The following is a 142,707-nucleotide window of genomic DNA, read 5'->3' as shown; positions in this document are numbered from 1 at the left end:
ATTTTCTTTACCTTGACTGAAAGTGTTGTTTGTGTCAGGTGAACACTCGTGTTCTTTAACTTCGTCAGGAGAATGGCAAGTTTCATTGATGGACTGGCAGGGGCATGAAGAGCAGGAAACAGACTGGACAACTGAAGCGTCAGTGACAGTACAAGAAACGTGTACTACTAGATTCCTGAGATGTAAGTTTGATATCTAGAGGACAGATGGCGCTAACATCTTTGTAGAACGAAAATGTACAAAATTTCATTAACAGGCGACTTATAGGAGTTTTCATTAAAGTTTCTTTAGGAGAAAATAAAATTCTGTTAGCAATAAAATAGGAAAGGCGAGGATAACCAAAGCAAAAATGAGCTAAAGAGAGGTGAAGCTTTAAAGTATAGAAATTGAGGAGGAGAACACGGAAGCTTGATGTAGAATGCATAAAGAACGTAGTGAATGTGCGTGTCACTGTGCATAGGGACCTTGACTGAACCGGAATCAGTTGAAGTATACAAGTTAATCTAAAGTATGCATAATAACAGGTTGATGAACAATAAACGTGCGTAACACCTGAACGACTTTATAAGATTTCGCTCACCACGGACAATAACAGTCTTGAACATTAAAATGGTATAAAATACCGACAGGTTGTTAGGTAAGACACATATGCAACAGTTAGGTATCTTTATTTTGAAACGTTTCGCCTACACAGTAGGCTTCTTCAGTCGAGTACAGAAAAGTTGATAGAAGCAGAAGATACTTGAAGACGATGTAATCAGTCCATCACCCTTAAAGTTTTGAGGTGGTCAGTCCCTCAGTCTGGAGAGCATTGTTCCATAGAATGAAACAATATGGAGATGAAGTGACGGGATGGAGCCTATTTATAACGCCAACAGGTGAGACGTAGGTCACTAGGAGAGGTAAGAACTCAGATGTTGGGAGGTCAGGTCCCTCTCAAATCCAGCCGTTCTCACTAGTAGAGGTTGTAAAAGTTGATTGTAGGTCTGTACCAAGATACCCTTGTGTTGCAGTGTCTGACAGGTTGAACATTAAAATGGTATAAAATACCGACAGGTTGTTAGGTAAGACACATATGCAACAGTTAGGTATCTTTATTTTGAAACGTTTCGCCTACACAGTAGGCTTCTTCAGTCGAGTACAGAAAAGTTGATAGAAGCAGAAGATACTTGAAGACGATGTAATCAGTCCATCACCCTTAAAGTTTTGAGGTGGTCAGTCCCTCAGTCTGGAGAGCATTGTTCCATAGAATGAAACAATATGGAGATGAAGTGACAGGATGGAGCCTATTTATAGCGCCAACAGGTGAGACGTAGGTCACTAGGAGAGGTAAGAACTCAGATGTTGGGAGGTCAGGTCCCTCTCAAATCCAGCCGTTCTCACTAGTAGAGGTTGTAAAAGTTGATTGTAGGTCTGTACCAAGATACCCTTGTGTTGCAGTGTACTCGAGTACTTCTGTACTCGACTGAAGAAGCCTACTGTGTAGGCGAAACGTTTCAAAATAAAGATACCTAACTGTTGCATATGTGTCTTACCTAACAATAACAGTCTTGTCTTAGATTAATTTATCCCTGGTGGACGAAACGTCTCATATAACCCAGGTGTTGCACACATGAAGTGAAGAGGGCCGCCTAGACTAGTTCATCAATAGTGTTTAGACACTATCACCTATAATTATTAACTAATAGAGGCATTAAACCTGTAGAAGGTCATACAACGCCTGGGGAATGAGAGGTATTAAGACTTAATCCAAGTAAGGAAAGTAGCTATCATCTCCTAGCTGAACCATCGGCAACTAGGCAACCCTCATTGATGTCGCACGTATTAAAAATCAGCAGATGGTAAGATTACCATTTGGTGGCACATCTCCGAACCGGTGGTGGTGGTGGTGGTGGTGCTGCTACTAACCATACCACCATATTCCCGTCCGTGATATGGTTTGCAATCGTGTCATTACGATTTCGTGAGTCGTGCTACTACTAACTACTACTGTTATACAATATTTTTAAAGCCCTTAATCTGCGAAACATATCGGGCAAATATGGTAGCCGAGCGATCTGTTCAATGATTCGGAGAAAGAGCTTGCTTAAGTATGATTCAACTGGCTCAGGAAATGCAGTCATTAACAGTAACCCTGCGCTCTGGTTGGCAAAAATAACGAGCGACCTGATTGGGCAAAATAACGAGGGCCTTGAATTGTAGGATACACCGCTCGGTCTGGACTCGCTGGAGAATAAGTCAGGAATTCTTCAGGATACATAAGAACATAAGAACATAAGAACGAAGGAACACTGCAGAAGGCCTACTGGCCCATGCGAGGCAGGTCCAAGTCTCCTACCGGCTTAAGCCAATGCACCCAACCTAGTCAGGTCAGGTCACATTGACTTAAGGGAGGAACACGGCAACCGACCTGGTAGCACAAGCTATCAGGTCTAACTCACACCCACCCACATCCACTCATGTATTTATCCAACCTATTTTTAAAGCTACACAACGTTCTGGCCTCTATAACTGTACTTGGGAGTTTGTTCCACTCATCCACAACTCTATTACCAAACCAGTACTTTCCTATATCCTTCCTGAATCTGAATTTTTCCAACTTAAAACCATTGCTGCGAGTCCTGTCTAGGCTAGATATTTTCAGCACACTATTTACATCCCCTTTATTTATTCCTGTCTTCCATTTATACACCTCAATCATATCCCCCCTAATTCTACGTCTTTCTAGAGAGTGCAGATTCAGGGCCCTTAGTCTATCCTCATAGGGAAGGTTTCTGATACATGGGATCAACTTTGTCATCCTCCTTTGTACATTTTCCAGAGAATTTATATCCATTCTGTAATAAGGTGACCAAAACTGTGCAGCATAATCTAAATGAGGCCTAACCAAGGATGTATAGAGTTGAAGAACAACCTGAGGACTCCTATTATTTATGCTTCTTGATATGAAGCCAAGGATTCTATTAGCTTTATTGCGAACACTTATGCACTGTTGTCTTGGTTTCAGATCACTGCTAACCAGAACTCCTAAATCTTTTTCGCAATCCGTAATATTAAGATCTACATTATTTAGTTTATATGTGGCATGGTTATTGTCCTGTCCAACATTTAGAACTTTGCATTTGTCTATATTAAACTGCATCTGCCACTTCTCCGACCACTGCATCAGTCTATTCAAATCTTCCTGGAGTGCTCGAATGTCCTCGTCAGAATGAATTCGACGGCCTATTTTGGTGTCATCGGCAAACTTGCCGATGTCGCTCTTTATGCCCTCATCTATGTCGTTTATGTAGATTGTGAACAGCAGGGGGCCCAACACTGACCCCTGTGGAACACCGCTCGTGACACTTCCCCACTCTGATTTCTCCCCATTTATGCAAACTCTCTGCTGCCTATTTGTCAACCATGCCTCTATCCAGGAAAAAATTTCTCCTCCTATTCCATGTGCTTTAATTTTCCTCAATAGTCTCTGATGTGGGACCCTGTCAAAAGCCTTACTGAAGTCCATATACACAATATCATATTCATTACCATGATCTACCTCCTCAAATACCTTAGTGAAAAAAGTTAATAAATTCGTAAGGCAGGAACGCCCCTTTGTAAAACCATGCTGAGATTCGTTGATTAATTTATGCTTTTCAAGGTGGCTACGAACTGCCTCGGCAATTATTGATTCCATAAATTTTCCCACTATGGAGGTTAGGCTTATTGGTCTATAGTTCGAAGCTAAGGACCTGTCACCTGTTTTGAAAATAGGTATCACATTTGCCATTTTCCACTTATCTGGCACCATGCCAGTTTGTAGTGATATGTTGAAAAGATTAGCCAAAGGTGTGCTAAGCACCTCTTTACATTCCTTTAGAACCCTTGCATACAGTTCATCAGGGCCTGGGGATTTGTTAGGTTTTAATTTATCTATTTGCCTAAGGACCATGTCACTTGTGACCCTAATAGTGCACAGTTTATTATCGTCCTGTTCTACATAATTTATCATTACTGGAATATCGCTGGTATCCTCCTGTGTAAAAACTGAGAGGAAGTATGTGTTAAAAATTCTACACATTTCCTTATCACTGTCAGTGAGCTGACCCGAGGAACTTTTGAGTGGGCCTATCTTGTCCCTGATCTTACTTCTGTATACCTGAAAGAATCCTTTTGGGTTAGTCTTCGATTCTCTTGCAACTTTAACCTCATAATCTCTTTTTGCTTTTCTAATTCCCTTTTTTATTTCTCTCTTTAACTGAATATATCGATTTCTCAATTGCCCCTCTCCTCTTTTGATTTGCCTATATATGCCTCTCTTTTGACCAATCAGATATTTTAATCTATTGTTCATCCATTTAGGATCATTTTTGTTTGATCTGATTTCCCTATTTGGAACATAATTTGACTGAGCAGCTAGAACTATGCCCTGGAAAGCATCATATCGGCAACCATCACCACCTACCTGACCCTTAGTCAGGTCATTCCAGTTCAGCCCACCTAAGTAATTTTTCAGTCCTATGAAATCAGCCAAGCGAAAGTCAGGGACGGAGACTTGATTGCCATTATTAGGGGAATTCCATGATATATTAAAACTGAGTGATTTGTGATCACTTTCCCCAAGCTCATCATTAACCTCAAGATTATTAATTAGTGTTTCCCTACTGGCAAGAACCAAGTCAAGGAGGTTATTTCCCCTAGTTGGCTCTGTCACAAACTGTTTTAAAAAACAATCCTGGATCGTATCAAGAAAGTCACCTGACTCTAAATTTCCTGTCAAATTGCTCCAGTCAATCTGTCTATAGTTGAAATCTCCCATTAGCACAACATTTTCGTATGTAGATGCCTTACGAATTTCGTCCCATAGAAGTTTACTGCACTCCCTATCAAGATTTGGGGCCCTGTAAATCACACCCAAAATTAGTTTTTCTCGGCCCTCGAGAAGCTGTAACCAAACAGATTCAGTGGCTGACGCTTCTAATTTAATATCTTGTCTAACACAACAATTTAAATTGTCTCTGACATACATCGCTACTCCACCACCTTTCCTGTTGACCCTGTCAGTGTGGAATAATTTATAGCCTTGTATGTGACATTCAGAGGGCATCTCTCTATCTTTCAGATTGAGCCAGGTCTCTGTTATAGCAATAATATCTATGTTTCCTGCACTTGCAATTAATCTTAGCTCATCTATCTTATTTCTTACACTCCTGCTATTAGTATAGTAAACCTTAAGGGAGCTAGTCCCTTGCTGCCCTCTGCTGTCCCCCTTTGTTTGCTGACCTGATCTATTGTCTTTATTTATAACTTCATGCTGAATGCCTTTTATACATTTACTGTTTCCAACCCAAGTGTTGCAACCTGCTTGTTTCCCACACACACCCATACCTCTATCTTCCATCAGTTTAAAATCATAGGCATTTCACCAATGGCCTTCTCAATCGAGTCTGCAAGTGCTACCACCCCAGCCCCAGAGAGATGTACCCCATCCCTTGCATACATATCATGTTTGCCATAAAAGTTGTTCCAGTTGTCAATGAATGGGATTGCAAGTTCCTTGCAGTATCTGTCTAGCCAGAAATTTACACCAATTGCCCTAGACAACCATTCATTTCCTACTCCCCTTCTAGGCAAGATGCTACATATGATTGGGATCCCTCCCTTAGACTTAATGAAATCTATAGCTGACCTGTACTTATCTAGCAGCTCTTCTCTCCTACCCTTCCCAATATCATTTCCACCAGCACTGAGACAGATAATGGGCTTGCTCCCATTACCTGACATGATATTATCCAGCCTGTTGACAATGTCCCCAACACCAGCTCCAGGGAAGCACACTCTATCTCTCATCTTCTTATTCCTATTACAAAAAGCACAGTCAATGTATCTTACCTGAGAGTCACCAACCACAAGAATGCGCTTACCTCCATTAGCAGGGGCAGTAGTACCCTTACCTTCACTGGCCACTGAAGTACATTCATCCTGAAGAACAGAGAAGCGATTTCCTACCTTCAGATCTTCACTCTTAACTTTCCTTACTCTGATGCGCCTTCCATTACTGTGAACTACTCGCCACTTGTAGCAGGTGCTGGGCTGCTCCTCACTGCTGGTAGCCGTTGCTGCCTCCCCAACTACAGCCTCCCCACAGCGAGAGACAGACTGCACCGCGCAATTTACTTCGAGATTTCTCCCGATGACTGTACGAGCCTTAGTGTGTTGGCACTAATAATAATAATTAATAATAAACGCCATTTCACTCTGTGAAATGGCGTTTATTAATTATTATTATTATTGTAGTAATATTTAGGGAAGAAAACTGAGCCTGAAGTGGGGAATGGAAGGAAATCGGATTCTATGCAGCGATACTAGGTTCAGTTCCTCGGCACATCATCATAAAGATTATTATGATTATGATTATTATTATTATTATTATTATTATTATTATTATTATTTATCTTTACGATGTGCCAAGACATTTCTCACGAGCGAAGTGATATCCCTTGTCACGGTGGCTCGCTTGTTGACATCGTGGCTTCAGTGTTTGTCTTGCTTCTGTCGTGGTTTTGAAAATGTACATGTTTATCGAGTACGTTTCGGTCGTGTGGAAACAACGTCGGGGTCATGAATTATTATTATAATAAAAAAAGAAGCGCTAAGCCACAAGGGCTAGTCGGTGTCATGAAGTGCATGGATGGGAAGCAACTAGATTAATTCCAAGAGCCCATCCTCGGCATCATACCCACTTTTTCACATGCTTTTGTTTAATCCACAAATGCAGCAATCTGTTTCTTACCCATATCTAAGTACTGTTTACTTATATGCTTCAGTGTAAACACTTGGTTTACACATCCCCTACCTTTCCTAAATCCTCCCTGTTCCTCTGTTCTGATTTACTCCTCTTTCATTTATAGTTTTATTGTATACTTTACCAGATATAACCAACAGCCTTATTCTCTTATGATTCTCAGTTGATCTCTTATTCCTTCTAATATACAAATTATTATATTCATGCGGGAGCACTAAATCAAGTTGCAGGCTAGTATGTGGGTGAGGCAGTCGCCAGAAATTTAAAACTACAGTTTTCGAAGTTTTTAATTAAGATTTTGTCTACAAATTTCATGGTGAGAGAGAACAGGATGAATTTCCATCAATTTCAGCTGCCAGTTGATCCCTTTCTCGTTAAAATTCAATGATTTTCTGACACATAATCAAGAAGTCTAAACAAACTGGATCACTTCTGGGGGATTTCTTGCCCTAGAGGTGAGCATTTCTTCCAGCCACTTATTATTTCTCTATATTTAATACAGTATATCCTCTTCAAGGGGGGCTCCTTGGTGTGGTGAAGAGGCTCTTGGTCTGAGGAATAAGACCTTTTGGCCTCCTTCCTCAGACCGAACCTAATTACCCCCCAATCCCCCCTACCCTATCCCATCCTCCCTTTTACCCTTTCCTTCTCCTTATCCCTCCCCTATTACCTTCCTCTTTTCGGCCTTTGGGATTCTTCCCACAGGCAATCTAGTTCCTAAGGGGGAAGGGTACCGGGGTCCATCTCATTCCATTGAGGTCCTTAGTGGTGGTGTAGTTTGCCGTGGAATCTGGATCACCTGGAGATGTCCCGATCCCTCTCCGGTCTCCCCGGGGGTGACTTTGGGTGTCTTTCGGGTGACGGGTGTATCTTTGGAGGCTGCCTGTCAGTTTTCAGGGGGTGGTGGCCAAAGGAGGTATGGCAGGTGTCCGGCTGCCCTCTCTTTTGTCCACTGAGGTGGCTCGGTGGACATGAGGTTGCTATTCTCGATTGCTGGTTTAATGGCATGAAGGGTAGGGTATGGCACGGGTTCCATGGCACATCTGCACTACTTGTGTTGCTGAGGTACTCTTGGGTGTGGAGGGGGGTTTATGGCCCTTTTTTGCCTCCTAGGAGCTATTCCTCCATGTTCCCCCCTTTTTTATCTTTCCTTTCCTCTTTTTCTAAAAAACAAACAGAAAGAAGTGATCTAACCAAGGAGTCCCCGATTCATGAACCTACTCCCCCTGGGCCCCTTCTTGATGCTGCACCCTGTTCTGACCCTGCCTCGTTTTTTGACCACTCTTCAGACACTTCTAATGCCCTTGTACCTCTTGCTGGTGCTGTTTCATCACACGCTTCAGGTACTAAGGTTTTGACTGGCTCCTTTGATAGTCTGACCTCCGCTCTTCTTTGTGCTTCCAGCCTCTCTCTCTACTGTGCGGCAACTTTCGAATCTCCAGCCCGTCCCACGTCAGACCAACTCCAGTCCCACTCCTAAACGCCCATGACAATTGCCTGATGATACTTCTTCGCTTCCTTCTCGTTCTACTCAGAAAAGACCGGCACGTCACGCACTCCCTTTCCATGCTCAGTTTCGGATTGCACAATGGACTAAATTCTTTAAGATCAACTTCCTCTGCTGTCTATCTTTCCGACCACAGTATTGGCAAGGTGCTCCTACGTCATGTTAGCAGAGATACATCCTTTCATGCTCTCAAGAGTGGTACATGCATCATCACTGTCAGAATGCTAACCAAGCTCATGACCTTTCTCTTTTTTCAAATATCGATACTATTCCTGTCACTACTGAAAAACATCATTCCCTCAATTCTTGTAGTGGTACTGTCATTCTGCCCCATACCATTCATTGTCCAACAGAATTTCCAGACATGTGGCAATGACATTCTAGAACAGCTGGAACTCCAAGACCTCCCAATCCTCAAAGTAGATGCTTGTGTCCTCCCTGCCCACAGGCAGAGATGATACCCTTGCAATGTAGCTCAATTAACTTTCGACTGCCGTGAACTCCCATCCTCTGTTTATATAGCGGGACATCGTTTACAAGTTCGAAAGGTGACCCCTAAACTGCAACAGTGCAGAAATTGCTGGCATTTTGTTCATCCAGCGAAATATTGCAGGTCTATAGCCAAATGCCCAGTCTGTGGTGCCGATGACCATTCCAATACTTCTTGTAGTCTACCTCCCTCTTGCCTTAATTGTCATGAGGCTCACCCATCTTACTCTTGCCGTTGCCAAGTTTACTTAAATAAGTGAGAAATCCTTTGCCTCAAAGAGACAGAGGTTTCCCTTCATGCTATGGCGGTTTCTCATCTACACCTCGTGTTTCTAAATGTCCCCCCACCTCTGGGGTCCCATCTTCTGCAGCCTCCTCTGTGGTTACCCCTTCCATAGTCACTCCTGTCTTTCTTTTGCTGTCCTGGGCTCAGAAGTCTCTACCTCAACACCTCAGTCTGTTCTCACTTCATGTTCTCCCTCACATGTTCCGGTATCGACAAGACCTCATACAATACCTCCTCCCAATAGCTCCTCTGCTCCTCAGAAGTCCAAAAAATTCCCATTGCTCAACTCTCTCCTAACCTCTCCTTTCCTTCTACCTCCACAGTTTACCTTTCCAATCTCTGTACTTGGTTCTTCACTTCTCACTGGCTCTGTTATGAGTGTGGATGCTCACCCTCCTCGTACTGTACCTTCCTCCCCAGTCCTCTCCCAGGTTTCTTCCTCTTCTGCCCCCTCCCAGGTTTCTTCCTCTTCTGCCCCTCCCAGGTTTCTTCCTCTTCTGCCCTCTCCCAGGTTTCTTCCTCTTCTGCCCCCTCCCAGGTTTCTTCCTCTTCTGCCCCCTCCCAGGTTTCTTCCTCTTCTGCCCCCTCCCAGGTTTCTTCCTCTTCTGCCCCCTCCCAGGTTTCTTCCTCTTCTGCCCCCTCCCAGGTTTCTTCCTCTTCTGCCCCCTCCCAGGTTTCTTCCTCTTCTGCCCCCTCCCAGGTTTCTTCTTCTGCCCCCTCCCAGGTTTCTTCCTCTTCTGTCCCCTTCCACACTTCTTTTCCAGTTCCCTCTGCCCTTTCGTCCCCCCTACTTTGGTACAGTTCATTGCTGTCCCAATCTTTACTCACCCTCCTCCTTCCATCTCCATTATTGTCTCCCATACGTCTTTGTCTTCTGAAACACTTGAAGCTATATCAGAATATATTGAAGAGACTAGACCATCAATGGACACTGCTCCACCTCCTGTTCCTCCTCTTCTCTCTCCTCCATCTGCACAACTCCTATCTTCGCAGCGTCCCATTCCTTTGCTGCTTGAACATTTTCCGCTGCTGCCACATGTGGACTTTTCTAACCCCTCTAGTCTGTAGATACTTTTACCTGCAGATTTCTTTTATCTTTCTCGTTACCAATCATGGCCTATTTACAGTGGAATATACGTGGCCTCAGAGGTAATCGGGGTGAGCTTCAGATGTTGCTCTCCCGGTTTTCCCCTGTTAGTGTTTGCTTACAGGAACCAAAATTACACTCTGCTGTTATCCACCCTATTTCAGGCTATGATTTATTGTATTCTTTGGATCCTTTTTCTGATGGAACCTTAAATGAAAGTGCCCTTCTTATATGCACTGATATTCCATATTGTCAGCTATTTGCTCATACTTCACTGCATCACACTGCAGCCCGTATCAACTTGAATAAGTGGTATACAATCTGTTCTTTGTATCTCTCTCCTTCTCAGGCATTATCTATTCTAGATGTTGCCTTTTGTCCTTACTGCCACCACTTTTGTTACTTAGCGATTTTAATGCCCACCATTTCTTCTAGGGGAAGGGGTCTCACTGTGACTCCCATGGCATTCAGTTAGAGGCTTTTCTCGCTTCTCACCCCCTCCATGTTTTAAATACGGGCACTCCCACCCATTTTGATCCTCGTACTCAAATTCTCTGTTGCATCGATCTCTCGGTCTGCTCTTCCTCCCCTGCACTAGACTTTACCTGGTCTGTTCTCCCTCACTTACATGACAGCGATCATTTTCCAATCATTCTTACTTCTTCATATTCACCACCTCTTCATACCCCACGCTGGCAATTTGATAGAGCAAATTGGGACCTTTATTCACAACTGCTTTTAGTGAGGTTTCTTCTTCGTCCTCTGTTGAGGAGCTTTTACACCTCTTCTCGCCCTCAGTTTTAACAGCAACTTCTCATTCTATACCCCAAACCTCAGGCAGGCATTCTCAGAAGTACATGCCTTGGTGGTTTCCTGCCTGTGCTCGGGCAGTACGTTTGAAAAGTGCTGCATGGGGCAGGTACTGGTACGATAGAACCACAGAGAGACTTCTTGATTTTAAGCAGAAGTGAGTGGTCGTTCGCTGTGTCATCTGTAACTCCAAATGCACAGGTTGGCAGGATTGTTTCCACCATCTGAGTGCAGTCTGGAAAAAAGTACAGAAACTGAGTGGTAAATACTCTCCCTACCCGGCTCCTGTTCTATGGGTTGCCGGCGCTGTATAGCCCTTTTGGCTTAGCGCTTCTTTTTGATTATAATAATAAATACGGGTTGCCGGTGTTGATATAGCAAACTTTCTTGACATTGCCATTATTATTATTATTATAATCAAGGGGGAAGCGCTAAACCCGGAGGATTATACAGCGGCGGGGGGGGGATGTGGAAGGCATTCAGGCTTAATTCGGGGAACTGGAGCACAGATCCAATTCCCTAAATCAAGAGCCCCTCACCAACATCAAGGAACCTTCCTTGAGGGGTTGACATTGCCATTGAAACTGGTAATCATCTGGTCCGTGTTTCTCAGGGGCTCCATCTATGCCCCTCATTTCTTTCCTCAAAGTCTGCCAGAGAGTTAGTGCCCTTAGACTTTTCTTCTCTCAAAGAAGAATCTTATGTGCCTTTTACACTTCTGGAACTGAAGGCAACACTCTCAGCTTGCTGATCATCGGCAGCTGGGCCTGACGGCATTCATATTCGGATGTTACAACATTTACATCAGTCAGCCCTTGCAGTCCTCTTATGACTCTTTAATCTTATTTAGTCACAACGAGTTCTTCCCCAGCTGTGGAAATCTGCCATTGTTCTCCCTTTCCGCAAACTGGGTACTATGGAACATGATGCCTCCCACTATCGTCCCATTGCTCTTACCAGTGCAGTTTGCAAGGTGATGGAACGTCTGGTAAATCGACATTTAATGTGGTATCTAGAGATACACAACAGTCTCTCCACTAGTCAATATGGCTGTCGTAAGGGCCGTTCTACCATTGACCCCTTACTACACTTGGATAACTATGTTCATAATGCCTTTGCAAATAACCACTCAGTTGTTGCCATATTTTTTGACCTTGAGAAGGCATATGACACAACTGTGAGGTATAATATTTTGGCCCAAGCCCATTCCTTAGGCCTCCGAAGCAATCTACCATCCTTCCTTAAGAACTTCTTAACCGACAGACATTTCTGTGTTTGGGTTAATAATATGCTCTCCATGGACTTTGTCCAAGCTGAAGCTGTTCCCCATGGATGTGTTCTGAGCACAACCCTTTTTCTCCTTGCTATAAATGATATGGCCTCTCTTCCATCCAATATTTGGTCATCACTCTGTTGATGACTTCGCTATAGCTTGTGCAGGCGCTGACTGTCACCTCATTGTAGTTTCTCTCCAGCGTGCAGTCAACTGTGTTTCCAGTTGGGCCACCATGCATAGGTTTAAGTTTTCCAGTACTAAAACTCACCAAATTACTTTCACTAGATGTTCTGTCATCTCCGATCATCCATTGTACCTCTATGGCTCACATATCCCAGAACATGATATGGTCAGGTTTCTAGGCCTTCTGTTTGACCATAGGTTATCCTGGAAACTTCACATTACCTCTCTGAAGGTAACTTGTCACAGCCGGCTGAACCTTCTTAAAACCCTCGCTCATCTTTCGTGGGGAATCAAACATTCTAACCCAAAACACACATGCCATACCCAATGCCCCCACCCACCTCTTTACAAACTCCACCCCACAACCACCCATAGTTCCTTATCAGGTCTCCCACTTCCCCAACCCCAACTTACCCCCCCAGACCAGTTTTAGAAAAATTGAAGGTGTGGTATACAAATGCAGACAGAATAACAAATAAGTGCATGGAGTGGCATGAAGGAATCAAGGAGACATCCCCAGACATAAGAGCACTCACAGAGGCCTGGTCACAGACCGGGCCGCGGGGGCGTTGACCCCCGAAACTCTCTCCAGGTAAACTCCAGGTAAACAGAAACAAGACTTATCAGGATGATAACATATGCAATCTTTCCACCCAGATGTCAAATCCTCAGGAAAGATAGAGGGAGGAGGAGTTGCACTGCTCATTAAAAGCTGGTGGGGATTTGAGAAAATGGAAGGAATGGATGGTATGGGTAAAAGGGACTACTTAGTAGGAACAATCCAGACTGAGGGCCATAAGGTGGTAATTGCAGTAATGTACATCCCACCACAGAACTGCAGAAGGCCAAGATAATACGACGAGAGCAACAGAGCAATGGTCAACACACTAGCTGACGTGGCCAGAACAGCTCACATAGGAGGAGCAAAGTTACTCGTTATGGGTGATTTCAATCACAAGGAGATTGACTGGGAAAACCTGGAGCCCCACGGGGTCCCAAAACATGGAGAGTCAAGATGATAGATGTGGTACTGGAAAACCTTGTGCATCAACATGTCAGAGATACTACCAGAGAGAGAGGTGAGGATGATCCAGCAAGACTGGACTTTGTGTTCACCTTGAGTAGTTCGGACATCGAGGATATCGTGTATGAAAGGCCCCTAGGAGCTAGTGATCATGTGGTTCTGTGCTTTGACTACATAGTTGAGCTACAAGTATTGAGTAGCAGGAATAGGATGGAAAAAACCAAACTACAGACAGGAGGGACTATACAGGCATGAGGAACTTCCTGCAAGATGTTAAGTGGGAGAGAGAACTGGCAGAAAAACCAGTAAAAGAAATGATTGACTATATGACGACAAAATGCAAGAGGGCAGAGGAGAGGTTTGTTCCCAAGGGAAACAAATAATGGAAAGACCAGAATGAGTTCTTGGTTCACCCAAAGGTGTAGGGAGGTAAAAACTAGGTGTACTAGAGAATGGAAAAAGTACAGAAGACAAAGGACCCAGGAAAATAAAGGGATCAGCCAAAGAGCCAGAAACGAACATGCACAGATAAGAAGGGAGGCTCAGCGACAATACGAAAATAACATAGCATCGAAAGTCAAGTCTGACCCAAAGCTACTGTATGGCCACATCAGGAGGAAAACAACAGTCAAGGACCAGGTAATCAGACTGAGGAAGGATGATGGGGAGTTCACAAGAAATGACCAAGAGGTATGTGAGGAGCTCAACACGAGATTTAAAATATTTAGTGGAAACGGGTAGGACTCCAGGAAATCAGAGCAGGGAGGCACACCAACAAGTGCTGGATGAGGTACACATAACCGAGGAGGAGATGAAGTTATGTGAACTTGATACTTCAAAGGCGGTGGGACCAGAGATGCTGTGTGTGCCACTAAAATCTTCACATCCACTGAAACTGGGCAACTACCTGAGGTATGGAAGATGGCAAATGTAGTCCCAATTTTTAAAAAAAGAGACGGACGTGAGGCATTCAACTACAGACCTGTGTCACTAACGTGTATAGTATGCAAAGTCATGGAGATCATCAGGAAGAGAGTGGTGGAGCACCTGGAAAGAAACAAGTGTATAATTGACAACCAGCATGGTTTCAGGGAAGGAAAATCCTGTATCACAAACCTACTGGAGTTTTATGATGAGGTGACAGAAGACGAGAGAGAAGGATGGATAGACTGCATTTTCTTGGACTGCAAGAAGGCCCTCAACACAGTTCCTCACAAGAAGTTTATGCAAAAGATAGAGGATCAGGCACAGATAACAGGAAAGGCAGTGCAATGGATCAGAGAATACCTGACAGGGAGGCAACGAGGACTATTATTATTATTATAATCAAAAAGAAGCGCTAAGCCACAAGGGCTATACAGCAGTTATGGTACGTGACGAGGTGTCAGAGTGGGCGCCTGTGACAAGCAGGGTTCCACAGGGGTCAGTCTTAGAACCTGTGCTGTTTTTGGTATATGTGAATGACTTAACGGAAGGGATAGACTCAGAAGTGTCCTTGTTTGCAGATGATGTGAAGTTAATGAGGAGAATCAAATCGGTCGAGGATCAGGCAGGACTACAGAGAGACCCGGACAGGCTACAAGCCTGGTCCAGCATCTGGCTCCTTGAATTTAACCCTGCAAAATGCCAAGTCATGAAGATCGGGAAAGGGCAAAGAAGTCCGCAGACACAGTATAGTCTAGGTGGCCAAAGACTGCAAACTTCACTCGAGGAAAATGATCTTGGGGGGGAGTATAATACTGAGCACATCTCCTGAGGTGCACATCACTCAGATAACTGCTGCAGCATACGAGCATCTGCTAAACCTAAGGATAGCGTTCCGATACCTCAGTAAGGTATCGTTCAAGACTCTGTACACCATATACGTCAGGCCCATACTGGAGTATGCAGCACCAGTTTGGAATCCACACCTGGTCAAGCATGTCAAGAAATTAGAGAAAGTGCAAAGGTTTGCAACAAGACTAGTCCCAGAGCTAAGGGGATTGCCCTACGAAGAAAGGTCAAGGGAAATTGGCCTGACGACACTGGAGGACAGGAGGGTCAGGGAAGACATGATAATGACGTATAAAATACTGCATGGAATAGACAAGGTGGACAAAGACAGGATGTTCCAGAGATGGGACACAGAAACAAGGGGTCACAATTGGAAGTTAAAGACTCAGATGAGTCAAAGGGATGTTAGGAAGTATTTCTTCAGTCAGAGTTGTCAGGCAGTGGAACAGCCTAGAAAGTGACGTATTGGAGGCGGGAACCATACATAATTTTAAGACGAGGTTTGATAAAGCTCATGGAACAGGGAGAGAGAGAGGACCCAGTAGTAGTCAGTGAAGAGGCAGGGCCAGGAGCTATGATTAGACCCCTGCAACCACAAATAGGCAAGTACACACACAGACACATGGAAAGTGAGGCAGTGGAGGCAGATGCCAAAGCTGTAGGAAGAGGGTTAATAAAGCTCATGGAGCAGGGAGAGAGTGGGCCTATTAATGACTAGTAAAGAGGTGGGGCCAGGAGCTATAACTTGACCCTTGCAACTAGAATTAGGTGAGCACACACACACACACACACACACACACACACCTTTTTGCAAGTCAGAGGCTTAGAATAGGGTTTTCTTATCAAGGAAACAAAAAATTGTCAATGAAGGATAAGATAAAAGATTTCAGAAAATATTTTATTCTACCATCATACATTCTTCCACAAAGTGCTATAATTAAAGCAAATAAATTGTCTTTTTTTCCTTTAAGGGGGGAATAACAAAAAAAAAAATATATATATATATAAATTTAATAAAATTTCCTTGAAACAATTTTATTAAAATGGATTTACTGGACTCTTGAGCTGGGGTGTATTAGCTAATTTTGAGGGTATCGGTATCGGCCAAAAATTAAGTATAGGTACCAATATCGGTTATCAGCTCATTTTTATATCAGCGGGTGTGGGTTAGTTTTAATGGTATTGGCAAAAATTTTGGTACTGCCCCATCCCTACTCGTAAGGCTCGCACAGTGCCTGAGGAAAGTGAAGTGTGGGAGTCGTCAGGTTTGATCTGAGGAAAGGTAGTGTAGGTCCCAATGCCTCAGACAGAGCCCTTTACCAGCATCAAGGTGCCCTCAATCCTAGAAGGCAACTTTAACACTATAGATATCTTAAAGCCCTTTCTTTCTTTCAACACACCGGCCGTATCCCACCGAGGCGGGGTGGCCCAAAAGGAAAAACGAAAGTTTCTCCTTTTACATTTAGTAATATATACAGGAGAAGAGGTTACTAGCCCCTTGCTCCCGGCATTTTAGTCGCCTCTTACAACACGCATGGCTTACGGAGGAAGAATTCTGTTCCACTTCCCCATGGAGATAAGAGGAAATAAACAAGAATAAGAACTAGAAAGAAAATGGAAGAAAACCCAGAGGGGTGTGTATATATGTGCTTGTACATGTATGTGTAGTGTGACCTAAGTGTAAGTAGAAGTAGCAAGACATACCTGAAATCTTGCATGTTCATGAGACAGAAAAAAGGACACCAGCAATCCTACCATCATGTAAAACAATTACAGGCTTTCGTTTTACACTCACTTGGCAGGACGGTAGTACCTCCCTGGGTGGTTGCTGTCTACCAACCTACTACCTATAATCTTAAAGCCCTATTATATATAATTAAATCCATCTAATTATTATAATCAAAACCAAGTGCCAATCCCACCAGGGTCATACAGTGCTGTTATCTATTTAAAATTTATATCAAGGAAGAGAGCCACTAAAAAGTATCTAACATCATATGATCTAACCTAATTTCAACTGTCAATAAAGTTATATGTTTGCAAATTGGCTATAAAAATTTAAGTCATATTGCTTAGCTCCTATCCATTCAATCATCAACCCCTTCCAAATGAAGCTATACATGTATTTTGATAAATTTACCCTAAATGCTGGTTTGAGCCGAAATACAATCTACCTATAAGCATAATATAGCTTCTTAAGTATAAATACATTTTTGCATGAACATCTTTCAGATTATCACTTTTTGACAGAAAGCACAAAGTGTAACCTATAATGTTAATAATCTATAACAGGTGTAAACAGATTAAGCTGAACAGATATTTGTGATAAAGATGAACAAGTGGCATCAATTTTGCATGTATCCCAATTTCTCACCATAGCTTCCTAGTTGTTTTTCTAGAAAGGCATAAAATCATGATCTACATTAAATTACATATGTTCATACCTTCAAATGGGTAGTGCTAGACCCATAAGGGTCACACATTACCTGGGGAATGAAAGGCAATCAGTTCCAATCCAAGGGGAGTTAGTTCCCTATCCTTGGGTCAAGAGCACTTCACCAGTATCTAGGCACCTCCATAAAAGAATCATGCTCCACAACAGCAACATCCCCATCTGACTTGCAGAGTATAAGCTTTGCAATTAGACTCCAAAACTTAAATCTTGTTAACCTGTTTTCCTGAATCCCTGTATTATCAGCATTCACAACATACCTAATCCCATAGAACTAATAGCTTTGCATATGAACACAAGATGTTCTAGCCCCTACTTCTAAATACTTTTTTTACACCCTCCTCCAGCCCTTCCTTGGATTTAACCTTTAAAACTCCTTTCATCCACTCTTAACCATCCTATTTTGTTCCATTCCTGCATGACCAAACATCTAAAAGCAATCAACATAAAAAATATACAAGCTCGGTAAATTACATGGAGCTTTCCATACCACAAAAACTACTAATGTTTTCATTCCTCTCACACACTAAACGATGATCACAGTCAAGGCATTTCGTGTTTACAGCCTCCTCCTAGTAGCTTCAGTCCACCACAGGTAAACTAGCAGCTGTTGCTTCCATGGTCCACCACAGAGCAAATGGCTAACCCATCTTCACCTTCACACTGTGCTGTATGACCCTTATAGGATTAGTGCTTCTTTTTTTATTACAATAATCCACTTTCACATGTCCTCATATAGTGCCATAATGGCAGCATCAATGAACAGGTCATCTTATGACAAGGATCTGAGTTTGGTGACTGTTTATGACAAAAATCAACTTCAATTACTCCAATCTCAACATTCACACCCAAAGAAGTGTAGCAAAACTAAACTGATGTACATATTCCATTTCCCATTTTACATCCAGTAACAAAAAATTTTTCCACAGATTTGTGACCACTCCTGCAGCTTTCATTCCCCTCATTTTCAATTACGTACATGTATATATATATATATATATATATATATATATATGGTGGACCCCCGCTTTACGATCAGCTCCCACTGCGACCAATTATGTAAGTGTATTTATGTAAGTGCGTTTGTACGTGTATGTTTGGGGGTCTGAAATGGACTAATCTAATTCACAATATTCCTTATGGGACCAAATTCATTCAGTAATGGCACCTGAACATACTTCTGGAATGGAATAATATCGTAAGCCGGGGGTCCACTGTATATTTTTTTTTTTCCCCCCAACAAGTCGGCCGTCTCCCACCGAGGCAGGGTGACCCAAAAAGGAAAAAATCCCCAAAAAGAAAATACTTTCATCATCATTCAACACTTTCACCTCACTCACACATAATCACTGTTTTTGCAGAGGTGCTCAAAACACAACAGTTTAGAAGCATATACGTATAAAGATACACAACATATCCCTCCAAACTGCTAATATCCCAAAACTCCTCCTTTAGAGTGCAGGCATTGTACTTCCCATTTCCAGGACTCAAGTCCGGCTATATAAAAATAACCGGTTTCCCTGAATCCCTTCACTAAATATTACCCTGCTCACACTCCAACAGATCGTCAGGTCCCAAATACCATTCGTCTCCATTCACTCCTATCGAACACGCTCATGCACGCCTGCTGGAAGTCCAAGCCCCTCGCCCACAAAACCTCCCTTACCTCTTCCTTCCAACCTTTTCGAGGACAACCCCTACCCCGCCTTCCTTCTACAGATTTAAATGCTCTCCATGTCATTCTACTTTGATCCATTCTCTCTAAATGACCAAACCACCTCAACCAGCCCTCTGACTAATACTTTTATTAACTCCACACCTTCTCCTAATTTCCACACTCCGAATTTTCTGCATAATATTTGCACCACACATTGCCCTTAGACAGGACATCTCCACTGCCTCCAACAGCCTCCTCGCTGCTGCATTCACAACCCAAGCTTCACCCATATAAGTGTTGGTACTACTATACTTTCATACATTCCCTTCTTTGCCTCCATAGATAACGTTTTTTGACTCCACATACACCTCAACACACCACTCACCTGTTTTCCTTCATCAATTCTATGATTAACCTCATCCTTCATAAATCCATCTGCCGACACATCAACTCCCAAGTATCTGAAAACATTCACTTCTTCCATACTCCTCCTCCCCAGTTTGATATCCAATTTTTCTTTATCTAAATCATTTGATACCCTCATCACCTTACTCTTTTCTATGTTCACTTTCAACTTTCTACCTTTACACACACTCCCAAACTCATCCACTAACCTTTGCAATTTTTCTTTAGAATCTCCCCTAAGCACACTATCATCAGCAAAAAGTAACTGTGTCAATTCCCATTTTGTTTTTGATTCCCCATAATATAATCCCACCCCTCTCCCGAACACCCTAGCATTTACTTCTTTTACAACCCCATCTATAAATATATTAAACAACCATGGTGACATTACACATCCCCGGGAAGCAGTCTCCCTCTCTTCTACACACCCTAACCTGAACCTCACTATCCTCATAAAAACTCTCTACAGCATTTAGTAATTTACCACCTATTCCATATACTTGCAACATCTGCCACATTGCTCCCCTATCCACTCTATCATATGCCTTTTCTAAATCCATAAATGCAATAAAAACTTCCCTGCCTTTATCTAAATATTGTTCACATATATACTTCAGTGTAAACACTTGATCTACACATCCCCTACCCACTGAAACCTCCTTGCTCATCCGCAATCCTACATTCTGTCTTACCTCTAATTCTTTCAATAATAACCCTACCGTACGCTTTTCCTGGTATACTCAATAAACTTATTCCTCAAAAATTTTTACAGTCTCTTTTGTCCCCCTTCCCTTTATATAAAGGGACTATACATGCTCTCTGCCAATCCCTAGGTACCTTCCCCTCTTTCATACATTTATTAAACAAAAGTACCAATCACTCCAACACTATATCCCCCCCTGCTTTTAACATTTCTGTCATGATCCCATCAGTTCCAGCTGCTTTACCCCCTTTCATTCTACGTAATGCCTCACGTACCTCCCCCACACTTACATTCTGCTCTTCTTCACTCCTAAAAGATGGTATACCTCCCTGGCCGGTGCATGAAATTACCACCTCCCTTTCTTCCTCAACATTTAAAAGTTCCTCAAAATATTCTTGCCATCTACCTAATACCTCCCTCTCCCTATCTACTAACTCCCCTACTCTGTTTTTAACTGACAAATCCATACGTTCCCTAGGCTTTCTTAACTTGTTTAACTCCAAAATTTTTTCTTATTTTTATTAAAATTTCTTGACAGTGCCTCTCCCACTCTATCATCTGCTCTCATTTTGCACTCTCTCACCACTCTCTTCACCTTTCTTTTACTCTCCATATACTGCATTTTTAAAACTCATCCAACCCTCTTAACCCCCCCTCCCCCCACTACTCATCTTTGCACTAGCCCACCTTTCTGCCAATAGTCGCTTATATCTCACCCGAACTTCCTCCTCCCTTAGTTTATATATATATATATATATATATATATATATATATATATATATATATATATATATATATATATATATATATATATATATGTCGTGCCGAATAGGCAGAACTTGCGATCTTGGCTTAAATAGCAATGTTCATCTTGCCATATAAGCCAAGTGAAAATTTGTGTATGCAATAATTTCGCCAAAATCATTCCGAACCTAATGAAAAAAATATATTTCACTGGGTTTGTTTAGTATTAAATTATTGTAAACAAATCTAAAATATATTTAGTTGGGTTAGGCTAAAATAAATTGCTCTTGTTATAATAAGGTTAGGTAAGTTTTCTAAGATTCTTTTGGTGCAAAATTAAATTTTTTTACATTAATATTAATGAAAAAATACATCTTTAAACGTATAAGAGAAAATTTTAGAAAGGACTTAATTTTAAATGAGTTCTTGCTAATTGACCAGTTTTACATATTCGGCATGACATATATATATATACAGTGGACCCCCGCTTAACGATCACCTCCCAATGCGACCAATTATGTAAGTGTATTTATGTAAGTGCGTTTGTACGTGTATGTTTGGGGGTCTGAAATGGACTAATCTACTTCACAATATTCCTTATGGGAACAAATTCGGTCAGTACTGGCACCTGAACATACTTCTGGAATGAAAAAATATTGTTAAACGGGGGTCCACTGTATATATATATATATTATATATATATATATATAATAATATATATATATATATATATATATATATATATATATATATATATATATATAAATTATGGAATGAGCTAAACTTAAGTCATAGGGGGATGTTGAGGGTGGAACATCAGCTGAGAGGGTAGTGATTACAATTGATACACTGTTCTATTTGCCACCAGATTGTATCTGCAGCCAAGACTACACATGCTCTCTGCCAATCTTGGATACCTTCCCTTCTTTCATAAACACACTGAACTGTATCAACCATTCCAAAAATCTAAGGGCAATATTAAAGTTTGCCACTGCGGTATAAATTTCTTAAGGCTTATAATGATTGTTATTCATAGTTGATTTATGAGTTGTACGTCCATAAATCTTCAATGTAGACACATGGCTTGCCCAGTAATTCATCCTTTCTTCAGGTTTGTACCAACTTGTGATGTGCGATAACTACTACATCACTATAACAACATGTCAAGTGCTTAGCAAAAGCTATCTGGAGATATAAAAGTTACAGTATTTAGCAGCACAACCTGTAACTAAAAGTGTAAACAATGTATTAATGGAAGTTAGATTAATCTTATACTTTTCACAAAATGTCCTTCACTATAACCAGTGTAATACCTATTAAACCAAAAAGAATAGGCACTTGAAAGTCGTATGGGTCATACCGTGCTTTACGGCAGTGACAGCAGATTAAATTTTTTTTTTTTTTTTTTTTTTAAGACACCAGTAATGGCCGTGATAGATTACTGTCAGAAACCACTATTTGTCCAACATGTCTCTTCAGAACACTCGCCACCATGTACAATTTAATAACTAGGGGTCCACCTGTTTTTTGTTTTGTGTTTTAAATTCAATATTCTGGGACTGCCTAATTTTATTTACTGCTTAATATTTTAAGTACATCTTTTATATTTACTACATAAATACATGCTGCATTAAATTTAACAGAAATTGAATACTTGGAACATGGTACCAAAATTATTAAAGCAGGATGGTACCCGAGATACCAGTACATCTACATTGCATTATACAGACGCCCCCCCAACTTACAAACAAGTTACATTCCAGAAGGCTGTTCGTGATCTTGAATTGTTCGTAAGTCGTTATTTTGCCATTTTTCTATTATGATTTGTTTTTAATATTATCATTATTATTATTGTTCTCTCTCTGCACTGTTGTTTGTTGAAAATACTGTACAGTATCAGTAATGTACAGTTCTCAATACATGTACTAATGCATATTTTATAATCAATACTGTTATAAAAAACTAATTACCTTTTTAATTGGTACAATAAACTTGGTGATGGATGAGACAAAGATCAGACGTTGTGTGGGGCTACTGAAGGAGAGGGTCGTCAACCTCATACACTTCATCATCATCAAATGCTTCGTAACTCAGGGTTTCATAAGCCTGGGTTTCTTCAACACCTGAAGAGGCTATTGAGTTAGAAGGCACTGGTCTGAAGAATTTGTCTAAGAAAGTTTGCACCGTTTTTTCTCTTCTTGTCGTATAAAAGAAGGTAGCACAAGATAGAATTGTTAACACTAGTTGAAACCTTTGAGAATCTCTTGATATTGTGGTCCCAAATGAAACTTTAACATGGCAGGCTGTTCGTATGTCCAAATGTTCATAAGTAGGGTAGCATCTGTACACACTGGGATGGTCTTGGTCCCAAGGGTGCCAGTATTACAGATAACTGTTTTAAAGTTCTTTTTAAAGCTGCAGCATATCAAATCGGAAAAGTAATCACTGGGTGATAAGTCAGCATGAAGTGAAGATATTAATATCATTTCCTCGTACATTTCTGTAACTACAAACCCTTTACTTTTTAGCAAAAACAAACTTTATTTTCTCTAAATTATTGAAATATAAAAAAATAAGAGTAAAAAAATGCAAATAATATATAGCAGGATCCTCGTATCCATGGGTCCAGTATATGCAGATTCAGTTATCCAATGTTTACTATGGCCCAAAAATAATTCTGCTTAATAATGGCTTCAAAGTGCAAAAGTAGTGATGGTGGAAGTTCTTCAAAGTCTAAGAGAAACCGTAATGTGCTTCCCATCAGTGAAGTAACAATTCTCTACTTATTGTGCACAATATATCAAACTTTATATATAGGGTTCGCTACTATCCACGGTTTCAGTATCCATGGCAGGTCCTTGGAATGCATCCCCCGTGGATACGGGGGTCATGCTGTACTAAATTACAATACTATTATTTGACCATCCCCCCAAAAATTTAAAAAATACCATTCTCTAACTGTTGTTAAAAGTATATAATTTAATTTCATTTACACATATCATATACAAAATATACAGCATTGGAGATATATTTGTACCTATGATGCCAAACTTTTGTCTATATCATCCAAAAATGACAATAGTCTACTTGGTTCACCAGAATTTGTAGACACTGTATTCTTTTTCTCTTCATTTTTCTCTCTCTCTCTCCCATTTACATCTCTCTTACAATTTCTAGAGTTCTCTGTACTACCAGCATCTCGGTCCTGATCCATGAGTTTGCGTGTTTTAGCAGCTGATTTTGAATTTGAAGTTTCATGGCTTTTCACCAACTGGCCTCCTACCAGACGATCACACTCTGTTAAGACTTGCAAAATCTTATCCTCAGAAAGACTCTCTTTTCTTGATTTTTCAATTGCATTTACATTATATGCTGATTGTTGACTAGTAGAGGCATGACAAAGTGAACTACTAAGAGATGGTGAGGCAGATGGTAGGCTTGTTTTGACAGTCTTTTTGAAGTAGTCTGCAATGTTCTTTGGTGTCTTGGTGGTGGTATGTGAACTATCAACAGTTCGTTCCTCTCTCTTTTTATCTACATCTTGATCTACAAATAGAGTAAAAAAAAAAAAAAGTATTAAATGTTACATCCTAAAAGAAAAGAAAAATTCATCATCAGTAGTCTGAATTCTTAAACTTGCATACTATATATCTGCTTCTAAAAGAAAATTTGAAACAACTGGCCAAAAATTCCATCAGTATAATGATCTGACTTGCATATGTGAAGATGTCAACACTTACAGTCACTGAGATATAAGGATGTATGAAAAGAATGAGCTTTGTCTATGGAGGCACACACATGGCAAAATAAAATATAGAAAATGAGAAAACAAAAAAAGTAAGAACAGTATTATTTGAAACAGAAGTGCAGACATAAATGATAAAAGCAGGTCATCAATTTTTTTCAAGTGAAAATCCAATGAAGGAACTCAAGTTAATAGAGTAATATTTATCCATTTAGCATTTTATCAATTTCTAACAGGATCCCAGATTGCCTTTTTGATGTGGTTTCCATCCTACAAACTGGCAGTGTGTGTTCTAATGCATTGCCACAAATAACCTGCACACTGGAGACAAACTTATGATGACATTTTGGTCTGGCTTGGCCTGTTAACTAGTTACACAGAAGAAATAAGGAAAGGGGGGCATATATAAATACGAGAGGGAAGGGGGGATGCTGGGCTGGGAGTAGTGGCACAAGAGGAACTATAATAGCAGTAATGAGTACAGTATTAGCAGTGTAACAGCAGCAAAGGGGGTAATAAGAAGGGAGTAGTATTGGTGAAACAAGGGTCAGAGAGAGGAGTGTTAACCAAGCAACAGTAGTAATAGTGGAGGTAGTATCACTAGACTACCTCCACTATTACTACTATTGATTTGAAACACTCCACTCTGACCTTAGTTTCATTAACAATACTTGTACCTTATTACCATTCCCACTCCCTGCCACTGTTGCACTACTATACTACTTCCTCCTCTTGTTCCACTACTTCTGACTCTCACCCCCCATATATAATGCCTCCCTTCCCTCTGCACTTCTGTGTTACTTGTTAATGGTTCGAGCCAGACCAAAACATCAGCATGGGTTTGTCTTTTATGTGGACTATTTGTGCATTGTTATAGCCATGGTACTGTGCCTGTTCTTTACCACATTGAACTATCAATGAAAGTCAGGATAACCCTTTTACTTCTTTGGTAAAAATTCTAATATAATCAATATTATGCTTATTGCCTTTCCAAATAAAAATATTCTAAGAAAAGATAATAGCTATTTTAAGACCTAGTCCTGTATGACCCTTGTGGGTTTGGCACTTGGTCTTAATTATAATCACATCTAAGTCAACAGGTGCAAAATTTAAAAAAAAAAAAATTTGTTAATAAGAAAAGTTGTAATTGTTTTGATACAAAAAGCTTTTATTGGGACCACATATGAAGTTATACAGAGGATACAAAATGCACTAATGCATACATGCAGTTTATGCCCTCTGTGACTTGATCCCGTCAAGGGAGGTGCCTTGATGCCAGCAAGAAGCTCTTGATTCAAGGAATTAGACTTGCCCTCTCCTTCCTCAAATCAAACCTGAATGCCTTCCATTCCTCAGGCACTATACAACTTCAGTGGGTTTTGCGCTTTCCTATGATTAAATAAAACATATGACTTGATAAAAACTGAATGACAACGAAAATCTTAACAGATCAAAACGTGGTCCCAATAAAGCTCTTCTACATACAATGTCTTATCTTCACTATTGTCCACAATACACCAACTGGATCCAGTTGTCTTAATTTTTTAAAAATATTAACCAAATTCAAACAATGAAAGTGTAATTTTTTACTGGTAGGATACTCTCAGGTTTAGTGCTTAATTTGATTATTATTATTGCTGGTGCTGTATAGCCCTTGTGGCTTAGCGCTTCTTTTTGATTATAATAATTATTGCTGGTGGGATAGGCTAGGAGGGTTCTCTTGTTAATCAACTACATGACTGTATTGGAAATGAGAAAGCAAGGAAATTGTTGTCACTTTTTAAGATACTATATTTTGAAATACTAAAGCTCATTTATGTGATTTTTGCTGAATAAGCTAAGAATGAAAAAGAAGTTAATAAGAATGTAACATGCATTCTCTTTTAGCTATTCTGAACTGACTTGTAATGAAAGATGATTATTAATATAACTATCCAGAAACTATATAATTAAAACTTAACATAACTACTTTTCATTTTATAAATCCATAAGGAATTCAAATTAAATAATAAAATAATTTATCTTAAATCAACCTGACGTTCTTCAAATACTTGCCAGCAGATTCCTCCGTTTCATCGTCTGTTTCTGACTCATAAGCCCTAAGGTTATGATAGATGTACTGGAAAAAATCAGAGCCATCAGACCACTCCCGTGACCCATGGTGGAGCAGCACCTGAACTAATTCTCCTGGACAGAGAAAGAAATGAACCAAATAATGAGCAAAAAAAAAAAAAAAGTCCAACATGAATAACTAATTTTGCTTATACAGTGGACCCCCGGTTAATGATATTTTTTCATTCCAGAAGTATGTTCAGGTGCCAGTACTGACCGAATTTGTTCCCATAAGGAATATTGTGAAGTAGATTAGTCCATTTCAGACCCCCAAACATACACGTACAAAAGCGCTTACATAAATACACTTGCATAATTGGTCGCACTGGGAGGTGATCGTTAAGCAGGGGTCCACTGTAATTATAATCTGGTAAAAAGCATCAAAACCAAGAGAAGAAAAAGGCAGAACACCTTCTTCAAAATGTGAGAAGTCATTTAAATAATACTACACAGCATAAATACTAATTGTCACTAGTAATATACCTAGAATTTTAAGAATGTTCATCAGGCATGTCTGTAAAGCACAATAAGTGGTTCATGGAACCTGACCACAGAAAAAAAAAAAAAACAGCACAATATGATACAGTATTACATTATCACCATTCTGTTACATTTTTTTTTTCGGCACATCGGCTGTCTTCCACCGAGGCAGGGTGATACCCCCCTCCCTCCCCTCCCCCCCCAAAAAAAAAGTTTCACCATCATTCACACATAATTAGTCTTTGCTGAGGCACCAAGATACAACAGTTTAGATGCCACTCCGACTAGTCGATATCCCAAACCCCTCCTCTAAAGTGCAGGCATTGTACTTCCCACCTCTGGGACTCAAGTCTGGCTAACTGGTTTCAACATTATTGAACTCAAAAAGTTTTCAATCTGTTTGTATTTCTGTTATGGTTTTACACAAAAAATATAGGACAAATGGATATATTTGTGAACCATTTGGAAAGATATGAACATAAGTAGCAATAACTTCAACTAAAGCTAAAAAAGTACACACACCTACTGTAACATTGTTTTCCTTCAAAAAGATATACATAGTAGCAAGGTCATTCCGAAGTTTTTCATCCCCAAAGGTGAAATAAGCAATGTCACGTCCAGTGTAACCGCATACAGCCAGTTGAATCAGCGACTGAAAAAAAAAAATTCTAAAAATGAGAATTACTAAATGTGTTCACATTATGGTACAGTATTTTATATATACATTCTCTAATAAACAATACAAGGTAACTCAACTTATAAATACATTAACTTTCTTCTTTATCTTACTGGCTATTAATTACAGGGTAAATGGCAACTGATGTAGACTAGGCATGTAGTTACCTTGAGACGTGGATCTCCTCTGAAAGCTCCACACCCCCAGTTTCCAGTAGCGACACCAACAGCAACTCCATTACTCCTGTCCAGAACACGAAAACCAGCATATGCCTGAAAAAATAGCACATGAAACAGCCATTACAGTAATTGCATGTGAGTGTGGATATTAATTACTTTGATTCCATTTTCTCAAAATGAACCCTCTTTTGGTTAGATGGTAGACTAGAATCATTTGCAGAACAAAAAAAAATTTGATAAAGGATTTTATACACTGGTTTGGAGACATCAAGGCACTACATAACGTAAAAAATGCAAAATGTAGGTTACAAATCAGTTCAGCAACAAGAACAACAGGATTATACAGTAAAGGGATTATTTATTGCCTGTTAATGGTTCCAGGGATCACCCCCATGGATTAGTCTCAGAAGAAGCCTCCTAAATTGGAAAGGAGTTATTGAAGAAATAAGAACCTTCAGGAAACACAAGTAAAAATAAGTATACAGGAGGGCACTGCTTATACAGCAGGTTCGGGTCCAGGCTACTGCTGTAAAGCAAAAATCATCATAAAAGGAATCCCCCTTTTTTCACTTTTCAATGCATATAAATGCCTGATAACATGTTTACACTATCATATATTAAGTTGGCAATAGAACTAGGAATAAAAAACAATAAAAAACTAAAATGCATATACAGTACACTCATTACTTTCCCTAAAATAATTGTAGTCTTAATGTAGGGTGAGAGGTGAGTAGTATTTATTGTAGGAAGTCAAGAGGTGTGGTAGTCTGCCTGGATACCACACCTCAAATAATGTTAATTTGTTTTACTATGATTGCATATACAGTGGAACCTTGACTTACAAGTGTCCTAACATACAAGATTTTTGAGATACGAGCCATCCCTAAATCAATTTTTTATTCTGAGTTACGAGCCAGCTCCCCCTGCTTCCCCCTCAACCCAAAACCTGGACACCTCACTTGTTTATCTATGATTTCATGCTTTAATTCCATGGAAATCATCCTCTTTTTCTTCTCAGCATTGTCCTTTACACTTACTTTCTTAGGACCCATGCTTAGGAAAATGAAATTTGGCCAAATGATTGTCAAAAATGTAAGCAAAGCATGAGAGAACTGCTCCCACAGTGAGGTAAACAGTGCACTGAGTTGGCAGTGTTCATTATAAAAATAACAATAATAATAATTATCATCATTATTATTATTTTTATTAATTTAGGTAACTAGAGCACAGATCCAATTCCCTAGATCAAGAGCCCCCTCACCAGCATCAAGGTTCCTGATGCTGGTGAGGGGCTCTTGATTTAGGGAATTGAATCTGTGCTCCAGTTCCCTAAATTAATAATAACAATAATAATAATAATAATAATAATAATAATAATAAAGGAGGTTTTGTGTGCGAGGGGCTTGGACTTCCAGCAGGCATGCGTGAGCGTGTTTGATAGGAGTGAATGGAGACAAATGGTTTTTAATACTTGACGTGCTGTTGGAGTGTGAGCAAAGTAACATTTATGAAGGGATTCAGGGAAACCGGCAGGCCAGACTTGAGTCCTGGAGATGGGAAGTACAGTGCCTGCACTCTGAAGGAGGGGTGTTAATGTTGCAGTTTAAAAACTGTAGTGTAAAGCACCCTTCTGGCAAGACAGTGATGGAGTGAATGATGGTGAAAGTTTTTCTTTTTCGGGCCACCCTGCCTTGGTGGGAATCGGCCAGTGTGATAATAAAAAATAATAATAATTCAGAATGCTGCCACTAGTTGGCACAGCTGATACCAAAACATCCGGTAAGCAGTACACATGTTCACATCATTGTGGGAGCAGTTCTCTCGTGCTTGCATTTTTTACAGTCATTTGGCCAAATTTCTTTTTTCTACCCACAGGTCCTAAGAAAATAAGTGCAAAGGACAGTGCTGAGAAGAAAAAGAGGATGATTTCCATGGACTTAGCCAGGCAATATCAGCTTAGTACATCTACAATATGTAGATACTAAAGCTGTATCAGTTAAGTACAGTGATCAAACAAAACAATGTTGTTGGAGGTTTACAGGGCCACTGACATCATATGCTGCACCCTCAGCCTCCCCCACCATCTCTGCTCCAAGTGTGTAAGTACATATACATTTTATATAGACAGTTTAATATTTCTTTTCATTCTGTTTTTATATACAATATTTCTGCAGTTAGCCTCACAAATACTCCATTTTCTCTTACAATAAGGGCATAGGAAGATACTACTTATAGTCAAAGTTGGACAGAAAATGGCGAGCGCTTTCGCCACTGCCTCTGCCACCATATTATGGCCTATTTTATTCAATCTAGAGTATATATTATGTTCCTGTATTATGGTGGACCCTCAGTTAACGGCGGCATCGGATAATGCCAAAATCGGATAATGCCAAAATTGGATAATGCCTCAATTTGGCGTAAAAAAATTTACTTGGATAACACCTAAAAACTCGGTTAGGAGCTTTCGTCCCGAACGTGTCGGCACAGGCCTGGCCACTCACTCCATGTACCAACCAGTGTGCCATTGTTTACAAAGACAGTGAGAATGCTTCTGCGCGTACATGCGATATATTTTGTATTACTCCATTGTTTTTGGTGCTTGTAACTGCTAAATAAGCCACAATAGGCCCCAAGAAAGCTTCTAGTGTCGGCCCTATGGTAAAGAATATGAAAAAACACATATAATTTAAGAAAAAGTTTGTGGAAAAATACGAAAGTGGTGGTGGTAGAGGGTGGTAGCGATGGTGGTAGAGGGTGGTGGTAGAGGGTGGTAGCGATGGTGGTAGAGAGTGGTAGTGGTGGTAGAGAGTGGTAGTGGTGGTGGTAGAGGGTGGTAGTGGTTGTGATGGTGGTATGGCATGGTATAAGGCATGGTGAGGCTGCCAGTTCTGACAAAAAAGCAGATGAAAAATATGTGCAGGACTTTAAGGGGTACATAGAGGCTGAAAAATTAAAACCCCAACACGTGTTCAATTGTGACAAAACAGGCCTGTTTAGGAAGAAAATGCCAAACAGAACCTACATTACTCAGGAGGAAAAGGCACTCTCAGGACAAGCCAGAAAAGGACTTGTTACCTGAAGTCTTTATGGAAGGGGATTCCCATTCCAAACTATAGAACACCTTCATCCTTTGCCCTTCTCCCATCTCAGCACTCATTAACAAGTCCACAATAAAGGTAAGTGTGATGTTATTATTGTTTTATTCTTCATGTATCATCGCACTCACTTCTCTTACAACCCCATCTATAAATAAATTGAACAACTACGGTGACATCACACATCCTTGTCTAAGGTCTACTTTTACTGGGAAATAATCTCCCTCTTTCCTACATAACCTAACCTGAGCCTCACTATCCTCATAAAAACTCTTCACTGCTTTCAGTAACCTACCTCCTATACTATACACCTGCAACATCTGCCACATTGCCCCCTTATCCACCCTGTCATACACCTTTTCCAAATCCATAAATGCCACAAAAACCTCTTTAGCCTTATCTAAATACTGTTCACCTATATGTTTCACTGTAAACACTTGGATGTAAATAGCGTGCTAAAAATATCTAGCCTAGACTGGACTCACAGCAATGGTTTAAGGCTGGAAAAATTCAGATTCAGGAAGGATATAGGAAAGCACTGGTTTGGTAATAGAGTTGTGGATGAGTGGAACAAACTCCCGAGTACCGTCCATAGAAACTAAGACGTTGTGTAGTTTTAAAAATATGTTAGATAAATGCATCAATGGGTGTGGGTGGGTGTGAGTTGGACCTGACTAGCTGGTTCTATTGGGTCAGAAGCCGTGCTCCTTCCTTAAGTGGAGGTGACCTGACTGAGTGAGCCATTGGTCTAAGCTGGCGGTTAACATGGATCTGCCCCGCATGGGCCAGCAGGCCTGCTGCAGTGTTCCTTCTTTCTTATGTTCTTATTAGTCAGAGGGCTGAAGAGGGGTTGTTGAGGTGGTTTGGTCATACAGAGAGAATGGAACAAATTAGAATGACTTTTAGAGCCTAAAAATCTGTTGGGGAAGGAAGGTGGGGTAGGGGTCGTCCTTGAAAAGATTGGAGGGAGGGGGTAAAGGAGGTTTTGTGGGCGAAGGGCTTGGACTTTCAGCAAGCATATGTGAGCATGTTAGATAGGAGTGAATGGAGACGAATGGATTTTGGGACCTGACAAGCTATTGGAGTGTGAGCAGGGTAATATTTTGTTAAGGAATTTAAGGAAACCAGTTATCTGGACTTGAGTCCTGGAAATGGGAAGTACAATGCCTGCACTTTAAAGGAGGGGTTTGGGATATTGGCAGTTTGGAGGGACATCTAAACTGTTGTATCTGAGTGTCTCTGCAAAGACAGTGATTATGTATGAGTGATGGCGAAAGTGTTGAATGATGAAAGTTTTTTCTTTCTTTCGGGGTTTTTCTTTCTTTCTGGGTCACCCTGCCTCAGTGGGAAACAGCCGATGTGTTAAAAAAAAAAAAAGAAGTACACAATAAAAAAAAGAAGTACACAATAACTTTAAAACACTTGAAACTTTGGAAAGTTTCTAGACATAATAGAGAGAGAGATGTGGTGCTCGTGGTGGATGTAGAGTAGCACGCGGACACCATAATAGTAAATCAGGAGCCGTACAAACAAATTTTTGGGTGTAATTTGAAATGTCCGTATTAGCAGTGCTGTGAAGCGGGGCCCTCCTGTATACTTAATGTAAGTCCATTATAACTTTGTAAGAGTTACCTGTCACTGTCAATGTTCAAAATATGGAAAGAAAAGATTCCTATCCTGTCAGTGCAAAATATTTAACAACTTTCTAGCTACTGCTCATGTGACTAGATGGTGATACCTCCCTGGACGGCTGCTGTCTACCAACCTACTACAGAGTCCATTTAGCTTAAGACAAAAAATGTATAAAAATAAAATACTTGATAAAAACATGCATAAATAAATCAATGAAAAAATTACTATTATACAAACATAGTACATACTGCTAGTATGAAAAATGGAAAGTGGTTTTACCAAGAGAGAGTAAAGAATGGTTCTTAACATTTCCTGCATGAAATGTATAATGTAACATTCATAATTTTTTTAAAGTAATTTTTTTTAACATGTTGGCCGTCTCCCATCAAGGCAGAATGACCCAAAAAGAAACACTTTCACAATCATTCACACACAATCACTGTTTTTGCAGAGGCACTCAGATACAACAGTTTAGATGTCCCTCCATACTGAAAATATCCCAAACTCCTCCTTTAAAGTGCAGGCATTGTACTTCCCACTTCCAACACTCAAGTCCAGCTAACCAGTTTCCCTGAATCCCTTCACAAAATATTACCCTGTTCAGGCTCCAACTGCTCATCAGATCCCCAAAACCATTCATTATATGCTATATAATTGTTCCTAGTACCACTTGCAAGACTGCAACTTTACCTTATTGAGCTCTCTAATAACAAAGCTTGGCCTGTACTGTACTTGTGGCTGTTTCGTAAAGTGAAGAGCATCTATAGCTGTAACTTGGCACATTCTTCGCCCCCATGTATCAACAGGTGTGCAGTCTACGTAAGAGTCGGCCCAGCAAAAAGTTGAGGCATAGCCATTACCACTATTAAATTGCTCAGCTCCTGATGAGGATACAGAAAAAATAATCATATACAATAAATGCTAAATAACAAGAATATATAAAGGCAAACTTTATTAGTACAAAGTCAAGATAAGCATTATTCATACACAAACAAGAAATTAGACATGGAAGGAAATCTTTTTATGTTGCACCTTCCTCCCTCCCTCTCTCTTAGCCCTGCTGAGCCATCACACCTGCACCAGGTAAGAATCAGACATAATTGTGTAGAATATGGATGTGTGTATCTGTATGCTTGCATTACTTAAAATACTTAAATTCTCTAGTGCAAAATATGATCACTTGAGTAATCCGAAAGTTCTAAAGCCGCTTAAAACATTCACAACTCATTCACACTAATTCAAAACATAGAAAACTATGAAGAATCCTGACATACACACTACTCGTATTTAGTAAATATCATTTTAAATGTAGTATCACTAAATTCTTTTACAATTTCTATAAAACAGTGTACCTAATATGCTCAATGTATGCCTAATAAGTGTAGCACAGGTCGGCCATCACTAATTCGGCAATCAGTTATCCGGTTCCATCAGTAATCCGGCACTAATTTCGGCTACCATAATTTCAAATTTCATCATTATACTGACTCAAATTTCATCATTATACTGACAGAAATTGTACAGATGGTTGTAAATCCACAGCAGCAAGCCAGTGGAGGAGAAAGCAGTTATGAAAATGAGGAAAATGTAGCAGAAACTCTCTCTACTGATAGGCTAATTAAGTGTATTCTAACCTAACCACTCTGTAATCTGGCAAACTTACTAATCTGGCACGCTACAGGTCCCAATGATGCTGGATTAGTGATAGCCGACCTGCACTTTAATATGTATGTTATGCTCTCTATACTCAATTACAAATCAAGTAAGTCAAAATAATGATAATTTGAATACAGGAAGACAGAGTGAAGGTTGAGACAAGATTAACTCTGAGAGCATTTACTGTAACTAAGTTGCAGGATATACAGTGTTCATTATTAAAGTGAGCCAGCTCCTCCTTTAAAACCACAACCACAAAATAGCTTGTCCTTTGCACTTTCAGACATCCTTCGACTGTCTAGGAAGTGATTATCACACATTCTTCAGGGTTTCATGGGGGCAAATTTCCCCATGACTCTTGGATGGCATGCTACAGCAGTGAAGTGGACCAACATTCTTTCCCTAGTAGATCTCTCTCTCCCTCTATCACAGCCCAGATGTTTTCAATGGGGTTCCAGTTTGGGAAATTTCCTGCCCAGTCACTGAAGAAAGGGTACTTCAGCAGCACAAAGCCAATGAATAACTGATTTTGCAGTGTGGAAAGGAACACTGTCTTCCACAAAAGCCTTGCACTACAGAGCATGAAAGATTCAGGCAAATGATAAGAGTAACTCCAGGTATGTTATTATAGTTAACATTAATGGGGACATATTTTAGGTTTTCCTGGGTGTGCTTTTGATGTGGACTTGTCATCAATACCATCCTCAAGGGACTGAAACAACCAGGGCTTTGCTGGATGCTCACACACATCAATGGCTTCTTCTATTTCCTTTGTTTGATGGCCTGTCTTATGCAATCCAATGATCTGCGCAACTGTCTCATGTCAGCAACTTATTCCTGTGTGCATTAATTCATTAAATGCCAAAAATGTCCAACAAATTTGGACACACGGCACACAGGGACCACAAACACAAATCCACCCACCAAACAAGCCTAGAAGGCACTTAGGACACAGCCAGTCTTAGTTACTAGGCCAACTCGTAAGTATATAATGTTCAAAGTAATACCCTACTAGCGTAGAGTATTACTTTAATGAAGTGCACTGTCAACCAACTTTTAAAGCCAAATTCCATGTTTCCAAACCTAGCATTTAAGGGATTTAATGGTACAGTAGTTATCTTAAAGATGGCTTCCTCACTGTTCAATTTATGAGGGGCATATATACCTGGAGAGGGTTTCAGGGGTCAATGCCCCTGCAGCCCAGTCTGTGACCAGACCTCATGGTGGATCAGGGCCTGATCAACGAGGCTGTTACTGATGGCCACTCATAAACCGATGTACGAACCACAGCCTGGCTGATCAGATACTGATTTAGGTGCCTGTCCAATGCCTTCTTGAAGAAAGCCAGGGGTCTACTGGTAATCCCTCTTATTTATGCTGGGAGGCAGCTGAACAGTCTTGGGCCCCTGACACTTACCGTGTTGTCTCTTATCATGCTAGTAGCTCCCTTGTTTTTCATTGGGGGGATGCTGCATCACCTGCCAAGTCTTTTGCTTTCATAGGGAGTGATTTTCGTGTGCAAATTTGATGCTAATCCCTCCATCCCACCATCTGACTTATGATCTGTGCGACATACGACCACTTAACTTATGACCGTGTGTCTGGCAGCAGGGCTGCCAGATGCATGGTCGGACACAGGAGTATAATGTGATCCTTTATTGACAACGTTTTGCCCACACAAGTAGAGGTAGTAGTAGTTATAGATGTGGTGGGAAAGTCAGCTGGTACACGAGAAAAAAAGGTTACAAAAGCTATGGCTTGGGTAGCATAAAAAATAGTTTCAGCAAATATATATGAATGGATGGATTTGAGAAAGCATGTTTTAGTGCCTGCTGGCCCAACCTGGGCATGTCCTTTATGTAGTAGCAGTTATGTGATGGCAGGGTTTACTGTTTTCAAGACTCTCGCTAAGATTTCAAAGATGATATTCAAGGAGTTTCTTACATTTGAAGTGAATTCGAACACATTGTTTTGTATGCAAATGTTCTTGGAAATAAACAACTATTTGTGTTGTGCACAGTGTTTCTCCTAAACCTTACAGAATGAAATACAGTATTAACAGCATAAAAAGTAAAGTAAAAATGAAATACAAAAATAATAAAATAAAATCATTACACTAGCTGTGATGTTGATATACATGAACCTCCTGGGTAGAAGTGCTGACACAAGCAAGAGAGAGCAGCCGACAAAATATTCTATTCTTATGCTAATATCAACAATAAGGCTTATTTACCTATCACAGTTGATCTATTATGACATAAGGTGAAATATCAATACCACAGACACACAAAAAATATGGCAGAATAATTTTTTTTTTTTCAACAAGTCAGCCGTCTCCCACCGAGGCAGGGTGGCCCAAAAAAGAAAGAAAATCCCCAAAAAGAAAATGCTTTTATCATCATTCAACACTCTCACCACACTCACACATGATCACTGTTTTTGCAGAGGTGCTCAGAATACAACAGTTTAGAAGCATATACGTATAAAGATACACAACATATCCCTCCAAACTGCCAATATCCCAAACCCCTCCTTTAAAGTGCAGGCATTGTACTTCCCATTTCCAGGACTCAAGTCCGACTATATGAAAATAACCGGTTTCCCTGAATCCCTTCACTAAATATTACCCTGCTCACACTCCAACAGATCGTCAGGTCCCAAGTACCATTCGTCTCCATTCACTCCTATCCAACACGCTCATGCACGCTTGCTTGAAGTCCAAGCCCCTTGCCCACAAAACCTCCTTTACCCCCTCTCTCCAACCCTTTCGAGGACGACCCCTACCTCGCCTTCCTTCCCCTATAGATTTATATACTTTCCATGTCATTCTACTTTGATCCATTCTCTCTAAATGACCAAACCACCTCAACAACCCCTCTTCTGCCCTCTGACTAATACTTTTATTTACTCCACACCTTTTCCTAATTTCCACACTCCGAATTTTCTGCATAATATTTACACCACATATTGCCCTTAGACAGGACATCTCCACTGCCTCCAACCATCTCCTCGCTGCTGCATTTACCACCCAAGCTTCACACCCATATAAGAGTGTTGGTACTACTATACTTTCATACATTCCCTTCTTTGCCTCCATAGATAACGTTTTTTGACTCCACATATACCTCAATGCACCACTCACCTTTTTTCCCTCATCAATTCTATGATTAACCTCATCCTTCATAAATCCATCCACCGACACGTCAACTCCCAAGTATCTGAAAACATTTACTTCTTCCATACTCCTCCTCCCCAATTTGATATCCAATTTTTCTTTATCTAAATCATTTGATACCTTCATCACCTTACTCTTTTCTATGTTCACTTTCACTTTCTACCTTTACACACATTCCCAAACTCATCCACTAACCTTTGCAATTTTTCTTTAGAATCTCCCATAAGCACAGTATCATCAGCAAAAAGTATTTATTTATTTATTAACAGACTGGCCGATTCCCACCAAGGCAGGGTGGCCCGAAAAAGAAAAACTTTCACCATCATTCACTCCATCACTGTCTTGCCAGAAGGGTGCTATACACTACAGTTTTTAAACTGCAACATTAACACCCCTCCTTCAGAGTGTAGGCACTGTACTTCCCATCTCCAGGACTCAAGTACGGCCTGCCGGTTTCCCTGAATCCCTTCATAAATGTTACTTTGCTCACACTCCAACAGCACGTCAAGTATTAAAAACCAGTTGTCTCCATTCACTCCTATCAAACACGCTCACGCATGCCTGCTGGAAGTCCAAGCCCCTCGCACACAAAACCTCCTTTACCCCCTCCCTCCAACCTTTCCTAGGCCGACCCCTACCCCGCCTTCCTTCCACTACAGACTGATACACTCTTGAAGTCATTCTGTTTTGCTCCATTCTCTCTACATGTCCAAATCACCTCAACAACCCTTCCTCAGCCCTCTGGACAACAGTTTTGGTAATCCCGCACCTCCTCCTAACTTCCAAACTAAGAATTCTCTGCATTATATTCACACCACACATTGCCCTCAGACATGACATCTCCACTGCCTCCAGCCTTCTCCTCACTGCAACATTCATCACCCATGCTTCACACCCATACAGGAGTGTTGGTAAAACTATACTCTCATACATTCCCTTCTTTGATCCAAGGACAAAGTTCTTTGTCTCCACAGACTCCTAAGTGCACCGCTCACCCTTTTCCCCTCATCAATTCTATGATTCACCTCATCTTTCATTGACCCATCTAGCATAATATGAAGGCCTGCTGTGCAGATAGGAAAGGAGCTTTGTGGACACCACCGACCATAAGGCTTATTATCCATTCTTTCATCACTTTTATGAGAGAAAATGGATCTAGCATGAGACCAAACTGTAATAGACACTCATAGTTTATGAAAACACTGAAAAAAAAGGATGTTTTGGGGGTAAAAAAATATTTCCCGAATACTCGGGTATGCGCGCTTTCGGCTATTATCTTGGAAATAAGTTATTCACGTATTTTATGAAAACCAATTAATAATAATGAATGGATTGAAGTGATCTCCACAACAAACATAAAAGAATGATTGCTTTACAAGATTAAGACTTAATTTTTGAAGTATCCCTATCGGCAATTCTTTAAGGTTCAACTTGGATTCATTCTGATTTATGGCTGGTTGGTCAGAACCAAGCTCGGTCGTAAGTCGGATGGTACCTGTACGTATAATCATGTATCTTTCCCGCTTGCATTCCAGGGAGTACAGGTCGAGGAGCTTACACCATTCCCAATAATTTAGGTGCTTTATCATACTTGTGTGCCATGAAGGTTCTCTGTACATTTTTTAGGTCAGCAATATCACCTCCTTTGAAGGGGGCAATTAGTGTACAGCAGTATTCCAGCCTAGAGAGAACAAACAATTTGAAGAGAATCATCATTGGCTTGGCATCTCTAGTTTTGAAGGTTCTCATTATCCATCCTATAATTTTTCTAGCAGAGGAGTTAAATACAGTGGACCCCCAGTTTACAATATTATTTCATTCCAGAAGTATGTTCAGGTGCCAGTACTGACCGAATCTGTTCCCATAAGGAATATTGCGAATTAGATAAGTCCATTTCAGACCCCTAAACATACACATACAAACACACTTTTATAAATACGCTTACATAATTGGTCGCATTGGGAACTGATCGTAAACCAGGGGTCCACTGTACATTGTTGTGGTCTTTGAAGGCGAGATCTTCTGACATTATCAATCCCAGGTCTTTCACATTAGTGTTTTGCAGTATTATGTGGTTAGAATATGTTGTATACCCTGTTACAGTTTTAATTTTTTCAAGTTTTAAATATCTGAGTAGTTGAAATTTCTCTTCACTAAACATATAATGTATATGTAGACCAGAATTTTAAGCTGAAAAAAATTAAAGTTAACATGTACACTTTATATGAATTACAGTATGCAGCAAATGAAATTCAAAGGCAGAGAAAAAGTATATAAACAATGAGTAAGCAAAAGGGGTGATATAATAGCAGAATGAAATGAGTAGTGACAGGATGATCATTTAAGAAACTCTTCAAAAGATCATTATCAAATGAAAGAAAAAAGTTGAGAGTATGAACAACAGAAAGAGAAATACAGTTACTGCATGCATTACAAACCTGTGATGATGAGTGCCTCAGTTTTGTCCAGTGCCTGCGTGAAGAGCCGGGAGATGATCAGTTCTGGGGAAAGCACAAAACGAATCTCCTCTTGCACACAACCTAGACCCAGCACTCCTCCACCTAGGAACCTAGAGATACATGTAACAATGACATTAATGAATATAAAGGAATACCCACAAGAGATGAATATTCTGAAATGACATTTAGTTCCTTATAAGTTTCATTCAATTTACTTTTCTCTGCCTTAACTACAAGGACTGATATTCTCACCTCACTGTAGAAATAGTTTTATTTTAGAATTAAATAGAGGTAGTATATCAGTTAATCTTAGCAGTAAAAGTAATCAGATATCTTTCCTGAGAAAAAGTTGGAAAAATACGAGACAAAATGAGGAAGCAGCAGCAATGTAAAGATGAAGACGAAAAGAGATGTGAAAAGAATGTGTGAATCAAAACTGATATACAGAATTGCACTATAATTGGAATCTCCCTGAAGAAAAGAAAAAAAGTGAACATTTAACACCATACAAGAAAAAGGTGTAGTGCAGATTTAAGAATGCAATGTCAGTGTATGCAAAGAAATTTGTAGTTATAAAAGTGCAAGCACAGGAAGGAAGACAAAAGATTGGTGGAATGATGCTAAAACAGCAGAGCAGGGAAAAAAGTCAAGAGCATGAAAGACTTGTTCAATGTAAAAATAATACAAGTGATTACCACAAAATCTAATCTGGAAATTACAAAACATAGGATGCAAAGAGAGAGACAAACTATCACAATGAGAGAAGGGTTTCCTATTTGAAAGGATCTTACAAAAAATGTCCTCATGCTGGGGCACCACAAGGTTGTGTGTGTGGTCTGATAATGCTTCTAATCTGCTGTATATAAATGAATTATCAGCAGGAATTAGGAATTACATGAAAATGTTTACAGATGATGAAAAAATCTTATGCAAGATAAGTAATAAAAATTACTGCATATACTTGCAAGAGGACCTACACCAATTGAGAAAGTGGTGAAAGAGATCACTTAAGGAATTTAATTTAGACAAATGCCATGTAATATAAATGGATAAAAGGGAAAGCAGCCACAAATTGAGATAAAAACATTAAGAACTTCAGACAATGAGAAACCTAAGTTTTTTTTTTTCTTTTCATGCTGACCATCTCCCATTAAGGCAGGGTGACCCAACAAAGAAAAAAATACTATCCCTGTCACTCAATCACTAACTGTCTTTCCTGAAGGGCACTGACATCCTGGGTGAGACCTTCCAAACCACAACATCCACACCTTTCCTTCAGAGTGCAGGCACTGTACTTCCTACCTCCATGATTCAAGTCCAGCTAATTGGTTCCTCTATTTTTTTTTTTTTTTTTTCAACAAGTCGGCCGTCTCCCACCGAGGCAGGGTGACCCAAAAAAGAAAGAAAATCCCCAAAAAGAAAATACTTTCATCATCATTCAACACTTTCACCACACTCACACATTATCACTGCTTTTGCAGAGGTGCCCAGAATACAACAGTTTAGAAGCATATACGTATAAAGATACACAACATATCCCTCCAAACTGCCAATATCCCAAACCACTCCTTTAAAGTGCAGGCATTGTACTTCCCATTTCCAGGACTCAAGTCCGACTATATGAAAATAACTGGTTTCCCTGAATCCCTTCACTAAATATTACCCTGCTCTATATCCTTTCATAAATGTTACTTTACTCACACTCCAACAGCACATCAAATCATAAAAATCACTTGCCCCCACCAACTCCTATCTAAAACACTTACACAAGGTTGTTGGATATCAAAGCCCCCATCCACCATCAGCCCTCTGCATACTACATACTTTTGGTAACTCCACGCCTCTGACTAATGTCCAAACTCCAAATCCTCAACATAATATATTCACACCACACATTGCCCTTAAACATGACATTTCTACTGCCTAAAGCTGCCTCCTCACTGCAACATTCAAAATCCATGCATCACACCCATAAAACAGTGCTGGTATCACTATACTCTGGTACATAACCCTTTTTGTCTCCATGGATAAATTTCTTTGTCTCCACAGACGTCTCAGTGCACTAACCACCCACCTTTTGCCCTTCATTAACTCTATGGTTCATTTAATTTTTCTTAAGATTCACTGTTAACACAAGACCATCACTGGAACATCACAAAAATGAAACACTGACCAGCTAAAGATATATAAATAGGAAAATGCATTACATTAGATCAAAGTATGTGGTATGGTGTCTTAACTTGAAAAATAAAAAATAATGTATATATACGTATTTCAATAAATAAATAAATCATTGTACAGAGTTTCTTACTTGTTGGCAAAATCAGCTTGAAGAAGTCCACTTGCTTCTTCAATAAGGCCATTAGTATCTATATGAAATTTAGGTAAATGTTGTGTGGCTGTCTCCCACTTGGGTAACTCCTGGTATTTCACATACTGCCGAGTAAAGGTCACACAACCAGTTGGTTCTGAAATTTCCACCAGAAAAACAATTTAAATGATATAAAAAACATAAAGGAAATTTTCCTTCTCCAGTGCATAATAAATGGCCTAAAAGATTTGTTATAACTTATTTTTTAATACCTACAAGGTAGGTTGACATAAAATAAAGGGAAGGAGGAACACATTCACCATCATTCACTGAATAGGTGTTTTGCCAGAGTGTGCAGACATGACAATTCAACTGACCACCTGAACTGCAACACCTCCACCATTCCTTCAGAGTGCAGACACTGCACCTCTCATCTCCAGCTATGGTACATATTCACAGTCATCCACAATCTTTTTATTCACTTAAAAAAGTCCAGTATGCACGTGTGCAACGAGCCTGAAAAACTAAAAGGGAGGCAAATCCATGGATGAGAAGAACAGGCAAATTCCTTGGATTAAGACTTCCTCACTAGCATCAAGCCACTGCACTTGAGAGAACAAAAATTCATTAAATGATCAAAATTTGCTAAGATAATTGTTTCTAAATGGTACATAACTAATATTACAGTAAACCCTCATTTTGCAGATTTTGTATCTGCAATTTTATGTACACTATATTACATATCCACAAAAAGTAATACAACCTAAAATAATGCAGAAAAAACTATAGTTGCAGTAATAACCATGGTCAGTTGCCTACTGAATGGCAATGACTGTTAGTTACTTTAACATACAAGTTTGTGAGATCCATTCATTGTTTTTTTAAGATAAATCTACAAGGAAAGATGCCTTTTTTGTAAACTGTGAAAATATGCTCGATAAGAAAGAGATGATTGTGGATGTTATGAATAAAAAGAAACTGGATGTCCTGGCTCCAGTGAAACAAACCTGAATGGGGTAGGCGAGTTTCAGTAGAGAGAAATAAATGGGATTACATCAGGGGTTTCTAATAGAGTTAGAGCTATGGAAGTAGCAGCATAATGTTGAGGGAACAGTTATGGCAGGAAAAAAAATGTATAAAAAAATGTATAAATTCAAGGATTATGTGGAGTAAAATAAGAGTCGGATGTGAAAAATGGGCTATAGTAAGTGTTTATGCACCTAGAGAAGAAAGAAGTGTAGAGGAGAGAGAGTGAGTTTTGGGAGATGTTGAGTGAGTGCTTGGGGAATTTTGAACCAAGTGAAAGAGTACCTGTGATGGGGGATCCAAATGCTAGTGGGTAAAACTGTTGTGGAGGGAGTAGTGGGTAAGTTTGGGGTGCCAGGGGTTAAATGAAAATAAAGGCCTTTAACTGAACTACGTATAGAGAAAGAGGTTTGGTAATAAGTACAGTGGACCCTTGACTAACGCTATTAATCCGTTCCTGAGAGCTCATCGTCAGTCAAAATAATCGTTAGTCAAGTTAATTTTCCCCATAAGAAATAATGGAAATCAAATTAATCTGTGCAAGACACCCAAAAGTATTGAAAAAAAAAAATTTAACACATGAAATATTAATTTTAATACACACAAACTGAAGAAGACATGCACAGTTACATGACACTTACCTTTATTGAAGATCTGGTGATGATTGATGGGATGGGAAGAGGGGAGTGTGTTGATGGTCTTAGTGTTTAGAAGGGGAATCCCCTTCCATTAAGACTTGAGGTGGCAAGTCCTTTTTCGGGGTTACTTCCCTTCTTTTAATGCCACTAGGACCAGCTTGAGAGTCACTGGACCTCTGTCGCACAACATATCTGCCCATAGAGGCCTGTACCTCCCGTTCCTTTATGACATTCCTAACGTGTTTCACAACATTGTCAGTGTCACCATTAAACACTTGTTCAGGTTTCAGTCCTTCACTGTCTATGTACTCCTTGAATTCCTGCACATATTTTTCAGCTGCTTTTTGGTCCAAACTGGCAGCCTCACCATGCCTTATCACACTATGTATGCCACTACGATTCTTAAATCTCTCAAACCAACCTTTGCTGGCCTTAAATTCACTCGCATCACCACTAGTTGCTGGCATTTTTCTAATTAAATCGTCATGCAACTTCCTAGCCTTTTCACATATGATCGCTTGAGAGATGCTATCTCCTGCTATCTGTTTTTCGTTTATCCATACCAATAACAGTCTCTCAACATCTATCACTTGCGATCTCAGTTTCGAAAACATAGCTGCACCTTTGGCAAGAACAGCTTCCTTGACTGCCGTTTTCTTGGCCACAATAGTAGCGATGGTTGATTGGGGTTTTGTGTATAGCCTGGCCAGCTCGGAGACATGCACTCCACTTTCATACTTAGCAATGATCTCTTTCTTCATATCCATAGTAATTCTCACCCTTTTTGCTGTAGGGTTGGCACTAGAAGCTTTCTTGGGGCCCATGGTGACTTATTTTGCAGGTGCAATCACTAAAAAGGCTGTGATAATATGAAATGTTCTGATTGTATGCTTGGAAGCGACCGCGGTGGCTGGCTGGCTTGTAAACACTGGCCAGAAGTGGACGCGTCTCAGATGGAAGGAATAGTGTTAGTCGAGTTTTTTAGCGCTAATCGAGGCAAAATTTTTGCGATAAAATGTATCGCTAGTCAGATTTATCGTTAATCGATGCCATCGCTGGTCGAGGGTCCACTGTAATATGAATTTAAGAAAAAGAGGATAAATAAGTACATAGGAGGGTGGGTGTGGGAGGAAAGTGTGATTAGTGGAATGATGAAGTAAAGGGTGTGATAAAAGAGAAAAAGCTCACTTATGAGAGGTTTTTACAAAGCAGAAGTGATATAAGAAGGGTGGAGTATATGGAGAGTAAAAGAGAGGTGAAGAGAATGGTGAGGGAGTGCAAAAGGAGAGCAAATAATAGAGTGGGTGAGGCACTGTCAACAAATTTTGCCAAGAACAAGAAAAAATTTTGGAGTTAGATAAATGTTAACCCTTGCACTGTCGAGAACCGTGATCCTGAACTCACTCTCAGTCAAAAAAAAAAAAAAAAAATTCTTGTGAAATGATAGAGAATCTTTTCCCAATGGTAATGGCACCAAAAGTACAAAATTTGATGGAAAGCTTACAGAATTACGCTCTCGCAAAGTTAGTGGTCTCGGCAATACATAAGTATTGGCAATTTTGCCCATTTTGAGCCCTAGTTTCAGCCAATTCCATTGTTCTAGTCGACCAAACTCAAAGCTATTTCTTTAGAATTCTATTTGTTCTATCGATTGAGTACAATAAACTGCCCATTTACCGATTTTAACTACCCAATAGTCATCAGAAATTGGCAATTTGGCCAATTTCACATAAATTTCAAAAGATGCCAATTTCAAAATAGGGCTCAGAATAAACAATGCAGACATTCATGGCAGTAAAATATCATTTTCTCTGTTTATTAGTCACATCTCCAGGCCCCTCTTACATTACTCTTGCTTTCCATTTTGAATTATTATTCGCACAAAAAATAGATTTACTGTTATACAGAGTACTGCATTATAATATAAGTAATTGTATAAATAATGTCAACCCATTTGTGAGTGGGTATTAGACTGGCCAGTTAGACACGCATTGAATGGTGACGTCATTTGTTTATTCTTGAACATGGCAAAAATCGAACATTTCTGCTTTGAGCTCAATTTCAAGGTACTTTTCATCATGAAACCAATCAACAGCATATCTATTTCTGTAATATATCTCCCATTCTATCAAATGAGACCAAGAAAAAACAAGAATGCAACCATAAATACAGTGGAACCTCTACTTACGAGTTTAATCCGTTCCGTGACCTTGCTCGCATCTCGATTTGCTCGTTTGTCGAGTCAATTTTCCTCATTTAAATTTATTGAAACAGAATTATTCCATATCACAATTCATCTAATTGACATAATAAACAATATTAATAACACAGAAATGTGATATATACACTAGAATGAATAAAATATGTCATTATGTATGTGAGGAGTGGTAGTGTGTGGCGGCAGCACAGCGGCCATTGTGGGAGGTGGGGGTCTATGAGGGCCATCACAGCGTCGTAACTACATACTTTCCCATGCTCTTATTATAACAGAAAACGAATGCTTGTGAGGCAAACTGCATTAGATAACTACGTAGTTTCATAAGGAAAACAATAATAATAATAATAATAATAATAATAATAATAATAATGTAAAGAAATTATGAAGTACGACAGCATTTACCTTGGAGATGGAGAAGAGGTGCTGGGCACAGCGGTATATGCTGTCAGTTCATTTCGTTTCGTCCTTTTTCTATCATGTAATCACTTAATTGCTACACTCTTAATGTTACACTTTGTCACTCTCAACCCCTTGACTGTCGCAACCCCAAATCCTGAGGTGTCTCCTGGTGTCGCAAAATCCCCCCCCCCCCCCCCCCCCCCCCCCCCAAAAAAAAAAAAAAAAAAAATTCTTATGAAATGATAGAGAACCTTTTCCCGATTGTAATGACACCAAAAGAATGAAACTTGATGGAAAACTAATGGAATTACACTCTTGCGAAGTTAGCGACCGCGGCGATATTTACAAATCGGTGATTTCGCCCACTTTGAGCCCTATTTTTGGCTAATTCCATTGTTCCAGTCGACCAAACTCATAGCTATTTCTTTAGAACTCCATTTTTTCTATTGATTGAGTACAAGAAACTGCCCATTTACCTATTTCATTTACCCAATAACGTGGTCAGAAACTTGCAATTTGGCCAATTTCACAAAAATTAAAAAGTATGGCAATTTCAAAACAGGGTCCAGAATGAACAATGCAGACATTTCTGGCTCTAAAATAACATTTTCTTTGTTCATCAGTCATGTCTCCAGGCCCCTCTGATATTACTCTTGCTTTCTATTTTGAATTTTTATTCAAACAAAAAATAGAAGATTTACTGTTATGCAGACTACTGCAATATTGTAATAATTTTATAAATAATGTCAACCCATTCATGACTGCATATTAGAATGGCTACTTGGACATTTATTGGAAAATGACATCTGTTTACTTTTGAACATCGGCAAAAATCAAACATTTCCCCTACTTTGAGCTCCATTTCAACGTTCTTTTCATAGTAAAACCAATCAAAATCACCTCTATTTCTATAATATGTTTTCCATTCAATCAAATGAGACCAAGAAAACAAGAAAACAACTATAAATACCATACGAAAATAGACCACAAAGCCAGCATTTTAATTAAAAAAAAAAAAATGGTCGGAGTTTTTTTTTCTCATTATGTACTGCATGCTGCAGGATTTTTTTTTTTATGTAGTGCACACTGACCACACAGACCCATTCTCTCACATGTGGGCCTACCAGCATTCTCCTGCTTGATTTGAAGCCGCTAGAATTTATGAGTATACGTATATACGTCAAAAACGGTGGCTCGTAAGACGTATATATACGACCAAAACAGTCCAAGGGTTAATGCTATGTACACTTAATTCCTATACTCCATGGTAATCATTCTCTCTTCTCGGCATTCTGCTATGGACTTACTTTCTTAGAACCCATGGTTAGAAACAAGAAATTTCGCAAAATAACTGAACTACACATAAGGAAAACACGAGAATTCCTTCAATCATGATGCAAGCTCCGTTAGCACGTGGACTGCCGAGCTTTGTTTTGATATGCATCGCAATCTGTGGTGGCGTGCTCAAACAAACTAACATCACCAAAGAATCGAACATTTCCACTACTTTGAGCTCAATTTCAAGGTACTTTTCATTGTGAAACCAATCAAATTCATATCTATTTCTGTAATATATCTTCCATTCTATCAAATGAGACCAAAATAACAAGAATACAACCATAAAAACCATAAAAGCTGGCTAATGGTGAGAAGAGAACACCGTTATTTATGGTTTGATTTCTTTCAATTTTGGTGTAGGTTAAGAAGCATCATTCCATCATACACTGCCCAAGTTTCAATAAGATAGTCCAATAAACAAATGAGATCCAATTCCTTAGATCAAGAGCAAGAGCCCCTCACCAAACCTCCCTTGAGGCCCTCTCGCATTTCGAAATTTCGCTCGCATCCGGAAGCAAAAAATCGACTGAGCGAATGCTCATATCTTGAAAAACTTGCACATCGGGGCAATCGTAAGTAGAGGTTCCACTGTACCATACAAAAATACACCTCAAAGTCAGAATTTTAATCCAAAAACATGTTTGTTTTTTTTTTCTCATTATGCACTGTGTGCTGCAGGATATTTTTATACTGCGCACACTGACCATGCAGACCTATTCTCTCACATGTAGGTCTACCAGCTTTCTCCTACTAGATTTGAAGCTCCTAGAATTCGAACCTCCATGACTCAAGTCTGGCTAACTGGTTGCCAAGAATTCCATCAAAAATTTTACTTTGGTCATACTCCAACAGCATGTCATACTATAAAAACCATTTGTCTCCACTTAATCTAGCCTGCTGGATGCTCAAGACCATAGCATTCAAAACTTCCTTTACCCCTCCTTCCAACCCATCCTGGCAAAAACCCCCACCTTTTCTTTCTTTCATTCTAGATTTATATACACTTTTGATCACCTAATTTTACTGTATCCTCTATAAATGTCCAAATCTCAACTACTACTCAGCAATCTGAATTCTACCTTTGGTAATGCAACACAATATTTTAATTTCTACACTCAGAATTCTCTGTATAACATTCACACCACACACTGCTCTCAAAAATGACATCTCCACTGCCTCTAGCTTCCTCCTTGATGTAATGTTTAAAGCCTATGTCGCATATCCATATAGAAGTCTTGATATCACATTAATGCAATAAATTCCCCTCTGACTCCACAGATAAACTTTCCTTTCTACAGATGCCTCAACACATCACCTACCTTTTTCCCCTCATCTATTTCATGGTTCGCCTCATTTTTCATAGATCCATCTGCCCACATGCCTACTCTCAAAATCTAAATATATGTACAGTGGACCCCCGATTAACGATATTTTTTCATTCCAGAAGTATGTTCAGGTGCCAGTACTGACCGAATTTGTTCCCATAAGGAATACTGTGAAGTAGATTAGTCCATTTCAGACCCCCAAACATACACGTACAAACGCACTTATATAAATACACTTACATAATTGGTCACATTAGGAGGTGATCGTTAAGCGGGGGTCCACTGTATTTACTTCCTCCATATTCTCTCTCTCCAATCTGATATCCAATCTTTCATTCCCTAAACATTTTTGTTACTTTCATCATCTTACCTGTGATATACTGAATTAACACATTATGTAAATAACACTACTTTCTCCTTCCTCAAGGATATGGGGATCGAGAGAGTAATGTGATATTTTTTCTGTTATGCAATCCATACACTAACCTTCGGTTGTTACTCTTCGAAAATAATTTAGCACACACTTCATCTTCTCTAAGGCCCGCTTTTCTTTATGAGAAAATAATCTGAAAATGAGAATATGGAGAATTATTTTTATTACATTCACTGGGAAGTGGTAAACCCAAAGGGGTCACACAGCATCAGGGAAATTAGGGATAATCAGGTTTGATCTGAGGAAAGGGAAGGAAAGCTCCAGTTCCTTGGAGGAAGAACCCTTCACCAGTGACAAGACATTCTCCTTGAAGAAAAGGAGAAGCTCTTAATGAGATGCACACTGAAAATTCCACACAGCATACCCAGTGAAGCCCTTAGTAACTCTGCGCTTGTGCATACAATACCTATAGCCACTAATCAGTGTTTTTCCTAATGCTTTACATTTCTTGCTTGCCATTTGCCCTGACCCAAGACCATGATTCATAGTGTTGAAATGGTTGGTGTATTTGTTTAATATAGACACGAAGGAAAGGAAGGTACACAAGGATTGACAAAGAGCATGAATAGTTCCCTTGTATAAGGAAAATGACAAGACGGAAAAGCCTGATGAGCATACCAGGTAATGTATACAGAAGAATTATTCATCACTGAAAGTCAGGGGTAAGATAAAAAGGACTGCAAAATAAAACGGATGATTTAGGAAGGGTAAAGGATCCAATACACGTCAACTGGTGAGTCTAATATTCTTTCACAAGTGCGCTGATATTATTTATACCATTTCTACACTAATGCAGCAGTCTGCATAACAGTAAATCTATTTTTTCTAAGGATAAAAACTGAAAGCGGAAAGCCAAAGAAATATAAGAGGGGCCTGGGGATGTGACTAACGAACAGAGGAAATGTTATTTTAGTGTCAGGAATTTCTTTCTTGTTTATTCTGGACCCTATTTGGAAATTGGCATCTTTTGAAATTTGTGTGAAATTCGCAAAATTGCAAAATTCTGACCACTGTACGTACTGGATAGTTGAAATCAGTGAATGGGTGATTTCTTGTACTCATTCAATAGAAAAAAATAGAGTTCTAGAGAAATAGTTATGATTTCTTTCGACTAGTACACTGGAATTGGCCGAAAATAGGGCTCAAAGTGGGAAAATTCGCCGATGCGTAAACATCGTCCAGACCGCTAACTTCGTGAAAGCATGATTCCGTAAGTTTTCCATTAAATTTCATACTTTTGGTGTCAATATGACCAGGAAAAGATTCTCTATCTTTTCATTAGAAAAAATATTTTTTTTTTTTTAAATTTGGCCGACCCTGAGAACGAGTCTTGGAGAGGGCCTGTCGACCCTCAAAGGGTTAAGAGAGATGCTAGAAACAGACCTCTATGGACAGATTTGTTGTGAGGCAGGGATCCAGTGACTCTCAAGCTGGTTCTAGTGGCATTAAAAGACAAAGAAGGGAAGTAACCCCAGGGAAGGCTTTGCTACCTAGTCTTTATGGAGAGGGATTCCCCTTCCAAACACTAACTCCTCACTCTTTCCTCTTCCCTATCTTCCAGAAGCCAGCAGTAGCCTTCAATAAAGGTACGTAAAACTTACATAATTGTTAAAAAAATAATTTTTTTGTTAATACTTTTGTCTGGAACGGATTAATTGCATTTCCATTAATTCTTATGGGAAATATTAATTCAGTTTCTGGCCATTTCGGTTATCGGCCGACCTTCTGGAATGGATTACGGCCGATAACCGAGGGTCCACGGTATCTAGGAGGTAGACATTTCAGCAGATGGGTCTGTGAAAGATGAGGTGAACCACAGAATAGGCGAGGCTAAAAAGGTAGGTTTCTTCCTCCATAAGACATACACGTTGTAAGAGGCAACTAAAACGCCGGGAGCTAGAGGCTAGTAACCCCTTCTCCTGTATTTTTTTTTTTTTTTTATTATCACACCGGCCGATTCCCACCAAGGCAGGGTGGCCCGAAAAAGAAAAACTTTCACCATCATTCACTCCATCACTGTCTTGCCAGAAGGGTGCTTTACACTACAGTTTTTAAACTGCAACATTAACACCCCTCCTTCAGAGTGCAGGCACTGTACTTCCCATCTCCAGGACTCAAGTCCGGCCTGCCGGTTTCCCTGAATCCCTTCATAAATGTTACTTTGCTCACACTCCAACAGCACGTCAAGTATTAAAAACCATTTGTCTCCATTCACTCCTATCAAACACGCTCACGCATGCCTGCTGGAAGTCCAAGCCCCTCGCACACAAAACCTCCTTTACCCCCTCCCTCCAACCCTTCCTAGGCCGACCCCTACCCCGCCTTCCTTCCACTACAGACTGATACACTCTTGAAGTCATTCTGTTTCGCTCCATTCTCTCTACATGTCCGAACCACCTCAACAACCCTTCCTCAGCCCTCTGGACAACAGTTTTGGTAATCCCGCACCTCCTCCTAACTTCCAAACTACGAATTCTCTGCATTATATTCACACCACACATTGCCCTCAGACATGACATCTCCACTGCCTCCAGCCTTCTCCTCGCTGCAACATTCATCACCCACGCTTCACACCCATATAAGAGCGTTGGTAAAACTATACTCTCATACATTCCCCTCTTTGCCTCCAAGGACAAAGTTCTTTGTCTCCACAGACTCCTAAGTGCACCACTCACTCTTTTTCCCTCATCAATTCTATGATTCACCTCATCTTTCATAGACCCATCCGCTGACACGTCCACTCCCAAATATCTGAATACGTTCACCTCCTCCATACTCTCTCCCTCCAATCTGATATTCAATCTTTCATCACCTAATCTTTTTGTTATCCTCATAACCTTACTCTTTCCTGTATTCACCTTTAATTTTCTTCTTTTGCACACCCTACCAAATTCATCCACCAATCTCTGCAACTTCTCTTCAGAATCTCCCAAGAGCACAGTGTCATCGGCAAAGAGCAGCTGTGACAACTCCCACTTTGTGTGTGATTCTTTATCTTTTAACTCCACGCCTCTTGCCAAGACCCTCGCATTTACTTCTCTTACAACCCCATCTATAAATATATTAAACAACCACGGTGACATCACACATCCTTGTCTAAGGCCTACTTTTACTGGGAAAAAATTTCCCTCTTTCCTACATACTCTAACTTGAGCCTCACTATCCTCGTAAAAACTCTTCACTGCTTTCAGTAACCTACCTCCTACACCATACACTTGCAACATCTGCCACATTGCCCCCCTATCCACCCTGTCATACGCCTTTTCCAAATCCATAAATGCCACAAAGACCTCTTTAGCCTTATCTAAATACTGTTCACTTATATGTTTCACTGTAAACACCTGGTCCACACACCCCCTACCTTTCCTAAAGCCTCCTTGTTCATCTGCTATCCTATTCTCCGTCTTACTCTTAATTCTTTCAATTATAACTCTACCATACACTTTACCAGGTACACTCAACAGACTTATCCCCCTATAATTTTTGCACTCTCTTTTATCCCCTTTGCCTTTATACAAAGGAACTATGCATGCTCTCTGCCAATCCCTAGGTACCTTACCCTCTTCCATACATTTATTAAATAATTGCACCAACCACTCCAAAACTATATCCCCACCTGCTTTTAACATTTCTATCTTTATCCCATCAATCCCGGCTGCCTTACCCCCTTTCATTTTACCTACTGCCTCACGAACTTCCCCCACACTCACAACTGGCTCTTCCTCACTCCTACAAGATGTTATTCCTCCTTGCCCTATACACGAAATCACAGCTTCCCTATCTTCATCAACATTTAACAATTCCTCAAAATATTCCTTCCATCTTCCCAATACCTCTACCTCTCCATTTAATAACTCTCCTCTCCTATTTTTAACTGACAAATCCATTTGTTCTCTAGGCTTTCTTAACTTGTTAATCTCACTCCAAAACTTTTTCTTATTTTCAACAAAATTTGTTGATAACATCTCACCCACTCTCTCATTTGCTCTCTTTTTACATTGCTTCACCACTCTCTTAACTTCTCTCTTTTTCTCCATATACTCTTCCCTCCTTGCATCACTTCTACTTTGTAAAAACTTCTCATATGCTAACTTTTTCTCCCTTACTACTCTCTTTACATCATCATTCCACCAATCACTCCTCTTCCCTCCTGCACCCACTTTCCTGTAACCACAAACTTCTGCTGAACACTCTAACACTACATTTTTAAACCTACCCCATACCTCTTCGACCCCATTGCCTATGCTCTCATTAGCCCATCTATCCTCCAATAGCTGTTTATATCTTACCCTAACTGCCTCCTCTTTTAGTTTATAAACCTTCACCTCTCTCTTCCCTGATGCTTCTATTCTCCTTGTATCCCATCTACCTTTTACTCTCAGTGTAGCTACAACTAGAAAGTGATCTGATATATCTGTGGCCCCTCTATAAACATGTACATCCTGAAGTCTACTCAACAGTCTTTTATCTACCAATACATAATCCAACAAACTACTGTCATTTCGCCCTACATCATATCGTGTATACTTATTTATCCTCTTTTTCTTAAAATATGTATTACCTATAACTAAACCCCTTTCTATACAAAGTTCAATCAAAGGGCTCCCATTATCATTTACACCTGGCACCCCAAACTTACCTACCACACCCTCTCTAAAAGTTTCTCCTACTTTAGCATTCAAGTCCCCTACCACAATTACTCTCTCACTTGGTTCAAAGGCTCCTATACATTCACTTAACATCTCCCAAAATCTCTCTCTCTCCTCTGCATTCCTCTCTTCTCCAGGTGCATACACGCTTATTATGACCCACTTCTCGCATCCAACCTGTATATATTACCAAATTTAATAGGAAAAAACTTTTGTTTTTCCTTTTTTGCTACCCTTCCTTGGTGGGATACGGCTGGTGCATTGAAAGAAAAAAAGAAAAAAGGTAGGTACAGTGGACTTTCGACCAACGATTTTAATCCGTTCCAGAGAGCCGAATTAATTTTCCCCGTAAGAAATAATGGAAATCCAATTAATCCATTCCAGACACCTAAAAGTATGAATTTTTTTTTTTCACATGAAATATACATTTTCCTACACAGAAAACAATGATACATGCACAATAAATACTACATGAAGAATAAATGACACTTACCTTTATTGAAGATTTATTGATGAGTGATGAGATGGGAGGAGGGGAGATGGAGGTGTATTATTGTTTGGAAGGGGAATCCCATTCCATAAGGACTTTGGGTACCAAGTCCTCTTCTGGGGTCACCTCCCTTCTTTTTTTAATGCCACTAGGAACAACTTGACAGTCACTGGACCTCTGTCGCACCAAAAATCTGTCCATAGTGCTCTGTATCTGGCGTTCCTTTAAGATTTTCCTAAAATGGGTCACAACACTGTCATTGTAAAAGTCACCAGCACGGCTTGCAATAGTTGTGTCAGGGTGTTCTTCTATAAAGGCTTGCACCTTTGTCCACATTGTACAAATGTCCTTAATCATTGAAGAAGGCAACTTCCTCGATCTCTCTCTCCCCTCCTCTGGAGCAATTTCCTCAGTTGTGGTCTCTTGCTGTTGCAGATGCTCTTGCAGCTCATCAGTGGTTAGTTCTTCATCGTCGTCCTCCACCAACTCTTCCACATCCTCCCCACTAGCCTCCAACACCATGGACTTCCCCAATGACACGACAGATTCCACAACTGGTATAGGCTCCTGAGGGTTAGCCCCCAAACCCTTCAAAATCCCTCTCTTGTATACATTGTGGCCACAATTTCCTCCAAGTAGAGTTCAAAGTCCTGCAAGTCACTCCCTCCTAAGCCTTACCTCTAAGGTTTATGCAACTGAGGATACTAAAGTGATCATTCCAAAACTCTCTTAGGGTTAATTCAGTGTCTGAGGTCACTTCAAAGCACTTTTGAAACACTGCTTTGTTGTAGAGTTTTTTGAAATTTGAAATGACCTGCTGGTCCACGGGCTGGAGGAGAGGAGTGGTATTAGGAGGCAAAAACTTCACTTTGATGAAGCTCAACTCCCCCGTAATTCGCTCTGGCAAGTCTGGAGGATGAGCAGGAGCATTGTCTAATACCAGGAAGCACTTGAGGTCCAATTTATTTTCCAGGAGGTAATTTTTCAAAGTGGGGCCCAAACACATGATAGAACCAATCATGGAAAATGTCCCTAGTGACCCATGCCTTACTTTTTTGCCCTCCACACCACACACACATTAGCCTTGACAACAGTTTTTCTTGAACACTCTGAGTTTCAGAGTGATACACGAGTAGAGGCTTCACTTTGCAATCCCCACTAGCATTACTACAAAACATTAAAGTTACCTTATCTTTCATAGGCTTGTGTCCTGGTAGTGCTTTTTCCTCCTGTGTAATGTAGGTCCTGTTTGGCATTTTCTTCCAAAACAGGTCTGTTTCGTCACAATTAAACACTTGTTGGGGTTTGAATTTTTCAGTGTCTGTACTCCTTGAATTCCTGCACATATTTTTCAACCATTTTTGGGTCAGAATTGGCAGCCTCACCATGCCTTATCACACTTTGTATGCCTTCTAAAGGGTTAAATCTCTCAAACCAACCTCTGCTGGCCTTAAATTCACTAACATCACCACTAGTTCCAGGCATTTTCATAATGAGATCTGCATGCAACTGTCTTGCCTTTTCACATATTACTGACTGAGAAACACTATCTCCTGATAATTGTTTGTCGTTTATCCACACCAACAACAGTCTCTCCACATCTTCGAGTAGTATTTGCGATCTCTGTTTTGAAAACATACTTGCACCTTTCACAACAACAGCCTCCTTAATTGCCTTTCTATTGGCCAAGATAGTAGCAATGGTTGATTAGGGTTTGTTATACAACCTGGCCAACTCAGAGGCACGCACTCCACTTTTGTACTTTGCAATTACAGTGGTCCCTCGTTTTTCGTAGTTAATCCGTTCCTGAAGTTGCTACTATTATCGAAATCTATGATTTTCGAATCAATTTTCCCCATAAGAAATAATGTAAATACAATTAATCCGTTCCTGACACCCAGAAGTATTAAAACAAAAACATTTTTTACATGAAATATAGATGTAGTACATAAACAATACAATGGGAAATGATGAATGAAACATTAACAGCATAACACTTACCTTTATTGGAGATTCTTCTTAGTGTATGGGAGACTGGAGGAGGAGAGAGATTGGATTGTTTACAGTTTGGAAGGGGAATCCCCTTCCAGCAACACCTCAGGTACCAATTGCTTTTCTGGGGCTGCTTCTCTTCTCTGTTTCTTAATGCCACTAGGACCACCTTGAGAGTCACTGGAGTCCTGTCTCGCAAAATAACTATGGATAGAGCTCTGTTTCTGGCATCTCTTTAACACTTCCCTAAAATGGCCCAAGACTTTGTCAGTGTACATGTTGCCAACATGGCTTGCAACAACCTTGTCAGGGTGATGTTTCTCCATAAAGCTTTCCATCTTACCCCACATAGCAAAAATCTCTTTAATTTCTGAAGAAGGCACCTTCTTCCATCTCTCTTCCTCCTCCTCTGCAGCAAGATTCTGAGCTGCGATCTGTTGCTGTTCCTGCTGAAGTTCTTGCAGCTCCTCAGTGGTGAGCTCTTCATTGTGGTCTTCCACCAACTCTTCCACATCCTCCAAACTCACATCCAACCCCATGGAACTCCCCAGTGCCACAACTGATTTAACAACAGATATAGGCTCATCAGGGTCAGTCCCAAACCCTTCAAAATCCCTCTTGTCGACACAATCTGGCCACAATTTTCTCAAAGCAGAGTTCAAAGTCCTGGTAGTCACTCCCTCCCAAGCTATACCTATAAGGGTTATGCAATGGAAGATGCTGAAGTGTTCTCTCCAAAATTCCCTTAGGGTCGAGTGAGTGTCTGTGGTCACAGTCAAGCACCTGTGAAACATTGCAAGTACTAAAATGAGTGGAATATTATGAAATATTTCAGAGGAGCACGTGAGGGGACCTTCGCTCACTGGTAAACAATGCCAGACTGGCTGGGTAGGGAGGCCGCCCCGGCTCACACCGTGCGTACGCGTCCCGGACGAACTACTATTCGCGAGTCAACCTATGATTAGCGAGCCCATGTTTATATGAAAATATCCCTATGATTTACAAAATCTACGATTCCCGAGAACTATGAAAAACGAGGGACCACTGTATCTCTTTTTTCAATTCGATAGTACACCTCACCCTTTTTACCACAGGGATGGCACTAGAAGCTTTCTTTGGGCCCATGGAGGCTTATTTAGCAGTTACAAGCACAAAAAACAATGGAATAATACAAAAAGTATCAAATGTATGCGTGGAACCTTCCACCCTGGCTTGTAAATAATGGCACACTAGCTGAAGGCAGGACAGCTGAGGCACTCAGGCTGGACGGACAGGCAGACGCGTTCGGGACGAATGTTCTTAGCCAAGTTTTTCATCATTGGTCGAGCCAATATTTTTACGCTCAAATGCATCGTTAGCCGATTTTATCGTTAGGCGATGCCATCGTTGGTCGAGGGTCCACTGTAATAAATTAGAGCATATGTGGAAGAATTGAAAGAATAATTGAAAGAATTAGAGGTAAGACAGAATGTAGGATTGCGGATGAGCAAGGAGGTTTCAGAGTGGGTAGGGGATGTGTAGATCAAGTGTTTACATTGAAGCATATGTGTGAACAGTATTTAGATAAAGGTAGGGAAGTTTTTATTACATTTATGGATTTAGAAAAGGCATATGATAGAGTGGATAGAGGAGCAATGTGGCAGATGTTGCAAGTACATGGAATAGGTGGTAAGTTATTAAATGCTGTAAAGAGTTTTTATGAGGATAGTGAGGCTCAGGTTAGGGTGTGTAGAAGAGAGGGAGATTACTTCCCGGTAAAAGTAGGTCTTAGACAGGGATGTGTAATGTCACCATGGTTGTTTAATATATTTATAGATGGGGTTGTAAAAGAAGTAAATGCTAGGGTGTTCGGGAGAGGGGTGGGATTAAATTATGGGGAATCAAATAAGGTAGTAAGTTGGTAGACAGCAACCACCCAGGGAGGTACTACCGTCTTGTCAAGTGAGTGTAAAACGAAAGCCTGTAATTGTTTTACATGATGGTAGGATTGCTGATGTCTTTTGTCTGTCTCATAAATATGCAAGATTACAGGTATGTCTTCCTACTTCTACTTACACTTAGGTCACACTACACATATATGTACACATCTATTTATACACACTCATCTGAGTTTTCTTTGATTTTATCTTAATAGTTCTTGGTCTTATTACTTTTCCTTTTATATCCATGGGGAAGTGGAATAAGAATCTTTCCTCCGTAAGCCATGCGTGTTGTAACAGTCAACTAAAATGCCGGGAACAATGGGCTAGTAACCCCTTTTCCTGTAAAGATTACTAAAAAGAATAATAATAAGAAAATTGTCAAAGTGGGAAGTCTGAATGTGCGTGGATGTTGTGCAAATGATAAGAAAGAGATGACTGTGGATGTTATGAATGAGAAGAAGCTGGATGTCCTGGCTTTAAGTGAACCAAAGCTGAAGGGGGTGGGAGAGTTTCAATGGAGAGGAATAAATGGGATTAGGTCAGGGGTTTCAAATAGAGTCAGAGCTAAAGAAAGAGTAGCAATAATGTTGAAGGATAAGCTATGGCAGGAAAAGAGGGACTATAAATGTATTAATTCAAGGATTATGTGGAGTAAAATAAAGATTGGATGTGAAAAGTGGGTTATAATAAGCGTGTATGCACCTGGAGAAGAGAGAAGTGTAGAGAGAGAGAGATTTTGGGAAATGTTGAGTGAATGCGTGGGGAGTTTTGAATCAAGTGTGAGAGTAATGGTGGTTGGGGATTTCAATGCTAAAGTGGGTAAAAATGTTATGGAGGGAGTAGTAGGTAAATTTGGGGTGCCAGGGGTAAATGTAAATGGGGAGCCTTTAATTGAGCTATGTGTAGAAAGAGATTTGGTAATAAATAATACATATTTTATGAAAAAGAGGATAAATAAATATACAAAGTATGATGTAGCACATAATGAGAGTAGTTTATTAGATTATGTATTGGTGGATAAAAGGTTGATGGGTAGGCTCCAGGATGTACATGTTTATAGAGGGGCAACTGATATATCGGATCATTATTTAGTTGTAGCTATAGTTAGAGTAAGAGGTAGATGGGAAAAGAGGAAGGTGGCAACAACAAGTAAGAGGGAGGTGAAAGTGCATAAACTAAGGGAGGAGGAAGTTCGGGTGAGATATAAGCGACTATTGGCAGAAAGGTGGGCTAGTGCAAAGATGAGTAGTGGGGGGGGTTGAAGAGGGTTGGAAAAGTTTTAAAAATGCAGTATTAGAATGCGGGGCAGAAGTTTGTGGTTATAGGAGGGTGGGGGCAGGAGGAAAGAGGAGTGATTGGTGGAATGATGAAGTAAAGGGTGTGATAAAAGAGAAAAAGGTAGCTTATGAGAGGTTTTTACAAAGCAGAAGTGTTATAAGAAGAGCAGAGTATATGGAGAGTAAAAGAAAGGTAAAGAGACTGGTGAGAGAGTGCAAAAGGAGAGCAGATGATAGAGTGGGAGAGGCACTGTCAAGAAATTTTAATGAAAATAAGAAAAAATGAGTGAGTTAAACAAGTTAAGAAAGCCTAGGGAATGTATGGATTTGTCAGTTAAAAACAGAGTAGGGGAGTTAGTAGATGGGGAGATGGAGGTATTAGGTAGATGGCGAGAATATTTTGAGGAACTTTTAAATGTTAAGGAAGAAAGAGAGGCAGTAATTTCATGCACTGGTCAGGGAGGTATACCATCTTTTAGGAGTGAAGAAGAGCAGAATGTAAGTGTGGGGGAGGTACGTGAGGCATTACGTAGAATGAAAGGGGGTAAAGCAGCTGGAACTGATGGGATCATGACAGAAATGTTAAAAGCAGGGGGGGATATAGTGTTGGAGTGGTTGGTACTTTCGTTTAATAAATGTATGAAAGAGGGGAAGGTACCTAGGGATTGGCAGAGAGCATGTATAGTCCCTTTATATAAAGGGAAAGGGGACAAAAGAGATTGTAAAAATTATAGAGGAATAAGTTTACTAAGTATACCAGGAAAAGTGTACGGTAGGGTTATAATTGAAAGAATTAGAGGTAAGACAGAATGTAGGATTGCGGATGAGCAAGGAGGTTTCAGAGTGGGTAGGGGATGTGTAGATCAAGTGTTTACATTGAAGCATATGTGTGAACAGTATTTAGATAAAGGTAGGGAAGTTTTTATTGCATTTATGGATTTAGAGTGGATAGAGGAGCAATGTGGCAGATGTTGCAAGTACATGGAATAGGTGGTAAGTTATTAAATGCTGTAAAGAGTTTTTATGAGGATAGTGAGGCTCAGGTTAGGGTGTGTAGAAGAGAGGGAGACTACTTCCCGGTAAAAGTAGGTCTTAGACAGGGATGTGTAATGTCACCATGGTTGTTTAATATATTTATAGATGGGGTTGTAAAGGAAGTAAATGCTAGGGTGTTTGGGAGAGAGGTGGGATTAAATTTTGGGGAATCAAATTCATAATGGGAATTGACACAGTTACTTTTTGCTGATGATACTGTGCTTATGGGAGATTCTAAAGAAAAATTGCAAAGGTTAGTGGATGAGTTTGGGAATGTGTGTAAAGGTAGAAAGTTGAAAGTGAACATAGAAAAGAATAAGGTGATGAGGGTATCAAATGATTTAGATAAAGAAAAATTGGATATTAAATTGGGGAGGAGGAGTATGGAAGAAGTGAATGTTTTCAGATACTTGGGAGTTGACGTGTTGGCAGATGGATTTATGAAGGATGAGGTTAATCATAGAACTGATGAGGGAAAAAAAGGTGAGTGGTGCATTGAGGTATATGTGGAGCCAAAAAACATTATCTATGGAGGCAAAGAAGGGAATGTATGAAAGTATAGTAGTACCAACACTCTTATATGGGTGTGAAGCTTGGGTGGTAAATGCAGCAGCGAGGAGACAGTTGGAGGCAGTGGAGATGTCCTGTTTAAGGGCAATGTGTGGTGTAAATATTATGCAGAAAATTCAGAGTGTGGAAATTAGAAAAAGGTGTGGAGTAAATAAAAGTATTAGTCAGAGGGCAGAAGAGGGGTTGTTGAGGTGGTTTGGTCATTTAGAGAGAATGGATCAAAGTAGAATGACATGGAAAGCATATAAATCAATAGGGGAAGGAAGGCGGGGTAGGGGTCGTCCTTGAAAGGGTTGGAGAGAGGGGGTAAAGGAGGTTTTGTGGGCGAGGGGCTTGGACTTCCAGCAAGCGTGCGTGAGCATGTTAGATAGGAGTGAATGGAGACGAATGGTACTTGGGACCTGACGATCTGTTGGAGTGTGAGCAGGGTAATATTTAGTGAAGGGATTCAGGGAAACCGGTTATTTTCATATAGTCAGACTTGAGTCCTGGAAATGGGAAGTACAATGCCTGCAGTTTGAAGGAGGGGTTTGGGATATTGGCAGTTTGGAGGGATATGTTGTGTATCTTTATATGTATATGCTTCTAAACTGTTGTATTCTGAGCACCTCTGCAAAAACAGTGATAATGTGTGAGTGTGGTGAAAGTGTTGAATGATGATGAAAGTATTTTCTTTTTTGGGGATTTTCTTTCTTTTTTGGGTCACCCTGCCTCGGTGGGAGGCGGCCGACTTGTTGAAAAAAAAAAAAAAAATCAAATACAAAATGGAAATTGACACAGTTACTTTTTGCTGATGATACTGTGCTTATGGGAGATTCTAAAGAAAAATTGCAAAGGTTGGTGGATGAGTTTGGGAGTGTGTGTAAAGGTAGAAAGTTGAAAGTGAACATAGAAAAGAGTAAGGTGATGAGGGTATCAAATGATTTAGATAAAGAAAAATTGGATATCAAATTGGGAAGGAGGAGTATGGAAGAAGTGAATGTTTTCAGATACTTGGGAGTTGACGTGTCGGCGGATGGATTTATGAAGGATGAGGTTAATCATAGAATTGATGAGGGAAAAAAGGTGAGTGGTGCGTTGAGGTATATGTGGAGTCAAAAAACGTTATCTATGGAGGCAAAGAAGGGAATGTATGAAAGTATAGTAGTACCAACACTCTTATATGGGTGTGAAGCTTGGGTTGTGAATGCAGCAGCAAGGAGACGGTTAGAGGCAGTGGAGATGTCCTGTCTAAGGGCAATGTGTGGTGTAAATATTATGCAGAAATTCGGAGTGTGGAAATTAGGAGAAGGTGTGGAGTTAATAAAAGTATTAGTGAGAGGGCTGAAGAGGGGTTGTTGAGGTGGTTTGGTCATTTAGAGAGAATGGATCAAAGTAGAATAACACGGAGAGCATTTAAATCGGTAGTAGAAGGAAGACGGGGTAGGGGTCGTCCTCGAAAAGGTTGGAAGGAAGGGGTAAGGGAGGTTTTATGGGCGAGGGGCTTGGACTTCCAGCAGGCGTGCATGAGCGTGTTCGATAGGAGTGAATGGAGACGAATGGTATTTGGGACCTGACGATCTGTTGGAGTGTGAGCAGGTTAATATTTAGTGAAGGGATTCAGGGAAACCGGTTATTTTTATATAGCCGGACTCGAGTCCTGGAAATGGGAAGTACAATGCCTGCACTCTAAAGGAGGGGTTTCGAGATATTAGCAGTTTGGAGGGATATGTTATGTATCTTTATACGTATATGCTTCTAAACTGTTGTGTTCTGAGCACCTCTGCAAAAACAGTGATTATGTTTGAGTGAGGTGAAAGTGTTGAATGATGATGAAAGTATTTTCTTTTTGGGGATTTTCTTTCTTTTTTGGGTCACCCTGCCTCGGTGGGAGACGGCCGACTTGTTGAAAAAAAAAAAAAAAGTGGAAGGAAAGAAGTTTATCTATGAAGAGAAAAAAAAAATTACCAGGGTATAGTCATATCAACACTTATATATGTATGTGAGGCATGGGTGCTAAATACTGCAGTAAGGCAGCAGCTAAAGACAGTGGAGACGTCATATTAGAAAGCAATGTGTAGTGTGAATATTGTGAAATGTATGTAGACTACAGAAATTAAGTGAAATGTGGGGTCACCAAGGGTATTGTAATTGAGAAGGCTGAGGAGGGATTGTTAAGAGATAATTTGGGTGTACAGAGGATGGCAAGAGATATGATGATGAAAGAGGGTGAATAAATCTGGGGTGAAAGGTAGGAGGGGTGAGGTCATCCCAGGAATGGATGGGGTATGGGCAAAGAGGCTTTGAGTTTTAGGGGCTTGAGCATCCAACAGGCTTGTACGAGCATTATAGACATATAGGAGATAAGTGATTTTTAATGAACTTGCTGTTGCAATGTGAGCAAGGGATTCAGGATAAAAGTGGTTAGCTGGAACTGAGCTCTGGAAGTGGGAAGGCCAGTGCCTGCACTCTGAAAGAGACATCAAGGATGTTTCAGTTGGAGGATAATCTGAATTGTGATGTCAACACACTCCTGGCAAGACAGTGATTCAATGATGGTAATGCTTTCTTTGAGTCACTCTGCCTTGACAGATGACCAATGAGGTTAAAACAAACACACACACACACACACACATGCATGCAGGTGCATGCACACACACAAAAAAGACACACAGATGAAGACAGGTAGACAGACAGATACACACACAAACACATACACACAAACACACACACACACACACACACACACACACACACACACACACACGTACACACACACGTACACGCACACACGTACACACACACACGTACACACGTACACACACACACACGTACACACACACACACATACACATACACACACACACATACACACACATGTACACACACACATACACACACACACACACGTACACACACACGTACACACACACACAAACACACACATAGTGAAGGCAGGATCCATATTTAGCTTTAAGAGGTATGATAAAGCTCATGGGTAGATTGCTCATGGAGGAGGAAGAGTGACCAGTGGTCACCAGTAGTGACCAGTGAAGAGACAAGGCCAAAAGCTGTGACTTGACCCCTGCAACCACAACTAGGTGATAACAACTAATTGAGTACACGCACACACACACACATAAGTATGCATGCACACACACACATACACACATGAGCATACACGTACACACATGCATGTATATGCACGGAGACAGAAAGGACTCAGAGAAGTCAAAACAGAGGGGTACACCAACATGGGATATACCAACACGTGCTGGATGAAATACACACAAATGAAGAGGAGGTGAAGAAGCTGCTAAGCGACCTTGATACCTCAAAGGTGGTGGGACTGGACATCTCTCCGTGGGTCCTTAGAGAGGGAGCAGAGATGCTGTGTTCCACTAACCACAATTTTCAACACATCCACTGAAACTGAACAACTACCTGTGGTATGGAAGACGGCAAATGTTGTTCCCATTTTTAAGAAAGGAGACAGAAACGAGGCAATAAACTACAGACCAGTGTGACTGACGTGTATAGCATGCAAAGCCATGGAGAAGATTATTAGGAGGAGAGTGGTGGAGCACCTAGAATAGAACAAGCTTATAAATGACAACCAGCACGGATTCATGAAGGCAAATCCTGTGTCACAAACCTACTGGAGTTTTATGACAAAGTAACGGAAGTAAGACACGAGAGAGACGGGTCGGTAGATTTCGTTTTCTCGGAATGAAAGAAGGCCTTCGACACAGTTCCTCACAAGAGATTAGTGCAAAAGTTAGAGGATCAGGCACGTACAACAAGAAGGGCACTGCAATGGATCAGAGAATACCTGACAGGGAGGCAACAGTGAGTCATGGTATGTGACGAGGTATCACGGTGGGCGCTTGTGACAAGCGGGGTTCCACAGGGATCAGTCCTAGGACCTGTGCTACTTGTGGTATATGTGAATGACATGATGGAAGAAACAAACTCAAAAGTGTCCCTGTTTGCAGATGATGTGAAGTTAATGAGGAGAATTAAATCAGATGAAGACCAAGCAGGACTACAAAGAGACCTGGTCAGGCTGTTAGCTTGGTCCAGCAACTGGCTCCTCGAATTTATCCCTGCCAAATGCAAAGTCATGAAAATTGGGGAAGGGTAAAGAAGACCACAGACAGAGTAAAGGCTAGGTGGCCAAAGACTGCAAACCTCACTCAAGGAAAAGGATCTTGGGGCGAGTATAATACCAAGCACATCTCCTGAGGAGCATGTCAACCAGACAACTGCTGCAGCATATGGGCGCCTGGCAAACCTGAGAATAGCGTTCCAATACCTCAGTAAAGGATCATTCAAGACTCTGTACACTGTGCATGTTAGGCCCATACTGGAGTATGCAGCACCAGTCTGGAACCCACACCTGGTCAAGCACGTCAAGAAATTAGAGAAAGTACAAAGGTGTGCAACAAGGCTAGTTCCGGAGCTCAGGGGAATGTCCTACGAAGAAAGGTTCAGGGAAATCGGCCTGACGACAATGGAGGGCAGGAGGGTTAGGGGAAACGTGATAATGACACACAAAACACTGTGAGGAATTGACAGGTGGACAGAGACAGGATTTTCTAGAGATGGGACATGGAAACAAGGGGTCACATTTAGAAGTTGAAGACTCAGATGAGTCAAAGAGATGTTAGGAAGTCCACCCTCTCCTCACTTAACAACGGAGTTCTGTTACTAATACCGTGTCAGTAAGTGAATTCATTGCAAAACGAGGAGCATACTATAATAGTATAGTGGGTTTATGTTAACCATCTCTGATATTGCTTTAATGTCACCCTTGCACCATTTGTAACATTTTTAGCATAATTTTAAATGTTTATACAGTAGTGTACTGTATAATGTAATAAGCAGAATAGAGGAAATCAGCTCTAATATATACTATATTTAGGTATGCCAACTGGTCAGAGAGCCTGTCGTAAGCCCGAGTCATCGGTAAACGAGTACATCGTTAAGTGAGGAGAAGCTGCATTTCTTTAGTCATAGAGTTGTCAGGAAGTGGAAGAGTCTGGCAAGTGATGTAGTGGAGGCAGAAACCATACACAGTTTTAAGATGAGGTATGATAAAGCTCATGGAGCAGGGAGAGAGAGGACCTAGTAGTAATCAATGAAGAGGAGAGGCCAGGATTATGTCTTGACCCCTTCAACCACAAATAAGTGAGTACAAATAGGTAGGTGAGTACACACACACACACGTACACACATGCACGCACACGCATGCACACATAACATGCACACACACATGCCTACGGATATGCACAGACATGTACGTACGTACATGCACAGACACACAGACACACACACAGTAAACCCTCGATATAATGAACCTCGCTACCAAAAAGTACTAAGCGTACTAAGTGGACAATATCCACTTAGTACATTGTCCTATACTTTTAACTCCTTTATTTTTCATGTTTATTATAATGTAACTGTAAATAGAGTGTACAGAGATATATTAAGTACACATCTGAGCAAGTTCTTCTTTTTATTTAAACATTCTAATTTACCGAACACTCAGACAGTCCCCCCTCACTAGTCCATTACATCAAAAGTTGACTGCATATATTTATTAATATCTATGACTAGTGTTTTAAGAATTTTTTTTACCAAAGTTACAATGCTGAGTTTGCCCTTTCAATGCATCAGTTCAAATAATTTGACAGGAAAGTAACCAAAAGGTTTAAAATAAAAGCTAAACTTACTTATCAGATGTTCAGTATAAATATTTCACACATTACTGTTTTTTGATGACTTACAGAATACAAGCAGAAAAATATCTACATATGTCTGATTTAACTCTAACCTGGCCCCTCCTACAAATGTTATTAAACAAAGTACTCACCTGTTAAAATTAATGTCAGGATAGTTAGAATACTCAGTGTCACTTCCCTTGGCATTTCTTCGTGGAAAAGTACAGAAAAAAGCATTGGCAAGAAGTGATGCAATCTGAAAAAATAAATGTTGCAATCCATTATACTGTATCTAATTAGAGTCTCTCCTCACATAACGATGGAGTTCCGTTCCTTAGAGTAGGTCGGTAAACGAACTGGTCATTAACCCTTTCAGAGTCGGTCCCGTAGATCTACGGCTTTGAAGCCAGGGTCCAAGTAATAAATCTATGCAAAAAATTCTAGAGGCTTTAAATTTAGCGTGAGAAGGCTGGTAGGCCTACATCTATGAGAATGGGTCGGCATGGTCAGTGTGAGCAGTAAACAAAAATCAGGGCACCTGTATTGCACTGTGGGAATGCCATCTCAGTACGCTTTGTTCATCATGCCTTGCAACAAGGAAGCTCTCACTCCCCAGTGAACTGGGACTCTCCTCTTCCCAAGTTATAGTTCTAACACTGACGGAAGTGGATCTGAAGAGGAATTCTATGGTTCTGAACCATATGGTACATTGTACCACATGGTACAATGGTACCATATGATACAATGGTACCATATGCTACATTGTACCATATACATTGTACCATATGGTATATTGTACCACATGGTATATTGTACCACATGGTACTTTGTACCATATGGTACAGGGACCCTAATGGAAATAAGTCACTCTGACTTTTTTGGGTTATCCTAGGTAATCTACACATATGCTGCTATGCATGATAATCTATGTAACTGTATTTGTGTATACCTGAATAAACTTATGACACCACAGGTGCTCGGGTAAGATTATTCAGGCATACACAGTTACACAGATTATCATACACAGCAGTATATGTGTAAAGATCCTAGGATAACCCAAAAAAGTCAGACTGACTTATTTCCAGTGGAGTCCCTGCACAATATCTGAACCATATAGTACAATGAACCATATGGTACCCTATACCATATGCAATTCCAAGGGGACAAAGTACATCCCATGGCCCTACACCTGGAATAGATAGTGAAAGTGACAATGATGTGGCTACAATTGGGATGGATAGACCATATGCATCAGTAGGTGGTTGTGGTGCCACGAGCATGCAGCATTTGAAAGTGCAGCATGCTGCACCAGCCCAGACTGGGACCCAAGCTGCTAACTCAGCAGGTCCAGGACAAAGTGCATTGTCATCCACATGTGGAAGAAGATAACTGTGGCTGAAATGTATTTGTTTTTTGCAACAACAATGCTGATGCCTCATGTATATAAGCATAATAACAAAATCATACTGGTCCACAGATGAGTAAGACACCTCTGTGCATGACACCTTGTTTCAAAGACTTTCACAGACTGTAGCAGTTCTAGGAACATGTCCAGTGACTGTACATATACAGTGGAACCTCTACTTACGAGTTTAATCCGTTCCCTGGCCTTGCTCGCAACTGGATTTGCTCATTTGCAGTCAATTTTCCTTGTTTAAATTAACTGAAATGGAATTAATTCATTCCAGTGGAATTCCAGGCACGAGAAAACACTAATAATTTCCCTAATATCAACTCTACAGCTTATTTATCTATCACAATTCATGTAAAATGACATAATAAACAATATTAATAACATAGAAACATGATATATACACTAGAATGAATAAAATACATGTCATTAGGTATGTGCTAGTGGTGGTGACAGCAGCCATTGTTGTTGGGGTTCATAGGGCCACCACAGCAGCCATTCCTGCTCCTGACTACATGTGTAGAGAACCTAGGATAACCCAAAAAAGTCAGACAGAGTGACTTATAAGTGCTACACCCTTAATGCTTCACTTAATTGCTACACTCTTAATGCTACACTTAATTGCTACACTCTTAATGCTACACTTAATGATACACTCTTAATGCTACACGTAATTGCTACACTTTGCCACTGCTGCTTCATGTTGTCTGCCACTGCTACCTCATGATGTCTGCCACTGCTGCTTCATGTTGTCTGTCACTGCTGCTTCATGTTATCTGCCACTGCTGCTTTATGTTGTCTGTCACTGCTGCTTCATGTTGTCTGTCACTGTTGCTTCATGTTGTCTGCCACTGCTGCTTCATGTTGTCTGCCACTGCTACCTCATGTTGTCTGTCACTGCTGCTTCATGTTGTCTGTCACTGCTGCTTCATGTTGTCTGCCACTGCTACCTCATGCTGTCTGCCACTGCTGCTTCATGTTGTCTGCCACTGCTACCTCATGATGTCTGCCACTGCTGCTTCATGTTGTCTGCCATTGCTACCTCATGATGTCTGCCACTGCAGCTTCATGTTGTCTGCCACTGCTACCTCATGATGTCTGCCACTGCTGCTTCATGTTGTCTGCCATTGCTACCTCATGATGTCTGCCACTGCTGCTTCATGTTGTCTGCCACTGCTACCTCATGATGTCTGCCACTGCTGCTTCATGTTGTCTGCCATTGCTACCTCATGATGTCTGCCACTGCTGCTTCATGTTGTCTGCCACTGCTACCTCATGATGTCTGCCACTGCTACCTCATGCTGTCTGCCACTGCTGCTTCATGTTGTCTGCCACTGCTGCTTCATGTTGTCTGCCACTACTGCTTCATGTTGTCTGCCACTGCTACCTCATGATGTCTGCCACTGTTGCTTCATGTCTGCCACTGCTACCTCATGATGTCTACCACTGATGTCGCCAAAGAATCGAACATTTCTGCTATTTTGAGCTCAATTTCAAGGTACTTTTCATCATGAAACCAATTAAATCATATTTATTTTTGTAGTATATCTTCCATTCTATCGCATGAGACCAAATAAAACGAGAATACAACCATAAAAAAATACGAAAATATACCGCTAAGGGGAGGCTAATGGCTGAGAAATGAACTCCAATATTTATGGTCTGATTTCTTTCATTTTTGGTGCATGTTAAGAAGCATCTTCTCATCATACATTACCCAAGTTTCAATAAGATAGTCCAACAAACAACTGAGATCCAATTCCCTATATCAAGAGTAAGAGCCCCCTCATCAGTGTCAATTAACCTCCCTTGAGGCCCGCTCGCATCTGGAAATTTTGCTCGTGTCTGGAAGCAAAAAATTGACTAAGCAGCTGCTCGTATCTGGAAAATCTCGCACGTGGATGCACTCGTAAGTAGAGGTTCCACTGTATAAGTATATAATAGAACATTACTAATATACAACATTTTTGCATGTTTGTTTGTTGTAAACCATTACCATTAACCCTTTGAGGGTTTTCGTCGTACTAGTACGTCTTACACGTAGGGGTTTTTGACGTACTAGTACGCATAAATTCTAGCGGCCTCAAATCTAGTGGGAGAAAGCTGGTAGGCCTTCATATGAAAGAATGGGTCTATGTGGTCAGTGTGCACAGTCTAAAAAAAATCCTGCAGCACACAGTGCATAATGAGAAAAAAAAAACTTTGACCATTTTTTTGGAATAAATCAGCGACTTTGCAGTGTATTTTCGTATGGTATTTATTGTTGTATTCTAGTTTTCTTGGTCTCATTTTATAGAATGGAAGACATATTACAGAAATTGAGATGATTTTGGCTGGTTTTACAATGAAAGGTGCCTTGAAATTGAGCTCAAAGTAGCAGAAATGTTCGATTTTTACCAAACTTCAAAAGTAAACAAATCGTGCAATACACGTCAACTGGTGAGTCTAATATTCTTTCACAAGTGCACCAATAATATTTATACCATTTTTTACACTAATGCAGTAGTCTGCATAACAGTAAATCTTATATTTTTTGTGAGAATAAAAATTCAAAATGGAAAGCAAAAGAATATAAGAGGGGCCTTGAGATGTGACTAATGACTAGAGGAAATGTCATTTTAGTGCCAGGAATGTCTTTCTTGTTTATTCTGGACCCTATTCGGAAATTGGCATCTTTTGAAATTTGTGTGAAATTGGCAAAATTGCTAAATTCTGACCACTGTACTGGATAGTTGAATTTCATAAATGGGTGGTTTCTTGCACCCATTCGATAGAAAAAATGGAGTTCTAGCGAAATATTCATGTTTTTTGTCGACTAGTACAGCGAAATTGGCCGAAAATGGGGCTCAAAGTGGGCAAAATCGCCGATGCGTAAACATCGCCGAGACCGCTAACTTTGCGAGAGCATAATTTCATAAGTTTTCTATCAAATTTCAAACTTTTGGTGTCTTTATGATCGGGAAAAGATTCTCTATCTTTTCATAAGAGAAAATAATTTTTTTTTTTTTAAATTTGGCCGACCCTGAGAACGAGTTTCGGAGAGGGCCTGTCGACCCTCAAAGGGTTAATAATATAATGATGAAAATATTAGTGCAGTTATTGTGTTGAATACAACGAGTGTATATATATATACAATATGCATTATATCAGTCTAACAGGCCACAAACGTTACTGGAAAAAAAAAACAGAAAAGAAAAAAGTAACAAAAAGTAAAATAAAACAAAAATGCGACTTTACGAAGGTCGCTGATATTGCCGCCACCCAATCACTGAGGGTCAACTTCACGCATCTATATCTAGGAAAGTACCGATCAGAAATTTTTTTTTGTTTTGTTTTATTTTTTTTTTCAACAAGTCGGCTATCTCCCACCAAGGCAGGGTGACCCAAAAAGAAGAAAAATCCCCAAAAAGAAAATACTTTCATCATTATTCAACACTTTCACCTCACCATACATAATCATTGTCTTTGCAGAAGCGCTCAGATATTACAGTTTAGAAGGCCCTCCAAACTGTCAATATCCCAAGCCCTCCTTTAAAGTGCAGGCATTGTACTTTCCATTTCCAGGATTCAAGTCCGGCTAACCGGTGTCCCTAAATCCCTTCACTACATATTACCCTGCTCACACTCCAGCAGCTCGTCAGGTCCCAAAAACCATTCGTCTCCATTCACTCCTATCTAACAAGCTCACACACACTTGCTGGAAGTCCAAGCCCTTACCCACAAAACTTCCTTTACCCCCTTCCTCCAACCTTTTTGAGGATGACCCCTACCCCTCCTTCCTTCCCCTACAGATTTATACGCTCTCCAAATCATTCTACTTTGATCCATTCTAAATGACCAAACCACCTCAACAACCCCTCTTCAGCCCCCTGACTAATACTTTTAGTAATCCACACCTCCTTTTAATTTCCACACTATGAATTCTCTACATAATATTTACACCACACATTGCCCTTAGACACAACATCTCCACTGCCTCCAGCTGCCTCCTTGCTGCAGCATTTACAACCCAAGCTTCACTCCCATGTAAGAGTGTTGGTACCATTATACTTTCATACATTCCCTTCTTTGCCTCCATAGATAACGTTTTTTGTCTCCACGCATACCTCAACGCACCACTCGCCTTTTTTCCTTCATCAATTACAGTATATGGTGAACCTAATCCTACATAAACCCATCCACTGACAAGTCAAATATCTGTAATATCTATAAGAATTTTTTTTTTCGAAAATTATTGGACCCTGGCTGTCACTCTGAGATTTGGTCTCTGGACCGTGAAAGGGTTAAGCGAGGAGCATACTATACTGGTAGTGGGATTGTGTCAACCAAATTTATTGTTTTAATGTCACCTTTGCACCATTTATAACATTTTTAGTATATTTTTAAATGTTTATACAGTAGTGTACTGTATATTGTAATAAAATAGAGGAAATCAGCTCTAATATACATTACTTAAGTATGCATACTGGTCAGAGAGCTGGTCGTAAGTCCGAGTGGTTGTTCAATGAGTACATCGTTAAGTGAGAAGACTGTTTAATACACTCAGAATTTATTTTAAAAGGGAAAACCCCCTTCTAAGTTCTACTCCACGTAATTTAAACATATTATTCTTTTTATCTGAGTTCCAGTATCCACAGCTACAGCAGTGATGATGACCATGACGGCAAAGAAAAACAAGCTCTTGCTCCACATGTGAAGGAAGGTTTAAAGAATTGTGAAATTTTTATTCATTCCATGGAGACCAGAAAATAACTAGCTCTTCAACAGGTTATCGATGTTTAGCATTTACAGCAGTGGATTTTCTATAGTAAAAACTATACATCATCTTAATTTAAAAAGTTTTCTAAATCATCATTTCTATTTAGTCCACTTGAACACTCTAGGACCAGCAAATGCTTGATAGTATTGAAATGTATATAATGTATGGTGTCATGCTTTATTAGACAAAACTATGTTTTAATTTTAAGAAAGTAAGCCTTAAAAAACCTTCTGTTTTGGCATTCCACATTTTTGTTGGCTTTCAAATGAGCCATTGTTCATTATGTTCAATGCTTTTACCACTTTTCCACTGTTTTCATAAAACAGTTGTGCAAGGGAAGGGTGAACAGCACCACATTTTAAAGTATTGTATGTTATTCATCCACCAATCTCTGCAACTTCTCTTCAGAATCTCCCAAGAGCACAGTGTCATCAGCAAAGAGCAGCTGTGACAACTCCCACTTTGTGTGTGATTCTTTATCTTTTAACTCCACGCCTCTTGCCAAGACCCTCGCATTTACTTCTCTTACAACCCCATCTATAAATATATTAAACAACCACGGTGACATCACACATCCTTGTCTAAGGCCTACTTTTACTGGGAAAAAATTTCCCTCTTTCCTACATACTCTAACTTGAGCCTCACTATCCTCGTAAAAACTCTTCACTGCTTTCAGTAACCTACCTCCTACACCATACACTTGCAACATCTGCCACATTGCCCCCCTATCCACCCTGTCATACGCCTTTTCCAAATCCATAAATGCCACAAAGACCTCTTTAGCCTTATCTAAATACTGTTCACTTATATGTTTCACTGTAAACACCTGGTCCACACACCCCCTACCTTTCCTAAAGCCTCCTTGTTCATCTGCTATCCTATTCTCCGTCTTACTCTTAATTCTTTCAATTATAACTCTACCATACACTTTACCAGGTACACTCAACAGACTTATCCCCCTATAATTTTTGCACTCTCTTTTATCCCCTTTGCCTTTATACAAAGGAACTATGCATGCTCTCTGCCAATCCCTAGGTACCTTACCCTCTTCCATACATTTATTAAATAATTGCACCAACCACTCCAAAACTATATCCCCACCTGCTTTTAACATTTCTATCTTTATCCCATCAATCCCGGCTGCCTTACCCCCTTTCATTTTACCTACTGCCTCACGAACTTCCCCCACACTCACAACTGGCTCTTCCTCACTCCTACAAGATGTTTTTCCTCCTTGCCCTATACACGAAATCACAGCTTCCCTATCTTCATCAACATTTAACAATTCCTCAAAATATTCCTTCCATCTTCCCAATACCTCTAACTCTCCATTTAATAACTCTCCTCTCCTATTTTTAACTGACAAATCCATTTGTTCTCTAGGCTTTCTTAACTTGTTAATCTCACTCCAAAACTTTTTCTTATTTTCAACAAAATTTGTTGATAACATCTCACCCACTCTCTCATTTGCTCTCTTTTTACATTGCTTCACCACTCTCTTAACTTCTCTCTTTTTCTCCATATACTCTTCCCTCCTTGCATCACTTCTACTTTGTAAAAACTTCTCATATGCTAACTTTTTCTCCCTTACTACTCTCTTTACATCATCATTCCACCAATCGCTCCTCTTCCCTCCTGCACCCACTTTCCTGTAACCACAAACTTCTGCTGAACACTCTAACACTACATTTTTAAACCTACCCCATACCTCTTCGACCCCATTGCCTATGCTCTCATTAGCCCATCTATCCTCCAATAGCTGTTTATATCTTACCCTAACTGCCTCCTCTTTTAGTTTATAAACCTTCACCTCTCTCTTCCCTGATGCTTCTATTCTCCTTGTATCCCATCTACCTTTTACTCTCAGTGTAGCTACAACTAGAAAGTGATCTGATATATCTGTGGCCCCTCTATAAACATGTACATCCTGAAGTCTACTCAACAGTCTTTTATCTACCAATACATAATCCAACAAACTACTGTCATTTCGCCCTACATCATATCGTGTATACTTATTTATCCTCTTTTTCTTAAAATATGTATTACCTATAACTAAACCCCTTTCTATACAAAGTTCAATCAAAGGGCTCCCATTATCATTTACACCTGGCACCCCAAACTTACCTACCACACCCTCTCTAAAAGTTTCTCCTACTTTAGCATTCAAGTCCCCTACCACAATTACTCTCTCACTTGGTTCAAAGGCTCCTATACATTCACTTAACATCTCCCAAAATCTCTCTCTCTCCTCTGCATTCCTCTCTTCTCCAGGTGCATACACGCTTATTATGACCCACTTCTCACATCCAACCTTTACTTTAATCCACATAATTCTTGAATTTACACATTCATATTCTCTTTTCTCCTTCCATAACTGATCATTTAACATTACTGCTACCCCTTCCTTTGCTCTAACTCTCTCAGATACTCCAGATTTAATCCCATTTATTTCCCCCCACTGAAACTCTCCTACCCCCTTCAGCTTTGTTTCGCTTAGGGCCAGGACATCCAACTTCTTTTCATTCATAACATCAGCAATCATCTGTTTCTTGTCATCCGCACTACATCCACGCACATTTAAGCAACCCAGTTTTATAAAGTTTTTCTTCTTCTCTTTTTTAGTAATTGTATACAGGAGAAGGGGTTACTAGCCCATTGCTCCCGGCATTTTAGTCGCCTCATACGACACGCATGGCTTACGGAGGAAAGATTCTTTTCCACTTCCCCATGGACAATAGAAGAAATAAAAAAGAACAAGAGCTATTTAGAAAAAGGAGAAAAACCTAGATGTATGTATATATATATATGCATGTGCGTGTCTGTGAAGTGTGACCAAAGTGTAAGTAGGAGTAGCAAGATATCCCTGTTATCTTAGCGTGTTTATGAGACAGAAAAAGAAACCAGCAATCCTACCATCATGCAAAACAATTACAGGTTTTTGTTTCACAGTCATCTGGCAGGACGGTAGTACTTCCCTGGGTGGTTGCTGTCTACCAACCTACTACCTTATATGTGCTGTGTATATTTTACTTTTCATCTGTTTCTTTATGCCTAGCTGCATTGAGCATTTAATATATGATAGTATACACATGCTACCAGGCATTATAGATGCATTCAATAATGAAAAAACTGCTCTTTTCCACCCACCCACTGGTGATTTTTGCTTACAGTCTGTACAAACAGGGCCCTCCTGTATAACATTTACTGCATCTGGACAGAAAAATTTAAAAAAATTAAATATGACTACAGCAAACTTTAGTATACACACCTGCAACTGGGATAACGTGATGGAGTGTGTGGCTCGGCAAATGAGAAGTGGCGGGGCCTGTGTGACAAGCTTGGGAAGATTTAGGGCAAGGCGTATCATTGCTGGCAATGTAGTGCTGAAGAAATAATCACGTTCCACCTCATCAAACTCCTTATAAAGAAAAATATAGTAATATAGTAAAATACATAAAGAGAGAATTAAAATCCTACCCTTTAATGCCATTATAACACACAATTAAAACATAAGTCCTAGTATATCACAGTCAAGTCACAGAATAAACTGGATTCAGATCTACAGCATGCCAATTCTAAAATTAACAGCCCAGTGTTCTAACCACTGCACCATGCTGGCCTAATATGATGTGTCCAATTAGGTATGTAGCATTTCTGTACACTAGGAAGGATAACATATGCACCACTGTGACCACAAAGTGAGATTTTATAGATGAATCTTACACCATTTATGGTCACAGTGAACCCATGCTCATTGTCTTGGTGTAGAAATATACTCTTAATTGGACAAATCTTATTAGGAGGGCACGATATATGGATTAGAGTGCTAGCCTACTAGTTTTAGAACTGGCTTGCCATGCTTTTGAGAGCTGTCTGTTCCACGAGTTGCTCACATTCATGTTATTACGATTTTGAGAGTCAAACACAGAAAAATATCAAAAGCCAATGTCCCTCCAAGTCATATTTAGGTCCTGTGCACATGATATTAACTTGTTAAAGTCCTAGGAGCAACAACTACTTTTCTTTCTCTCCTCTCTCCCTTTGTCTCCTCTTACCTTTCTCATTCTCTTTCAGTTGATGTTTACTATGATGCACACAAGTGCATGTGTATATGCTCTCTCACTTGCATGCATACAAACACATTCTGCAGCTAATGCTCATCTAGACTTTTATATGTCAGGCCCAACTTGGCTTATAAAGCACCAATGCAGAACCTAATCTGAAAAAGCATGTTATGAAAGTGGAAAAAGTGCAGAGGTATGCAATGAAACTAGCTCCAGAACAAAGGGGTATCAGCTATGAGAAAAGGCTAATGAAATTGAAGCTAATGACACTGAAGGGCAGAAGAACCAGGGTAGACAAAACATACAAAATACTCAGAGAAATTGGATATGGTAGATAGGCTGTTTGAGAAGCAAAAAAACAGGTATCAGGAGACACACATAGAAGTTAAAGATAGATGAGCAACAGGGATATCAGGAAACAATTCTCTGGTCTCAGGGTGGTCATGTCATGAAGTGGAACAACTTTGATGAAAATGTGGCAGAGGCCACTCAATATGCAGTTTTAAAAGCAAATACAATAAGGGGGAAGTACTTTTGTCAAGTACCAAGTTGAGAGGCATGGCAAGGAGTTAAGACATACATAAATATGTATACAGCGGACCCTCAGCTAACGATGCTATCGGATAGCTATAAAATCAGATACCGATGCGTTTTTGCGTCAAAATATTGGCTCGGCTAACAATGAAAAACTCGGTTAAGGTCGTTCATCCCGAACGTGTCCATGCGGCCTGAGCCCACGTACAGACAGTGTGCCAGTGTTTACAAGCCAGGGAGGACGATCCCGCGCATACGTGCGATATATTTTGTATTATTCCATTGTTTTTAGTGCTTGTAACTGCTAAATAAGTCACCATGGGCCCAAAGAAAGTTTCTAGTGCCAGCTCTGTGATAAAGAAGGAAAGAAACACAATAAAATTCAAGAAAAAACTTGCAGCAAAGTACCAAAGTGGAGGAGGAAGAGAGAGGGGAGAATGTGCCTTCTGCAGTGAATCAGTGATTCTACAATATGTACAATACTAAAGCAGCAGGTATCGATAAAGGCTATAGTGCCAGCCAGCGATATAGTGTAGAATTAACAGTGTAGCAAGTAAGTTAAGCGAGTAAGCAACAGAAAAACGACACGAAAGTAACTCTCAAATGTTGTTGGATGTGTATAGGGCTGATGAACATTCATACACCGGCTTGCTGCTATCTTCCACCACCCTAAACCTCTGCTAGCATCTCCTCCGTCTAACTAATTAAACAAACATCTCCTCCACGGTAAGTGTAAATATAAAAGTGTAAGTATAAAAGTAAATATAAGTGTAAATATAAAAGGACCCCAATGGAAATAAATCACTCTGACTTTTTTGGGCTATCTAAGGTACTTTACACACATGCTGCTATGTATGATAATCTATGTACGTAACTGTATTTGTGTATACCTGAAAAAACTTACTTATTTATAAATTAAAATGTAAATATTTCTTATTTATAAATTGAAATGTAAATATTTCTTATTTATAAATTACGTACATATATTGTTTGTGTGTGGATAGTGGTGGTGGCAGAAGCCACTTCCACCACTAATATGTACAGCTTCTCTCAGTGGCCTTTATAAACCCAACACCACCACCACCACCACTTACTCCTCACATACATTATAATATATTTTATTCATTCTAGAGTATATATGATATCTCTATGTTATTAATATTGTTTATTATGTCATATTAGATGAACTGTGATAGATAAATAAGCCGCAGAGTTGACAATAGCATCATACTGAAGTACTATTCTCTCATGTCTCCTGACAGCAGGAACGGATTAATTGGATTTCCATTATTTCTTATAGGAAAAATTAAATCGGATAGCGATAAAATCGGTTAAGGACAAGCTCTCTGGAATGGATTAATATCATTAACTGAGGGTCCACTGTGCAAGTCCACATTCCTTTATCTGAAATTCTGAAATTCGAAAAGTTCTGAAAACCGAAGTTTTTTCGTGGAGTGTGGAGCATCAGTCATCTCTACATAACTCCAATGCTGCCAGTTGTGTCTCAGCACTTGTAGTGTTCACACTTCCATCTGCTGTTCACTGATATTTTGTTTTTGCTTTTTATTTTGTGACTGTTTAATTACACTGTGAAAATGTCAAAAAGAGCTGCAGATATCCCTATGGGTAACTGAGAAAAAGAAAAGGAAGCATTCGACGTTATCAATAATGCAGAAAGTAGAGTTACTGCAGAAGCTTGATCGTGGTGTGTCAGTGCAGCGTCTTACTGAAGAATATGGTACTGGAACTACCACTGTTTATGATTTAAAGAAACAGAAAGACAAGTTACTGAAGTATTATAGTGGCAGTGATGACCAAAAACTAATGAAAAATAGGAAAACACTGGATAGGGCAAAAAACGAAAATCTTGACTGTGTACTAATGGAGTTACAGGAAGCTGACATCGAAGAAATGCTGAACATTGACAATGATGCACTTGAAGAAGCCTTTAATTAAAAACACTGTCTGTCAATCGACTTGAGAATCACATTCCTGGTCTATAATTATCCCATTATTTCATTTATCAATGTATTACTCTATAAATAAACCATAGTAGTATTTGTAGTCTTTATTTATCCCACTTAGTGTGAGTATTCATATGTTTTTGCTGCAGTGTTAATGTTTGATTGTGGGGTGCTGCCCTAGACCCCCACCTTCATTCTGAAATTCAAAAAATTCTGAAATTCGAAACACTACTGGCCCCCAGGGTTTTGGATAAAGGAATGTGACCCTGTATACAGCTTTTTTTTTTACGTTAACATCCTTCTACCTCCAAGGCAGGAAACAATCATCATAGTTCATGCAATCACCATTTTGCCTGTTTAATGATTTAAATCACCTGCTCTATCAGGTGTTGAAGACCCTTAAACCTCCATTTTGTTGCATAACGACTGTTGTAATCCAAGACTGAACGCTGCAACTCCTCCACATTTCCAATACCTCTTCTCAGTGACTGGCAGATTATCGACCATCGTGGGACAAGTGAATCACTGCCCTGCGAATAACAAATATAGGAATATGGAACCTTTCTAATTTCCTAAAACTTATCTGAAAGAAAAATGTAAAAGCATGCATTATTTCATCATGCCACTCTTAAAAATTAGTTATATGTAGTTTCCAAGTAGGCACAGCAAGTATTCTTCTATAATAGGGTCAACATTTCAATTGAAAAAATACTATGCTCATAATTTATATTTTTTTTTTCCAACAAGTCGGCCATCTCCCACCGAGGCAGGGTGACCCAAAAAGAAAGAAAATCCCCAAAAAGAAAATACTTTCATCATCATTCAACACTTTTACCTCACTCATACATAATAACTGTTTTTGCAGAGGTGCCCAGAACACTGCTAATGTCCCAAGCCCCTCATTTAAAGTGCAGGCATTGTACTTCCCATTTCCAATACTCAAGTCTGACTATATAAAAATAACTGATTTCCCTGAATCCCTTCACTAAATATTACCCTGCTCACACTCCAACAGCTCGTCAGGTCCCAAATACCATTCGTCTCAATTCACTAACACACTCATGCATGCTTGCTGGAAGTCCAAGCTCCTCGCCCACAAAACCTCCTTTACCCCCTCCCTCCAACCCTTTCGAGGACGACCCCTACCCCGCCTTCCTTCCCCTACAGATTTATACACTCTCCATGTCATTCTACTTTGATCCAATCTCTCTAAATGACCAAACCACCTCAACAACCCCTCTTCAGCCCTCTCACTAATACTTTTATTAACTCCACACCTTCTCCTAATTTCCATACTCCGAATTCTCTGCATAATATTTACACCACACATTGCCCTTAGACAGGACATCTCCACCACCTCCAACCGCCTCCTCGCTGCAGAATTTACAATCCAAGCTTCACAACCATATAAGAGTGTTGGTACCACTATACTTTCATACATTACCTTCTTTGCCTCCATAGATAATGTTTTTTGTCTCCAGATATACCTCAATGCACCACTCACCTTTCTTCCTTCATCAACTCTATGGTTAACCTCGTCCTTCACAAGTCCATCCGCTGACACGTCAACTCCCAAATATCTGAAAACATTCACTTCTTCCATACTCCTCCTCCCCAATTTGATATCCAATTTTTCTTTATCTAAATCATTTGATACCCTCATCATCTTATTCTCTTCCATGTTCACTTTCAATTTTCTACCTTTACACACACTCCCAAATTCGTCCACTAACCTCTGCAACTTTTCTTTAGAATCTCCCATAAGCACAGTATCATCAGCAAAAAGTAACTGTGCCAATTCCCATTTTGTATTTGATACCCCATAATTTAATCCCACCCCTCTCCCCAACACCCTAGCATTTACTTCTTTGACAACCCTATCTATAAATATATTAAACAACCATAGTGACAATACACATCCCTGTCTAAGACCTACTTTTACCAGGAAGGAGTCTCCCTCTCTTCTACACACCCTAACCTGAGCCTCACTATCCTCATAAAAACTCTTTACAGCATTTAGTAACTTACTACCTATTCTATATACTTGCAACATCTGCCACATTGCTCCCCTATCCACTCTATCATATGCCTTTTCTAAATCCATAAATGCAATGAAAACTTCCCTACTCTGTTTTTAACTGACAAATCGATTCGTTCCTTAGGCTTTCTTAACATGTTTATCTCGCTCTAATATTTTTTCTTATTTTCAACAAAATTTCTTGAGAGTGCCTCTCTCATTCTTTCATTTGCTCTCCTTTTGCACTCTCTCACCACTCTCTTCACCTTTCTTTTACTTTCCATATACTCTGCTCTTCTTATATCACTTCTGCTTTGTAAAAACCTCTCATATGCTACCCTTTTTTCTTTTATCACACCCTTTACTTCATCATTCAACCAATCACTCTTCTTTCCTCCTGCACCCACCCCCCTATAGCCACAAACTTCTGCCCCACATTCTAATACTGCATTTTTAAAACTATTCCAACCTCTTCAACCCCCCTACTACTCACACTTGCACTAGCCCACCTTTCTGCCAATAGTTGCTTACACATAAAACAATTACAGGCACTTGTTTTACACTCACTTGGCAGGATGGTAGTACCTCCCTGGGTGGTTGCTGTCTACAAACCTACTACCTCATAATATATATTTTAATTCTAAAGCAAATAATTATATACCATATTTAAATGAAATTTCTTTCAACAAATCAGCCGTTTCCCACTGAGGCAGGGTGGCCCAAAAAGAAAAACAAGTTTCTCTTTTTAACTTTAGTAATGTATACAGGAGAAGGGGTTACTAGCCCCTTGCTCCCAGCATTTCAGTAGATTCTTACGACACGCATGGCTTATGGAAGAAGAATTCTGTTCCACTTCCCCATGGAGATAAGAGGAAATAACAACAAGAACCAGTAAGAAAATAGAAGAAAACCCAGAGGTGTCTATATATATGCTTGTACATGCATGTGTAGTGTAACCTAGGTGTAAGTAGAACAAGACATACCTGAAATCTTGCATGATTTAAATGAATATACAAAAGAAATGTTAACTTCAGGCTTATAACAGTAGATCCTTTAAAATTAAATTTAGTTCTGCACTGTGCATCATACATAAAAGAATGAAGTGCTTCACATACATTTTGCTTGTCATGTATTAGAAATCTAAATGGAAATCGAAGCAATACTCAGCCCACTGGGCTCAGTACAGGTAAGCCAGCAGTCACTGCTGCCATGGACCAGCAAAGTGACACTCATACCATTGGAGCAGTTCACTGGAACCTTACTCTGAGTCTATAACAAAAGGAAATCACCTTACAGTGTGTGAAGTTGATACCTTACTAAGGTGACCTTAAAAACTAATAGAATGCAATTTGTTTAGAGGAGGATGCATGTAGACTTATCCCTTAAATGGCATACCCACCAAAAAAACCTGTTATAGCCCATAAGCCTCAAACTTCCTTTGAGTCATGGGGTGAATTTTGTGTCGATATTAGCCACCAAGAATGACATAAGCTTATACAAGTAGAAATCAGTCAAGAGTTGGCAATGAGAACAGAAGCTGAGTGTCTCGAGTATTTAGGCCACAGCTTTAAAAAAAAATAAGTGTACTCACAATTCAACCACTGGGAAGAGCATAGTACAAAGAGAATTAACCTCTTCCTTTATCACAAAAGAATTATTTTAAGAAAGTAACACTTGGCTTTTTAGTATGGAACCTTACATGCCATGAAAATCTTCACAGAAAATATCTAGTGCATTCTCACATGCTCAAAGAAATCACCAATCGAAAGACTGCCACCTTAGTGTAAATGTGGGTCTGAGCTTGAAATTTGCTAGAACAACCCTGAGTGACCATTAAGCCACAGTACTTCTGATAGGCAAGTATGTTTGAGAGACATTTGTCATATTCTTATCTAGATTAGTTTAAAGAATTCCTGCAAAATAACAGCTGATCCAAAGCACATTTATATGCCTATGTTGTGAATACTGCCTTTCTTGCATGAAACCAGTAAATAAATATATTTATAACTATGAATCTAGGTAGTAGGTTGGTAGACAGCAACCGCCCAGGGAGGTACTACAGTCCTGCCAAGTGAGCGTAAAACGAAAACCTGTAATTGTTTTACATGATGGTAGGATTGCTGGTGTCCTTTTTTCTGTCTCATAAACATGCAAGATTTCAGGTACGTCTTGCTACTTCTACTTACACTTAGGTCACACTACACATACATGTACAAGCATATATATGGGTTTTCTGCTATTTTCTTTCTAGTTCTTGCTCTTGTTTATTTCCTCTTATCTCCATGGGGAAGTGGAACAGAATTCTTCCTCCGTAAGCCATGCGTGTTGTAAGAGGCAACTAAAATGCCGGGAGCAAGGGGCTAGTAACCCCTTCTCCTGTATAAATTACTAAATTTAAAAAGAGAAACTTTTGTTTTTCTTTTTGGGCCACCCTGCCTCGGTGGGATACGGCCAGTTTGTTGAAAGAAGAACAACTATGAATGGAATAGAGCATCAATAATTCAATTAAATGATCAGATGCTAATGACTACATTGAATTGTTACATCCATTCATAAAGAATTTTCAACACACTGAGTGACTCAGAGGGGACAAAAGCTAGAGCTAATCACTGGCTGCTGAGTCAGTGATTCTCCATCTGAACTTGTGTTTTAGCTGCAGTTAATGGCTATCACCAACTTCACAAGTATCCTGATTAAAGTCGTAAGCTTCTCTCTTCTATGTGCGGGTTATCTGTGTATTGTGTATCCTGATTAAAGAATTCTTTTGCTTTCTGTGGTTTAATGACTAATGTGATGGAATGGCAATTCCAGGACCATTAGACTGTTAGTTAAATCCTACTCACTCCATTAATTGTGAAATTTATTCATTAAAAATATTCAGCAAATTTTGTTACAAGTTTTGCATTACCTCCATATTAAATATTAATAACTTAATTGTCTTTACTCAAATTGCAAACCTCAAATTTCTTTTATGCATACAGATAGTGATTCTGAATGCCACCCATTCTCAAATGTGGACAGCAATCCTCACTGCTGTTCAAAACTGCAATTATCATACTGTGCTAGACAAAGTATCTTCTCAATTTGCAAGCTATATTTTTCTTGGCAGCAAGCAAAGGTCAACACACTTATACTTATTAAATGTTTAGTATTTAAATTTCTTTGCATACCCATTGTATAACAGGCATTCTTGTTTGAAAAGATAGCTTCCCTATTAAGTTTACAAAGGTATTTGTAGCTTCTTACCTTTCCCAGTGGATACTGACTCTTTGGTGAGCATGGCATTCTGACATGATATTGGTCCCATACATCAGTATAAGACAATGGATGTGGGGCAGGAGCACCTTTAACAGGGAGAGGAAGCCTCACCATCACTGTGTGGTCAGGAGCAGGATGCACTGGTGGCAAGTTAAGGTTACTGCTACTTAAAGTAGTCAGGGATGAAAGAGGAAAACAACGCCATGTGATCTGTCAAAAGAGGTATTTTCTCAAGCACATCATTAAAGAACAAGGAAAGTGATTTACAAAAGTAAATCCAGATTTTGTTGTAATGTAACAAATGGCTAATTGGTTAACTGAATATGAGTTTATTATACCCCTCAGTACCCACATAGAAAATGTTCCATGAGAAGAATGTGGAAGGTGACTTTGCATATACGTACAAAAATTATAATAGCAATAGTAAAAAATTATTTAAAAAAAAAAAAAAAAAAAAAAAAAGACACAAATGTAGATTAGGTAAAAGTCTTTCAATATTTGTCTTGCAAGGCACACAGTTACTCAGAAGGTTTTGGGGAGATTTAAGTTAGGACTAAAACAACTTTATACTCTACAAAAAAGTTATACATTTGATACAAGACTTTTTATACATAAGTGTACTAGTCATACCTTGGTAATACAGCACTCACTTTAGAGTGCTTTGCTAATATGGTGCTTTTCAATTATACAGTAGGACCCCTGTATCCCAAGATTCTGTATCCGCAGTTTCAGTCATCCACAGTTTACTGTGGCCCAAAAATAACCCATATTTTTGCTTAATAATGGCCCCAGAGCACAAAAGTACTAATGCTGGCAGTTCTTCAAAGTCAAAGAGAAGCCATGAAATGATTCCCATCAGTGAAGAAGTGCTAATTCTAGACTTATTTTGCTTAATTTATCAATTAAACTTTATCATAGGTATGCATGTAAAAGGAAAATGACTTATTTATAGGGTTCACTACTATCCATGATATCTACGGAAAATCTTGGAACATATCCCCCGCAGATATAGGGGACCACTGTATTCATGTTTATTATTTTTGGCACTTTCCTTGCTCTTAAGATGGTTTTCAGCAATACTATTCAAAAAAATTTATTTATTTTTCCTTTTGAATTTTTTTTGGCCTAGTGCTATTGTGCATAATAAATGATAGTGTAAACATGTTATTAGGTTTTTATATACGTGCTTTGACAAATGAAAAAAGGCAATATTTGCTTTGTGGTGGAGGTCTGGAACCTAACACACTGTATTAATGAGATAAGCCTGTACTGAGTTTAATACTACGAATGTCTAAAAATAATGTGATAAAATAAGTTTAAGTGACAATTCTGTATTAGACTGAAAAACTTGCTATAGACCATACCACGGGCGGGGATAGAACCCACGATCAGAGAGTCTCAAAACTCCAGACCATCGCGTTAGCCACTGGACCAGCTAGCCACAATAAGATTCGTCCAACTAGGTATATTTCTACACCATAGGAAGGTTAGCATAGGCACCACTGTGACCACAAATGCAAGTTTTTACAGACGAATCTCCAGCTAGCATGGCCGTGACGAACTCTAGCTCAAGTCCCCCAAGCTAGAATTTGTCACGGCCAGCTGGAGATTCGTCTGTAAAAACTTGCATTTGTGGTGACAGTGGTGCCTATGCTAACCTTCCTATGATGTAGAAATATACCTAGTTGGACGAATCTTATTATGGCTAGCTGGTCCAGTGGCTAACGCGACGGTCTGGAGTTTTGAGACTCTCAAATAGTGGGTTCTATCCCCGCCCGTGGTATGGTTTGTTTGCAATCGTGTCATTATGATTTCGTGAGTCAACTTGCTATAGTAATGTAAAGGGATTAAGAAAATAAAGTACAAAGCATATGTAATAACTGAAGGTAGTAAGCACAGTGGTGACATTAAGTAAAGTCTACCTCAGACACTTTTCATGACTACACAACAATTCAGCCATATAACAAAAGAATGTCCACTTTATGCAGTCTATCAATGCTTAATTTTTAATAATGAAAAGTTTTTTCAATACATTTTGCAATCAGCATCAATCTCATATGATGAATACCACACATGTGGAACAACCTCTTACAGTAGGATATTGCATAATAGCATATTGAATACCACACATGTGGAACAACCTCTTACAGTAGGATATTGCATAATAGCAAATTCATATAAAGCAAGGGAAACCTGTACAGTATTAATATGAAAGATGATAGGAATTATATATAGTTAGTATAGCAATATCAACGTATCAGACATATACATTCAAAGAGGACTGAATTTATATCAAGCTCTGGCAATTTTTTTTTTATATTTTTGAAGCTGATGGCAGATATTCATAATAGAAATGTTATACACAACAAAGCAGCATAGTTACCTCCATTTCTTCTCCCATTTTCTTGTCATCATTATCACCATCATCAAACATATCTGGAGACATTGGAGCATTTTGTTCAGCTGTGTCTGACAGCGTAGTCACCCCCAATTTCATCCTCCGCTCAGCTGCATCTGCCAGAATTTTGCGCCTTTCTGATGATCTTCCATTGATATGCCGGCTTTCCTTTTCCTGGTAATATACAGTATTTCATACTAATTGTGCAACTACAGGCATGTACATCCACACGTGCACGACTCGACTTCTAGAACCACAAATAGGCGAGTACGTTTACACACATGCCTGTATGCACACACACATGTGCACAGGCACATACACATGCACAGAAGGTGTCCACTAAATCCTTTTCTGGTTTAAAAAATTTATGACAACATGATAAAAGATATGAAAATGTACTATAATGCATATGATAGCTGAACTATTAAAATAACATTTTTTGTTGTTGTTACAGGTTGTGACTGGAGTGCTCAGTCAATAAAGAGAAAACCATCTGAATAAGGAGAAAGCTCAATGTATCACTTTAATATTTGTCACAACCACCGGACACTGGTGTTAATATCCACAAAGCATTCCAACACAGTCCTAGGGGAAATCTCTCTGGGGAGCTTCTTGCAAACTGCATTTATGAGATCAACAGTGTAAAAAGTCATACAAATGAAATTATGGTTTCACTCATATAAGATGTAATTAGTCATGGCCTTCAACAAAATGATAAAACTCAGCAGCTTACATGTTCCATAGTGGACTCAACTGAAGATACCAGTAGCTACCTAAACAAGAATTTATTTTTTGATGAACCCACAATTCAAGTCTAGACAAATTAATAAGCAAGGTGTGTAATTGCAGGAATCTGAAAACCTACACAAATTCCATGAACATGAGTGTGACAGTCCAAAGATTAGTGTCTGGTGGATCTGTGAGTGATATGGTAGTCATCTAATTCTTCTTACATGAGCCAGCTGTCACACAAAATGTGTACCTTGATATGGTGTAGAATTATGCAGTTCTCCAGCAAGAAGAGCTGTAACCAAGCAACTAAGAAGATGGTGCACCTCCACACTGGAGTGCAATTGTGCCTAATTATCTTAAGATGAAGTTGCCTGGGATATGGATTGGGTGGCATGGCCCCATCAAATGGCACCCAAGCTTCCGTGATAGCATGCTTTTCAACATCTTGTGGCGGTTTGTGAAGAATTATGCTTTCCAGATACCAGCTGCTGACATTAGAACACTCCATACTAAAATAAATTATGGTGTCAGAAAAGTCATACAGGATATGTTTACCAATATGTGGAATGAACTGGAGTATTATTAGATGTGTTCAAGCAGTGAACATACTGGGGTTCAATAGATTAGACAACAGTAAAGCTGTATGTAAATAATAAATACTCCATTAATTCATTTTTTTTTACTGAACTGGCCATATCCCACCAAGGCAGGGTGACCTAAAAAAGAAAAAATAAAGTTTCTCTTTTAAAATTTAGTAGTGTATACAGAAGGTTTACTAGCCCCTTGCTTCCGGCATTTTAGCTGCCTATTATACAGGCATGACTTAGAGAGAAAGAATTCTGTTCTTCTTCCTCATGGAGATAAGAGGAAATAAACAAGAACTACTGTATTAAGAAAACAGAAGAAAACCCAAAGGGGTATGTATATATATGCATGTACATGCATGTGTAGTGTGACCCAAGTGTAAGTAGAAGTAGCAAGATATACCTGGTATCTGGCATGTTGATGAGACAAAAAAAAAGAAGACACCAGCAATCCTACCATTATGTAAAACAATTACAGGCTTCCATTTCACACTCACTTGGCAAGATGGTAATACCTCCCTGGGTGGTTGCTGTTTACCAACCTACTACCTAGGATTAGTTCAAATATCATACGAAAAAAAATGCATTTTCATATGTTACCATTTTGTTGTAATAATTTTTGAATCTGAAAAAAAGACTTTGTGGACACCCTAGGGAGGGGCCACCAGATTTATATGGACACCCTAGGGAGGGGCCACCAGATTTATAAAGTCCAAGAAAATTGTCAAATACAGAAGCTTCACAGCTTGCTCTAGCTTCATTCAATAGGATTGGAGGCCTTTGGATCATGGAGAAAATGCACACTCAAATTCCTGAAATTCACACCAAAAAAAAGTAAAAATTACAAGGAATGCAGTTTTTTAACCTTACTGCCTTATACTGTACCATTCATGATGTATTATTTCGATAAGGTTTCAGTAGTTTACTTTTTTTATGAAAGGTTCTATAGTACCCCAAAGTTGGTAAACCCCTGAATTAGTATGCACTGCTCATTACATAATCTATGCACACAATACACGAGTTAACTGAAAAAGAGACTAGTATTGTTACATTACCTTCATGAGAGACCTTTTTGGAGACCTTTTGCCTGTAGCTTTTTTGTTAAACTTCTTGGGTGTGGATCCCTTGGATTGATTCTTTTCTCTGGGACCAGTACTCAGAGAACTTCTACACTCAACACATGTTTTGGTGTCTTCCAATCCATCATTCTTTTCACCAGTAACTTCCTTCTTTTTCTTTTTTTGACTCTCATCTGAATCTTCATTCTTTTTCCCCTCTTCTTTCCCCCTTTCTTGATCATTGCTATTTTCTGCTGACTGTTCATCATCAAAACACTGCTTTTCACCCTTACAATCCTCATTTTCGGGGGTTTCCTTACATGCTTTATCAGTTTCCATCATTTCAATATCATCTGCTGCACTAATGTCTGATGAGACTAGTCTTAGACACTCTATACTTGCCTGGATGTTGTGTGAGCTATCCAATTCTGCATTAACAGTTGACTGGTTATTTTTACTCTGAAGTTTGCTTTCTGAAAGTGCAAAATAAATATAATATACATTCTTTTTAGCCTCCTATGTCTACATAAAAATACAAGACAATCAATTTAATCTGATGTGGTACAAAATTGTTATATACCCAAATACCATAAAAATTAATTTCTTGGCCAGCATACCTATATACATATATACTACATGCACGTAGACACTTACATATACAGTGGAACCTTGAAAATCGAACGTACCAAATATCGAACATTTTGAAAATAAGACCACTTTTTCGGACAAACTGTGTACCAAAAATCGAACGCGTTTCAAATTTCGGACCGCCGGGTATGGGACCTGTCCGCTGGCCCGCTCTGTCCGCGTCCTCGTGCAGGCGTCGTGAGCAGTCTAGCTTTGTTTATGCTTGAGTGAACACTAACCTGCGCTCTCATTCACACATTTTACGATTATTTCGTTGTGTTTAGTGCTTGTGGGACTGTGAAATAAGCTGCCATGGGCCCAAAGAAACTTGCTAGTGGTACCCCTGTGGTAAAGAAAGTGAGAAACACCATAGATGTGAAGAAGGAAATAATACAGAAGTATGAGAGTGGTGTGAGACTTGCTGAACTTGCCAGGATGTATGGGAAAAACAAGTCGACCATCGGTTCTATCCTGGCAAAGAAAGAACAAATCAAGGAAGTTGATGTTGTGAAAGGTGTTAATATGCTAACCAAAAAAAGACCACAAATAGCTGAAGAGGTTGAGAAGTTGTTGCTGGTGTGGATCAAGGATAAAGAGATTGCAGGTGATAGTGTTTCAGAGACGATTATTTGCGAAAAGGCAAGGAAGTTGCATGCCGATCTGGTACAGAAAACTCCTGGAACCAGTGCTGATAGTGAATTTAAGGCCAGCAGAGGCTGGTTTGAGAGATTTAAGAAGCGTAGTGGCATACACAATGTTGTAAGACATGGTGAGGCAACCAGTTCAGACAAATGGGTGGCTGAGAAGTTTGTACAGGAGTTTAAGGGGTACATAGACAGTGAAGAATTCAAACCTGAACAAGTGTTTGTGACGAAACAGGCTTGTTTTGGAAGAAAATGCCAAAAAGGACCTTCATCACACAGGAGGAAAAGGCACTGCCAGGACACAAGCCTATGAAAGACAGGCTTACTCTTTTGTTTTGTGCAAATGCTAGTGGTGATTTTAAAGTGAAGCCTTTACTTGTGTATCATTCAGAAAATCCCAGTGTTTTTAAGAAAAACAATGTCTTTAAGAACAAGTTATGTGCCTTGTGGAAAGCTAATCATAAGGCATGAGTCACAAGACAAATTTTCAAAGAGTGGGTCAGTGAAGTGTTTGACCCCAGTGTGAAAAAATACCTCCAGGAAAAGAAATTGCCACTCAAGTGCCTCCTGTTAATGGACAATGCTCCTGCTCATCCTCCAAACTTATTAGACCTCTTGTCTAAGGACTTCAGTTTTATAAAAGTGAAGTTCTTGCCTCCTAACACCACTCCCCCCCTCCAGCCCATGGACCAGCAGGTCATTTCTAACTTCAAAAAACTCTACACAAAAGCAGTGTTTGAAAAGTGCTTTGAAGTGACCACGGACACTAAGTTGACCCTAAGAGAGTTCTGGAGGAATCACTTCAACGTCTACAACTCCATAAGCCTTATAGGTAAGGCTTGGGAGGGAGTGACTTCCAGGACTTTGAACTCTGCTTGGAGACAATTGTGGCCAGATTGTGTCCAAAAGAGGGATTTTGAAGTGTTTGAGGCTGACCCTGACCCTGACCCAGCTCACCCTCTGCCTGTTGTGGACTCTATTGTGGCATTGGGGAACACCCTGGGATTGGAGGTGAGTGGTGAGGATGTGGAAGAGTTGGTGGAGGACCACAGGGAAGAGCTAACCACTGAAGAGCTGCAAGAGCTTCATCTGGAGCAGTATCAGACCACAGCTGAGGAACTTGCTTCAGAGGAGGAGGAAGAGGGAGTGGATGAGGTGCCTTCTTCAAAGATTAAGGAGATTTGTGCCAAGTGGAATGATGTCCAAATGTTTTTGCAGAAGTACCACCCTGAGCAAGCTGAAACAAGCCATCTTTGCAACAAGTTCAGTGACAGAACCATGTCCCATTTTAGGGAAATGTTAAAGAGGCACCAGAAACAGAGGACTGTGGACAGTTATTTTGTGAGACAGGGGTCCAGTGACTCTCAAGCTGGTCCTAGTGGCATTAAAAGACAGAGAAGGGAAGTAACCCCAGAGAGGGCTTTACCTGAAGTCCTCATGGAGGGGGATTCTCCTTCCAAACACTAACCCCAACTCCCTCTCTCCTCCTCCCTATCTTCCAGATGCCATCACCAATCTTCAACAAAGGTAAGTAAAAATTTTATTTTATATTTTATATGTATGTATTATTTTATATGTATGTTATTTTATATGTATGTAAAACTGTAATTAATCTCTATAAAATGTATTTTTTGTGTGAATATTTTTGGGTTTCTGGAACGGATTAATTGTATTTCCATTATTTCTTATGGGAAATATTGATTCGAATTTCAGTCTTCTCGAAATTAGAACTAGCTCCTGGAACAGATTAAGTTCGATTTTTGAGGTTCCACTGTACATGTATGCATACACACACCTACCCAGTGTGTATGCAACTATGCATATTAGGATTCCCTGTAAAATCTACCTCCAACACTTCTCATGACTACACAACCAATGAGCTACATGACAAAATTTGCAGCAAACTTCTTATCATGGAATGAACAGAGGTAACTCTTCATCATGAAGTGATAAGAATTAACTCTTATCATGGAATGATAAGAGTTAAAAGTTATGGTAAGAGTTAACTCTTATCATGGAGTGACAAGAGGTGAGTCTACTCCTAGGAGAATTCAATTCAATTCAATTCAAGTTTATTCTCCATAATGGTTACAATGTGGGGTTTACAGGTTTTGGGTATTTTGTGGTTTACATGTTATAAAATACTAATTACAGAGGGGGCCACTAGCACCTAGCATGGCTAGGCATTTCGAGCAGGTTTAGATTAATTCTTAACATTAAATCCTTACAGATTATGGTATTAAGACTAAGCGACTACATCATAATTTGAGTTTAGCAATGTGAATGCTTTTGTTTTGGCACAATACAAAGTGTCTATATTGGAGTATCATAGGCAAATAACCCGCACATAAAAAACAGAAGCTTACGACGACGTTTCGGTCCGACTTGGACCATTGACAAAGTCGGACCGAAACGTCGTCGTAAGCTTCTGTCTTTTATGTGCGGGTTATTTGTGTATCGTTCCAGTCACGGTATTGTGCCTTTTTGTTATTTATCATAGGCAAACTTACGACAAGTTAGGATTTGTTATTTTAAGATTAAGATTAGTATTTCTGGGTTTATAGTCAGTGGGTGAGTGAGTGTAATTTTGAACCACCAGGTGGTTATCATGTAGTTAGTTGTTGGGGTGGATCAGGGAGATAAGATGTTTTCTAACTTTAGTTTTGAAAGTGATGAATGTGTCTGCAGTTCTAGAGTTTTCAGGTAGGGTGTTCCAGATTTTAGGTCCTTTGAAATACACTGAATTTTTGTAAAGGTTTAGTCGAACATGGGGAATGTCATAGAGATGTTTGTGTCTGGTGTTATGCCTGTGGATCCTGTCACAACTATCAAGAAAGCATTTTAGGTCAAAGTTAATATTGGAATTTAAGGTCCTGTAGATATAGATTGCACAGTAGTAAGTGTGGATGTTCTGAACAGGGAGTAAGTTTAGATCTATGAAGAGTGGGGGGGGGGGGTGTTGCCAGGGATGGGATTTAGTGATTATTCTTACTGTAGCTTTTTGTTGGGTTATTATTGGCTTTAGGTGTGTTGCTGCAGTTGAACCCCAAGCACAGATAGCATAGGTGAGGTATGGATATATAAGTGAATGGTATAGTGTGAGAAGGGCAGTTTGCGGTACGTAGTATCGTATCTTGGAGAGGATCCCCACTGTTTTGGATACTTTTTTTGTTGTGTGTTGGATATGGGTGCTGAAATTTAGGTTGTTGTCGAGGTATAGGCCAAGGAATTTGCCCTCATTATGTCTGGCAATTAGAGAAAGAACTAACAAATTTAAAAAATGAGGAAAGTGGAGTTATTCGACATAACAGCTAAGAATGGGAATGAAGCTACTGTTACGTAACAGCTAAGAATGGGAATGAAGCTACTGTTACATAACAATTAAGAATGGAAATTAAGCCACTGTTGGCTAATATAAGGGACAGCACCTCAAAGACAGATGATTTTACAGATAACTCATCCAGACGACTTCCCATAGAAGTCATTATCACACCTCCCCTTTGGTTATCATCGTTATGAACACCAGTATCATCATTACCAGGTTATCCTGTCTGACTCTTATGGATTATCCTAAGCAATTTACACAATGTATGATAATTGTACTTGTGTGCTCTTGTACTTAATTTTAAATTTGTACACTGGTCTTATATAATACACTGGGTAGAATTTAACCTAGGATAACCAAATACAGTCAAATACTGTGATTTACATTCACTGTAGTCACTGGTACAACGTCTATTTCATCACAATCATTGTTCAAGTTTATATTACTGTCTGTAACTTAATTGTAGATTACCTGAATTAAATTAAAGCTTTTAAGACAACCAACCAATGGTATTACAAAAAACAAGATTAATTTCCACAATGAATTTAAAGGCAAAGGAATTACAAGGATATATATGCTGTAGGCACCAAAGAACCTCCCTTGAAGGGTTATCATCCTCATTTCCATTCTTAAATCCATTGTTAAACTTATTATTATAATCAAAATGAAGCGCTAAACCACAAGGGCTATACAGTGCTGTTGAACTTATAATTAAGCCAGTAATCAATATACTGTATCGAGGCCATTAAACCAGGGATGCCTTATTTATTATTTAAAGATAGGCAATAATTGTCAAAAATTATTTTTATTATTATTCTTATTACTGTTATAAATCTGTATGAGATACACAACACTGATATGTTGGTTTAACTTACGATAACACAATAAAGTAAAACAGTCAGAATGATAACAAATTCTCACTACAGGCAGCACACTCCACCAATATTCAAAACACTAAACCTACTCACCATACAAAACATCCATACTTATTACTGCACCTATTACATACATAGAACACTTAACTCTGATATTAACCCTCCCCTCAAACATCTCCTTGCCAACCTCAACAGAACACATGACCATAACACAAGGCACAGATCACTCTTTGATGTTCCTCGTGTCCATCTCACACTATGCAAAAACTCAATGCACATAAAAGGCCCTAAAATCTGGAATTCATTACCTGTAAATATAAAAGAAACACTACCTGTTTATAAATTCAAGTCTCTTCTCGAAGATCACTTACTCACCCAAAACCAAATAAATACTGAATAACTGAACCTTATAAATTGTTTATCTTGAATGTTTCTCACAATTATATCACATAAATGTTAAACCTAAGACCCAATCTAACTTTGTTATCCTTTAAATACACTACCTAACAGAATACTCCATTCTACTGAATGTACAGCAATGCATGCAACCATATGACCTGTCTTTGTAATACTCATTTGTGCTTTATAGTTATCTGTTTACAATAATGTTTTATCACTGATTACATCATTGCTTAGTTAATCTTAAGTTAATTTTAAGCCAGCCCGTAATGCTATGCATACAAGTGGCTTTGGCATGCTGCTCTTACCTGTATTTTTTTTTATCTCTGTATGTATGTTCAAATTATAAAATAAATAAATAAATAAATTGTGATTTATTTCCACAAATATCAACTTCAAATCTGTAAACTTGTAGTTATTAAACTCCTCTTCTTCTTGAGGATAAGTACAGTTTGCTTAGAGATTCAGTCCTGGCGATGATTGCAGTGCCTTAAGCTTAAACATCAATACATGACTATTATCTCTTAATAATTTTAAACAAAAGTGAATTAATACATTACTAACGTGGAGACTGCATGAGCATCTCTAGTAGTGACACCTGACGTAACTTCTTCCTGGGTGGATATTCTGTCATTACTTGCCTATACCTTCTGCTCACCTCTTCGTACCGTCTTCTCCTTCACAATACGTGCTGGCTGGATTTATATTTGGTACTTTTAAGACAGAAATGAAAATGTTAATGTGATGCAACAGCAACAATAACAAAAGTCTTGCGCCCGCGCACGTTCTCACTACCCCCCTATTACTATTTATAACATTAACTTTACCCACGTTATCTACTCTCGTCCTATTCATTCACCTTCCTAATGATTTGCGATCGAGTAATATATTGCCGAATTTATCAGCTCTATGCATATATATGATGACTAATGTAAATATTTACTCGGTTTTCCCTGTGGTTAAGGGTTGTGAGAGTTGGAGGAGCAGCACAAACCTTACCATAGTTACCTAATACGTACCTTTAAACGGACTCGGCCAATTACTATTATCGTTATTCACGGAGACGCGCTAAACCCTTGTGAGCTAGCTACATTGCCTAGGGTCAAGTGCCCTTTAACATCAGGGCTCTTCCTCTGAAGACTAAACTCAGCAATTCGATTTTTTCACTAATTTTATTTATTAATAATTATCGTTATTTGTTATTATTACATTCATGGGGCACTAAACCTGTAGGGATCAGTTCCTGCGGGGAATGGGAGACAATAGGTTTGATCCACGGAAGACGTCAGGTCCGCTACCTTGGATAATAAGCATCTCACCAGCATCAAGGAACCTCCCTTGAGGGAAATGGTCATACATTATCATGGGGAATGCTAATTATTATTATTATAATAAAAAAGAAGCACTAAATGGGGAATGCTAAGCCCATAGGGATTATACAGCATTTGAGGGGATGAGGATGGATGGAAGACATTCAAGTTTAATTCAGGGAACTGAAGCATAGATCTAATTCCTTAGATCAAGAGTCCCTCACCAACATCAAGGAACCTTCTTTGAGGGGAAAGGGTCATATAGTGGCTGGAGAATGGAGATAGTCATTCTGATCCAATTAGGATGGTAGCTAAAAGTCCTTGGAACAAGAGCCCCTCATTATTGTTAAATTTAAGGGAAAGTGCTAAACCTGCCATGCAGCACCTGGAAAACAGGAGACAATCAAGTTTGATCCAATTAAGGTCAGGGCAAGTCCAATTTCTTGACTCAAGAACAAAGAACCTCCCTCGAAGGGTTACCATCCTCATTTTCTTACTTAAGTCCATCGTTGAACTTATAATTAAGCCAGTAATCAATATACATGTACTGTAAAGAGGCCATTAAACCAGGGATGCCTTATTTATTATTTAAAGACATGAACACTTATACAGTAAGGAAGAGGAGGGAGAAGTAAATAAAATTACCTGAAAAGCATGTGTAAGCTTGATGGATCAAAGATTTTTTCCCAAGGGAAGAGTTTACTGAGCAGTACCTCTCATCCTGTAAGTGACCATACTGCTTTTATAAAAGTACATTACAGCCTAAATGATTGACATGCCATTGGCAATATCAACTACAACTTCAGGAGTTCCAATGTACAAGTATGTATGTATATCAACATCTTTATAATATTATAGTCTCCTGTCTATAACCCTGCCATATCTTCATTGACTGTTGCTTGTGAGTGGGCTATCAGTTTAGGATTACACTGCTAATAAATCATGGGAAACAACTCGTTTAAAGAATACATACATATTCTTCACCTGTCATAGTCAGTCAATCTTTTGTTTAATAATCACTTTGTTTTCAAGATCATCTATGTACCAGTGTAAGTGACTGATGGTTAAAGATGCACATAGCCAAAGGAGACATTACTACCTGTTCCCTACATGAGGCTTTATTAAGTACAGACACTTAATAAAGCCTCATCTAAGTAAAGTGTCATAATAAAGAGGTCTCCTTTCGCAATATGTATGATTTTTAACCACTTGCTGGCTACACCATACAGTATACCAGGATAAGTAAAAAATAATGTTATAACATATTTTGTATTTCAGACATACGTATTGTACTATATATCTGCAATTACATTTTAAAGTATTTAACCCTCCAGAAGAAGTACATTTGGCTAGGCTGCACAAAGCATTTCCCTCATAAACCACAAAACTGGGGTGCTGTAACGGACATTTAATATCTCTGAATTTCTCGATTTCCCAAACAAAAATTATTTCTTTCCTTCAACCATAATGATATGATATCCAAACTTAGTTTTCACTGGTGGATCAGTATAAACAGGATTTGCAAGAGATGATACTGGCAGAGCAAAGGCAGCATCCTGAAATGGGCCAACCATTGAGCCTCTAGTCATCCAACCAAGGTCACCCTGTAAAAATAATGAAAGTAAAAATAAATAAATAAATAAATAAATTATAAACACACACATATACCTGAGCAAAGTTTAACAAAGACAAGAACTAGTCGAGTACAAAACTGCAGGTGTGACTGTCTCATGCCTAACAGATGGAGTGAGCCTACAACACATATTTCACTGCATTTCATGAATATAACATAATAATAATCAACAATGAAAAAATCACAGAAATAAGCCACTTTTCCAGTATAGGCTGTGGGCCACATGACTGAATTCTACAATGAGGCAGGACAAGACTGATCTCAGAGATAGAGCATTCTGCATGATACAAAACATAAAATCAGGCTCACCAAATTGCAGATACAGTTAAAAAAGTTATTAAAAGGTAAATAAATAAAAAAAGAGAAATAAGACTCTTCTAATATATAAGCTTCATGTATTTCATGAAGCAAAAGCTTCCCCCAAAATTTCAAATTTTATTTTTTTACCTCAACATTAATCTTCTGCAAAGGCAAGGTGACCTAAAGAAGAAAGCACATTCACTATTGTTCATTCAATCAATGTCTTGCCAGAAGTGTGCTGACATCAAAACTGAGATTACTCGCTCTAAGCTGCAATGTCAAGTCACTGCTGGCAAGACAGCAACTGAATGAATAATGGTTAATGTTTCTTCTTTAGATCACTATGCCTTGGGGTGAGATAGCCTTAAAGGTAAAAAAGAAATCATTTACTTGCATATATTCTACATTATTATATTAAGCATTAAAATCACAATTTTCATTAACCTTACCCCACTTCGAGCCTTGTCTTCTGAATATTGAGCAGCAACTTCATTAAATTTCATTCCAGATTTGATTTTCTCAAGGGCTTCTAAAACCTTACTTTGTTTTTCACAGAGAATGTGACGAATCTGAAAAAAAAATGCCATACTGCTGTTTAGAATTAACTGTAAGTGAAGCTCTAAGACTAAAAATACATCATCTTTAGATGTTTTAAAATTTTCAATGTGTATAAGTCAATGTAACAGTGTAACCTTTTTCCATTAGGGTCCTTATCAGCATTTTCAGATTCAAGCACATACACCATCTTATATTTAACCTATAGTGATATTAAACATAATAAAAACAAAAAAAGAAAGTTACATTTACAAGTTATACAATGGGTTTTCATACATGTTTTACAATAAAAAAAAGTATTTGGTTGAGAACATTATTACTATGGGGGAGTGCTAAACCCATAGGGATTGTACTGTTCCTGTGGGGGGAGAAGGCATTTAGGTTTAATTCAGGGAATTGGAGCACAGATCCAATTCCCTAGAACAAGAGCCCTTCACCAGCTGCTCGAGAACAATGCTACAATATCAGTGCATAATTACATAAATTACAAAAATCGCTTTTTTTTTCTTTATGCAGCTTCTGTCATTAGGTATTTTTTCTGTCTGTCTAAAATTTATTCAATTATTGTTGACGAAAGATTAAAATATTTTTATAGCTACTATTTTTTTCTTACAAGTAATTTAGTGGAAGCCTTTTTTATAATAAATATTTAACTTAGACATCTTTACAACCTGTTATTATTCAAAATTATTTAAGGTTCAGTTATTGTGGCATTATAATAATAATAATAATAATAATAATAATAATAATAATAATAATAATAATAATAATAATAAGGGACCCCAATGGAAATAAGTCACTCTGACTTTTTTGTGTTATCCCAGGTTCTCTACACATATGCTGCTATGTATGATAATTCTATGTAACTGTATTTGTGTATACCTGAATAAACTTACTTACTTACTTACTAACGAAGCGCTAAACCCTTAAGGGTCATACAGCTATTCTGGTATTACCTTGACAGACGAGCCTCCCTTTTTTTCTTTGGTGCCACTGCCACCACTTGCTTCATCTTTGTCCTTTTTACCTCCTCCTCCTCCTTTAGCGCCTCCTTTTTTGCCACCCCCCATCGTATCCCTCGCCGTTGTTGTGTGTTTTCTAAGGGTCAGGAATTCTGCTTTTCTTCTTAGTCTATTTCTTTTTGTTGTGGGTTTATAGGGCCACCAGAGCCACCACCGTCGTGAGTCCTGCTTCCTGGTACCCTTGAAAGAATTTTTGCCCAAATTTGGGTGGGAATTGGGAAGACAACGAAGTTACTTCCGGCTATTGAAACAGCAATCATTGTTCCTAATTGTGTCAGGTGGACCCTTATCTAAACCCAGGCACAAGAAGTCGCCCATACTCCACTGGAGTCAGCTTTCCTTAAGTTGCAAAATTCCGCAGAGAGGAAATGAAGATGCGACCCACACCAGTCGACTAACACCCAGGTACCCATTTTATACTGATGGGTGAACACTAGACAGCAGGTTTCTTACGAAAACACATCCTAATGTTTTTCAGTAATACCGGGGATTCGAACTCCGGACCTCAGTGTGTGAGCTGAGTGCGCTAGCAACTGAGCTACGGGACAGATGTTATAGCAAGAGAACAGATCAAAATTCGCTACCTAAGCTGGATTTTTTTAGATTTTAGATTTTGCCACCGAAGTGGCAAAATCTATTGTGCACCCCATATACATCCTGTGGACGGTAGCGCGAGAGCATATGGATACACAAAAGGCCTAGGAATTAGGCCCCAAAAGGGTTAACAGGAGTACATATGGATTTATATCTACATATCTACATGCTTAGGGCAGAAAAAGACTGAAACATCCGCACTTCACCAACAGGGACAGCATCGTGGAGTTCGACCGCGAGGCAGCTGTCAGGTGTGCCACAGGCAGTGTGTACTCAGTTCCTCAAGCTTCAACATCCGTGCACACGAGGGCCTGGGATCTTCAATCAACTTGGCGTCCACCAGGACGCTGACATGTCCCTAGGGGAGCTCTTCATCGGGCTGCTAACGGAGTCACTGGCTTCTTGGACCTCTTGGGGAGGGTCGATGGTGCTCGTGCAAGCAGCAGATCCCAGGGCAACTTGCTGCTGTTTGCAATGGCTGTCTACCGAGGAGAGACAGGCACCTAGCAACATCTGTTGTTAGGGCAATGGATGAATTCCCTGCTATGTTTGTTTACTGCTCATTACTCTGTAATTTGTCTATGATTGTAATCATGTGATAACGTGTTTATCATTCATTACCTTTGAAACTTGTCATGATTGTGACCAGCTCTACCTGGAGCTCATTACCTTTGTAAATTCTCATGATTAATGTGTTTATGATTCATTACCTTTACAATTATTCATGAGTGTGACCAGCTCTACCTGGAGCTCATTACCTTTGTAACTTGGTCATGATTATGACCAGATCTAGTTCATTACCTTTGTAACTTGCTCAGCTATCAAAACTTTGGAGTCCAGTCCCTGGACCAATTATGTACCTCTGTAATCTTTTGACTACCGCCCACAGGATGGGTATGGGGTGCATAATAAGCATATTAAACTAAAACTAACTAACAGTGGTTGTTCTCGTGACAATTCGAGGAGTCGTGTAGAAACTACCACCGAAGTTTGAAGACAATCAGAACAACCATTCTTCAATATGTGATCTGATTCCAACAGTTACAGTTTTAAAAATATTTTAGTAGGTTAGGTTAGGTAAGGTTCGTCAGGAAACAGGACAAATGTTTCCTGACGCGGGTCTTAGTCAGATGATGACCCGCCTTTGGAGCTTTTGGTCATCTGACCGAGGCCTTCCGCTGGCTTACCGGTCCACCCCTTTAAAAATTATGGTCATTTATAACCAGTCTGTCTATATATTTTAGTAAATTTTCAAATTTGCAGCAACTCGCACTAAATGTCTGGTATAATGCTTCTTATTATAGTTTGAATTGTTAATAATATATTGAAGTAAGTAAGTTTATTCAGGTATACACAAATACAGTTACATAGATTACCATATATAGCAGCATATGTGTAGAGAACCTAGGAAAACCAAATAAAGTCACAGTGACTTATTCCCTGTGGAAAATTTTTTGATTTTCCGAAGCTATAGCGCCTAATAGGTGTTTAATGTGTCGATATGAGTCAAAAATGTATTTGACAATAGGATAGAACCAAGAGTTCCCTTTGCGCATGCGCGGATGTGCGGGGGTATAGGTCGAACTGGGGCACGAGGAGGTGGGAGGGCTTTGAATGTAGTGAGGAGGCTGGGAAAGCATGGAACCAGGAAATTGGCGTTCACGGCGGCCTAAGGATTAATATAGGCCTCATTTCATAATAGGAAGTGTCGTAACTGTTCCTGGTGGAGAGTGAGGGAACATGATTCACGGGACCACCGTAATAAGGTGGTAAAATTAGTGAATAATGGTTCGACCGGGTGTGACTGGTGCGCGGCCATGGTGTGTGTCCAGGGGAAATACCCGTGAGTTAATCCTCACTCATCGGCCTCAGATCTTAATGGAGTGACTTCTAACGTGTATAATAATTATGAGAAGTTAATCGTCTTGTGAATGGTAATGTAATCAGTGATAATAACATTAAGTTAAGAGAATGCGGGATGTGAAATAGATCGCCCTGCTCCGAGTGAACGTGTGATTCTCGTACTGAGGATAGTGAAGTTTTACGGAATCACGACTTCTAAACCGGGACAAACCAACGGATACCTCGTCCTGCTGGAATAAGAACCGTGTCGGTGTAGCAGGACATTGAAATGAGATGGTGAATGGAGGAAATAAGGAGTATCAATCACCCACAGTTAAGTAACCCTTCTAGTTATAGCAGACTGATACTGGCCAGTTAGGTAAGTTGTAATTGGATAGGTTATGAGTGATCCAGCTTCATCAAGTGACCACCAGAGAATATCTGGTAAGTGGTGAGATTATGTACAAGTGTTTTCCCTTGATGGATATATCCATGTGTAACCTACCCCACCCCCCTTCATTCAGTTAAACTAATGTAATCTATACAGTCCACAATTAATTAGTAGCACCATACTTGTGGGTGCTATCCAATCCATACTGGTCTCGGATAGATATGGATAAGATTGTGAGGTCGAAGGAACCACTTGCCGTGACCAGGGGTGGTTAAGTTTTCTCACATGTCTACACGGGGTGACTACGGTAAATAATATGGTTGTCTCCCAATGAGTTTACTTGTAAGCATGTAATGTTGAGGTACATAAAGGTAAGCACCCCTAGAAAATTTTCCATATTCCCATTGGGGTCCACCCCTTGCGCCTCTGTACCTGTTTAGACGACTAGCGGTAAATTGATTTATGCCGTGTAAAACAATAAAAGATAAAATTGAAGGAATACGGCAGTATACATATATATGTCAATTCTAGGTGGGTCTAACTCACACCCAATAACACCCACTCGTATACCTATCCAACCTATATTTCAAGTTCTCGCCTCCCGTCCCCCCCTCTCCTCCCAATGACGCTACCTGGAAGTTTGTCCCTGTCATCTACAACTCTGTTGCCTAACCGTTACTTCCCCACATCCCTTCGAAGTCCAAATTTATCCAACTTAAATCCATTGTTACCAGCTCTGTCTACCTTAGATCCTTTGAGCACATTATTTATTCCTATTATCCATTCATGCACTTAAATTACATCCCACTTAATTCTGCGTTTTTTTTCAGAGTGTAAATTCAGTGTTTCTTTTTCTAATATAATTGTAGAAATTTTTAAGGTTACCTGTATGAGCTTCGTCACTGCATTCATACAAGTAATCTCGTTGGGAGGCGACAACCATATATTGTTTACAGTTATGGAAAATTTAAAATATCTTGATGAACCTCATAAGATACATACCAGTAAATGGTTACAAAGATAATTATTCTTTATCAAGGTTACAGAGACATGTAGGAATTTTAGGACATCCTAGGTTGCAAAAAATGTCCTCCTTCGATACATACTACTGTCATATCTCCACAAGTCACTCTGGACATATATTAATTTCAAATGAAATATACATCACCAGGAATTCTGGTAAAACACTAATATAAATATGTGGACTGTATATTAAATTTAAAAAATGAATACATATACATTGAAGGAGAATTTATCTTAATACCATTCACCAATTAGTCTGGAGATTACTTGGTGTGTCATACACAAACCCCCTGCCTAAAATATGAAGAAAATACTGGCCAGAATTTCAACATAAATATATAAACATGACTTAGCTGGGGTTCCCTGACTGTCCTGTCCACTCACCTTCTCAAGTTCTGCAGGACTGCAATTCCAACAATTTCTGCTCCTATTTGGGAGGTTTCAACCACAATTTAACCTCCAGAGTGACGAAATTTATGCACATTTCACTATTGTGCCTTTGCCCAGTTCAAAACAGTGGCGTCTCTCCATTCCTCCAGCGACGCTCACCAATTTTGCTGGTTCTTTATTTATTTACAAATTAATTTTTAGTACCTACAATATATTCCATAAATTCACATACAAAATACACTGTATTTTAGGAAAATATACAGTATTTTCCACACTGCAGCCGGGCGGAGTTCGTTGTTAAACGACTCAAATTACTACTTCCTCTAGGAGGCAATTCCAGCCAGTTCTGGCTTGAGTGGCTGTTTTCCTAGTAGGTGTTACTACAATTTCATCTTCCTGCATCACTTGGTCAGCGTTATCTTCAATATCACTCGTGTCACTTTCCCTTAGATTTTCATTTACATTTGATTGAATACCATTTAATTCCAAGGGAATCAATTTATTAATCGTGCATAAACTTTCCTGGCCACGACACAACATTTTGACTTTCTGGACAACACCTTGTGCATCTGGGTACAATGTCAATACTTTGCCCAGAGGCCACAATGTTCGATGCTGTTCAGTATCAATTAGCACAATGTCACCTGTTGGAATGTTCTGTCGATTTACTGCCTCTGTTGCACCATAAAAGTGTTCACGTAGTGTAAGAAGATATTCCTTATGCCATACATTAGACCAATGATCAATTATTTTATTTAACATTTTAAATCTATCACACAACACTGCCGCATCATTGTAATCTTCATCACTTTCTTCAGGATTATCTCTATAGACAGGGGCAGCCTCCAATTTCCTTCCACATATTAGGTGAGAAGGTGTTAATACATCTGCATCAGGTGTATCACTCATGTACGAGAGAGGCAGATTATTTGTCCGATTCTCCGCCTCCACCAACACCACAGGGAATTCCTCCAAATTATTTCTCTTCCAGTGTAGTACTTTACTGAGACACCTCTTCACTGTGCCTATCAGTCTTTTGTACAGCCCCCCCTGCCAAGGGACCCGAGGAGTAATAAACTTCCAGGTACACCCTCGCTGGGTTAGCAGATATTGAACATTGTTACTCTTATTTAATTCTATCAAATGCTGAGCATCCACTACAAAATTAGTGGCTTCATCCGATATCATCAATCTTGGACAGGATCTCCTAGCTGCAAATTTTCGAAACAGCTGTATAAACTGTTCTTCAGACAAGTCCTGAGCCACTTCTAAATGATCTGCCCTGGTAGCAGTACAAGTGAGCAAGCATACATACACTTTCAGTGGAACACCATCTGAAGTACCTGTTAAAATGATTGGACCACTATAGTCTACCCCTGTTACATCAAATGGTTTCACTAACTGTACACGCTCCTTTGGCAATGGTGGAGGACCTGGGTACATATAGGATCTGGCATCCACACGGCGACATATTACACAAGATTTAATCACCCTTTTTACACTTTGCCGTCCTTGTGGAATCCAGAAAGTTTCCCTAATACAATTTAAGGTATCTTGTACCCCACCATGCATTACATTTTTATGGGCATTTAAAACAATTAAAATTGTTAGATGATGAGTTTTGGGCAGTAAGATAGGGTGTTTAGCATAATCGCCCAATTCAGCATTTTGTAACCTACCTCTGCACCTTATTACATTGTTCTCTAAATACAGCTCCAATTTCTCTATTATGGAAGAACTCTTTACAAATTTTCTTTCAATCATCAATTTAATCTCATTAATCTTCCTGTACCCTCTGTATCCAATATTCAAGAGGATGTGGAAACTTATAGGAGATATTCATCTTGTTTAGAAATTTAAATGCCAACTTAGTTACATTGATTAGTTTTGGTAAAGAAGAATACCTATTTATATCAATGGCCAAGGAAGGACAAACTATTGGAGCGGTGGTCACAGTAATTTCAACAGAAGCAATATACGCCTTTTGTACAGGCCAATTAGCTTTATTTACCAACCAGCTCGGTCCTTTAAACCATGATACAGCATTTACAAATTTAGCATAAGGTAAACCTCGAGACAAGAAATCAGCTGGATTCTCCTCACCAGGTATATGATTAAATGTTAACATATGCTTACCCAAACTATTATACTTCTCTTGCATCTGATTAATTTCAGCGACGCTATTTTGTACATACACAACTTCATAGTTTCTGTTACAAATCCATTGTAAGTATACCTCATTATCAGACCAATTTACAGTGTCGCTAATATTTATCTCCTGCAACTTATTTCTTAAATAATTAGCTAATTTGACACCTACATAAATGGCTGTTAATTCCAACTGAGGTAAGGTACATGATTTAATTGGAGACACTTTAGCCTTAGACATAACAAGAGAAATAGCATATTACATTGAAGGTAAGCAACTGCTCCATACGCTAATTTTGAAGCATCGCAAAAAATGTGGAGTATATTTTTCCCATCTGGATTGACCACCTGGAGTGGGAACTCCAACATTGAAATTTTTTCATAATCACCAATTAATTCATCCCACCTGTTAATGAATTCCTCAGGCAGAGTTTCATCCCAAGCACATTTAAGCTTCCATGCCTCTTGTAGTAATAATTTCCCTCTTATATTAAGGGGTGACACTAAACCTAGTGGATCAAAACATTTGGAAACTTCAGCAAGCAAAACTCTCTTAGTTAATTTATTGGGCATACTGTAATTATTAGGTTTTAACATTAACAAATCTCTCTCAGTATCCCAAGTTAATCCCAGTACATTACTACATTTTGGGACTTCATCTCCAGGGTAATCTTTACTTATTTTGCCCTTTAATTTGGACGAATTACTATTCCATTCCCTCAGAGGCATATTTGCACTTTGCATTATTTCATTAGCCTCTCCATAATTCATTAACAGTTCCACTTCAGTTGACGTCACACCCAGGAAATTGTCCACATAAAATTGTTTGCTCATTACTTTACTGAATGGACTTCCCATACGTTTAAGGTGTGCATTTATCGTCTCTTGAAGTAGGAACGGACTGGATGTAGCACCAAATAATACACTCCTAAAGCGAAAGGTTTTCGGAGAGCTAAGTGGGTCACTAGGATTCTCAGACCATAAGAAGCGGGTAACAATCCCGGTCAGCCTCTTGTAAACCCACTCTTAGGAAAGCTTTACTTATGTCAACCGTAAAGGCATAATTCTTCACCCAGAAATTTAATAAGATATCTCCTAATTTTTCCGTCAACGACGGACCTGTCATCAAACAGTCATTTAAACTAGGTACATTTTTGTTACTCCTGGCACAAAAATGGTCTTAGAATCCTTCTTCATTCCGTGATGTGGCAAATAGTGACCATAAATTTTGGCTTGATCATGAGGTACCTCTTCTATAAATTTATTAATTAATTATTCAGTAATTATATCATTATAGACAGTCAACAATTCTGGTGTTACTCAGTTCGCGGAGCTGAGCCTTTAACTGTCCATATGCCATTCTGTAATTAGTGGGCAATTCTGGATGGTCCAGTCTCCACGGAAGTCGTACCCAGTATTGTCCAGATTCAAATTTTACATCTCTCAGGTATTGTTCCTGAGTAAAAGAATCGTCTGGACTTTCTTCATTTACATTTATTCCAATGCTGTCTAATTCCCACAATTTATGCACTGGCTCAACACCATCCTCTATGGAAGAATTATACTGGGGCATGATTTCATGAGTAAGACACACAGTGATAGTATTTATAGGTTCCTCTAGTCATGCATTATTATTACGAGGAATCCTACCATACATTACATGGCCTCCAGCAGTCTTTAAAAGGGTGACGCCACATTTCTTTACCATACCCTTTACAAAGGAGGCATAATAGTCACTACCTATCAAAATATTTATTGGGCCTACAGAATCATTATTTACACCAGAAGGTGCTAAATTTACATTATGTGAAAGTCTTCCTGTAGCTTTACTAAGCCCTACTGTAGATATTTTGACTTAAGAAATCGTAATGACACGATTGCAAACAAACCATACCCCCGGCCGGGATTGAACCCGCGGTCATAGAGTCTCAAAACTCCAGCCCGTCGCGTTAGCCACTAACGCGACGGGCTGGAGTTTTGAGACTCTATGACCGCGGGTTCAATCCCGGCCGGGGGTATGGTTTGTAGATATTTTCTCTGGGAGCCTATCTACAATTACTACATTAATACGTTTTTTCTCATTGCCCAAACTGACAGTTGCATAAATAGTGTTATGCAATTGAGCCCTTTTATCTGAGAGAAAACCAGATAATTTTAGAGTTGTAGGATCTCCCATTTGTACCTTCATCCGATTAAGACATTTACGTTTTATGAAAGTACGCTGTGATCCGTGGTCTAATAATGCAGTTACATTTTTTTATTTATGCCTTTTATCAATTTTTTCCTGTAACACAGGTAAGGCTCCTTCAGCAAAACCATCATTATTAACATTAGCAGCAATTTTTACATTAGCTATTGTCGTGTCAGGATTGTCAACATTATCATTATTATCAACATTATCATATAGACCCTTACACATGACTATATGGTGTCTTCCTTTGTGGCATTGATAACAGTTGTTTAATTTAGCATGACAATCCTTTACTTTGTGATTACCTAGACATCTGATACATCTGTCAAGTTCCTCCAATCTTTCAACTTTATCATTCCATGAATCGCATGCATTGCAATTCTTAGAAAAACGAGTACCCTTGCAGAAGAGACAATCTCTATTTTCTTTGACTAGTTTCTTATTAACTGGGCTACTCTTAGGAGGGTACTTATTCTTTTTACCTTGTGGAGAATCATTTTTTATGATTCCTGCTACTTGATATGTACCTATGCAACTCTTTTTAGGAGATGAATTTTGATTATTAACATTGGGATAATTTTTTCCTTTGTGGAACTTGACAGATACCTCAGAGTTATTGTGTGTTGCATCTTTAAAATAAGATGGTTGGCTGGTCTGCAACTGAACAATTAATTCTTGCAGACCTAGTCTTATTTCCTTCAGACCAAAATAACCTTTGTGATACTTGTTCGAGAGTCATTCAAGTGTTTTACAGCTTAATTTATTCTGTACAATGGCACTTAATAACCAGTCTGATTCCATCAGATTATATTTATTACTTAAATTTTTGAGAGTGCTCCCCAGTTTAACTCTAAACTGCTGTAAACCTTTGTAAGTGTGATCTGGAGTTTTTTAATTAACAATGATAGTCACTAGATCCAACCTACTTTGTTCAATATATTACCATAAGTGACCTTCAACAAGTCAACTGCTTCCTTATAAGAATAATCTACATTAGGAAAGGCTTGTATGAGCATGTGAGCATCTCCTCTTATCTGCCCTTTGAGGTAAAATAATTTAGTAACACATGCTACATCACTCCAATCATGCACAGCTGCTTTAAAAAATGACCAAAACTCCTCCCAATTTCCTCAAGGATAAAATACAGGTAAACATAATTCTGGGAGTTTTGGCAAAGACATCTTATTTATTGGAATAGATTGATTAACTGCCTGGTTTACACCTTTTAATTTATTCAAAGCCTGACTTTTATAAGAAAGAATTTTTTCTTCTAATTCATAATACTGGCTAATCATAAGATCCATTTCTGTCTCATCTGCATAATTTACTAACAAATCTACTTCATATTTTTTATAATATAATTTGTATGAATCATATCTATTCCCTAAAGCATCTAAATACAATTTTAAATCATCAGTATTCACAGTTTCCTGATTCATTAATTCCAAACATTTATTGTATGCCTTTGTTACATGACCCTTTCTAGCCTGCAATGATGCTTTTTTCACTCTAAATTCCATGTGTTTGTCATCTACATTAATTTCCTCATTTTCACCCATGGTGCACTGTATTAAATTCAACTTAATTAATAACACTGATTATGTACTTAATTATGCACTTTATAAAGGTAAATATTACAACTTACCTTTCAATAAATCCTAGCTACACTTGAGCTTAGCAATTACATGTAAGGAAATTATAATATAAATTTTAAATATATTAATATAAATCCTAGCTACACTTGACCTTAGCAATTACACATGTAAGGAAATTATATAAATTTTAAATACATTAATATAAATCCTAGCTACACTTGAATTTAGCAAAATTATTATTGTAGTAATTATAATCCACTACACATTAAGTAAATTTGTGGACTTAACACCCACCTCCTTCAGTCATTTCACATATAATTATTAAGTAATTAATTCACTAATTAATGACTTCACTAATTACATTCAGTTCGATCAAGGACCAACGGGCAACTATATGGAAAATTTTAAATATCTGGATGAACCTCATAAGATACATACCAGTAAATGGTAACAAAGATAATTATTCTTTATCGAGGTTACAGAGACATGTAGGAATTTTAGGACATCCTAGGTCGCAAAAAATGTCCCCCTTCGATACCTGGTACTGTCATATTTCCACAAGTCACTCTGGACATATATTAATTTCAAATGAAATATACATCACCAGGAATTCTGGTAAAACACTAATATATGTGGACTGTATATTAAATTTAAAAAAAAAAAATGAATACATATGCATTGAAGGAGAATTTATCTTAATACCATTCACCAATTAGTCTGGAGATTACTTGGTGTGTCATACACAAACCCCCTGCCTAAAATATGAAGAAAATACTGGCCAGAATTTCAACATAAATATATAAACATGACTTAGCTGGGGTTCCCTGACTGTCCTGTCCACTCACCTTCTCAAGTTCTGCAGGACTGCAATTCCAACAATTTCTGCTCCTATTTGGGAGGTTTCAACCACAATTTAACCTCTAGAGTGACGAAATTTATGCACATTTCATTAGTGTGCCTTTGCCCAGTTCAAAACAGTGGTGTCTCTCCATTCGTCCAGCAACGCTCACCAATTTTGCTGGTTCTTTATTTATTTACAAATTAATTTTTGTTACCTACAATATATTCCATCAATTTACATACAAAATACACTGTATTTTCGGAAAATATACAGTATTTTCCACAACAGTAGTTACCCTGCGGAAACGTGTGGGAAGAGTCACTCCTGGCTGCTTTGAGTTACTCCCTCTTATTCCACATGCACTAGGCATATCTATCCTGAGCCAATACTATGGCGCTACTGATTAGTTGTGGACTGTATGGATAAATTGGATGGATTAGAAGAGGGGAAAAGGGGTTACACGTGTCAACATAATAAGACTACCACTCACACAATTTTATTGGTGATCACTGGATATCTTTGTAGTGCCCACAGTACCTGTCCTATTATAACACCTAACTAGCCAGTTATGAGTCTTACATAATAGGAAGGTTTACTTAACTATGGGCGACGAGGTAGCATTCGTCTTTCCGTATTTCCTCCTCTGATTTAGACGTCCTGCCAAAATTATGTGATTCTTCTTCCAGTACGATTATGATATCACTTGGGTTGTTCCGATTTAGGATTTAGGGGGAATGGTGACTCGTTTCACTTCACACATTCCCTTAACTTAGTGTTATTGTCACCGATTACTCCACAATTCACAAAACAACTTATTGTCCCATCAGTTTACACTCATTAGAAGTTGATCCATTAAGATCTGAGCCCGATGAGTGATGAGTGAATCACGGATATTTTGCCCCTGAACACTCATCATGGTGCGTCGCTTCGTTCCCGGCTCGACGCCCCCCACTATTTACCATTTTTACCACCTTATTATAGTGGTTTCATAAATTACAGTCCCTCACTCTTCACCAGGAACAGTTACAACACTTCCTACTATGAAATGAGACCACTAATCACGTTTCGGCCGATGGAACAACCAATTCCCGGTTCCATGTTAACTAGGACACCCACACCATAGGCCTATACTCACGTGATTGCCTATCCTTGCCCTGGTGTCCCCCCTCCAACCCAGCGCATGCCCAGAACTTCTCTGTTGGTTCTCTTTTACTTTCAAATATATTTTAGACCAACAGCAATGCATTAATCATGTTCATTTACATTATAAAAATTATACAATATAATTTTGGGGAAATATTTTCCACACTGCGGCTGGGCAGAGTTCGTTGCTAGATGACTTAAATTTCTTCTTTCTCTAGGAGACAGTTCCAGCCAGCTCTAGATTGAGTGGCTGTTCTCCTAGTAAGTCTTATTACAATTTCTTCTTGTATCACTCGGTCAGTATCATCTTCAATATCACTCGTGTCACTTTCCCTTAGATTTTCATTTACATTTGATAGAATACCATTTAATTCTAGGGGAATTAATTTATTAATGGTATGCAAACTTTCCTGACCACGACACAACAAATTGTGCATCTGGGTATAATGTTACTACTTTGCCCAGAGGCCACAATGTTCGATGTTACACAGTTTCAATTAACACAATATCACCTGATGAATGTTCTGTCGATTTACTGCCTCTGACGCACCACAAAAGTGTTCACATAGTGTAAGAAGATACTCTTAATGCCACACATTGGACCAATGATTAATTACCTTACTTAACATCTTAAACTTGTCGCTCAACACTGTCACATTATTGTAATCTTCATCACTTCCCTCAGGATTATCTCTATAGACAGGTGCAACTTCCAACTTCCGCCCACATATTAGGTGAAGAGTCAGTATGTCCACATCAGGAGTGTCACTCATGTATGAGAGAGGGCGATTATTTACCCGATTCTCTGCCTCCATCAACACTGCACGGAATTTCTCCAAATTAATTCTCTTCCTGTGTAGCACTTTACGGAGACATCTTTTCACTGTACTTATCTTTCTTTCGTACAGCTTCCCTTGCCAAGGGGCTCTGAGACTAATAAATTTCCAGACACACCCTCGCTGGATCAGCAGAGATTGTACATCATTACTCTTATTTAATTCCATCAAGTGCTGAGCACCCGCTACAAAACTGGTGGCATTATCTGAAATCATTAATCTTGGAAGGATCTCCTAGCTGCAAATTTCCGAAACGATACTGAAAGAGAGGGTACAAAGACGCAAGGAGGAACGAGAGGCAATAATGAAGATGAGCAGGACCCAGACCCAGGACACACCCCCCAGAAACTCCCGCAGAAGGACTCCAACTGTGACAACCCGAACGCAACTGAGCAATCTAAACCAAAACCCACACACTGTTCCCTCTGCCACCAACCCTCACATCACAACACATCACTAACCTCACCCCTACAGCTGCCCCCTATGGGCACTCTGACCCCACCCCCTTAATCACAAACCCCACCCACACCACAACCCCCCATAGTCCCCCACCAGGGCTCCCACTCCCCCAACCCCAATATTCTCCCAGGACCACAGTGATAGAAAAGGAGCTGAAGGTTTGGTACACGAACGTGGACAGAATAATGAATAAATATGAGGAGTAGTACGAAAGAATCAATGAGAAATCCCCAGACATCATAGCAGTCACAGAAACGAAACTCACTGAGACAATAACAGATGCAATCTTCCCACCAGGATATCAGATCCTGAGGAAAGATAGAAGGAGTAGAGGGGAAGGAGGGGTTGCACTGCTCTTAAAAAAATGATGGGGATTTGAGGAAATAGAAGACATGGACGAGATTGGAGAAAGGTAGGTACACTTCAGTTTGGGGAACATAAAGTAGTCATTGGAGTGATGTATAACCCAATACAGAACTGCAGGAGGCCAAGAGAGGAATACGAAGAAAACAACAGAGCGATGGTGGACACACTGGTTGAGGTGGCAAGAAGAGCTCACTCGAGCAGAGCAGTTACTGGTTATAGGCGATTTCAACCACAGGGAGATCGATTGGGAAAACCTGGAGCCACATGGGTATCCCGAAACTTAGAAAGCCAAGATGATGGATGTGGTACTGGAAAACCTCATGCATCACCATGTCAGGGACACTACCAGAGAGAGAGGAGAGGATGAACCAGCAAGATTGGACCTTGTGCTCACCCTGAGAAGTTCAGACATTGAGAACATCACTTACGAGAGGCCCCTTGGAGCTAGTGATCACGTGGTTCTGAGTTTTGAATACATAGTAGAGTTACAAGTGGAGAGGGTAACAGGAACTGAATGGGAAATGCCACTGAACCTCCTGCAGGAGGTTCAGTGGGACAGAGAACTGGTAGGAAAGTCAGTAAACAAGATGATGGGATATGTAACAAAATGCAAGGAGACAGAGGAAAGGTTTGTTCCCATGGGCAATAAAAATAATGGGAAGACCAAAGCGAGTCCTTGGTTTACCCAAAGGTGTAGTGAGGCAAAAACTAAATGCACCAGAGAATGGAAAAGGTACAGGAGGTAAACGAACTAGGAAAATAAAGAGATTAGTCGAAGAGCCAGAAACGAGTATGCACAGGTAAGGAGGGAGGCCCAGCAACAGTACGAAAACGACATAGCATCGAAAGTCAAGTCTGACCCGAAACCGCTGTATAGCCACATTAGGAGGAAGACAACAGTCAAAGACCAGGTGATCAGGCTGAGGAAAGAAGGTGGGGAACTCACAAGAAACGATCAAGAAGTATGCGAGGAGCTCAACATGAGATTTAAGGAAGTATTCACAGTGGAGACAGGAAGGCCTCTGGGAGGACAGAGCAGAAGGGGACACCAGCAAGGAATATACCAACAAGTGTTGGATGACATACATACAACTGAGGAGGTGAAAAAGCTGCTAAGGGACATTGATACCTCAAAGGCAATGGGACCGGACAACATCTCCCCGTGTGTCCTAAGAGAGGGAGTGGATATGCTGTGTGTGCCACTAATCACAATCTTCAACACATCCCTTGAAACTGGGAAACTACCTGAGGTATGGAAGACGGCAAATGTAATTCCCATTTTTAAAAAAGGAGACAGAAAAGAGGCACTAAACTATAGACCAGTGTCACTGACATGTATAATTTGCAGAGTCATCTAGAAGATTATCTGGAGGAGAATGGTGGAGCACCTGGAACGGAACAAGAGTATAAACGCCAACCATCACGGATTTATGGAAGGCAAATCCTGTGTCACAAACCTTATGGAGTTTTATGATAAAGTAAAAGAAGTAAGACACGAGAGAGAGGGGTGTGTTGATTGCATCTTCTTGAACTGCAAGAAGGCCTTTGATACAGTTCCTCACAAGAGATTAGTGCAGAAGCTAGAGGATCAGGCACGTATAATACGAAGGGCACTGCAATGGATCAGAGAATACCTGACAGGGAGGCAACAACGAGTCATGGTATATGATGAGGTATCACAGTGGGCACCTGTGACGAGCGGGCTCCCACAGGGGTCGGTCCTAGAACCAGTGCTTTTTGTTGGTACATGTGAATGACATGCTGGAAGGGTTAGACTCAGAAGTGTCCCTGTTTGCAGATGATGTGATGTTAATGAGAAGAATTAAATCAGATGAGGATCAGGCAGGACTTCAAAGAGACCTGGACAGGTCGGACACCTGGTCCGACAACTGGCTTCTCGAATTTAACCCCGCCAAATGCAAAGTCATGAAGAACAGGGAAGAGCAAAGAAGACCACAGATGGAGTATAGGCTAGGTGGCCAAAGACTGCAAACTTCGCTCAAGGAGAAAGATCTTGGGGTGAGTATAACACCGAGCACGTCTCCGGAAGCACATATCAACCAGATAACTGCTGCAGCATATGGGCGCCTGGCAAACCTGAGAACAGCATTCCGATACCTTAGTAAGGAATCGTTCAAGACACTGTACACCGTGTACGTCAGGCCCATACTGGAGTATGCAGTACCTGTTTGGAACCCACACTTGATCAAGCACGTCAAGAAATTAGAGATAGTGCAAAGGTTTGCGACAAGGTTAGTTCCAGAGCTAAGGGGAATGTCCTATGAAGAATTCTGGTGTCTTGCTCAGTTCGTCCTTAACTGTCCATACGCCATCCTATAATTAGTAGGTAATCCTGGGTGATTCAGCTTCCACGGGAGTCGCACCCAGTAATTGTCCAGATCCAAATTTAACATCCTCCAGGTATTGTTCCTGAATAAAGGAATCATCTGGACTTTCTTCATTTACATTGATTCCTATGTTGTCCAGTTCCCACAATTTAGACACTGGTTCAACATCATCCTCTATAGAAGAATATTTGTACTGAGGTGACCTTTCATGAGTAAGACACACCGTGACTGTATTTCTAGCTTCCTCTAGTCATTAATTATTACTACGAGGTAGTCTGCCATAAATTACATGGCCCTCGCCAGTTTTGAGGAGAGTGACGCCGCATTTCTTCACCATACCTTTCGCCAAGAGCGGCATAATAGTCACTGCTTATCAGAACGCTTATTGGTCCCACCGAGTCATCGGTTACTACCGAAGGTGCCAGTTTCACATTATTTCGGGAGAGTCTTTCTGTACCGTAAATAAGTCCTACGATGGAGATTTTCTCCGGTAGTCTATCCACGACTACTGCATTAACCAGGGTTCTTTCCCTGCCCAGACCGACATGTAAACTGTGCCATATGACTGGGTCCTCTTATTTGAGAGAAAGCCAGATAATTTTAGTGTAGTAGGATCCCCCATTTGTACATTCATTTCATTAAGGACACTTCGTTTGATGAAGGTGCGTTGTGATCCCTGATCCAGCAACGCAGTTACAACGGTGGTTTTACGCCGTTTATTATTAATCGTCACATCAAATACAGGCAAGGCTACTTCAGCTAGGCCATCATTATTGACATTAACTGCAATCTTTACATTAGCCACTGTAGTGTCAGGGTTATTAACATTATCATTATTGTCACCATTATTATTAGAATTATATACACCCTTGCACATAACTATATGGTGCCTTCCCTTGTTGCACTGATAGCAATTGTTCAATTGATTGCCTAGACATCTGATACATCTGTCAAGTTCTTCCATTCTTTCCACTTTAACATCCCATGAATTATAGGCATTACAATTCTTAGAGAAATGAGTACCCTTGCAGAAGAGACAATCTCTCTTTTCTTTGCCTGACCTCTGTCAACTGGGTTACCTTTATTGGGGTACTTATTCCTCTTACTTTGATGTGAAGAACCACTATTACTGGTTCCTGTCACTTGATATGTCTATGTAACTCATTTTAGGAGATGAATTATGATTATTGCCACTGGGATTTTTTTCCCCTTGTGAGACTTGACAGATACCTCAGAGTCATTATGTGTTATATCCTTAGAATTATTTGGCTGATTGGTCTGCAATTGAACAATTAATTCTTGCAGACCTAGTTTGATTTCCTCCAGACCGTACTCTGGAGTTTTCGGGCAAACACATCTTTTGCATTAATAGGTTGACTAACTGCCTGCTTTACACCCTTTAATTTATTCAAAGCCTTACTTTTACAGCACAGTTTTTCTTCCAATTCGTAACATTGGTTAATTAAAACATCTATTTCCTTTCCCTCTGCACAATTCTCCAGCAGATCTCTTTCACTATTTTGATAATGCAATTTATATGACTTATATCAACTTCCCCAAGCATTTAAATGTAATTTTAATTCATTAGGGTTCACAATTTCTTGATTCATTAAATCCAAGTACTTATTGTATGCCTTCGTAACATGGCCTTTAATAACCTGTAATGATGTTTTCATGACTAAAATCTATGAACTTGCCAGCCACATTAACTGCATCAGATTCATCCATGGCCGAATATATTAAATTCAATTAACACACTGATTATACAAATTAAGTAGACACTTTATAAGGGTAATTCTTACTCCTTACTCTTGAATTTATTATTATTATTATTATTAAAGATTCGCCGGTATTCTCCCGGCCCGGGCCTTTTCCAAGTGGTGGCCCGGCCTTGGCTCCCTCTTTAGGGAGTGTCTGAGACCTAAGTCTCCCATGGGAGGAGGCACAAGTACCTCCTCATCTTTGGGACCAACTGTCCCCAGGCCTAGCCACAAGCTAGGCCTCTCTGGTCTGCCATCCCCGCCCCAAGGGGGCAAATGGGAATGACAGTCTTATGAGCTAAAGGCTCGGGCTCAGGCACCTACCCTACCCTAGAAGGGTTAGGGATGGTGTCGATCTACTCTTGAATAATCCTAGCCACACATGTTCTAGCAATTAATTGGGCTAATTATAATCCAGCACACAATTATATTAAATTTATGTACCCTATACCTATTTCCTTCAGTCAGTCGCTTAATTATTAAGTAATTATTTCAATTAATTTTCACTTATTACATCCAGTTCGAAGGACCAACGGGCAGATGTGGAAATTTTTAAGGTTATCTGAATGAACATTGCCATTGCATTCATACAAGTAATCTCGTTGGGAGGCGACAACCATATATTGTTTACAGTAGTTACCCCGAGGAAGTGTGTGGGAAAACTTGAGTCACTCCTGGCCACTTTGAGTTACTCCCTCCAATACCCCCTCAAGGAAGGTTCCTTGATGTTGGTGAGGGGCTCTTGATTTAGGGAATTGGATCTGTGCTCCAGTTCCCCGAATTAAGCCTGAATGTCTTCCACATCCCCCCCCAAGGCGCTGTATAATCCTCCGGGTTTAGCGCTTCCCCCTTGATTATAATAATAATAATCCCTCCAATACCACACATACTAGGCACATCTATCCTGAGCCAGTACTATAACTTAGAAGTGGACAGCACCCACAGGTATGGTGCTACTAATCAGTTGTGGACTGTATGGATTAATTGGATGGATTAGAAGAGGGAAAGGGGTTACGTGTGTTAACATAATGAGACCACTACTTACACAATTTTATTGGTGGTCACTGGAGATCTTTGTAGTGCCCACAGTACCTGTCCTATTATAACACCTAACTAGCCAGTTATGAGTCTTACATAATAGGAAGGTTTACTTCACTATGGGCGACGAGGCAGCATTCGTCTTTCTGTATTTCCTCCTCTGATTTAGACGTCCTGCTAAAATGATGCGATTCTTCTTCCAGCAGGATTATGATATCGCTTTTGTTGTTCCGATTTAGGAGTCGAGACTCCGTAAAACTCCGTGGTCCTCAGAACAGGGCCACGTGTTTAACATGTGCTCATTTACTTGGGGAATGGTGACTCGTTTCACTTCACACATTCCCTTAACTTAGTGTTATTATCACCGATTACTCCACAATTCACAAGACGACTTAATGGCCTATTAGTTTACACTCATTAGAAGTTGATTCATTAATATCTGAGCCCGATGAGTGATGAGTGAATCACGGATATTTTGCCCCTAAACACTCATCATTGTGCGTCGCATCGTTCCCGGCTAGACGCCCCCCACTATTTACCATTTTTACCACCTTATTATAGTGGTTTCGTAAATTACAGTCCCTCACTCTTCACCAGGAACAGTTACAACACTTCCTACTATGAAGTGAGACCACTAATCACGTTTCGGCCGATGGAACAACCAATTCCCGGTTCCATGTTAACTAGGACACCCACACCATAGGCCTATACTCACGTGATTGCCTATCCATGCCCTGGTGTCCCCCCTCCAACCCAGCGCATGCCCAGAACTTCTCTGTTGGTTCTCTTTCACTTTCAAATATATTTTAGACCAACAGCAATGCATTAATCATGTACATTTACAGTATAAAATTTATACAATATAATTATGCGATCCACTCGTATAACAATTGTTATATTGTCCACTCATAAAAAAAGAATCCTTATTTAGTTCACCTTAATCAAAATTTTCATACACAGCATTCACTTTCAAATATATTTTAGACCAACAGCAATGCATTAATCATGTACATTTACAGTATAAAATTTATACAATATAATTTTGGGAAAATATTTTCCACAATAATAATTGTAGAGAGCCTGTACTGTCTGCACAGACAGCCTATGCTGTCTGCCAGCTTAGTTCATATTTCGCGGCACTCGGGTGCTGCCCTCTAGGCCAGCCCAAAGTCAGTGGGACGCTGGTCCCACACGCTCTCACTCAGCGGCCTAGCAGTAGTCAAGGTCTACTAGCTCTCTCCCTCGTGGGCATTGCCCTACCTTGTGTGTTGTGCCCATGGCCCGGTAGGGCCATGGGCACAACATACAAGCCTGTGTACCCACCACGACTTTTCAATTAAAGTAAGAAGCCTCCGAACACGTATCATTTACTCCCCGCTACCAGAATCACCAAATAATCTCATTAAACACTAGGTAGGGATCAGACAATTAATTCAGGAGAAGCCAATACAAAACCACATCTAAGGCCGGGAGGGAGGGGGAAGCTGTGATCCCCGAAATCTACTCCAGATAACCTCCTTCTAGTAAAAACTAATGATGAAAATATAAACAGACAGCTTAGCATCATAATCAGACTTCGACGCCACAGACTTGGGGAATCATGGACACTATGCGATCCACTCGTATAACAATTGTTATATTGTCCACTCATAAAAAAAGAATCCTTATTTAGTTCACCTTAATCAAAATTTTCATATACAGCATTTGTTAAATAATGTAGTTACCTTGATTAATTGATACAGTCAGCACTGCATAAATTTATTCATGTGGTATTACTAAGAGAGACGTGTGGGAAGACTGCAGGGACACAGGGAACCCATTATCAGGGACTAATTCTCGTGGTAAAGGAGCTTCATCTTTGCACTGTTTTGTAATTATTTTCCACAGGTCTTCCGGAGATTATCTGATACTGGTTAGTTAGTGTAGTTTTAAAGCCTATCGACTACACGAGGGTCATAAAGGCAACACATAACATGTTAACCACTAGTCAAGAATAATCGCTAAACTAGTGAGTCAAGTTAGCCCTCAGTCAATATACACATGTAATGAATATTTTAAAAAGGCTAATAAATATTTGTTGTTGCAATAAAACTCACACTAAAATAATTTATTTTATTTACTAAGTACATTTTAGGACAAAATACAAAAAGTAAATTGTATGTGATGTCACATTTATGAAATTTCCGAAAAAATCATACGAAGACTCATTCCATTCGAATGGCTGCATTGCTATATATATATATATATATATATATATATATATATATATATATATATATATATATATATATATATATATATATATATATATATATATATATATATATAGGAAACTCGTTGTACAGCAGTAATAACATAATTAACACTTGAAAAATTTATATTAACCATAGAATTTTTCACCAACAACAACAACAAAAATGCAGTTAATGTTACTCATACAAGTGTACATCCCGCACTCGTATTAATAATACCAGTAAGCTTTATACACACATACTAGTGTATTTACAGGATTAACACATAAAGATTACCTACAGAAACGTGGGGGAAGAGGGGGACACATTAAGGACAAGCATTTATTTTAAAAAATTACATTTTCTCCCCTTTCAGTGATGCCATATCCCTTTACTGGTCAGGCCAAGTCAAACATTGTCTAGCATAAAGGCTTGCCCTTATGCGGTGTTTTTATTACCACTGACAAGAAATAGAAAATAATTTATATATATATACATAATATATATATATATATATATATATATATATATATATATATATATATATATATATATATGTATATATATATATATATATATATATATATTATATATATATAAAATAATTTATATATATAATATATATATATATATATATATATATATATATATATATATATATATATATATATATATATATATATATATATATATATATATATATATATATAACTCAAAATAGTTAATTTATAATCTTAACGCTTATATGAAAGTAGATTACTTACCATTATGTGCCGTCAGATATTATATTTTTTTATAATGTGATAACATGCACTTCACTGTCATACCAGAACTGCCAGTCAATGGCTTCTTTATAAATTAACTGCCAGAATATTATACCGCTTAATTAAACCTTTTATGAGTTACCCTGAACTTCCGAGATTCTACCTTGTATATTCTTCAGCGGCACCTCACATCCCCAAAACCATTTACATCCACACACGCCTACTGGATGCTCAAGCCCCTGCCACTTAAAACCTCCTTCATAATCTCCTGATAAAGGTTCACAAGTCCCGTGACAACTGAAAACCAAAAAATCCATTCTAGAAATCGGAAAATGGTTTGCATAAACTTTACACACTGTCCAAGGATTTTTCGTCAATGCCGTGGGTAAACCACACGAAAAATATACAAGGAATTCACACTTAGCTTATGCCGAGAATGATCTGTGTGAAGAGAATGTTAGGCTTAGTTATAATAGGAATTAATTGCTAACTTTATCTTTGGGCTACATATCTCTCACTTACAAATTTCCCGTAATCAAGCCATTTTTGATCTATTGGGAATGATGCTCAATCTGTCAGTTTGAGGGTGTTAGTGCATGCGACTTTAAAGTAGGTTGGGATAACCAGCTTCCTGAATCCTTCTGTCATGAATGAAATAACGTCAACAAAGGACTAAAGATTGAGCGAGTTTATGTTTCTCAGACCACTCAGAAGATCGGGGAGAGATTATAATTTGCATTTATTCTGCAATGCCTCATCACTGCCATACGTGGTAGCAGCTCATCTGGAGTCTGATACTCATGCGAATATTGTTGCCAGCCACGTACAAGTTGCGCCTCTAATGGAATGCTCCAAACTAAAGTTGCAGTTAACTGCATTGTTACCAGAATTGAAGTTAAATAAATATGTGAATATACTGTTGAATACACTAGAATGTAATACCCACATCTGTTTCACCAGACTCGGAGCTAACCTTGCAATGGATTAAAACAATTTTAAATTATCTAGTATCAGAAATAGGGTGAAAGAAATCAGAGAACTGCAGTCAGACTTCAGGGTCTTGCAGGTGCCCACTGACTAGATTCTAGCTCATTTAAATAGCAGAGGAATGACTGATAAGAAATTAAGGAAGTCTGAGCTCTGGTTGGTATCGTAGAATGACTGGCCCGAGCAGAAATTTGAGGAGTTATCTTGCCTTGTGGTAGAAGTCGTGAAGAAAATAGAGGTGTTGTCAGCTGAATTATTCAATCCACCAAGTTCTCCTCAATAAGGAAATTAATCAGGGTCGTTGAATATGTCTTCTGCTTTGTCAGTAAACCGTACACCAAAGTGAGATGCGGACATAAGTTGCCCATTGCTTGACCACAAGTTTACTGAATCCTGCAAAATGAAACACAGGCATATCCAGAAATTCTAGTGCTATTAGCAACTGGTAGAGCAAGTGAAGTGGAAGGACTATAGTTGCTCCCAAGAACCCTCGGGCCCCGTAAACTTATTCACGTTTCAGGGTTCTTCGTGTATCACGCAGAGCTGATAATGTAAAGGAACCCTACATAAGACAAAGATCAGTATGATACTGAACATCCAGTATTTAGAAACTGGATGGTTGGTTGACTAATTTAATGGTGCTGGAAGTGCGTGGAATGGTAGAAACCTTACATACCAACGCCTAAATTACTGGGTAACCGAGGCCCTGCAGCAGAAAAAATAAGCCCAAAGGTTGCAGCATCTGCCGGCGATATGATGGCAGAACATTGAAGTGTCGAAGGCTACCACCACTACCCCAGGAAATGTACAGAGAAACTGGATGTAACTGTAGGTATAGATTACACAGGCACGATCACAAGAAAAACAAATCAAGAGAATGGGGAGAGATACCCTCGAAAGGTGCACGTTTGCATTTCTCCTGTGGAACAGTGCGAATGGTAGGTCATAGCACCGCGAGCATATTGGCAGGGCTGTTTCTATGAGAGAGTGGTAGGTACGGCAAAACGATGCAGCATGGTGAAAGAGTGAATGCCGAGGAGTTGCAAACAGTTCTAGCAGAAATCAAGGCAAAAATAAATAACAGACCCCTAACTTGTGTAAGGAATGAACTTGAGGAATTAAAAACTTTCACTCTCAACCATATGCTTTTTAGAAGAATCAAACTCTTTTCTACAGTGTTGACCAGGTCACCTGAAGACCTAGACTATCGTAGCCCCAGGGGACTACGATAGTCTAGGAACTATAGTAAACTGATGAAGGTGTGAGAGAAGTGAATTAAGTATTGAGTGATGATTACAATAGACTTAAGAGACCCCTTTTACATTGGTGATCCGGAGAGTACTCGGCTAAAATTGAACCCAGCGAATCTTATATTAGTGGAATGTGAAACGTCGAAGGCAAACTGGCCACTTGGTTTGGTAGTTTCGATTCACCTAAGAACGCAGAGTGATTTAGGATGTTTAGGGTTGAAATAAATGACATCAAGACCATTAGAATCATCAGCAAATTACTGCCCATGGTAGCTCATACAACAGATGTAGTAGATCCCATTAGACAAAGGCGGGAACTGCCATGATATAATTTTAAACTACGGGAGGGCGGGTCGGAGCTTCTCGGAATTCGAGCTGTGATAGTGTATGTGTACGTGTGTGTGTGTGTGTCAGCACCCTATAAACACCACTCTTGTTCGCCAAAATAACTACCTGGCGAAACTATGAACAACAGAAGTGCAGAGACGATCTGGGAAATACTTAACCAGCGAAATAGGCCATTGTCTCTGAGCGTCAGAATGTGTTGTTACTGATCATTGGTGATTGAACAATTTGTCTTGTAGTATAGCACACAATATATAGATTATCATTAAACAAAGGTATGATTGAGGCAGTTAGGTTAGGTAGGACTCGTCACGAAACAGGACAAATGTTTCCTGACTCGGGTCTTAGTCATATGACCCGCCACTGAAACTTTTGGTCATCTGACCAAAAGTTCCACTGGTCCACCTCTTCAAAAAATTATATAAAATTAGAGAGGTAAGCACCTCAAATTGATCAGTTATCCCGGGGTTTATAGGATTAATTGTTATTTTTGCCTTTAGGCTACAGATCCCTCATTAAACTTGCATTTACTGATAACAAGTCATCACCAGCATGGGGGTTAATATTCCAAGACGATTAACTTTAGGGTCAACCTTTCTAGGAGTTAACCTTCGGGGAAGACCTATGGTAAGAACGGTCTCCACACCTCCAGTAGGTCCGCTCCATGTTTGTGCACAGGTGACGCTGGTCCAGTTGGTCCTTCATCCATTTTTATCCCAGAAAGAATAAATTTACAGGGAATTTGTAGGAATAAGATTATCACCTCAACTAATCTGTGAAAGCAGCAACCGCCTCGTATCAAACAAGCACTCACAAATTTCCACAATTTCTATCAATTTAATATTACTACTGGCGGTGCATATTTGTACTGTTTCTAAGATGTTTATTATGATATATATATATATATATATACATACATACATATATATATATATATATATATATATATATATATATATATATATATATATATATGTCGTGCCGAATATGTAAAACTGGTCAATTAGCAAGAACTCATTTAAAATTTAGTTCTTTTTAAAACTTTCTCTTATACGTTTAAAGATATATTTTTTTCATTAAAGTTCATGTAAAAAATTTTAATTTTGCTCCAAAAGAATCTTAGAAAACTTACCTAACCTTATTATAACAAGAACAATTTATTTTAGCCTAACCCAACTAAATATATTTTAGATTTGTTTACAGTAATTTAATACTAAACAAACACAGTGAAATATATTTTTTTTCGTTAGGTTCAGAATGATTTTGGCGAAATTGTTGCATACACAAATTTTCACTTGTCCTATATGGCATGATGAGCCTTGCTATTTAAGCCAAGATGGCAGGTTCTGCCTATTCGGCACGACATATATATATATATATATATATATATATATATATATATATATATATATATATATATATATATATATATATATATATATATATATATATATATATATATTCTTATTTACAAGTTATGTAGAGGAATACATGCTTTGCCTTATAAAAATAACCACAACATTTCTGATGACTGATGAACCTGGTAGTAGATTATACTGTGTGAAGAACGTGACACCCGAGCAGCAGACCTGATCGTCTTGATAATCGCTAAACCTGTCACAGACGATCATATACCAGTGTCGGATGAGAGTAACATTTTGAGCACTTTTAGTACCAATACGGGTTTAGCACTTGATATTTTTAATATATTAATACCAATATATTAATACCAAGCAGGTTTAGTTAGCTGACAAACTCGTTCGGCACAGGATATTGTTTTGATGTCATAATAAAAACAAAATTTTTCTTCACGTTCTCAGTAATTTCAGCAACTTACTACAAAGCATCATGGACCAGCCCGTCATCTTCAGAAAATGTTTTATTTGTACGCACTGTGGTATAGTAATCCGCATTTCAACAATAAATACTGAATTACTGTCCCTCAAACGTTCCTTTCGGCTCTGGAAACAGTGCGGTGGGGAAGAGGGGTTTCCATGACGCCGGCGAAAGGCATTTGATCCAAAGAATTAACACTGCTTATCCTCCTTGCATGAAAACCTGATTGTCTCGGATGCGATAATGATGTGGATACGATAATGATGCGTTGTAAAGTTTCTTCCTCGAGCTGATTGTCAGAGAAAAGTTATGATAATACCTCTTAAACACACTCATACCAGAAACGCATCTTATGCGATAATACAAACTGCAGCATACGCAGGAAATTAAGTGTTATAAAACAACTAAAAACACAATTATATTAATATGGACTGCATACAAACAGCCATTGGTTAACAGAAAAATATAATAGGCTTACCGGGTAAACCCTTTTCATAGTGAATGTAGATGAATGGTTCAGAGAACCGACAAGTTGATGAATTAGACACATGTGCAACACTTGGAAATCCTTAATGAGGAAACGTTTCGCCACACAGCGGCTTCATCAGTCCATACAAAGGAGAATGGTGAAAAACAGGAAGATTAATGGACTAACCACATCGACTCAAGGCTGAGGGACTGATTACCTCAAACTCTTCCTGTTCTTTACCATTCTCCTTTGTATGGACTGATGAAGCCACTGTTTGGCGAAACGTTTCCTCATTGAAGATACCCAAGTGTTGCCTTTGCATTGTACAATTGACCCACCGTGTCTGGAGAGATTACAAAGAAAGGCGTGATTAATCAATTAAGAAGTTTTTTTCTTTACATTTAGCTATCACATTATGTCAGGAAATGTTTTAAGTTAAGAGTGTCCATACAGAATATGATTACTCCATCCACTAGGTACAGTGAACCATGAATATTCAGAGAAATACTTTCCTTTCGTCTTGCATGAAAAATAAATACTGTACTTGAATCACTGTGCTCACTATGAGAAGCCTAACAGTAAAAGAAGCAAATAAAAGAATTGAAAGACCAGCTTCAATGTTAATTCAAGTTTGTAGCAAAATGAATTTGAAGTATTGTAATTTTAATTGTAGTGATAATCATAAAATATTTTTACAATTATTTTATATGGCAGATACATTGCATATATTATTTTCAGACATCGTTTGAAAAATTTTAGTCTAAATGTGAGGCTTTGATAGGGCCACCAGTGCACTCTAAAGTCCTTCAGTTAGTGTCTGTCTCTCAGTTAATGGACGGAGGATCGAGCCTTTACCACTACCCTTGTGATGAATGATACACGGGTTTGGCGCTTCACATAAAGTATATAATATTTGTACAACAACAGAGAGTTTGTCTGATTACTGAACATGTCCCATGGGTGTTGAACGTGGCTCACTGTTCATTGAACACGTCCCATGGGCATTAACACTGGCATATTTAGTTCAAGTTCAGGGGTGGGAAGTCCTCTTCTCCTCGAGTGTGACTGGCTGTCCACCTCCTGTACCTGCAAAGTTGATTTTATTTAGTAACTGCATTATGCACCCAATATCCATCCCGTGGGCAGCACGCTAAAAATTACTGGTCTAGAAACTGTCTTAACGATCACTTGCTGGATTTATTACAGTGGTAATGAGTTATTCCAATACATAATGGCAGGAGTATCATTTACCATGAAAGGAGGACAGCCAGAAGGGAAATTACTGCGGAATTTACTATTGAAAATTTTACCTTTATCAAGAGGGCTCCTCTATCGGGATCCGGCGATTTCCGGCATGTTAAACTCTTCGGAGTCAATGAAGAGATCGATGGAGTCGCGGTCGAGTTCTGCTGCTCTGGTTCCTCCCTGACGACCTCCCAGGTTTCGCTTTCTGTCTCGACAAGTTTTTTCCGAGTCCACACAGTCTTCAAGCCCGGACTGGAAAGCTCGGATGACTCGTATCTGTGAGAGTTCAAGAAGTCCTTTTGTTATTTACTGTTTTGATGACTATCACTGGCAAGTAAAACGAAGCCTATTCTTTGGAAATGTGTCAGAACAATACTACAATTGTTAGATTTATTTATGCTTTAGCTTCGTGATTATGTCTGGCAGAAATGATTGAAGAGTAAATATATTTAGTTTCATTGAGATAAAAATCTAAATGTTCATATGTAAGGCCAAAAACCATTGGTATAAACGTTATTTAAAGGCTTGTAACCACTGGTATAATTGTTCATATAAAGATTCGTAATCACTGGTGTAAATCTCCTATTGTAAATGTTGCCACTCTAATCAGAAAAACTTTCTCACCAATGAACTTTCCTTCAACTGTTATTTATATTTGTCAGAGACCGAATGGTCATGTTATATTTAAAGGCGCAACTTAGGTGTAAATCATGACCCGTATCAGATAATTTCTTACACCAAGTATGGAGAATATATATATATATATATATATATATTTTTTTTGTGATTTCACATGTACACCACTTGGATTTTCAGCCCAGGAAAAAAAATATTAATAAATTCACGTATTAGAATAAAACCTGCTGAAATGTGACACTGAGCAAGGCTTGCCGAGATAAAAACCTATTGAGGACTATATGGGATTAGACTTGGAGTAAGATCAAATGATTAAAGATGCACTGCAACAGATGCACTACAGTAATACTGATTTGTATAAGACCTGCTGGAACAAGGCTTGTTTGCGGGGTAGGAGTTACCGGAATAAAAACGTTTATAATGGTAGATAATCTGGAAAAGTTATTTTATGTAATGGTCGCATTTCTGAAAGTAAACAAGAATCCTACATACGAGAGAGGACAGATGCTAATAGAACAGTTGGTGGTGCAGCTAATACAGCTGCACACCGTTACTGCGCGACTGACACCATAAAATGCAGTTCAGTGATAAATATTATGAGATGTATTTTTACACACACACACACACACACACACACACACACACACACACACACACACACACACACACACACACACACACACACACACGCACACACACACGCACACACACACACACACGTGCTCATATACAACAGGCCTAGTGTCTAATCGACATGTGCCTAGGACAAAATGGTAACTAACTAACACATACACACAATTGCATCGTGTATTTAATTGCTATTATCACTACCATCCCTACCATTATCGCTACCATCATCAGATGAGGTGGTGGTGGAGGCAAACACTGTACACAGATTCAAGGAGTATAATTGACCCTAGAGGCTAGAAATCAGCAAGGCAGTCGATATTAAAAGGCAGAGCCAGGAGCTACGACTCGACATCTGCGTACACAACTACGTACGGTCGGTAAAGAGGCGGGGCCAGGAGCTGAGTCTCGACCCCTGCAACCACAATTAGGTGAGTACACACACACACACACACACACACACACACACACACACACACACACACACACACACACACACACACACACACACACACACACACACACGCACGCACACACACGCGCACACACACACACGCACACACCTCAGCACACACACACGCACACACCTCAGCACACACACACACACACACACACACACACACACACACACACACACACACACACACACACACACACACACACACACACACGCGCGCATATACAACAGGCCTAGTGTCTAATCGACATGTGCCTATAACAAAATGGTAACAAAATGGTAACTAACACACACACACACACACTCCTTGAGTGTTCCCTGAGGTACGTTTATTGTCTTCTCTGAGGATGAGGGTCCCCAGTCCAGTTATAGAGGTGGTACCTTCCTATATATATATATAGGGGGCTTGTAGGCTTGTAGCAGCGATTCTCCCTGAACATCTTACGGACAAGATTGGAGTTCAGGGCCAAAAGTTCATTGGCGGAGCCATGATCTGGGATAATCTAACGGGGTCTGAAACCAGACCTGCTTCCCCCCAACAACTACAAACAATCGCACTGGGATGGTCCAATAGTGGAAAATATAGCCTCAACAATGCTTCAGAGTGTGTCAGGGAAGGATAGAGCCTGCCTCCTGGCAGTGAAAGTCCCTCATGCAGGAAACTTTCTGTTGGTTGTTCCCAACTCCAGCCTTGGCACACGCCTCGACCCACAGACCATCCGCATCGGTGTTGCCCTTCGACTTGCCGCCCCTATTCTCGCCGAACACAGGTGTATTTGTGGCAGTGAAGCAGCAGACCGATTCGGGTACCATGGTCTTGTGTGCCGTAAATCCGAGGGAAAGATTGCAAGACATGAGGAGGTTAATAACATTATCAAGAGGAGCCTCACAACAGTCGGATGCCCAGAAGTAAGGGAGCCACCCCAGCTATGCAGATCTGATGGCAGCCAGAAGCGTCCAGATGGTATCATCCTTCAAGCCTGGACAGATGGGAAGCAGGTTGTGTGGGACCATACATGTGCATCTACCTTGGCTGATACCTATCTCCAATACACCAGGGAGGAAGGAGGGGCAGCTGCCAGCTTCAGGGAGTCCCAAAAGTCTAGAAAATATGGAGAACTTGCCCATCACTATATGTTTGTTCCCATAGGCTCAGAGACTCTTGGCTCATGGGGAAAGAGTGCATCTAAATTCCTTAAGGAGCTGGGAAAAAGACTCATCAGGGTAACTAGGGATCTCAGAGCAGCTAGTTTTCTGTTCCAGCGGCTCATTGCGGCTGTTCAAAGGGGTAATGCCTGCTGTATTTTGGGCACACGCTCCAGCTCTGAGGAGCTGGATGATATTTTCGCCTTATAATCGGTGATACACACGTAACAAAATGTACCGTATATGCCACCTTTATATCAACAATGTATCTCTTAAATCCTCTGTACCATATTATGTAATAAAATATTCCTATTGGTAAAAAAAAAACAGAATGAAAAGATGGGGTGGTAGAGGAAGTGGAATATTCAAATAGCTTCAGGAAGAAATCCAAATATTCTTCCTTGAAGCCTTTTTATCCACTTATATATATATATATATATATATATATATATATATATATATATATATATATATATATATATATATATATATATATATATATATATATATATATATATATTTATAACGGTTGCAAACCGTGCTAAAATGTCAAGATCTAGCAACTTGCCAGGAATAGAAATGACAACATGGCAAAGACGGTAAAAAAGGGTATAAACCTGTATGGCAATAAAATTTACTATGTGCGCATATATCATAACAATTTACTAAGTATATATTACACTAATTCTTACGACACGCGAGATGACAGCAAACAGCTCATTGTGTTTTAAAGACATACATCAGGAGAGACAAGAGGGAAAAACCTAGTGGGTACTGTATTTTTTTTTTTAACAAGTCGGCCGTCTCCCACCGAGGCAGGGTGACCCAAAAAGAAAGAAAATCCCCAAAAAGAAAATACTTTCATTATCATTCAACACTTTCAACTCACTCACACATAATCACTGTTTTTGCAGAGATGCCCAGAATACAACAGTTTAGAAGCATATACGTATAAAAATACACAATATATCCCTCCAAACTGCTAATATCCTGAAACCCTCCTTTAGAGTGCAGGCATTGTACTTCCCATTTCCAGGACTCAAGTCCGGTTATATAAAAATAACCGGTTTCCCTGAATCCCTTCACTAAATATTACCCTGCTCACACTCCAACAGATCGTCAGGTCCCAAGTACCATTCGTCTCCATTCACTCCTATCGAACATGCTCATGCACGCCTGCTGGAAGTCCAAGCCCCTCGCCCACAAAACCTCCCTTACCCCTTCCTTCCAAACTTTTCGAGGACGACCCCTACACCGCCTTCCTTCCCCTACAGATTTAAATGCTCTCCATGTCATTCTACTTTGATCCATTCTATCTAAATGACCAAACCACCTCAACAACCCCTCTTCAGCACTCTGACTAATATTTTATTAACTCCACACCTTCTTCTAATTTCCGCACTCCGAATTTTCTGCATAATATTTACACCACACATTGCCCTTAGACAGGACATCTCCACTGCCTCCAACCGTCTCCTCGCTGCTGCATTTACCACCCAAGCTTCACATCCATATAAGAGTGTTGGTACTACTATACTTTCATACATTCCCTTCTTGGCCTCCATAGATAACGTTTTTTGTCTCCACATATACCTCAACGCACCACTCACCTTTTTTTTCCTCATCAATTCTATGATTAACCTCATCCTTCATAAATCCATCCGCCGACACGTCAACTCCCAAGTATCTGAAAACATTCACTTCTTCCATACTCCTCCCCAATTCGAAATCCAATTTTTCTTTATCTAAATCATTTGATACCCTCATCACCTTACTCTTTTCTATGTTCACTTTAGAATCTCCCATGAGCACAGTATCATCAGCAAAAAACAACTGTGTCAATTCCCAGTTTGTATTTGATTCCCCATAATTTAAACCCACCCCTCTCCCGAACACCCTAGCATTTAATTCTTTTACAACCCCATCTATAAATATATTAATTAAACAACCATGGTGACATTACACATCCCTGTCTAAGACCTATTTTTACCGGGAAGTAGTCTCCCTCTCTTCTACACACCCTAACCTGAGCTTCACTATCCTCATAAAAACTTTTTACAGCATTTAGTAACCTATTCCATATACTTGCAACATCTGCCACATTGCTCCCCTGTCCACTCTATGATATGCCTTTTCTAAATCCATAAATGAAATAATAACTTCCCTACCTTTATCTAAATACTGTTTACATATATGCTTCAATGTAAACACTTGATCTACACATCCCCTACCCACTCTGAAACCTCCTTGCTCATCTGCAATCCTACATTCTGTCTTACCTCTAATTCTTTCAATTATAACCCTACCGTACACTTTTCCTGGTATATTCAGTAAACTTATTCCTCTATAATTTTTACAATCTCTTTTGCCCCCCTTCCCTTTATATAAAGGAATTATGCATGCTCTCTGCCAATCCCTAGGTACCTTCCCCTCTTTCATACATTTATTAAACAAAAATACCAACCACTCCAACACTATATCCCCTCCCCCCTGCTTTTTAACATTTCTGTCATGATCCCGTCAGTTCCAGCTGCTTTACCCCCTTTTATTCTACGTAATGCCTCACGCACCTCCCCAACACTCACATCCTGCTCTTCTTCACTCCTAAAACATGGTATACCTCCCTGGCCAGTGCATGAAATTACCGCTTACCTTTCTTCGTCGACATTTAAAAGTTCCTCAAAATATTCTCGCCATCTACCCAAAACCTCCATCTCCCCATCTACTAACTCCCTCACACTGTTTTTAACTGACAAATGTATTCGTTCTCTAGGCTTTCTTAACTTGTTTAACTCACTCCAAATTTTTTTCTTATTTTCATTAAAATTTCTTGACAGTGCCTCTCCCACTCTATCATCTGCTCTCCTTTTGCACTCTCTCACCTCTCTCTTTACCTTTCATTTACTCTAGATATACTCTGCTCTTCTTATAACACTTCTGCTTTGTAAAAACGTCTCAAAAGCTAACTTTTTCTCTTTTATCACACCCTTTACTTCATCATTCCACCAATCACTCCTCTTTAATCCCGCACCCACCCTCCTATAACCACAAACTTCTGCCCCACATTCTAATACTGCATTTTTAAAACTATTCCAACCCTCTTCAACCCCCCCCCCCCCCCACTATTCATACTTGCTCCAGCCCACCTTTCTGCCAATAGTTGTTTATATCTCACCCGAACTTCCTCCTCCCTTAGTTTATACACTTTCAACTCCCTCTTACTTGTTGTTGCCATTTTCCTCTTTTCCCATCTACCTCTTACTCTAAATGTAGCTGCAACTACACTCTGATCCGTGCCGAATATGTAAACTGGTCAATTAGCAAGAACTCGTTTAAAATTAAGTCCTTTCTAATATTTTCTCTTATACGTTTAAAGATATATTTTTTCATCAATGTTAATGTAAAAATTTTTAATTTTGCACCAAAAGAATCTTAGAAAACTTACCTAACCTTATTATAACAAGAACAATTTATTTTAGCCTAACCCAACTAAATATATTTTAGATTTGTTTACAATAATTTAACACTAAACAAACACAGTGAAATACATTTTTTTCGTTAGGTTCAGAATGATTTTGGCGAAATTACTGCGTACACAAATTTTCACTTGTCCTATATGGCAAGATGAACGTTGTTATTTAAGCCAAGATCGTAAGTTTTACATATTCGGCACGACATATATATATATATATATATATATATATATATATATATATATCTATATATATATATATATATATATATATATATACATATATATATAGATATATATATATACATATACATATATATATATATATATATATATATATATATATATATATATATATATATATATATATGCATATATATATACACACACACACACACACATATATATATATATATATATATATATATATATATATATATATATATATATATATATATATATATATATATATATATGTATATATATATACACACACACACACACACACATATATATATATATATATATATATATATATATATATTTATATATATATATATATTCTCCATGGGGAAGTGGAACAGAATTCTTCCTCCGAATGCCGTACGTGTCGTAAGAGGCGACTAAAATGCCGGGAGCAAGGGCTAGTAACTCCTTCTCCTGTATATATTACTAAATTTGAAAGGAGAAACTTGCGTTTTTCCTTTTGGGCCACCCCGCCTCGGTGGGATACGGCCGGTACGTTGAAAGAAGAAAGAATATATATATATATATATATATATATATATATATATATATATATATATATATATATATATATATATATATATATATATATATATATATATATATATATATATATATATATATATATATATATATATATATATATATATATATATATATATATATATATATATATATATATATATATATATATATATATATATATTGGCAGTTTGGAGAGATATATTTTGTATTTTTATACGTATATACTTCTAAACTGTTGTATTCTGAGCACCTCTGCAAAAACAGTGATTATGTGTGAGTGAGGTGAAAGTGTTGAATGATGAAGAAAGTATTTTCTTTTTGGGGATTTTCTTTCTCTTTGGGTCACCCTGCGTCGGTGGGAGACGGCCGACTTGTTGAATATATATATATGTATATATATATATATATATATATATATATATATATATATATATATATATATATATATATATATATATATATATATATATATATATATATATATATATGTCGTGCCGAATATGTAAAACTGGTCAATTAGCAAGAACTCATTTAAAATTAAGTCCTTTCCAAAATTTTCTCTTATACGTTTAAAGATATATATTTTTCATTAATGTTAATGTAATTTTTTTTTTAATTTTGCACCAAAAGAAACTTAGAAAACTTACCTAACCTTGTTTTAACAAAAGCAATTTATTTTAGCCTAACCCAAGTAAATATATTTTAGATTTGTTCACAGTAATTTAATACTAAACAAACACAATGAAATATATTTTTTTCGTTAGGTTCAGAATGATTTTGGCGAAATTATTGTATACACAAATTTTCGCTTGTCCTATATGGCAAGATGAGCGTTGCTATTTAAGCCAAGATCGCAAGTTCTGCCTATTCGGCACGACATATATATATATATATATATATATATATATATATATATGTCGTGCCGAATAGGCAGAACTTGCGATCTTGGCTTAAATAGCAACGCTCATCTTGCCATATAGGACAAGTGAAAATTTGTGTATGCAATAATTTCGCCAAAATCATTCTGAACCTAACGAAAAAAATATATTTCACTGGGTTTATTTAGTATTAAATTATTGCAAACAAATCTAAAATATATTTAGTTGGGTTAGGCTAAAATAAATTACACTTGTTACATTAAGGTTAGGTAAGTTTTCTAAAGATTCTTTTCGTGCAAAACTAAAATTTTTTACATTAACATTAATTAAAAATATATATATTTAAACGTATAAGAGAAAATTTCAGAAAGGACTTAATTTTTAGTGAGTTCTTGCTAATTGACCAGTTTTACATATTCGGCACGACATATATATATATATATATATATATATATATATATATATATATATATATATATATATATATATATATATATATATATATATATATAGTAAAAGTTATTAAGAATAATAATAAAAAAGTCATAACGTGGCTGGAACAATGAGAGGGGGAAACTGTCAACGATGTTTCAGTCTGATCTGGACCAGGGGAGAAGCCCAGAAAATATGCATACACCATCCTTCTCGCTTCAGTGTGACTTGTCAAGTCGAACTGAAACGTTGCCATGAGTTTGTGTGTTAAATATGTATAAAGTTACGAGTAGCCGATCATTTTTATGATTATTATTATTGTCTCTTACACTTTAATTCATAAGTGATATAGAAGATCCTTAACAACTTCCACAGTCTCTGGTAAGTGTTGTACACTAGGCACTTCATTTACAAAGCGATAACAGAAATCCTTCCCATTTCAGGTAAGAATTTCCCGAGTGGAGATAAACGTTTCTGCTTTATATATAACAAAAGTAATAAGACCTTAAATCTATCTAGATGATATACAAGCGAGTTAACTCTTCGGCAAGGTGCCAGGGAGTTAACACGGAGGCTTGGAAAGTTTTGCAAGAATCTTCCTGGAATCGACTCATGATGAGTGTAAGATGAAAAATAAAATTGTAAATTCGACTTCTCTTCTGCAGACACAAAGTTTCGCAGGCAGGTTTCCTATAGAAGTGGGAGTGCAATTAATTTGTTCCCAGATGAGTTCCTTTCCAGGGCTGTTACAATTAATTTGTCTCAATTTACATCGTACGAGAGCATATTTTCAAAGTCACGATGATGCAGTACTAGATAATATTTTTGCGGGTATTGTAAAGGGATACTATTTCGGTCATATAACCTAATCATGAGACTGGATTACATTTCTGTAGCACTTACAAAGAAAATACAAATTGCTCAATAATTACTAGTTTAGGGATATATGAACGCAGGTCCAGGATTCGTCCTCGTTATTAAGCTCCCTTCTTCATTGACCTATAATTATTACCGGATTAACGCACTTCTTTCTACAACCACGTAATTAGTTTTCTGATTACCTCAAAGTATTGTCCAGATACACAAGAGTCCCTCACGTACAGACGTGTGTTTATTCACATCGAAGATGCCGTCTTGTCACTACTTCAGAGCCAAGGAAAGTTTCAGTTCTACTTAAAAGGTAAATCATTCAATCCCCAGAACGCAAGAGTTTGTTGCCCTCTATTTTGAGAAGTCAGATTCCTTGCTTGGAGAAACTGGAGACATGTTGGAGACATGTAAACGTTCCATTGTACGTCTGAGAGACGTAGTTACACTCTCCCAGGTTTCATCTCATACAGTGAAGAGAGGCAGTTTATAGAGCAAATCTGTTCTGGTTTATTCTGAGCTAAATGCTGTCATCATAAAAAAACTGTTCTGTAAACCGTCTCATTACCACACATATCGCCACCATTTGCCAGTCAAACTAAGGTTTCTTCTCACATATTTCTTTTATAGTGGAAATGCAACTCTATTTAAGTTTGGAAGTAAGAGAACTTGACAAAGCTCCTGGAGAGCGAAACGTTGCCATAATAAAATGTTCTTTGTAAAACTGCATTCAGATACTTAAAATCGGTGGAGGATCAGCCGGGCTGTGGTTCGTACGTTGGACTACGTGCAGCTAGTAGTAACAGCCTGGTTGATCAGGCCGTGATCTACCGGGAGGCCTAGTCGTGGACCGGGCCGTGGGGGCGTCGATACCCGGAATACCCTCCAAATAAGCATGTAAGTGAGCAGCAGTGCTTAAGACTTGGTAAAAGAACTCTATGTTGCATTTGTGGACTTGAAAAGGGCATTTAATATGAACGGAGAATAGATGTATTTAGTGTTACAGATGTACATAATAGGCTGTTGTTTAAAGAGAATTTTATGGATCGTAACAGCTTAAGCAGTGTAGCTCACTCAAAGGAGGAAAATAACCTTACCTAGCGTAACAAACCACAAGACTGGGAAGGGAAGCGTTCCCTTCAAAAACAGAAAAGGGAACAATCATTCCAAATTGTATTAACTGGATCTTTCTTCACCTAAACCCCCACCAGAGCAGGACACCCACACCTCACTGAGTCAGTGTACAGTTTCTTAACATAAGAACACAAGAAAGGAGGAACACTGCAGGAGGCCTGTTGGCCCATACTAGGCAGGTCCTTTACAATTCATCCCACTAACAAAACATTTACCCAACCCAATTTTCAATGCCACCCAAAAAATAAGCTCTGATGTGAAAGTCCCACTCAAATCCAACCCCTCCCACTCATGTACTTATCCAACCTAAATTTGAAACTACCCAAAGTCCCAGCCTCAATAACCCAACTAGGTAGACTGTTACACTCATCAACTACCCTATTTCCAAACCAATACTTTCCTATGTCCTTTCTAAATCTAAACTTATCTAATTTAAATCCATTACTGCGGGTTCTCTCTTGGAGAGACATCCTCAAGACCTTATTAATATCCCCTTTATTATTAATACCTATCTTCCACTTATACACTTCGATCAGGTCTCCCCTCATTCTTCGTCTAACAAGTGAATGTAACTTAAGAGTCTTCAATCTTTCTTCATAAGGAAGATTTCTAATGCTATGTATTAATTTAGTTATCCTACGCTGAATGTTTTCTAACGAATTTATGTCCATTCTGTAATATGGACACCAGAACATGTGTAAGAGCATGAAAAAATGAAATCTCTACTCACGTCATAACTGTACTTCATTACTCCGACAAAATCAGTAATTACAAATCCAGTTAATTAAAAATTAGCCACTTTTAATGTACCCAAATTATGAGGATTTTGTGGTCTACTGGGGAAGGGAAGAGATGGTGAGTGATAATGTGACGTTACAGACTTAAGTTGCATATGAGAATAGACAACAGAGAATATAGGGGTTGAAGGTTGGGGGTTCAGGCATGATTAATATATTTAGGCGAAATGCTGAACCCGCATGTCATTCAGCTTAAGAACTGGCCAAGGCTCGATCCTCCGTTCGCTGATCGCTAGCAGACACTGCCCATCTGTAACTCACCTATTTCTCTGGAATGGAAGTTCAAGTTTGAAGGAAAACATTTGGAGGCAAGAGCTTGACTGTGAGTATGAAAGGCTTTCAAATTGAGCGTGAAGTAAGAATATTAGGTTCTTACAGCCTGGTCTTGGGGTTCCTTGCGGTTGGGTACAGGCAGCAGAGGAGCCTCCACCCGGCCACTTATCACCTAGGGCAGCCACAGGGAGAGGGGGGAAAGAGGAGTAAACAATCTCTCTTTGTAAATTATCCTTTATAATTTATGATGATCATTATATTCATTAATTACTAAAATTATATATATATATTCTTTTATATTTCTCTATAGAGTAATTAAACTTGGACTTAGTTAACCAATATATTTAACTTATTTAGAGTTGTCTGCACAAACTGTGCCAGTGTATATATATGCAGTTTAAACAGTATTTCAGAGTTATGAAGATCCTGTTTTATGAGTTAATGTTTTATATGTACAGTGATGTATTATGTAAGCAACGGCTTTGATATTTATATGACTTACAGAGTGTAGAATTAAAAATGCTAAAGTATCTATATGAACGTTTCCATTCTCATTTATTATTTATAGTTATTCAGGCGAGACATACATGTGCAGCTTAGTTTATACACAAACACACATACACAATTTTATATATATATATATATATATATATATATATATATATATATATATATATATATATATATATATATATACACATAGGTCGCAGTAAGCAGGACTCGATACTACTACTGGGGACGGTCAAGATTCCCCAGGCAGCGATTGTATCCACTCAGCTAGGAATGTCACATAAGTTGGGTAGCTTGGTCCACAAGCCATGTTTCTTTCCCAGCCCGGGCACGTCAGTCAGCCTCAATCATGGATTTAAGCAATTTCAATCTCCTCCTGCTTGTTCTGACCTCTTAATCGATTTTTATATCAATGCACCACGCAGAAACAAGCTGGGAAAGAAACATGGCTGGTGAACAAGGCTACCCAGCTTATGCGGCATTTGTGGCTGAGTGGATGATAGCGCTGCCTGGAAATCTTGACCGTCCCCAGTAGAAGTATCGAGTCCTGCTGACTGCGTTCTTTCTCTGCATATACCCGCTTGTTTCTGTGTGGTGCATTGATATATATATATATATATATATATATATATATATATATATATATATATATATATATATATATATATATATATATATATATATATATATATATATATATATATATATATATATATATATATATATATATATATATATATATATGCAAAACAACCACTCTGAAAGAATAGAGAAATTCCAAGCGCTTTCGTGACTACTCACATTATCAAGTTCCTTGATAATGTGAGTAGTCACGAAAGCGCTTGGAATTTCTCTATTCTTTCACAGTGGTTGTTTTGCATATTTTGAAACCACCTGTTTACTGTGATCTTATTGCATATATATATATATATATATATATATATATATATATATATATATATATATATATATATATATATATATATATATATATATATATATATATATATATGAGTGAATGGAGACAAATGGTTTTTAATACTTGACGTGCTGTTGGAGTGCGAGCAAAGTAACATTCATGAAGGGATTCAGGGAAACCGGCAGGCCGGACTTGAGTCCTGGAGATGGGAAGTACAGTGCCTGCACTCTGAAGGAGGGGTGTTAATGTTGCAGTTTAAAAACTGTAGTGTAAAGCACCCTTCTGGCAAGACAGTGATGGAGTGAATGATGGTGAAAGTTTTTCTTTCTCGGGCCACCCTGCCTTGGTGGGAATCGGCCAGTGTGTTAATAATTAATAAAAAAATATGCAAAACAACCACTGTGAAAAAATAGAGAAATTCCAAGCGCTTTCGTGAGTAGTCACGAAAGCACTTGGAATTTCTCTATTCTTTCACAGTGGTTGTTTTGCACACACACACACACACACACA

The 142,707-nt window shown here is 39.1% G+C and overlaps 3 protein-coding genes across 8 annotated transcripts in view; all 3 read right to left on the bottom strand.

The window, feature by feature from the left end:
- Positions 1 to 21,946: 21,946 nt before the first annotated feature.
- LOC128698583 (poly(ADP-ribose) glycohydrolase) lies at positions 21,947 to 97,340 on the bottom strand. 4 transcript variants are annotated; one of them, XM_070084933.1, is made up of 15 exons: positions 96,931 to 97,340; positions 90,494 to 90,969; positions 88,108 to 88,296; positions 85,713 to 85,934; positions 80,824 to 80,979; positions 77,156 to 77,305; positions 67,870 to 67,973; positions 50,134 to 50,213; positions 42,704 to 42,860; positions 40,372 to 40,502; positions 33,835 to 33,983; positions 28,364 to 28,468; positions 28,043 to 28,172; positions 26,984 to 27,115; positions 21,947 to 24,729 (listed from the first exon to the last, which is right to left on the bottom strand). In XM_070084933.1, exons 1-15 carry the CDS (start codon positions 96,998 to 97,000, stop codon positions 24,221 to 24,223), a joined length of 2,760 nt encoding a protein of 919 aa, XP_069941034.1. In that variant the 5' UTR covers positions 97,001 to 97,340; the 3' UTR covers positions 21,947 to 24,220. The 4 variants fall into 4 exon arrangements, with proteins under 4 accessions (XP_069941034.1, XP_069941033.1, XP_069941035.1 ...); XM_070084932.1 differs by having other exon boundaries at positions 33,793 to 33,983; positions 96,931 to 97,339; XM_070084934.1 differs by having other exon boundaries at positions 33,793 to 33,983; positions 97,025 to 97,339.
- Positions 97,341 to 98,931: 1,591 nt separating this feature from the next.
- Positions 98,932 to 101,346, bottom strand: LOC128699341 (peptidyl-prolyl cis-trans isomerase NIMA-interacting 4). Its single transcript, XM_053791996.2, has 3 exons — positions 101,121 to 101,346; positions 100,059 to 100,178; positions 98,932 to 99,280 (listed from the first exon to the last, which is right to left on the bottom strand). Exons 1-3 carry the CDS (start codon positions 101,232 to 101,234, stop codon positions 99,122 to 99,124), a joined length of 393 nt encoding a protein of 130 aa, XP_053647971.2. The 5' UTR covers positions 101,235 to 101,346; the 3' UTR covers positions 98,932 to 99,121.
- A 25,851-nt stretch (positions 101,347 to 127,197) lies between these two features.
- LOC128699335 (plasma membrane calcium-transporting ATPase 2) overlaps positions 127,198 to 142,707 on the bottom strand; it is a 79,992-nt gene continuing 64,482 nt past the window's right edge. For 2 of the 3 annotated variants that reach the window (XM_070084930.1, XM_070084931.1), the window contains 2 exons: positions 129,344 to 129,554; positions 127,198 to 129,119 (listed from right to left, as the gene is read on the bottom strand). In XM_070084930.1, coding sequence (XP_069941031.1) covers positions 129,363 to 129,554 — 192 coding nt within the window. In that variant the 3' untranslated portion in view covers positions 127,198 to 129,119; positions 129,344 to 129,362. Of the gene's footprint in view, positions 129,120 to 129,343; positions 129,555 to 140,871; positions 140,941 to 142,707 lie in introns of all 3 variants that reach the window. The other variant, XM_070084929.1, reaches the window with a different exon arrangement.

This window comes from Cherax quadricarinatus, chromosome 14 (assembly GCF_038502225.1).
Source record: "Cherax quadricarinatus isolate ZL_2023a chromosome 14, ASM3850222v1, whole genome shotgun sequence".
In the NCBI taxonomy this organism is placed as follows: Eukaryota; Metazoa; Arthropoda; class Malacostraca; order Decapoda; family Parastacidae; genus Cherax; species Cherax quadricarinatus.
This window is presented reverse-complemented; position numbering and strand designations above follow the sequence as displayed.

What these genes read in the sequence shown, in the direction of transcription:
- LOC128698583 (XM_070084932.1), bottom strand. Translation starts at nt 97,000, where the DNA reads ATGACAGAATATCCACCCAGGAAGAAGTTACGTCAGGTGTCACTACTA. An exon ending in AAATGGGAGAAGAAATGGAG is followed by an intron (nt 85,935 to 88,107) that starts GTAACTATGCTG and finishes CTCTTTTGACAG; the next exon opens with ATCACATGGCGTTGTTTTCC. An exon ending in TGAGGCACTCATCATCACAG is followed by an intron (nt 33,984 to 40,371) that starts GTTTGTAATGCA and finishes TATCCTCATCAG; the next exon opens with GAGCTGAGCAATTTAATAGT.
- LOC128699341 (XM_053791996.2), bottom strand. Translation starts at nt 101,234, where the DNA reads ATGGGGGGTGGCAAAAAAGGAGGCGCTAAAGGAGGAGGAGGAGGTAAA. An exon ending in AGGGAGGCTCGTCTGTCAAG is followed by an intron (nt 100,179 to 101,120) that starts GTAATACCAGAA and finishes TTTTTTTTTCAG; the next exon opens with ATTCGTCACATTCTCTGTGA. An exon ending in AAGACAAGGCTCGAAGTGGG is followed by an intron (nt 99,281 to 100,058) that starts GTAAGGTTAATG and finishes TTATTTTTACAG; the next exon opens with GGTGACCTTGGTTGGATGAC.